General features: G+C 47.8%; 1 protein-coding gene and 1 pseudogene across 1 annotated transcript; one reads left to right on the plus strand and one right to left on the minus strand.

The window, feature by feature from the left end:
• Positions 1-13,442: 13,442 nt before the first annotated feature.
• Positions 13,443-100,022, minus strand: LOC119434075 (rho GTPase-activating protein 190-like). The gene is given in 23 exon segments (XM_049658852.1): positions 13,443-22,331; positions 33,258-33,363; positions 33,836-34,325; positions 35,160-35,255; positions 35,727-35,818; positions 39,200-39,409; positions 44,977-45,085; positions 45,376-45,516; positions 49,751-49,872; positions 51,544-51,579; positions 55,784-55,888; positions 58,260-58,398; positions 60,995-61,260; positions 63,716-63,888; positions 64,745-65,217; positions 65,982-66,852; positions 71,877-72,046; positions 74,973-75,324; positions 76,985-77,232; positions 77,391-77,580; positions 88,766-88,983; positions 88,985-89,523; positions 99,845-100,022. Coding segments are annotated over 22 exon segments (5,295 nt in total). The 5' UTR covers positions 89,474-89,523; positions 99,845-100,022; the 3' UTR covers positions 13,443-22,132.
• Positions 100,023-104,677: 4,655 nt separating this feature from the next.
• Positions 104,678-105,323, plus strand: LOC125941485 (uncharacterized; annotated as a pseudogene).
• The last annotated feature ends 38,856 nt before the right edge of the window (positions 105,324-144,179 follow it).

The raw sequence follows: 144,179 nt of genomic DNA on the forward strand, positions 1-144,179 counted from the left end.
TGACAGCGACGGCGACGGCAGAAATCCGCTTTGAGTGTCCATATAATTGCTATCGCAATAAAGGTCGCGGTGCCGTGACGTGGCACTGTGACGGGGGGGGGGGGGGGGGGGGGGGGGGGGCATCGAGCGGTTGTGAGCAACGTTACTATAAAAAAAAACGTTACTTTTTTTTTTTTTTTTAGTAACGTTGGTCGCGAGCACGTGGAGCGAAGCGCCAACCGTGCACGCATGCGCACACGATCAGTGTGCCTCTAAAAAGTTGTCGCAGTTTCACCTTAAAGGCGAAGCATCAATTGCGATAGCAAATTTGTAGACAGCTATACAGAGTAATGATAGTAGCTTAATCAGCTGTATAAACTTGGACATGCAGCAGCACCGGCAACACGCAGAACTGTTGTCGACGCCGTCGGCGTTTTGCCCGCGTTTGCACAAAATGCGTGGGGCGTTGGTGACTGTTGCCGGACCCTCTGATATAAATAGGCACTTGGTGCCACAGCTAAACGTCGCCTCCCCCCCCCCCCCCCCCCCCCCCCGGTTTTTCGCGCGTCGGAAGAGGGCGCGTTTGCTCTACATATATGGTGATTGTAAAGCAGGAAAGAGACAGAGACGCATACTTCTGCAGCCCTTAAGGGAGCACGGCGCAGAACGCGTGTTTGTTCTCCGCCGTGCGTTCACTCCCCGTGAAAGCGCGCGTCCCTCGCGCCCTTGCACTCGCACATACAGCGTTCGGCGGCGCGCGGCGACGATTTCATCTCCATTGGCGTCATACGGAACCTCACGGCGACGGCGACGCCGACGGTAGAAATCTGCTTTGGAGTGTCCATATAATTGCTATCGCAATAAAACGGCAAATTAAGTGGCAAGTTGCAACACCGCGATACCCCGCGCCATTGTGTGTGGCACATGACCTGTGAAGTCGGACGTTTCTGGCTGTCCGTGCTTCCGTGTAATTGTACAGTCGCAATCTTTTTGTGGGTGAACACGGGAACGCCTGGCCTTCTTTTAGGCCTTCTGAGCTCACAGCGCGGTTCAGCGGCGGCAACGAGAAGCATTGCTCATGCGCAGTGTGTCCGGCGTGCGCAAATTCTCCCGCCGCGCGCATTGCGTCACGCAAGCAAGTACGTGTCGTCTGCTGCGCGAGTACCGCAATAAGGTAGCCGTACGGTTCGGGATTGGTGACGATGTTGAACTTCTCATTACGCTCCCCACGATGCCTCAATAAACTTGAAAATAGATGTAATGTTTTGTGGGCGTTCTCAAGATCATTGTTGATCTGTAGCCAGGCCACGCATGATCCTGACACTTGTGGGCGTATTTAAAAAGCGGCTTCCGTCTTTGAGGAGCGTATATATATTCTTGCACATTACCGCATCGGTCAGAGCAGCAACTGAATTTCAGCATGGCCCGCGTTCCCGAAGAAGAGAGGTGGAAAATCGTACAATATTCTCTCAAGGGATATTCACAGCGCTCCATCGGTGCTCTCGTGCACAGGCCGCTAAAGACCGCCAACAGGATTATTCAGGCATTCAGCGAGGAAGGCCGACTCTGTGATGCCCCACACAGGCGTCGACCAAAGGCAACGATGGAGGATGAAGACGCGCTTATGGTAGCTGCTGTCGTTGAGAACCCGTTCCAGTCCGCGAGGCAAGTGCGGGAGCAGCTAGATGTGGACGCTTCCCTTGCTACGGTCCGGCGACGCCTCCGAAGTGCTGGACTGCGAAATTCTGTAGCAGCACGAAAGCCAGTCGTCACTGCTTCGAAGAAGAAGTAACGTCTCCAGTTTGCCGAAGCACACGCTTCATGGATGGCAGATAACTGGAGCCGAGTGCTCTTCTCGGATGAGTCGAGTTTTACAACTCGCCAAGACCAACGGATGCGAGTTTGGCGAACCAGAGGCACGCGGTAAGAAACTTTTCTTAATGCACGTTTGATTTTGCGAAGGATGGTCAAAAATACGATTTCCATGCAGTTACGAGCCAGCCAATCTGCAGAGAGTCGCCGCGAGTGGCCGAAACTGCGTGAACGTGTGGGGCACGGTGTCAAGGCATGGTCTCGGGCCTCTGCATCGCATAGAAGGTGCCCTTACATCGCAGCGATACTGCACAGAAATTTTGGACAATGTGTTGCTGCCCTACGCCCACAGCGTCTTTCCCGATGCCGACTTTATGTTTCAACATGACCTGGCGCCGGTTCACACGGCAAAAGTTGTCAAGGAACATATAGAAAATCGCAGAATCAGCATGCTTTCCTGGCCGGCCAAAAGCGCTGATATTGTTACGGGGAGAAAATATATGTATTTACAATATATACAGTTAGAGGGTTGTAGCTCTCTGGCCAGGGTGACACCATCTACCGAGCTCCGAGACACTTCAGCCTCTTCTTCCCCAACCAACGTCATTTTGTCCACAGCGGTACAAACTCGTACGTGACATGAACCCCCCGGCGGCAGAAGCATCGTCTCGATGCTTCTTAGGGTGTCGAATCAGCGTGCGAGTTATAGGGCTTTAGTCGCGAAACGTGCACGATATCAGTTCCTGGGGTGGTAGAAGACTTCGAATTCACAGGCGAGATCTCATATGTGAGGCTGGTGACTTGGCGAAGAACTCGGTATGGCCCGACGTATCGTGGCAGCAGTTTCTCGCAAAGGCCGACGCGACGGGAGGGTACCCAAAGCAGAACAAGGGAGGGCTGAAATGAGCGTCCCGACGACGACTGTCGTAACGGTGCTTCTGGGTAGTCTGAGATGCCAGAAGACGGTCACAGGCAATACGACGTGCTGCGGCCGCGCGAACAATGGCGTCGTGAGCATAGAACGTGGTAGTGGTGACGTCAGAAGGGAGCAGTGAGTCAAGAGGCAGGAGAGGGTGACGGCCATATAGTAGATGGAACGGGGAATAACCAGTAATATCGTGACGCGACGAATTGTATGCAAACGTCACGAAAGGTAAGGTGCAGTCCCAATCCCTGTGATCATCACACACGTACACGGAGAGCATATGTCCGTAAGTGTACGGTTGAGACGCTCGGTAAGTCCGTTTGTCTGTGGGTGGTAAGCCGTCGTGAACTTGTGGGACGTTGAGCAAGAGCGAAGAAGGTCGTCGACAACCTTAGAAAGAAAACAGGGGCCTCTATCGGTGAGTAGCTGACGTGGGGCACCATGATGTAGGATCACTTCATGGAGGAGAAAATCAGCCACATCAGTTGCGCAGCTTGTAGGGAGGACCCGCGTTATGGCATAACGCGTGGTATAGTCCGTCGCAACAGCCACCCACTTGTTGCCCGAGGATGAGGTAGGAAATGGGCCAAGGAGGTCCAGGCCGACGCGGAAAAATGGCTCACTGGGGATATCTATAGGCTGAAGGTGGCCAGCGGGACACAATGGAGGCTTCTTGCGGCGTTGGCAAAGTTCGCAGGCAGCGACGTAGCTTCGAACAGAGCGATATAGCCCAGGCCAGAAAAATCGTCGGCGCACACGTTCGTATGTACGGGAGACACCCAAATGACCAGCGGTAGGCGCATCGTGTAACTGCGGGGGGATTATCGAGCGCAGATGCTGGGGAACGACGAGGAGCAGTTCAGCACCATGTGGATTCATATTGTGTCGATATAAGGTCCCGTCCTGGAGAACAAACATACGGAGAGAAGCGTCCTGTTGCTCCGAGGTAATGCGTTCGATGATGGATCGCGAATATGGGTCACGACGCTGCTCGTCGGCGATGCGTGAGAAGTCGGAGATCGACAAAACGCAGGTATATGTATCGGTTTTGGTGCCATCGGGTGGGTCGACAGGGTAGCGGGAGAGGCAGTCGGCGTCCTTATGTAACCGCCCAGATTTGTAGGACACGGAAAACGTGTACTCTTGCAGGCGTAAAGCCCAGCGGCCAAGACGGCCTGTCGGGTCTCTGAGTGAGGATAGCCAACATAAGGCATGATGATCTGTCACGACGGTGAAATGTCGACCGAACAGGTAAGGGCGGAACTTAGCAATGGACCAAACAAGGGCCAAGCATTCACGTTCTGTTATCGAGTAGTTTCGCTCTGGTGCAGAAAGAAGACGGCTAGCATACGCGATCACGCGATTGGTGTCCCGCTGTCGTTGGGACAAGATATCGCCAATGCCATGGCCGCTTGCATCAGTGCGATCCGCATGTAGGCATGCGGATCAAAATGACCCAACACGGGTGGATTGGTAAGGCGACTTATAAGCGTTGAAAATGCTTCAGCCTGGTCGGGTCCCCAACGAAAAGTGGTGTCCTTTTTCAGAAGCTCTGTGAGAGGACGAGCGATTTCGGCAAAGTTCTGGATAAATCGCCGAAAATAGGAACACAGCCCTAGAAAACTGCGGGCATCGGTAGGAGAACGCGGAAGGGGAAACTCCCCAACGACACGAACTTTGTCAGGATCAGGCTGGACGCCAGAAGCGTATTTACTCGTATTTGGCGGCGGCCGAAATGGCATTTTGCAGAATTGAGTTGTAGGCCGGCACGTCGAAAAACATCAAGGATAGCTGAGAGTCGGTGAAGGTGGCTCTCAAACGTCGGTGAAAAAACTATGACGTCATCAAGGTAGCAGAGGCATGTGGTCCACTTGAATCCGCGCAGAAGAGAGTCCATCATGCGCTCGAAGGTAGCAGGGGCATTACACAGTCCGAAAGGCATCACTTTAAATTGGTAGAGACCATCTGGGGTGACGAAGGCGGTCTTTTCGCGATCTCGTTCATCCACTGCGATTTGCCAGTAGCCGGAGCGCACATCAATCAATGAAAAGTAACTGGCTACCGTGTAAGCAGTCCAGCGCGTCATCAATACGCGGAAGCGGATACACGTCCTTTTTCGTAATCTTATTCAGGTGGCGGTAATCGATACAAAATCTCCAGGTATTGTCCTTCTTTTTAACCAAAACTACAGGTGACGCCCACGGACTGCAGGAAGGCTCGATAATATCTTTGGAGAGCATTTTGTCCACCTCCGTTTGGATCACCTGGCATTCAGCCGCTGACACACGGCAGGGCCTCCGGTGTATAGGAGGAGCGTGGCCAGTGAGGATGGGATGGGTGACGACACGAGTGCGACCTAGCGGGCGATTTCCAAAATCAAAGATGTCTTCATAGGACATCAGAATATGGCGAAGGGCGTCGGCGTAAGCAGGCCGTAGGTCAGTAGCTATCATGGGCGTAAACTTGTCGTTGCTTGAAGTAGGACGGTCGGAAGCTGCAGCAGTGTCGAATCGTGGTTCGGGCGTAAGAGCATGCAGCTACTCCACACTCTTCCAAAGGGGACAGCAAAGCGAGAGATACACCCTCAGGAAGCACTTGCAGACACGAACCAAAGTTCAGAAGGGGAAGCCACGCTCGATTGTTAACAAAAGTGACAATTGAGCTTGGTAGTGCTATTTGGCGTGCCAGGAGAACGTCGTAAAGTGGGGACACCGCGTAAGGACCATCTCGAAGTGGAGGAGAAGGCGACATGAGGACGTAGGTCGCAGCATCAGGTTGCAGGCGAACAAATTCAGCAGAACGAAGTCGGGACTTGTGGTCTTCGGTCGGGTCGGCAAAGTAATGGGGCAGTTCAAGGCGAAGGGTGCCGGTTGCACAGTCAATAAGTGCTGAATGAGCAGTCAGGAAGTCGATTCCAAGAATCACTTCGTGGGGACACTCGGCCAGTACAGTGAACAGGATTGACACTGGACGACCGGCAATGGTAACACGGGCGGCGCACATTCCCATCACGGCTGTTGTACTGCCATTAGCCACTCGGACGGCAGGCGACTCGGCAGGTGTCAGGACTTTACGGAGACGGCTACGAAGATCTGATCGCATAACCGACACCTGAGCGCCAGTATCGATGAGGGCTTGAACGGGTACATCATCAACAAAAATTTCAACAAGGTTCGGTCGAGCAGCAGGGGTCAGCAGAGGTTTTGCAGTCCGAGTCGTCAACGCAGCCTCACCTCCGGGGGCTGCGTTGTTTAGCTTCCCGAGAAGCGGCCCGCGTAGGACGGGGACGAGGGACGTCGAGGTGTAGGCGAGCGGGACTGACGGCGTTGCGGCGAGGGCGAGCGGCTAGTGGTGGTTCCCCGAAAGGGAAGGCCGGCATGGTATGGTCCAGAAGGGGGCGACAGAGACCGAGGGTCTCGGTCGAAGCGGCGATCAGCGTATGGTCGAGGCGAGGAGTACCAGCGGCTACTACGGCAGTGGCGGGAGATGTGACCGACCCGGGAGCAAGCAAAGCAAATTGGCCTGTCATCCGGTGTTCGCCACTCAGAGGGGTTCCGATATCGATTCGGGAACGACTGGCGAGGTGCAGCAGAGGCAATGACAGGAGCGGTAGGGGTGGGACGTGGGCGGACGGCAGACTGGATGTCCATATTTGCAATTTCTTGGCGGACAACAGCTTGAATGAGCGAGATCTGGTCATGTTGTCGTGCGTATGGGGACAGTGAGAACTTGGAGCCATAGCCTCAAGTTCGCGGCGGATGACCTGTGTCAAGCTTGGCGTGGCAGGCGGATGTGATGCCGGAGGGTCGTTGCAGGAGGAAGTGGCAGCCGTATTGGGAAGTCGGTCGAAGCGTTGTACGATGCGTTTGCTCTTCACTTGCTCAATATCCCGGCATTCCTTTATGATGAATTCAACCGTTGAGCAGTTCCTGCAAAGCAGGAGGTTGAACGCATCGTCCGCGATGCCCTTCAAGATGTGTCCAACCCTATCGGCCTCCAGCATGTCCGCGTCCGCTTTACGGCAGAGAGCCAGAACGTCCTTGAATATACGCGACGTACGATTCGGTTGGTGTCTAGACACGAGACGCTAGCTCTTGCTTGGCCTCCATTTGACGTCCCACAGGTCTTCCGAAAAGATCGCGTAGCTTTTCCTAGCAGGAGTCCCAGCTTGTAATTTCGGTTTCATGCGTCTCGAACCATACCTTCGCGGTTCCTCCTAAGTAAAAGATCACGTTGGCCAGCAAATGTGTGGCATTCCACTTGTTGTGCTTACCGACGCGCTCATACGACGTCAGCCAGTCTTCGACGTCGACCTTGCCAGTGCCAGTGAAGATTCCCGGGTGACGTAGCTGGGTTAGTACCACTTCCGCCGGTGTCTGAGCGGCGGAGGCAGCGTCAGTAGCCATAACAGCGGAACCGATGTGACGCCCGCTGCGAAGATCCAGGGCCGGCTTGTGGCGAGATTACCCCGCACTTCCACCAAAATGTTACGGGGAGAAAATATATGTATTTACAATATATACAGTTAGAGGGTTGTAGCTCTCTGGCCAGGGTGACACCATGATGATGATGATGATGATGCCTCAATACTTGGCACAACCCACTGAGGGGGATAGGCCACGAACCGGGTGGACACCATCTACCGAGCTCCGAGACACTTCAGTCTCTTCTTCCCCAACCAACGTCATTTTGTCCACAGCGGTACAAACTCGTACGTGACAATATGAACATCTGCGAAAATATATGGGGGTACATCAAAGCAGCCATGGCGTGTGTGTGTGTGCCCCACCCGTCGGTGCGCTACTGGCGCATAGGGAGGAGAGCACGCGTCTGCGTGTCGCAGCTGCAGCTGCGAATGACTGTGCGCGGTTGACGCTTACGCGGCCTGCGTGCCGTATACAATTGTTGGTAATTATTGGGGGTGCAATGATCAAGGGCGAGCAGGGATGGCTGCTAACTTCATGCGCGCTGTCTTCCTTCTTAGGCTGTTTTTCCGCGCCCCAAGTGTTCCGCTCCGTACTTTAGTGGACATAAAAATATAAAGATTACGATGATGAATCTAATTTTCGGAGTCGCGGTGAATCGCATGGCCGTACGAACCTTTCGTCCCCACTGTCGGCGTTCTTCATAATGCCAGCGTTGTGATAGCGACTGCCCGTGGTCATTCCAGCGAGATATTTACAGGCTCACATGGTCGGTGCATTGTACGATGTTTATTTTAATTAGTGAGTAAATGTTACAATTCATATAGGCGATATAACAACGTACAGACTCGTGTGAGGGCCGCACTTTGTTGCCGCAATTTTGACGAGCCTTACATGGGACCGGGCCATCTTATCTAATTTTTACAATTACGAGTATGAAATCTGTCGTAAACCTCCGCGATCGCCTCCTCTCGCCATCTATAGTCGTGTACCACTTCAGAAGGCAGCGACATTTGCCCCTCAAAGGCGGATGCACACGAGCAACCACCAGTGGGCGCGCACTCTAGCACTTTCGTGACCGCGCCTATTCCCGTCGACAGTATGTTGTCGATGGTACAAGTTGAATTTCCGCGCCTCTCCGAGCGCTCCGGACAGCTAGCGCCATCGAGCGGGTTAAAAGAGAGACTATTTTATCGGTTTCGGTTTTGTGTTTCTCTTTTCCACCGCGCGGGGATTTTTAAAGCGCCTGCATAGTCGGGGTGACGAGCGCTCGTCGTTTGGCATCTACGTCGCGCGCGTCCGCTCCACGGAAACGGCGAGTTTCGACGGTTTCCGACGCATCTGGGCTCGAATTTGCGGATGATCGTAGCAGCACAGACTCGGAAGACGACTTCGATTCGTCGGACTTCATTACGAACGAAGAAAGTGCGGCAAACCGCCCCGGAACATCGACGGGTATCCGCCGTTCAGTTTTGCTTTCTTCTCGGACCGTGTTATCGCTGCCGCGTATCGACGTAAGGATTTCCGGCGTGTTCTAAAGGTCACAGTTCTTATCTGCAAGATGTAAACGTCGTTCGGACGGTATCATTTACCGGCGGACGCGCAGAGTTGAGTTTTGTCCACGAAGACGGCCGGGAGTGCACCTTGGAATCGCGCTCCGAAGTGCTGTGTGTACCCGTGTGCCTCAAGAACTTTTGTAGATACAGAGCTTATATTTGCAGGCTGATTTCATATATCCCTTTTCTTGAAAATGTATATTTCGATTTTTTTAAATATTTTTTTTGTGCAAAGCAGCATTGATGTTTTTATCGATCTTTCTCGTTCTTGATGCGATTTTTTTGTTTTGATAATTTTTTTCGTAGTATTTTTAATAAATATGCTGTTTGAAATTAATACCGTTGGAAAGATCATTTCTTCTTCTACAATTTGATACCATACACTTCAACATGAATCATTTCCTGTGGCAGAAAAAAAAATAAAAGCCATACTACCCGAAAACTACTGATTTTCCCGCGGTCACGAAAGTGCTAGACTGACGTCATGAGCCGGACGGCCGGTGACCCCACCGACAGAGGACATGGCAGCCCGCGCTTCGAGCTGGGCCAAGTCGCGTCAGCGGGCCTATTTCTTCGCGGTGGCAATCGGCTGCTGCGCTTCAGTGGCGCCTCTCTCGTCTTCTTCAATTTGTAACAGACTTTTTTTTATTGCGATAGCAATTATATGGACACTTCAACCGGATTTCTTCCGTCGCCGTCGCCGTGAGGTTCCGTATAGATTCCAAGGGCGATAAAACCGTCGCCGCGCACCGTATGGAGTGAAAGCGCACGGGGGACGCGCGCTATCACGGAGAGCGAATGCACGGCGGAAAGCAAACGCGACCGTCGCGCGAAAGGCCGTGGGGGTATGGGAGGGAGGGAGGCGACGCTGTGCTGCTTCACCAAATGCTTATCTTGCAACCGGGCGCAAGGGGAACTGGCCACTCAATCTCCCACACGAAAGCGGGAAGGCAGCGCAGGAGGGAAGGGGCAGCTTCTCCTCTGCCAACAACTTCTCTGCGCAACTCCTCTGCACTTTGCCCGGCGCTGGCGGTCGCCTGCACCGTCTCTTATCTCCACACGGCTTTGACCTTTGTATGCGCTGTGCATTCGCCGCTCAATTTCCGCTGAAGCGATTGACCGCGCGAACAATTCGCCCGCTGCGGCGGCTGCGCTTGCTGCCAGCGTTTTGACAGTCGTTGTCTGCGATCATTCTGTGTGATCTATTCTTGTTTGCTTGTGCGCGCTGACACCACGCTTGTTAATTCAGTTAGTCCAAATGTGTACAAGTTTATGCAGCCGATAAAACTGCTATCCCTACTCCGAATAGCTCTCTACGAATTTTCTATCGCAATTGATGCTTCGCCTTTCGGGCGAAACTGCGACATTTTTTTATATAGTTGCGACGCGCGAAAGTACGCTGCGCGAGAAAATTCGCAGTGGAGCGCGATCGGAATCACCGGTGAACGCGATTGCTTCTCGGTTGGATTAAAAAAAATTGTTTTCAAGTTGGGGATGCGGCTCTTATACGGATTTATACGGGAAGAATCTTCCTTCGTGTAATTGTCTTATGCTTCACTATCACTAATACTGCTCCGCCTTTGCGGCGAAACTGCAGCCTTTTTTTGTTTTTATTCCGAGTCCAAGTAAAAGCTCTGCTGCGCACGACTGCTATTGATTCCGATTTCGAGTGAATCCGCTGCTTCGCCTTTGCGGCGAAACTGCAGCCTTTTTTGTGTTTATTCCGAGTCCAAGTAAAAGCTCTACTCCGCACGACTGCTATTGATACTATTTCGAGTGAATCCGGCTTGGCGGCACTGTGGTTACTAAATTAATTATATATATTTAGGACCTCTGCATGCACGTTGCGATGTTGCCATCCCCAATAAATGTTGTAAATTATGTTGTTTTTATTGCGATAGCAATTATATGGACACTTCAACCGGATTTCTGCCGTCGGCGTCGCCGTGAGGTTCCGTATATATTCCAAGGGCGATGAGATCGTCGCCGCGCGCCGTATGCGCGAGCGAAAGCGCGCGGGGGACGCGCGCAATCACGGAGGGCGAACTCCCCCGCGCGCTATCACGGAGAGCGAACGCGTGGCGGAAAGCAAACGCAACCGTCGCGCGAAAGGCCGTGGGGGTATGGGAGGGAGGAAGGCGGGGCGGCGCTGTGCTGCGGCACCAAAGGCGTATCTTGCCACTCAATCTCACACGCGAAAACAAGAAAGCGGGAAGGCAGCGCGGGAAGGAGGGGGGGGGGCAGCTTCTCCTCTGCCAACTTCTCGGCACTTTGCCCTGCGTTGGCGGTCGCCCGCACCGTCTCTTATCTCCACACGGCTCTGACCTTTGTATGCGCTGTGCATTTGCCGCTGAGTTTCCGTTGAAGCGATAGACCGCGCGAGCCTTCGGCCGCTGCGGTGTTTTGACAGTCGTCTGCGGTCATTCAGTGTGATCTATTCATGTTTGCTTGTGCGCGCTGACACCACGATTGTTAATTCAGTTAGTAAGCGAATGTGTCGCAAGTTTATGCAGCCGATAAAACCACTATTCCTACTCCGAATAGTTCTCCAATTTGCTATCGCAACCGATGCTTCGCCTTTCAGGCGAAACTGCGATATTTTTTTTTAACTAGCCGCTAGCATTACCTACTAGAAAGCGTGTCGCTCTCTCGTGTCCGTGTCTTTTTTTTGCGCTGTGTTTTTGCCAATGAATCACCAACACGCCCAAGCTTCCACGCTAGAAAGAGAAGCAATGCTGAGACACATCATTCGCTTGAATTTCACACACCGTTGATAAAAGACTGCCGAAGGGGTCACTGAAGTCTGCAGGTCTTTTTCAGTGTCAGAAAAGCGCGCAAAGCAATTCGAGGTTAATTTAGCGACTAGCTGCCGACTGAAACATGCCAAAGCCAATAGCAGCACGAGGTCCCCGGAGATTTCAAAGCTTCGTGGCGCCATTTTTCTACGTGCTATCGCCTGAAGCACGTAGAAAAAACTCTGTACGAACGTCGGCGACGTCGTCTGGCGGCTGCCAGGAAGACCGTGCCGAACGTGCACCTGGCGCGCTCTCACAGTATGGCGACACGCTGCAGCAAGAAACACGTGTCCGCTGGCAAAGAGGACGAAGCGGCCGGCGATTTCGGCCATGGAGGTCACGGTGTCCCCGCTTCCCGAAGACGCCGACCGGCAGCCCTGCCAGGAGGGGCACACCAACACGCGGTGAGCAGAGGCGAATGACCCCTACATAGCGCGCGCCTGTAAAACGGCGGCGGCTGCGTCGACGCGTGCGTCGCAGCATCGGGGTCGCTGCGCTCGGGCGAGCCGAGCCGTTCATAGCATGACTATAGCATGGCTTTAGCATGGCCGCGGGAGCGCTGGACACAATGGGGTCGGGTTCGGAGTCAATCGTGTTGCAGAACCTCAGGGGTCAAAAGCGACGGTAGCGCGCATTGACAGAAGACTTATCGCCTTTGCGGGTGTTCACACTAGGTCGACTTAATGTGCAACGCGTTAAATGCAGCGACGTCCTGCTGAAGTCGCCATGCTGTACGACGACAACTACCGGCGGCGGCGACGAATACGGCAGTAGCACGGTCCCGGGCCAGCCGCCGTGGCCGTACCCCTCGGGCGAGGGCGGCGACGTCGACGCCAACCAGTCGCAGGCCGAGAGCGACATCAGCCTGTCCACGGAGTACCTGACGCCGGCCGGATCGCTCATTTCGCTGGACTTCTGCTCCACGTTCGACGTCTTTCCGTGGGAGGGCGACGACGCAGAATCGAGTCCGCCGCCGCGTTCGGCCGAGACGTCGACCAGCACCGCCAGCGTCCTCTCGCCGCCCTCCGGCGAGGAAGAGCGCGACGACGAGGCCGACGAGCAGCCTGTGGCGCGCATCCTGGACGTGAGTGGCCAGCGCGTGGACTTCCGGACCACGCCCAGCGTCGCGTCGCTCCTCAGCGACTCCTCGACAAAGTCTGCGCAGCGAAGCTACTTCCTTGTTCAGGGCTACCAGAGCCTCAGCAACAGCGACAGCAGCGACCGCTCATCTAGCACCAGCAGCGGCAGCAGCTACGTGCCAAGTACCAGCCCAACTCCTCCTCAGACGCCCGTCCGTACGGTCCGTGATGCATCTGTGCTGTCCACGAGCAAGTTGCTGAGGCAATGGCTCGAGGACCCGCTGGAGCCGCGCATCGAGCCGCGACGCCGTCCGACGTGGACGCGCCTCTGGGCGGGACTGCGCAAGAATCTGCAGCAGATGGTCAAGTGCCGCCGCGACCGGGCCGGACGACGTCGCCGGGCGGGGCGCGACTTGGGACGTCGCCGACGCGACGCCGGCCGCAAGCTGTGCAACGACGGCCAGAGGGCGAGTTCCCGGCACCACGTCGACGAAGTCTTCAACAACGTCAGCTCGGACGAGTTCTACACGGCCGGCGCCCGGTGGTGGCACGTCCGCAGGATCTATCAGCGGTGCGTCTCCTACCTGCATGCCCTCTGGTGCTGGCGCCGCCCGTAGGTGGGCCTGGCACGACACGCTGCCCTGGACCTGCAACTGGTGTTGCCGGAGCCTGGCTTCTCCTGGGTGAGACCGTGTCTCCAACGTCGCAATCACAGTCGAATTTCCAACTGCAGCATCCTATAGAAGGTGCTAGACCATCTGCACGATGGCCCGGCTTTGCTTGCCATCGAGGTGACATGCACTGTTTTGTTGATCTTAAAAAAAAAAGTCACCTTGTTTTTGTTTCAAAGGTGAACACACCCTCGTCTCATCTCCTAGCTCTATAATTCACTTTTATTATTTTTTCTTTTACATCACTCACAAACACGTCTCTGGGCACAAAGCACGTGCCATATGATACACTCTCGCCTTCTTCCGGTCGCGCTCCCCAGTCTCTTCTCCGCCTGGCAGAGGAGGTGCAGCCCACCACACACAAGGCTTCCAGGGGGAAAACACAGCTTTTAGACACGCGCACATACATACACACACGCACACACAGGCATACTACGTTTTCAGCTACGAGTGGTGGTCACACAACACAGTCCTTTGTATCACCATTCGAGCACCCCCCCTCAGACAGGGTGCGACCTTGAGACAATACAGCACTCGCAGGGCTCAGACAGAGAGAGAGAGAGAGAGACAGACATAGTACGGGACACCCGTGAAAAAATACTTGAGAATCTCGGAACCTCTGCACCCCCCTCAAGTAGGCCCAGCTTTGTGTTTGGCCTGTTTGCGACGACGTGGCACAGGCAATAGGCGCTGGAAACGAGTGACAAGAGCTGCACCACATCCAGGGACGACATTTCTTTCATGGCAAGCAGCGCAGGTGTGTGGCACATGCAATGCATGCTGTGGCACACCAGCATGTTCCAGGAATGAAACGCTCGCAATGAACTTTGACTATTACAGCGAGATGAGGAGTGGCAAAAATGATAAATGCATCTAAGAGCTACTAAAAATGCAGTAAAACAAAGGCAAGCTCAGTACACATTAAAAATAACCCTATTGAAGGTGCCATGGAGAGTTTTCCTTGCAGGAAGCAACCAGCACCAACATACAACTAATTAGGAACCACTGCGCTATGACACAAACTCAATCTGCACAACCGTACACTTCTCACTCTCCTAGAACTGCTACATGGACGGCCTTGTCCTCAGAGTAAGGTGGTTACGTTACTGCGTGAACCTCAACGAAGAAGCTGTTGCGACACTGTTTCACTAAGTTTTAAAATGTTTGCAACACATAATGCAATATCATTTCACGTTATAGTCAGTGACATGTTGGGAATGCAGGGGATGCTCCTCCCACGAAGGAGAGCTGCACCTGGTTTCCATCCCGCCACACAAAATACGGAGGTAGTGCCCCACTGGTTTACCAACTAGCCCAATGCAGTCACCCAATACAAACAGCCAACTCTGACAAGTGCAGGGATGAAGAAGATGGCTCAAGGCAAACACATGCGCAGTAATACTGGATGTGCATTGCAGTCAAGGCACACCATAGGAGCTGGAGTCAATCCCTCCACAGATGTTGGCATGGTTTGTACCTAATGATCAACTCCTCTCTAGCCAGGATATAGAGGTTCGTGCCAAAGCAGCGCCGCAACAAGGTGAAGGCAAGTATATGGACAGCAATCGGGAAAGGTAAGTGGGACATTTGAAGGGCATGCTTCACTGCATTCTGTATCTGCCACTGACTATAGTAGACAAGCACACTGAACATCTATGGCATGCTTGCCAGAACTAATTGTGATGCCCCGAACACAAGTGATATTATAGGTTTTGCAAGACCTTACTAGAACTATAAAAACTTATCACAAAAGTGGCACTACAATGCTTGTCATGAAAACTTTGCAAGCAGCAGATCTCCTGCTTTTGGTATAAAGTAAATAGAGAAACAAATTACTACAGACTGCATCCTTCAAGCTGTCACATAAATCGACCCTCCAGGCAATCAGGAGGCTAGTAGTTGTGCTTATAAAACATTTCCTCTGCGAATCAAATGAGTACACAGCCGTGAGCCTTTCACATCACTATGAGCTGAACAACTGTTCTACTGTCTGCGCAGAGTACCCATTTCTAGTAACAGTGCCTGTATTCCGATTCCTACCTCTTGGGAGACGGTACCTAAGAAACATTCATCTTGTCAGCTTAATGGAAGCAGATGAGAAGGTTCAATTGCTACAAGCGTTAACTGGCTGCCAATGGCTGCAATGCAGTGTTTGATCTGTGAGCTCACTTATCTGTGGTAACACAACACTTGTGCAACTTCTGCATGAACATTTGAAATAGAACACAACACTTGAAAGCAGGCTCATGGCCTTTGCACAAAAGCTACAACTGTAAAAATGGTTCTCAATATGTTTTTCTTGTTTGAAAGCATTAGTGACTAGCTAAATTTGGATTATTTGCACGTGTAATTTCGTTACAAAGCCTTTTATGGCCTCACTGTAGGACAGCCAATGATTCAACTGTTGGCAGAAAATTGGCAAGCGAGTCAATGACATTAGACACAGTAAGAGAATCAGCTGCCAGGATGCTTTTGCGTTTTCCATGTGAACAAGCCCTCCCGATTCCACTGCATCAGCCAATAAGAAAGAGCTTAGGAAATGTCTTCACAGGGATGTGAATTGGAGTCCAGACCACTTCAGCAAGTCATCAAGGGTAACCTTTAGCTTCAGTATTCCCAAACAGAAATATATGCAGAAATGCTCATTACACAACCAATCATCATCATCATCAGCCTATATTTATGTCCACTGCAGGACACAACCAATGAACACAACTTAATGACAACAAACAGGCTCATCGTCTGGTTCTTGCACCCAGCTGACATAACCCGTAGCTGTTGCTTCACTGTGATGAGTTGGCGAGTCCATGCACACAGCGCTAGAAGCATGCAACAAATGCAGAGCAGTGTTCCATGTGTAGGAAAATGACAACTGTTTGAAGATTTATATCTGAAAATCCAGAACTGTGCTCAAGGTCTAAGTTGACGGAAACAAGTTCAGGCGTGGCCCAAAAGAGATGGGGCATCTTCTGGCAAGGGACATGTGGACCTCTTCACGACACTCGTGACACCTGCTTTCCAGTATAACAGCTGCGTACCAGAGCCCTGTGCACCCGCACCTATTAGCTCATTTCTGTACAGCGGTGCAAACCATAGAGTCCAATTTATTTGGCGACGCCCGTCAACGCTTGCTTCAAAAGGTGGATATATGTGGACTAGTAATGATACGCCCTAGGAGCTTATGCATTAGGCATTTCTCGAACAGGGATCCATGTGACAAAGCAAACTTTAAGTAGGAGCTAAGAAATACTATGTGAATAAATGCAAACAGTCTGCCACAACCACTTGGTGCCTATGCATTCATATGGGCACTCAGCTAGAGGCTAGCTTGTAAGAAAGCATTAGCTGTAATGGTTTACAAGGTAGAAAGAAACAGAAAACTTAGAATCCAAGCTACCCATCTATGAAAAACATTGTGAGACTACTATGGCTTTGTAAACTATAGACATGACAACAAAGGTGCTAAGCAAATCTAGGCTGTTTAAATCTATACAAGGCAAGGTCAACGCTTGGAGGCTCACAACTTAAAGATAAGAAAAGCTAAGGAAGGTAGGATGCGCTTATGTTCCACAGACGAAGTTGGTGACAAGAAAAAGCCCCAAAAAGATAGCCGAGCAATGGCATCCAAGATCTCGAGTTCGAAGTAGCTTGTGTGCATGACGAAGAACCACTTCTAGATAAAATGGCCTAACATGCATGCATTTTCTTTATACACGGCAGAACCTTGTTATAGCGGTCACATTTGAGATGAAAATACTTTCATCATACCAGATATTCGTTATAAGCACACACGCCAATATTACCAAAAAAACAAACATTTCAACTTACTTTGTTATGTCCGACAAGTCATTATATCCACGTTCGTTATATATCAAGGTATGACTGTATTACAGTAGCTTCTATTTCCATGCACAACCAAGTATGTTTGATTCCCTCTACAGCCAATCAGCCCTCCCAGAAGATACCATAGCAACATGCAAGCATTTACAGCTACGCACCACTGCATAAGCTAGCGATAAATATTTTTTAGCAAAGTGAAGTACGGCTCGGCATGGTGGTGGCAACTCAATGCCACACTGTTTCAACATAAACCGCACATAAAAACAGCCTCATTTTCTGCTGCGGAGAAGATAAAAACAACGCAGGAAACTTAAGATGGCATGGCACTACTGGGTGAGCTATGCGACTTTGGCACTGTACATAGTCCAAATGAAGCCCAGTGGCGTTCATTTGGTCCTAAAATATAAAAGAATGGAAATTAAAAACATGATGCAAAACATGTGGACCCACACTGCAGCCATACTACTAGACTTATGAAAAACTTTCTGTGACAATGAAGGGTATGGTACAGAGTGGAAGCGGACATGCGACAGAGCTCCCAGTCTTATTGGAACTTAAGCTGGGCAAGAGAGAACACAAACATGTTAACTAATACAGCAATTATATTAAAATGTCACATAACCCACCACTTGAAGCTAAATTTGAATTTTAGTATTTTAGCTTTGCTTTTTTCCAATTTGGCAAGTGGGAAAGTGTCACAAGTAGCAAGCTACGCCGATTCCGTATATGCTCCGAAAAACTGAAACAGAAATCCCTGTCAGACTCTGTCGGACTACTTGGCGCAGTAGCCCATGTACTACACACCTGTAGCCTTTCCTTCATTGCCACAGAAAATTGTCCACGAGTACGTTTTCTCCTATGGGCAAGAAGCCATGGCGGATGGAAATTTAACTGTAGTAGTGCACTGGTGCAAGTCGAGTTGTTCCCACCACATGTGTTCCTTCAGCATCCAGCAGACTGAACGATCGTTGAAATCTGCAGGCACCGTGGGCATGATTGTGTGGGCTCACGCAACGTAACCTACGGAGAATGCAAATTTCAAATGTAGTTTGTCTCAATGCCATGGTCATTGAAAGTGTCTGTCAGTTCCATTGTCCTTGGGGTCAAAGTTCTTCGAGGACACTCGTCAAAAGCCCACTTAAAATACCCCGCCACATCCTTGCGAGTAATTTTGCAAGAGCCAGCACAGTTCTTGGTCGTGAACTCTTTGTCGTGCGCTAAGGTTTAAACAGCCTACTACAAGCAAAGCAATCACTTGAATACCTCTAAGCTTGAATCAAATCCGTGACCCTACAAGATGCAGAAGCAAATACAACGAACAGTAAAGTGCATTGAATGAAAATATAAGGCTTTTTTCAACACATCTACCCCCATAAACTCATGCGAAATGGCCCACTGGAGGGTGGTTTTTTCAACCATGCATTACATTCATGGCAAAATTCAATTTACGAGACGATGCTTGGAATGGCACTAAGGAGGTGAATTTTCTGTCTTTATGTAGTTCTTGTGAGCAATGTTAAAGGGAGACACTATTTGTGTGCACCAATGATCACAGTGCAACTGTTCACTACTTTGTGAATGATGAAACTCCAATGGTGTTGTGGTACTGTCAAGCAAAAAGCAGAGGAGGTCTGTAAAGCTTGGCAGGAACTTTTCTTAGGGGTATTGGCAAGATAGCTGCTCTAGGCTTTGCTCGGTGCTGCTGCTTAACTGGTGAAGGTGCAGGCATGGCCTTCCCAAGGCTAATAAGTGAAGCACAACAGTAGTCAAGCAAACTGTAGTAGTGAAGCACGCTAGACAAAGACAAACTCTAGAAAAGCCAGCAGCCACTTCAACACACTGTGTTTTCTGTTAGCTGCTACAAACACGACAGCTTTACCAAATTCCAACTGCTTGAAAACTCAATCCACGGTGGACCTTGCAAGAATCTGAGAATTGGGTTCAATAGAATGCACAAGGTTCAAGTGTTTGCAAGGTTCAAAGGTTCCACAGCTGCGCAGCATTCGTAAACCATAGCCCATGCATTGAGCGAAAGCTCTCCATGGCACCATAATGCACAGCTTTAGAAATAACGCTGCCGACAATGTTTGTAAGTTTTGATCCTAACATATGAGTACTCGCGAGAAGCCACCACTTGGAACATATTGCCAGCATATCTCCGGCATAGTGCTGTTATGGCATCGGCGTGCCTATTATTTTATGCTGCGTAACGACTGTGCTCTAGTCCCGGCCATAATGTTCCAGGTGGTCGCTGTACAAAGCAGATGACCCCTGGTGTAGGTTTCATCCGTGACAACAATGTGCTTATTGCGTGATTTGAACGCGGTAACACTGGATGACACTGCCAAAAATATGCCAGAGGTACATTCTACGTGGATGCTGCGTTGCATTATTTAATTTTGCTGCCGATAAATTGTACGCAAATTTTTACATATACAGTAACCGACCGATTTGTGGACTCGTATCGATTCTTTACTCTGTTGTGGCACCACCTAGTGGTCCAAATAGCCAACGTTCAGTAGCAATTGAATATGTTAAAATCATCCATTGGCTTGTTTGATTTTTTGCTCGTAACATGCCACGTCATGAGTATCAGTGTTGCACAGCTGCACAATTTGCGGCAGGATGATAAATAGAGCTTCCTTGTTTGATCACAAGGCCTAATTGGGAAGCGATTTTCGATTGAATCAATAGTAAACGTAGGAGCTAAGCAAGATCTCCATGACTTTTCCAGAGGTTGCATTCAAGCTATGCAAACCACAACCTTTGCAACAGCGAGTATCAGCATATTACACTGTCAATCCTATTGGAACACTGCGTCTGATAGTGTTTGGCTGACAAGGTAGTAGCAGCTTATCAGAAATGGCATGCCTGCCTGCAGCCCAGAACTAGAACTTTTGCTTATGTGCTTAAGGACTACTGCGAAAAATGAGCATTGCCATGGTTGCCCGAATGAATGAGTGCTGTACTGCCAGCAATGTGCAGTCTAGTCATTCTGTGCATCCAAACGCTCATATGCCACAACTGGAAGACCTGCTCTGACACGTGCATTGTAAGACATAATGCACAAACATGCTCAAGCAGATATTGTAGAAAAAAAAAAAAAAACGAAAGGCATCAAAGGAGTACTAGCAACACTTTTGACTCTTCTTTTTTCAATGAACGTTCAATTCCACTAAACACTAGAGAACATACCAGCTAGCATCAGAACGTTCTAAATAATACTTGTTTCTAGGCACCAGTTTTGGTTTAGGTACCCGGTAGGTGAATGCATCACGATATAGTGATAGGTTGGCTGGCCCCGTTCCTGCGATCGCTACGATTGCCACAAGCGAGCATAGCCAAAAAGAAATGCGTGCCGAATTCCAATTATGTTTTTATGAGCAGTGTCATACTACCTAGTCTGATTGAAGCATGTCGTCACTAAATTTTGCTCTGCATTATGACACAGCGTCACAATGGCATGCCGTCACGGCACAGATCAAAGATGACGCAATGTCAAATCGATAATGCCAATGATGCCAGGTGGTTAGGCATTTTGAGACAAACTTCAGCATAAAATTAAAATGCATGTTTTCATCATTTTTTATTCCAGCCAGTGTCATCCTTTTCAATATGAGAAGCTTTAACGTCGAAAATACTATGTGTTGGTACTCCCTTGAAGTACCTTCTGGATGTTGGCATAAGATACTAACGGAGTTTTGAGTAACTCCTCAGGAATGAAAAGACAGTCGGCTACTGTATATTTGTTGGCCAACTTTTGCAGCAAATGATGTCGATGTTTTCTCTGCGCCACAATGGCAAGGTGAATGCCTTCGTCATGGCTTTTGCACAAGGATTGTGTCAGACAATGAGATAGACCCCATGTGGAAACAGTGAAGCTTCCTCTTTAGTGATGCGTTATTACCCAGAATGTTATGGCAAACACTCAGTCAAAATGAGAAGTTATGATGTGGAGCACTTTCAAGATAATTTTTGCATGCGCACGTCAACATATTGCAAATAGCATCGTCGCCATGTTTTCGGTCATGTAGGTGTCCTCATTCAAAAGCTGGCCTAACATTTCAGAAAAAAAAAAGTCTCCTACTAAGTCACACAGTCACACCTCCACCCACTGAAAAAGACCTCAAGCTCCTCGCAGCAATACGAGGTGTCACGAGGAGAAAAAAAAGAACAAGAAAAGAATAAAAGCTGCAAATAATTATGCTGCACCAACTCTTCAGTTAAAGTGTCATGATTGGGTGCCTTTGATTTTCACGTGGCAGCAAACACCTTGGCCTGATAAAACACATAAAAAAGGAAGAAAGCTTTCCACAAGCGCACGGAAGATTGTTCCGGGCAAGTGGGGAAGGACGAAGCAAGGAATACAAAGGGGGAGGCTTGAAGAAGACGGTGGGAGCCGACGGCAGCCGAGAGTGGGTCACTTCGTTCCACAGCCAGAGGTGCCAAGAGCGAACACACCAGCGCCCCACCCCCTTTTCCTGCCACAAAAATGCTTGCTCTGTACAAAAGACGACGAAAACAGAAACAATGCTGGGAAGAAAAAACTAGGCGTGGGAACAAATGTACATGGGACCTTGGAGGAATAAAATGTACAAGTATCACAGGGTTGCGCCGAGGAAATAAAAAAAAATAAAAAACGACAGAAAAAAAAAAAAAACCTCGGCCCCCAGCCGGGCACAGCGCCTCTCCGCACAGCCGCAGCATAAATCAACAAATAAATTAAGAGTGTCGCAGCACCGCCACGAACGTGCGCGCGCACACACACACGCACACACAGCACTTGATGTCGGCCACATGAGATTCTTGACGGCCCCCGACACAAAGCTTCCTCAGATGTGGTGGTGGCAGCAACCGAAAATGCGGGGTCGGCACGAGACGGGGCCACGGGAGGAACACCACGGGGCCGTCCGGGGAGGACGCTGATGCCACGCACCGTTCGAAGATGGCCAGCCGGCCCAGACCCAAGACAAGCAGCGCCGGAGTAGTGGTAGCAGTAGCAGCAACAGCAGCAGCGGCGGCGACAGCAATAGAAAAAACAAAAGGAGCGGTCAGACGCTGAGCACCTCGTCCTGGTCGCAGAAGAGGAAGCGGAACTGGTCGATCATGGTCTGCACGGCGTCCTCGAGGTGCGGTCGCACGCGCTCGAACACGCCCATGTCGCTGAACTCGAGCGGCAGCAGCGTTGGCCACCAGCAGATGGCCAGGTTCTTGCTGTCCATGCTGTTCAGGCGGCAGTTCTCGGCCACCCTGGGAAACGAGGAGGGGATTGCCAACACTCAAGATCCACAAGAGAAATCCACCAAGTATTCCAATCACTCCAGATCCATGTCATAATAAGATCCACTATACTCCATTTCATGCATAGATGGCAACACTCCGAACGTTACAAAGACTTCTCTTACAGTTTGCATTTGCGATCAAAAAACAGTGCTGCACACATGACAGAAGGAAATATATAGCCACACGTCATGTATTTTGACGTACAATTAAGCAAGGCGTAATATGGCCACCAGAGTTTCTGGCGCAGTGCCAAGCTCGTCATCTGTGCAGAGTGCCAGGAATATCTCGGCCGCATATTTCGACAAGTCCGATACGGAGTCGCATCAAATTTCATTTCATTTCAGTTTATTACCTTAAAAATCCCATAAGGGCATTACGTAAGGGGTTGGTGTACATATTGCCACGTCTCTTCTATGTTAACGATAAAGACAACAATGGGAGCTTTAGTACGTAGGATTTGTCTCGTGCGTCGGCCTAGCGGAGATTAGAAGACAAACATGACGTCTCTACGCTCGACTACAAAAACAACCTGTTTTTGTTATACGTGTCCTCATCTCCTATTTTTGTTGCACCGCGACAATATATTTGATATATATAGTTAGGAATAACAGCGTATAAGTCAAGTCTTAAATACAGCACATGCGAACGATATGGGTACATAATTCCATCAAGTAAATACAGTAGAACGTTGTTGATACGATCATGTTACGTACAATTTCCTGCTGCCAACAAGATCGAGAACACAAAAAATGGCCTAATAGAGATACTCATATATTTTTTACCAGTTCATTTATTCCCCGAAAGCACAATCTTTTGGCACTAACGCTCAGTACATCGCCAAATTGCAATCATATATGTTTCCCGGCCGCTAGATCCCATGTAAACAACATAGAATAGCACTAGAATAGCACAAATAATGAATGCGAAAACATATCCCGTACTTCTTTTATTGTGAAAGATGACCTGTTATTTTTTGCATGAATGTAGGTGCACATGTTATGGTGGCAATTTGGTGGTGCAGGTTGTTCCACTCTGTTGCTGTGGGAGAAAGGAATGAGCCTGACAAAATAGTAGTACGAGTGCGAGGGCGGCCAACTTGGTACGTGTGCCGAGTACGATGTGATGAGTGGGCAATGAGAATAATGTATGCTGGTTGATCAAGTGAAGTATGATAAAACTTGCGAAAAATAGAGGGAGTTGAGATGTGACGACGATTAGCAAGGGTAACCAAACCAGAGTCTTTTTTCATTGACGACACACTGACATCTTAAGAATACGTTGAATGGATGAACCTTATGGCACCATTTTGCACTGATTCCAAGCACATTGATTAGATATGCTTGATAAGGGCTCCACACGGCACATTCGAGTTTAGGTCTGATTATGGTTTGATCGACTAGCAGTTTCACATGCATTGAGGCTTGCTTGAGCTTATGTTTCAAGAAATCAAGAGACTTATTAGAAGATGAGATGATGTTAGTATTACAGTTAAATTATGGGGTTTTACGTGCCAAAACCAGTTCTGATTATGAGGCACGCCATAGTGGGGGACTCCGGAAATTTGGACCACCTGGGGTTCCTTAACGTGCACCTAAATCTAAGTACACGGGTGTATTCGCATTTCGCCCCCATCGAAATGCGGCCGCCGTGGCCGGGATTCAATCCCGCGATCTTGTGCTCAGCAGCGCAACGCCTTAGCTGACTGAGCCACCGCGGTGGGTTAGTATTACAGTCAAATCTCGACATAACGAACCTCGGTTTTACGAAATTCGCGATGTAACAGACTATTTTCATTTCCCGATCTTAGTTGCATTGAAAACTGTGTATTTTTCTTCGCGATTTAACGAAGTAACTTCGTGACACGGTTTCGATTTAACAAAGTTTTCGGACATTTAAACCGTGTACTTGGAACCTGTATGGCTACTAAAATCTAGCAAAAAACTAGGTCGGCAGAGGAAAAAGTTATTTCAAGCGTCCTTCTGCATGAAAAGTTGGAGCGGCAAAACCGCTGTCAAAGTGCGCGAGCCGGGACGCGGTAGGCAGGAAACAACTCGAAGAAACACGAGAGCTGACAATTCCTTCTGCGCAAGTAACACACGTGATCAAGCACGCGGTGGGGGGCAGGAACGTGTGCCCATCTGCCTTCTCCTTTTAGCGTGTGCATCCGTGCGCAGGCCACGCGCCGTATCTTGGAGGTGATCTCTCCGCAGTAAGTGCAAAGGCCAGTGCCGAAATTGTTGGTGCCCTCACGCACATTTTGTTGCTCCCTAGTGTTGTCTAGTGTTGGCAATCACGTAATCTCAAATTTCCGAGACACGGCGCAAAGCGCTCGCTCACGTTGTGACTGAGTTAGTGGTTATCGAGTGAGATCTGTTAATCTTTACCTGAGCGCGTGTGGCATCGATAAAAGAACGCACCTTATTTTGTGTAGTTGTCTCTTTGCTATTGCCATCAATGCTCCGCCTTTCTGGCGAAACTGACTTTTTTTAGTGTTCAGGACCAATATCCTTATCTTTTTACACGTTTGCTTTTAATTTGGGGGCGCCCACTGTGGTTACTAAGCGCGGTCAGCTAAGGCATCCAAGATTTACGGCGCCGTGCGACACAACACTCGCAAATCTTGGACGCCGTGAGCCACGTCGATGCATTGCTCTCAGCACGATCGGCACCGCATGCACTGGCGCTCATAACTGGGCTATTATCACCCCACCTTCTTGCGATATGTTTATAAGTGCTTACTAACAAGATCCTATCCATCAGGAATACTCTTGGAATTTGTGAAGTTGTTTTTAATGCTGAAACTTCAAAACCTCGAACTAACAAAATTCGCGATTTAACAAAGTTCCTTGCTGCAAGTATAACTTCGTTATATCGAGGTTCGACTGTCTTGCGCTCCAAGACAAGCGCAAGGGTAACATCAAGGAATTTGTAACAATGCACAGGTTCTGCATGTAAGTTATTTATTGTGTACGGGTAAGCTAGTGGGTTACATTGGTGGGAGAATATCACTACTTTTCGTTTATTTGGGTTAAATGTTCGTAGCCAGCAAATGCACCATTGTTGCAAGCAGTTAATTTCTTCCTGAGGGGAGATTTAACCATACAGATGTTTGGTAAACGATGCAGTCATCTACAAACATGCAAATATTGCAGGATACATGCAGTGGCAAGTCACTAATATATATTAAGAAGAGGAGAGGTCTGAGAACAGATCCTTGTGGAACCCCAGAAGTTACTGGTAGGGAATCAGATGTGCTGTTGTTGAAAAAGACTAACTGTGAGCGGTCACTAAGGAATGATTAAATCCATCACAAAATATTGGGGTGCACATGTGCCAGAGATAGGTTTAGACCTATCTCTGGCACCTATTTTCGGCCAGCCTTAGGAAGATTTTCAAGCAATAACCGTAGATCACAATGTCTGATTACGATATTTACCCAATTCTAACGTGCAACTCTCTTTTTTTCCTAGAAACTTCAGTTGAAAATCTCGTTCGCGATTTTCATATGCATTACTACATAACATGGCTGTAATGTGGCAAAGCTGACGTTAAAAATCATGCGGCAAACCTGACTTTAGGAAACCAGCCACCCCACTGTTGCAACACATATCATACCCTTGTCCATTTTTCTTGCTATAAAATTGGGTGTGCCTTAGATTTCCGTTCTGTTTAGGAGATTTGAATGTTATCTCTGTGTTAGTTTTCTACTATGGACACATAGAAAGCGGGCACGCATTTGATTAAGGGGCCTTTTAGAATGAGACAAATACTGCCAAATGAATTGTCACAGCTGTCCCCGATTCGTCGTCGGCGCGAAGTCAATCGACGGGGTAGACAAGCTGGTTGGTCGTTCCGTACGCAAGCGAGCACAGTGAAAAGAGTCAGAGTCGGGAGTAAACAAAAAAACAAGATATTTATCGGCTGATAAATACACACAGATTAATAAATTACAATAATAAAGAAAACACAAGAGAGACTAACACACCTGACTTGATATCACACAATGATGAAGACAAATAAATACGAGCAATTAACAGTACATATACATATGAAACAGGGCGCGGATCAAATATACAAGAATAACACCTAACAGCATTTCACTAAACAAAGTTCAAAAGAAATCAAAGTTCAAAAGAAAAACAAACGATGTCATACGCATTGCCGGGCAGCAGCAGCAAGTCCATAAACCGTGGAAGTCGGTGCACAAAGCTTTCCCGAAGAAGGCTGGCGGTCCGATCTTGTCGAGGTGGATGCGAATTGCTGAGCTGGGGTTCCCGGGAGTCTAGATCTGACGACTTCCCTCAAGCAGGTTGAGCTAACTTGAGGCGAACTACCGTGAGCTTCGTTGCAGACGCTGGTTTGACGTCTCGTACGTCAACAAGTTCCTCGGAGTTCCGACGTGGCCAGGCGGCCCAGGCGATACTGGACGGCACTAGCCCCCCAACGGCTTCTCAGCAGCGCATAGGTTCAGCTTCTAGACTACTCAGCAGGGCCCAAAACATGCGCCTAAATAGCCTCTGCCTTCCCTAGTTCCCTAGGTAGGGAAACTGCCGCTACGTAGCATTCTCCGAATTCAGCTCTCTTAGCTCCCAACAATCTTGGCCGCACTCCCACTATGGACGAAGAACCGCAGATCAGCCTCTCTCCCACTGTCAAGGGCCAAGGTTGATCCCGGCACTACCACGTGGCCGTACGCGCACACTTCGGGGTCCGTAATCGGCGTGACGCGTCTGGAATCGAGATGGCAGCCCGAGCGGCCATGACGCTTTTGACGCCCGTAATTCGGCGTGTCGATGTCGAATGCATTGTACGCTGCACAGTCAGGAGCCCACGTGTTTGCCGCTCGTAATTCGGCGTGTCGATGTCGAATGCATTGTACGCTGCACAGTCAGGAGCCCACGTGTTTGCCGCTCGTAATTCGGCGTGTCGATGTCGAATGCATTATACGCTGCACAGTCAGGAGCCCACGTGTTTGACGCTCGTAATTCGGCGTGTCGTTAATCAGCGTCCAAACCATTCGAAAATATGCCGCTCCGTGACATGAATCAACAGCATGTTTTGGCATTTCTTTCTGCATTTTGTTTAATTTGACCAGCTGGATAATTCTATCAATTTTGTCGGTTCCGTCATGGTCGAATCAACGGAAGTCAACTGTAAATTTGTTTTTTTTTTATAATGTGGGCACTAGTCACATTCAGGTACACCAAACTACATTAAGCCTGAGAAAATTGGGTGCACGTTAGAATTGGGGGCGCATTGGAATCATGCAAATACGGTTCGTATCATAGGCTGTTTTCTAATATAGCAACAATGTGCCTAGAAGTAACTTTTCTTTCGCCACAAACAACTGCCAAGAGATGGATCGAGTCAGAAGCTGGGTTCAGACGACCCGACCCCTGACAATGTTTACAATGAACCCGTAACTGCCAGGCCAAGATAGCATGCCTGGTCTTCGTAAAGCAGAGTCGTCATCAGGTCGGTTTTATGCCAGCACAGCCCCAATTTTATCTGTCACGGTGCTGGCTGCCAGCTCAAACCCAGCACCGGCATGCCATACACCAGTTATACGGTTCTCCCTAAGTTGGCACATAACTTGCACTGCAAGCACTGTCGGGTGTCATACATGGCAAACAAGTGAATCGTCGCAAGTGGAGTCAAGCCTAATTCCTTAAACTACATTCATGGTTGGGAAACTGTGGTTTTACTCGAAATTGCGAGACTGAGTGGGCATTGCTCTCATTTTATTTCTTTTCTTAAGAGCTCTCTTCCACGAGTCCAAGTGCAACTTCTGCTTCTCTAAGAAATGTCTTTCTCGGTGGTCCCCCCACTGTTGCAGCTTATCACATCACCTGGCACGAGCAGTATGGGCTACATGACAAAAATGGACGCGTGTTTTTCATTCTGCTCCAACATGGGCTACAAAAATGGCACTCGGATGGCTGTTGGATTTACTCGACGGTATTCCTCAAAATTTTAAACGCCTACGAAAATTTCATATAAAGCCTTTCAATAAATTTCAATCATGCAATGTTTGTGATGTATCACCACTTTGTTTTGCTTCCATTTTGTTATTACTTTTATAAAATAAAACAGCCCCCACCCCCAGGTGCCGTTTTTGTTTTTCTTGGCAAATGTGGCAATAGCCTAGAGACGAGATAAAAAAAGCCGGCAGATGCCATGCCCTGTGGGAATCGATGTTATGTGAAGCAGTGCGCAGGGAGCCTACCAAGTTAACGAAACGACCAAGAGAGCACAAAGACGTACCGTAAAAACCGGACTATAGGTCGAACCGGAATATAGGTCGACCCCCCCAACTAACCAATTCTAAAAATGAAAAAAAAAAAAAAAAAAAATCTTTTTCAATGGCAAAAGTACCGAAAGACACCCTTACCTTTAAACAAATGTGACTCAGCCGGTTGCAAAATGGACAGTATTTATTTAAATGTTGCTCGTGCCGTGATGATAAGGTGCTGACAAACATGCGGGTCGATGGTCGCACAATACGAAGCCCACGGCAACCTGGCGGGTTACCGTGGGCTTCCGCGTACTCAATCGCCTTTTTCTTGAAGGCGACCGTGAATTGCCGCCGGCTTCCACTCATTTTGAAACAAAATGTGAAAAAGCAGCCTGAATGCGATGGCGAAGGCGGCTGTTTACTTCATCTACCCATTGTTGCAAGACTTCCGTAGTTTTTCCACCAATGTCCGGTATATACGACGAGGGTCGACTTTTTCCAATGGTTTTTTGAAAAAAAGTTCGACCTATATTCCGGTTTTTACGGTAGGCAGGCAGCTGTTTCATGACCTACATGACACGCATGTCATCACTCCTCAGGAGTCCCTTTAGCTACGCCGAAGAGACCTTAAAGGGCAACTCCAGCGATTTTTTGACCATGTCAGGCTAATAAAATATTTAGGTTCCCGAGACCCTCCTGTGACGCGCCTGATAGGAGAATTGTTCCGCAAATTCTAAAATTATTTTAAATAAGCAAAAATGCCCCAACACGAAACCGAAACCTGACCAAGCAGCTGAGCGAACCTTTGCGTGTGACGTCACGAGTGTGCCCCCGGCGCGGAAGGCACGCAACGCATCCCGGTCTCGCCCGCGAGGCGAATAAAACCGGCGAAGAGCAGATGCTCAGCTTATTCGTGACCGCGCCGGACCTTCGGGTTACATTGTGAGCTGCACCACCTATTCGGATCTGTCGAACAGTGACAGTTATGAATCAGACGAATTCAATAGCCACGAATCGCCGTCCGCATTCGACCCACCACCACTAGAGCCAGCGGCCATGCGCAACATATCGCGCTGCAACATGAAGACCAAGGGTAGCCCTTACTACTGATTGTTATATGTGCTGCTTGCTATTTTAGGTGTTTTACTCCTTCTCAGGAAACCGCTTCGCATGCTCACTATAAGATGTGGAGCACGAATCCCGCAAGAACGCCGCTGACAGTCCAAAGCACCGACCGGTGCATTTGTTTACATCGGCAGGTACAGCGACCACTCGTCGTTCGCTTGAGATAGCCACTCATTGGTGACATGAATTAATGTCAGAACATATCAAAACACGCATATTTTGTGCATGTAAGCACCGTTATATCACTCTGGGTCGCGCTGATATGAGCGACCACACACCTTCGAAAACAGCGAGTGGGAGACCAAGCGTTGTTGTGCAGCCTGCTTATAATTCTTCGTATTCTCTTCATGCACACAATTAGTGTTCGTAAAGTAGACATAGAATAGGACAATGAGCATATCATCGTTCATTTAGAGAACGCATAGTTTTCTCGCGGAAATGCCGATGCCATGAAGTATGACATCGTTGGCAGCTGAACGAGACGGTTGTTTACGCATGCTGTATCGAAGGGGCCTCCGCTGGCTGTCCATTTGGGATACAAGGCAAACAGTGCGCCTTGTAAGCTAAATAATGAGTCAGCGTAACGATAGGCAAAAATACACCCATGGATGTGCGTAGTCACATTTCATTTAGGGAAGCACCGGCGAGTACGACTGGCCGCATTCGAGAACGGCAACGTAACGGATGTTGATTGCACGTCGTGTCGTTGCTTCTAGCTTTTTGCGTTTGCACTGTACGAAATAAGGAATGGTTTATTTCAAATCCGTATGGTCAAAACTGAACTACAGAAGCAGCTTTCCTCATCCTAATGGCTTAATTAGCTTCATATCAGTGGCTCCGGTCCGCCAGCAGCAGACGCTCGAACTCGGCCACTGTGATAGGCTTAACCTCGGCGGAACGCGATCGGCATTGGCTCAAACTTTTGCGGATGGCGAGGGCTGAAGTTCGTGCGGCCAACAACGCAACACCGCTTGCCACCCGCCCCCCCCATTACTTGCCCAACTTCTCGCGACAGCAACATCTCACGCCACGCACTAGCTCATGATCGTCGACTCCTGCAGGCTCTCGTCGCTGTCGTCTGCACGATCCTGACATGCTCTGCGTGGCACACTCCTGACATCATACACAATGTGGCCTGTAACTGAGGAGGAGGTAAGGTGGGTATTCGAGGCAATTAATTAAATTCATTTGTAAAAAATCTGTGCAACTCTCAAGCCTGCTTTTTTTTAGGACATGATGGAAGTGTTCAGAGGAACATACCAAGCGAATTTCTTCGACATCCGTTGGCATCTAAAAATCGCCGAAGTTGCCCTTTATTTATTTATTTTATTTATTTATTAGTTACCTGCATCGCCCCCCGTAGGGCATTACAGCAAGAAGGTTACAGACTTAACTAAATACATGAACAAATAATTACAATGCGTGGAAGAAAGCATCATTTTCTGTGATGTATACAATGCACGATGGCAAACTGTTCCAATCTCGAACAGTTCTAACAAAAAAAAGATAACGGAAAACGTCACCCCTACAAGAAAATTCCCTGACCTTCAAACAGTGGTCTAGTCGCTTAGATATGTAGTGTGGTGCCTGGATATATTGTTCGCGGTTTATGCCTGTTTTAGAATAATAAATATCATGGAAAAATTTTGATCTGATATGCCTTCTACGATCCTTCAGCTCTTGCCATTTAAGTTTATGTTTGCTTTCTGTCATGCTAAGCTGCCGACTATAGTTACCAAGAACAAATCTAACTGCCCTATTCTGGATTTTTTCTAATTTATTTATAAGCTCAGATGTGTGTGGGTCCCAACAAACACATCCATATTCAAGTATTGAACGTACATGACTGAAATACAGCTGCGTTATTAAGTTACTCGGTAAATGACTAAAATTGCGCCGCAAGAATCCCAAAAGTGATGCTGCCTTATTTACAATATAGTTAACATGCTTGTTCCATCGTAAGTCAGAAGTAATAAAGACGCCTAGATATTTAAATTCCTTGCTTATGTGGCAAGTGTTATCCTTTTTTTGCTGAGTCCTTGTCATTTTTGCTGAGTCAAGCTCATGACTATGACTGCTACCATTATCCTTTAGTGTTTCTTTCATTTAGTACCCACAACCCATTTGAGTGGTTTTAGAGTGTTAATCTTTTTTCGCTGAATCATTGTCATTTTGACTGAGTCAAGCTCATGACTATGACTTCTACCATTATCCTTTAGTGTTTCCTTCACTTAGTACCTACGTACAAACCCATTTCAGTGGTTTTTGAGTGTTAAACTGTTTTTGCTGAGTCATTGTCATTTTTAGTGAGTCATGCTCATGACTATGACTCTACCATCACCCTTTCGTGTTTCCTTCACTTAGTACCCACGTCCGAACTCATTTCAGTGGATTTTGAGTATTATTATTTTTTCACTGAGTCACTGTCATTTTTGCCGAGTCATGCTCACGACAATAACTTCTACCATCATCCTTTAGGGTTTCCTTCCCTAAGTACCCATGTCAGCACCTATTCCAGTGGGCTTTGAGTGTTAATTGTTAATCTTTTTTTGCTGAGTCATTGGCATTTTCATTGAGTCATGCTCATGACTGACTTCTACGATCATCCTTTTGTGTTTCCTTCACTCTGTGCCAACGTCCGAACCAATTCCTGTGGTTTTTGAGTGTTAATCTAATTTCGCTGGGACATTGCCAGTTTATTCGGCTCTTTCATGACTTACATGACACCCACGTCATGTCATTACCTATAATTTATTTTCCTCATACACTCTTGTCATACTATGCCACTTTTTGTACCTACCAAGTTAACGAAACGACTATGAGAGCAGCAAGACGTAGGCGGCTGTTTCATGACCTACATGACAGGCATGTCATGACATTGATGTCATGACGTATCACTTATGTTCGTCATACACTCGTCATACTATGCCAATTTTCGTACATACCAAGTTAACGAAACGACCAAGAGAGCACCAAGACAAAGGCGGCTAGATAGATAGACAGACAGACAGACAGATAGATAGATAGATACTGTCAAAGTAGCAAATGTTCGGCAAGCAATGCTTCGCATTTAAAAAAAAAATGCATTACATCTGGTTGATCGCTGCTTCCTGCGAAGCAGTCTCCACCTATCCACATTTAATGGATGTTGCAAGTGCATCAGGCTGGACAGACCCTTCAGAATAGTGTTGGCCTGAGCTCGTTGGTTGCACATAGCACAAATGGTTTCCAGCAGAACGTATGGACACGGACAGAAAAAGGACGACGACACACGCTGGTCGTCGTCCTTTTTCTGTCCGTGTCCATACGTTCTGCTGGAAACCATTTGTGCTATGGACAGACCCGACTCGATGCTCGCTCAGCTAGACCAGCCAGCCTTTATGAGCATGACAGGCAAAGCACAGCCCAACGAGCTGATTCTGCCCGCTTTTGTTGGGTTCTTGCAAGCACCCCAATTGTCCCTCCTCAGGACCAATAACACCACCATGGTTCCCACCTCTTAAATTGTTCAATAGGCGACATGTCTCACTCACCGGACAAAATGCTGGAAGATGAACTTGAGGATTTCGAAGTTTGCTGGCGGCAGGCTCTTGATGAGCTCCCTCAGGGCCAGCAGCCGGCAGCTGCGGTCAGACAGGCCTGGAGAGAGAGAGAGGAGAAAAGGAATTTCTGTTAGGCTACACATCCACACTGCAGTTGCAACACTCATAATGCATGGTGCAGTGGTAGCAATGCCTTGCCTATTGCACCTTTCTGGTGTGCCTCTAACAATGCTGGGCCATTAAATCGCCCTCCTGCTTTGATAAAGAAGGATGATAAGACCAGCGTTGGCAACTACTTTGATGCACCCAGATGGCTCCCTAATATGCTCTTTTGTACATCTTTAGAAATAGCGACAAGAGGAGGCGCATTTATCCCCCCTTGGAATAAAATGGGGGCGAGGCGGTGAACTTGGCCGTAGTCCTTTACGGAATTTCGCTCAGACAATTTACGAGCAACTAGTATTTACGTCCCTAAGACACACAAGATAAAAGCGGCTACGAACTCTTTCAATTTACCAGCCTTCTTGCAAGGCCACCTACGGTGGGTGAGGGCAGCGCAGTCCACTGACCTGCGATCTCGGTGAGGCGCGCCATGTGGGCGTGCGACAGCAGCGGGGGCAGCCGCTTGGAGAAGAAGTCCTTGAGGGCGGTGGCCACCGCGTTGACGGGCAACTCGGAGGAGCCCAGCTCGGCCACCAGGTCGGCGCCCTCGTCGAGGCGCTGCAGCAGCAGTTCCACGTGCGCCCTGTTGCCTGGCACCCGGTACAGCCCTTCCGAGTCCAGGCCCTCCTGCTCGATGAAGCGCACGCACTGCTCTACAAAGAGCGGGGTGCGCACGGCCTCCGACTGGGCAAACTCCTCCAGCGCGGGCGCGGGGGCCACCCCGGCGGGGCTGCTTCCCTGCTTCTTCTTCTTCTTCTCCGTTAGCCGCTTCTGCCGCTCCTGCACCGTGCGAGACCCTTCAACGCTGTACGAAGAACACTTGAGCCGCGAGACTGCGCCCCGAAATCCGGCTGTCTTGCACGAGCAATAGTCAGAGGTGGCCGCTCTATGTGGCCCCTATGAACGAGTAACAGACAGGCGCACCTTATAGAACTGGCACCTTCACTTAGCGAAGGTCGTAAGTTCACTTCTCTAGAATGAATGAAACGCCCGTAGACAATATGCGAAATCCCATATGCAGGCTTTCTTCCTCTGACCCGAATTAACCTCGACCAAGATGGCTGACCTACCACTAGTAGCACTGTTGCGCCTCCTACAAACAAGTAACGGACAAGTGCTTTTAGAACTGTATAAAGATGATAGATATTCCGGAAACATTACAACCCACCATTCAGTATTTTGCACCGTATGCCAATTCAACCGCCAAAACGAGCAGAAAGTGATGTTTTCACTTTGATAGCTCAAAACCAAAAGTGCTGTTGCGCGTTGCCAACTATGCCCAAGCCACAGGACAAGCCAAGCCACTAAGTTCTCAAACATACATTTGTATGTTTGTATCCTCCATGTTCACCATACATTCCTTTAGTGTTAAATAAAAACAGGGTCCATGGCAGCTTTTTTCATTGCGGGTTACAAATCTTTGTCACGCAGAATCATGAACCAGCTTCACAACATGCGAACTCCACTGTCAATGTCTGCACTTGAGGGTGACAATGAAATAAGGGAAAGTGCTAGACAATGACTGGCAAGCTTTTGTTTTTAGCCACTTGCAGAATAAAGATGCCTATGTTCCGGTGGATTCGTTATTTTAGACTCCCGATTATTCGGACTTTTAGGCAGTCACTACTTAGTCCAAATTATTAGTAAGCGACAGTAAAAATGCCACTTTCCATGTAATGCTATAGAAGCCACGACATGTCCTTGGCTTATAAAAGCCTCCGAGTCACTTGCCTCTTCCTTGAGACGGCGCTTCTCCGTCTTCTCGTCCTCCCGAGCCTTCTTCCGCTCGTCCTTCTTTCGTGTTGTACTCTTGTCCTTTAGTAACTGCTGCAACACGAACAATTCCTACACTTTAGCTTCTCAAACATCGCTCACTGCAGCTAAATGCAAAACTTCACCGTTTGTCTGACTACACTGACTTACAAGAGCAATTCTCAAGTGTCGCCAAGGCGTTCGAACAAGACAAAGACGACGTGACCATTGGTGGCCTTTTCAGAATTTGTTTGAATGCACGAAGGCAATCAGCTTCGGCACACACGCACAATCGTTGCGAATGGTTGCAGTTATGATGCAGCATTTTGTTCTGAATGATGCATTTGGAAAGTCACAATGCATATCGAAGCCAGAAATATTAAGCTTACGCAAATCTTGGCATTATCCATGGCTCCTATGCTGGCCAACTTCCAGCTCTTGCAGAAACTAGCACGAGTTCTCCTTCTAGCAATTTTTTGTAAGGAACTATGCCACCCCAAGGATGAGGGGAAATGAATACGGCAGCCTCGACAGCGGCCCACTCACCCTGGCACCTGCCGCCAGCTCTCCAAGCGTGGCACTGTCATATGCGACGCTGTCGTCCGTAGGCAGCATGCCGGGCAGCTTGGCCTTGGCTGCTGCAACACAGGCACGCACGCAGGTGCTCAGCTACACACACAACGTCCTGCTCGAGTGAAATGCCACCCGCTCACAGAGCAAGCAGTACAGTTGCGTCATTAAAGGGCCACCTTAAGGCACACACGTGCCAATGGAGTAAAGGGGCCAACAGAGAGTGAAAGAGCACTAAATTAAAAAAAAAACTATTTTCGTCGTGAACTGAATATACACACTAGTGGAACGAGGCTGAAATGATAAATAAGCTTGCTCGTATGTGTTTCAGTGCACATTTCGTTGCATTGTCGAACCATGAATTTGAATATCTTGCCGGATTTTGAGGAAATTGTGGGCATGTGCTTAAAGCAAGATAGCTGATGTACAATATCAGTCGCTATCCCTGGCCTTATTTTCTGTCCACCAATGTATATATTCGGTGTTGGAAGTCAGCGCTCTTTTTTGAGAGGCAATCACATGCACGCGATATGCAAGCTACAGAGACAAACAGACTCTATCTCGCTGTCGCGTAGTGGCGTGCGGCAACTACACGAACGCGACATCGCAAAACCAAGTAGTGACAAACTTTTGTTGTCTGAATAAATACAATTGTACCCTCGTAAGAAAATCGCAAACGTGCTGCAAGGCTATAGCTTTAAATGTGTACTAATCTAGTTTTTATGTACTGTCATCACTAGTAAAAATGCGTTCCATGTCGCCACCATGAAATGCCATGGCACCATCTGGTAGGTAGAAATAAAAACACTTTCGCAGCTCTCAGTGGCGTTTCGAGAGTAAACACGTGCCACCGGTGGGTAAAAAAAGCTATTTTCCCTTTTTTTCTATTGTGCAGGTAATGATGAATCTTGATGACGAGCTTCTCTTTATGTTTACGAATCCAATACAAAAAACAAAAACAAAAAGAAAATGCAATTTTCTGGCCAAAATCACGATTTTAGCTTTCTTTTCCCTTACCATGGAGAAAATAGTGTTTTTTGATTGTTATAGCAGATGTTTTTTTCTGAAGGAACTACTGCACTCAATATTAAATGCAATACATAAACAGAATAAGAATGAATGCAGTTTTCACGCATTAAAGTTTTAATAAGGAGATATATGTCACAAAAAAGATATAAATTGTTAAAATCAAGATTGTGCGATAAAACTGAACAAAGTTTGTAAAGACACGCTTGTATCTACTAAGAAAAACATGTTACGAAAGTCACGAGATATACAAAATGCATTGCCGTCTATTAGGCACTATCTCCGAAAAAAATAAAAATATTTAATTGCACAGTTATATCGCTACAAAAATTTAACTGCAAGCACTACAGTTGGGCATGCCGAGCTGCGGCCGTCGATGTTCCGGGCTGGTTTGCGTCGTCGTCGCTTTCAGACTAAAGTCCGACGAAAAGTCGGCGTCCTCTGACTCACTACTATACAACGTATCGATGAGATCAGCCGCAGAGGCAGCGGAATCGCGATATCTGCGTTCTCCCGAAGCGCGCACACCGTTTCCGGAGTCAGACATTTTTGCGTTCTGCTTTGACGATTGCGAAACTTCGAAGCGCGTTTAAAAATCACCGCCTGGTCGAAAAAAAGTGAACTGCTTTGAAAACAAAACTATAGTTTCTCCTCTTTTACGTCCGATGGCGCAGTGTGTCCGTGAGTGGCGCGGAAGGTCTCGAAAGCGGCGTTTGAAACCATTGGTGGAGGGCTAACGATGCCTAAAGGGCGCTGTATGTAAAGAGTTAATTAAATGACAGCTTCAGGTACACAGCAAAGAAGACTTCTGTATGTGTGCTGTACACATCCTTGTAACGTGACTGTGATTTTATTGTGACATCTGTTTTTCAATGACATTTCTTAAAACAATCCTTGAGACAGTTCTTGAGAAATGGCCCTTTTTGAAGGACAGCTTCCTATGTGACCATTGTTCAGAAATGTCCTTTCTTAAATAATGCTGTCATGATAAGACCACGGTCACATTGTTACAACAGTGTGTACTGCCAATGTGCCGAAGTCTTCCTTGCCTTGTGTCTGTAACCATCAAATGGTAGCTGGTAGCTGTCTGCCTGTATTCTTTGTTTTCGTGCACTTTACACTGAACTAAGCAAAACAATGCTACATAGTGCTAATTCGTGACAATGAGTATACAGGTTGGTCCTGTATTGCAGAAGGTGTACACCTTTGTACAATTTAATGCCTCTCTCCATCTTTGCAACAATTTGTTGCAGGCAAAGAGTTTGCTAAATTCAGCTGTGGTTGGCACAAACATTCCTAACATCCCCACACGTTTAGTGCAAGAATGTCATAAAAATACTCGTATGCAGTCCTTTATAGGTTGGGTTGCCACGCGGCATACATAAGGTTCTAATGGAGTTACCGTAAAAACCGGACTATAGGTCGAACCGGAGTATAGGTCGACCCCCCAACTAACCAATTCTAAAAATGAAAAAAATCTTTTTCAATGGCAAAAGTACCAAAAGACGCCCTTACCTTTAAAACAAATGTGACTCAGCTGGTTGCACAATGGTGACAGTATTTATTTAAATGCTGCTCCGTGCCATGATGATAAGGTGCTGACAAACACGCGGATCGATGGTCCCACGATACGAAGCCCACGGCAACCCGCCAGGTTGCCGTGGGCTTCCGCGTACTCAAATGCCTTTTTCTTGAAGGCGACGGTGAATTGCCGTCGGCTTCCGCTCATTCTCAAACAAAATGTGAAAAAGCAGCCTGAATGCGATGGCGAAGGCAGCTGTTTACTTCATCCGCCCATTGTTGCAAGACTTCTGTAGTTTTTCCGCCAATATCCGGTATATAAGACGAGGGTCGACTTTTCGCAATGGTTTTTTGAAAAAACGTTCGACCTATATTCCGGTTTTTACGGTAAATATAAGCATGCAGGCCCGTTTCATAAAGATACTGCAACAGTGACCTATAAAATGCATTCTCCATAATCCATCTTTCATTATCTTCTACTTGGTTACTGTTCAATTTCACACCTTTAAGAACACTTTCGCGAATTGTCTTTGTCCCAGGACACGTCCAAAGTAGATGGTGGCCTGAGCGACCACAGTGAACAGGTGAACCCTTCAATGGCCGAGTATTTTTTAGGAGAATGTCAACTGCAAAGGTGGAGCTTGTTATCGTGGATTCAGAATGTACAAAACAAAAGTATGTGATTTAAGATACCGCTGCTGTGTTCACCAAACACGTACATAGACAACTATTAGGGACAGACCTTGCATCACCGCACATACTCAGCAGTGATCGTCAAAGGGCAGAGAGTCGTCGTTTCTCTGCCCACGACAAAGGGTAAGTCTTGGAACCAGCTTTGCAGACACAACGTACTGCCCGGAAAAAAAAACTAAAATGTTACGCGAGGCAGTAACGGCCGGCACCTGCGGCTGATGGCACCAGCGGTGCATCCGGGTACGGAGGCAGCGCTGGGATGCGCGGGGGCGCCACGGGGATGCTGCCACCCCGATGGCGACGGTGGCGCCCCCTGCGGTGGGGTGCCGGCGGTCGGCGGGGGGCGCACCCGGGAGGGCGGCCGGGGTGTCGTTCGAGAGAGCTCCACTCACTGTCCGAGTCAGATTCTGCTGCCACTGCTGCCACCATCACCACCAACACCAAGCACCAAGACAGAGAAGGAAGAAGGGAGCAGAGAGGAAGAGACAGTGGTGGGAGAGTGAGAGAGAGAAAGACACAGTGAGATGAGGACAGAGCACAGACCAAGCCCGGGAAGCCCTGCTAGTTACCAGTGCATCAAAATGCTCTCACTTAAGTGGTAAGAACATAGGAGAGTTTGCTGTTGGGCTAATTGGCACATGGTATTGTAGAATGAAAACAGTGCAAACTAGTGGAACAAGGGAGAAAGGATGACTGCCACCAACTACAGTGCTCTAAAGGGGGGTAATCCTGTGTGTTTTGGACATCTGCGATAGCTTGCTGTCAGAGCGCACTGAACAGGAACACCTAAACTGCTAATCAAGCTTGGCTTGTGGCGATTTCACCATTAGCTATTGATATAGAGGACTTGCATAAGTCTGCCAACCCAGGTGCAACACCAGGTTTTGGCTGATATTGTCAGGGAGACATACAAAAAGGCTCCATAGTAGCCAGTTGTTTAATGCACAGAGCTCACCTGTGAAATTGGCCACTGCGTGGTTGTGCTGACCATTCAACTGCATTTAACACTAACTGCTATAGTTGAGTGTAGCAGCTTTAGTTCACCAGTTACTCCATATACTTAAAGAAATGTGTACAGCGCACACCGTGGCTAGTTATGCATTTTTCACACTCATTAGCTACAGAACCATCACAAGAGCTGCATCCCTCCCCTTTAGCTTTGTAGGCAACGGCAGTCACAGATTGTAATACCCTAGTGCCATACAATTAGGTGACTCTGGTGTTTAGAAGAAAACAGCGCTACAACATAAGACGAGACAAGAAGCACACAGACACAGCCCTGTCTAATGATTGTATGAATACAGTTGTTAGTCAGTGCTGTGTCGGGGTGCTTCTTCTTGGTTCGTCCCGTGTGGTAGAGCTGTGAGCTGTCTTCATCTGACCATGAACCAACTAGCCCCCAACATTCAATTCTCGCTAACTCTAGTGTTTGCAAGGCTACAATCTGGCTGTGGTAGACGACCATGTAGGATTGCTACACCTGTACATAGGATATCGCAGCATGCTGCACTTCCCCCCCTTGACCTGCTTCCCTCTTATTCGTACACTTTGCTCTAATGAAATACGGAATGACAGAAGACAACAAATAAGTTGTAGCTCCGGAGTCAAGGCGCCTACCAATGTTCTTGTGATGTAATGGTCAACAACACTTTTATGGTGCGAGCATGAGAACATGTTTGTGTTTTGCCGTGTTTGGCGGTGTGTACAATTGTAAACAGTGTGCCTGAAAGTTATCACTCTGTGCCATTATTGTGCCCTTCCTTCCAGCATTCCAGTACGAAATGCAGCTAGCTACAACTACGACGGTAGTCTATATATTGAGACGTTGTTCTTGCTCGCACCTACACAGAAATGAACAAGCCATTAAATATAGTCATTATCCAGTGATATTCTTGTGCACCATACTACGCTGCACAAACCTTGTAGCCTTGCTAGCTGGGGTTTCATGAACTTCTAGTAGAGCGGCTTGGTGCATGTGTTCATTAGAGCATTCTTCACGTAAAGCAGCTTTCAGAAGGCAGCAGGGGAACACACACCCCACAAAGAAATAAATGTTGTAAAGGAAACAAGGGGAGGAAAGTTGTGCCCACACAAAGGTCAACAGCACAACACCATGTACAACACCGACACACAACACCCATCACATTTAGCGGCTGCACACCATTATACAGGGTGCTCTTTTTTTAACATTAACAGAATTTTAAAAGAAAATGCCTGTGGAATGTAGCACAAATCTACACATTGAGCAGGGTTACTCAATGAAGTGGATATACTTACACTGGAAATCAAAGTACATAATTTTACTAACCAACTTTTTAACTAATTACCCAATTGCACATATTGCAATATATAAATTGAAGCCAGTGATTTTGCAAGGCACATCCAGTTGGAACAAATTTTGAAACTAGCACCACTTTTGAAATAAGCACTGTCAAATTTGCAGTAAAAATGCGTTGTTTCGTTTACTTTTTTACCAAAAGCGCATTTGTATGCATTGAAGGAAAAAATTTAGTCGAACACCAATGCATTTCGTTGCAAACTTTGGTTACACATACAGCTAAGACCACTCATAACATAACTGCTTATAGTGTGGGACTGGATATAATGCGGTCTTCTCTGACTCTCGTTTATCTTTCCAGAGAACCCAATGTATACGCATACCACTTACAGTGGAGCCACGTGAGACAAAACACCAGTTATAATGCGGTTGCCAGAAAATCCCACAGACAAGCGAGGCAGCACGCACATTTCTCAATGAGGTGCGGCCACTGCTCATGCCGCGCTTGCACACGCCAGCGTTTTGACAGTGCTTGTCTGCGGTCATCGAGTGTGATCTATTCATGTTTGCTTGAGCGCGCTGACAACATGCTTGTTAATTCAATTAGTTAGTAAGCGAATGTGTCTAAGTTTATGCAGCCCATAAAACTACTATCCTTACTCCGTATACTCTACTAGTAAATTTGCTATCGCAATTGATGGTTCACCTTTCGGGCGAAACTGAAACTTTTTTGCTAGCTTTCCCAAAACATGGATGGTTTTTCTCCATTTCTCGGCCCACGGTGCATGCGCGCGTGTATAATTAAGGACCGCGTACTAGGCCCCGTTAACGGTCTCGTATACGAGACACGCATGGCGGGCGAAACGAGGGCTCAAATCGCCACAGCAATGTCGGAAACAGCTCAGAATGGCTGCCAGTAAGCTTATTAGGCATCTAGGTTCTCGCACTGGACAGGAAACAGCACGTGCGCACCTGTATAATTAGGGACATGTACTTTATCTCGTGACTGTGGCGCTTTTCTATTCTTGGTATGCTTCACCGCACAACACAGTTGGCTGTATTGCAGAGAAGCTGACCAGTCAAGTTCGAATTTTCCGGTGAAGGCCAATTTTGAGATCGAAATAACGGAGGTTTGGGCTCGCAGAAATGTATGGGCACCGTCCGGGACCTTCGGTTGGAATCAAATTAATGAAATTCTACTGTAGTGAGAAAAATTGTGACTCCGGCAACAAACATTATAAGCAGCCTATGCTATACCTCGAAGCTGGTGTCATCCTCAGGATTCGTTCCAAGTGGATATGACTTTCGAAGTCACCGACTATGATTTGTACATTACAATATGTGCATTAAGGTAATTAGTTTTAAAATTGATTAGCAAAACATTGCTAATCAGCAATATATTAAAGTTAATTTCTCAAGAAAATGTCTGCCTTAGAGAGCAATTGAGCTCAAGAAGTAGAATCGCGCTACATGCCACACATGATGTTCAAAGATTCTGTTAACAATAAAAAAAGAAACGCCATATATGCTCATGTTTGCACACATAGGTCAGGCTTCACAACATCACTCTCGCACGCATGCGCACGCACACACACACACACACATACACAGAGAGAGAGAGAGAATAGCCAACTGACTTTTCGAACGTGATGGGGCAGCACTAGTTTCTGTAAAACCTAGCTACCCTAAAAAACGAGCTTATGAAGAAACATTTCACAATGTTTTATTCCACCAGCAGTCTCAAAAGTTGGTAGTGCACTTTTTAACCTGACAGCACATTTGGTCGAGTGCTCAATCAACTGTTTCCGTGCTTCCCAACGATGTGTCATCATGACGCGGTGAAGTTTAGAGGTCGAAAGCAATCCAGCTGTGCATCACCAATAAAACAGCATTTTCTCAAGAGCATTATATTATATTATAATATTAGCATTATATTGCACGATCTTGTGCAATATAATGCACATCGCCTTCCATCCTTTTAAAAAATTGACTTCGAAATGATAACGTAAAATATTCATCACAGATATGGAGTCTGGTAACTGCGCAACTACATAGTAGTGGCTTAGTCAGGGAGGAAGGAAAGAAACTAACGCACAGCATGGCATCACACAGTGAGTTTTCACAAGCCAACTCTCTGTGAAGCCACCTCCGTTACTTCTTCCCTCTTCCGTGCCTCCAATAGTCACCCCAACATGTGGCGTTCCGCTTAGCAGACTCAGCCTAGCTTTAAGTTACGTGCAGTTGTTCACTTTCTTCGCCGACCACTCAGTGCACATTTTCTCCCAATATGCTTGCGCAGCTTCAGTGGTTTATTGCAGCATATACATTTATTGTATTCATTGCAGCATGCGAGTATGGCCCCCCATAGTTGTCTTTTTGGAAGAATGTGCGCTGAGTGCGGCAGTGGAAGACACTAAATCTAACGGCGACGCGATCATGCGCAAGGCCGACATTTTTCTGGCTTCAGTATTCTCACATGACGCTTCTTTCTAGCTTTGCCATCAGCTTTTGAGAAAACTGACAATAAGTTGATCTAGACTGTGTCATAACAGACGACAAAAAGCATCCATGAAGTGTGTTTTCAATGCCGTGATGTGACATGTAAATCCACTATGCAGCATTAATATACCAGCTAACCACACAATGTGCAATACCTTCATCTCCATGTTTAAGCAAACAAAAGCAGTTTTTACCGTAACAAACGTGAGGAGATGGTTACTTTGTCAACGTAGATGGAGATGCTGCTTTCAGCACTTAAGCCGAGCATTCAAACGAAAAATTTATTTTTCATGTCCTTAACATACCAGTCAGTAATAAGTTTCAACTAGAAGAGCGATGACGTCACAGAGCTGGATATGGGTCTTAAATATGAAGCAACCACCACACAACCATCCCTGCTTCACTCTCTACAGAATGCTCAACAAGTCAGAAACACGCAGTAATCCAAGACACAGCCGGTACTGTGTCTGGTCGTGACCATAAAATCCGGGACTGAAGTTATACTACAGGGTAGTGTCTACTGTTTCAATAGCTCTAGCTCAATAGACGATATGCAAAACCTGCAAGTGCGCTTCTCCACACACCTTCGCTGAATCAAAATTGAAGTACCAACAGCCAGGGACATGAGTCCTGACACCGCCCATTTCCCGCACCATTCAAGGTTTCAAAATGCATTTCTCAGCCTTAACAACGCTACTAGCAGGAATGCAGCCATCTTGGTTAGGCAAAGTTAGCTCTGTGGTAGTCTGCTTACGGACTTTTGCATATTGTCTATTAATGTGAGAATCGCAGGTGTTGCATGCATTTTTCTAGAATTTGGCATAGATTTGTGAACAAAGCATGTCGCAGCTTCTTTTAAGGCTGTTTGTGGTTCAAGCGAACGGGCGTGCTAGCCTCGCAATTTTCCATTTTGAGCTGTTAGAATACTTTGCATTGCCATTTCATTGCATTTCATTGTGCAATTTCAGGTGCATAAATTAATCAACACTTTTAGGTATGTCTCTCTCTATATCTCTTTGATGTTTGCTGAGCAGCACTAACCATGTGTGAACATTTTCTTTTGCATTCTGAACGGTCATTTTCGCCTGCAATTTTCTGATAACCAGGATCACAGTTGCCGACCAGATTTTTTGGACTAGGAGGGGCACTGCGAAAATTTTGAAATAACTTGGCAATAAAAAAAATATGGTTCTTATGGTGTTCACTGACCTTTGTCGTGCTCTCGGCTGGCATGTCGGCGTGCCAGGGAACGGACACGGTGTTTGCCTTCTGGCAGCAGAAGAGCCGCTCGTTCCACGCCACCACCGTACACCGCATCCTGCACAAGCGTACAACACTTGTCACAACCACCGACGGCATCTGAAGGCTCAAGGCAACACATGAACTACAAGGGCACGTCACAGACGGCAGCCATGGGTTACATTTTGATTATTTCGAGTTCTTTAAAAATGGTACAGAGGATGTCCAATGATTGCGCCTTTTGAACACCACCCCTTTCACTCCAATACGCCTTCGAAGAATGGTCTGCCCGAAGGCAGTCAGCTGACAAGTGCACTGAACCAAGGTGAGCAACCGCATCAAAGCGACGAATGCCAGATCGACACACACCTGTGGTAAAGGAGCATCCTCATCTGGTAGTGCGAGGGGAGGCTTGTGACCTGGCCCCGACAGCTGCAGTCGGCTGATGGCTTCCGTCAGGTGGTCAAACTGCCGCAGATTCAGTTTGCCCGGCTGCTGCTGGTGGTGACCCTGTTGTCAGAGGAAGTGACGGTACACTCACAAAACATACGCAGTACACGTGTTATTGCCTTTGTCCAGCTGCGAAGAAAAGTGGTGGACATAGTGTTACGATGAATGACAGTGACACATGTCCTGCACATGCCACATTTTATTCCCTTGGCTCCCCCCATCTCCCACTGTCCTCCTCACACCTGGCACCGTCCTGCGTTCAGTGCGGAAACCCTGGCACACACACTGCCGCCATTTGTTGGCCATCCATTTAAGCACTGCTGCTCTCTTTTCCTCGCAGCTGGACAAATTTGCGACAAATACGGTGCACCAATCATTATGCCCCAACAAAAATGTGTGATGAATTTCATACATCTGAGCATTCAGTATGCACAAGAAAGCCTATAAGCCTAAAAATTTAACCCAATGCATCGTGTTGAGAGTAAAAGTTAAATGCCGTTCTCTGTGCCACTGTTACATGCTGGTGAAGCCGACAGCAATTAGAAACGGCCTCTAGTTGTGGTTGCAGCTGACAAGGAACCACATAGACTACTTTCAACTCTGAAACTTTCACATTTTGTAATGTAAGTCAAGCTGAGCCTTTTTCGGGCTGTAGAGCCAACAACCATGCATTAATATATTGTTTTTCATTTCTCATGCTGAAATGATGTTTGGGCGCCGCTCCACATATACAAAAATTTGACTAAGAAAGGCCACCACCTCCCAGGGAGTAAGCTTAGCTCTAAATGGACCACCTCGACTGCTCTGACACGTAACACAAGTCGCCACCTGACACCAGGGAGAAATTTTCTAGCTATGGCAATTTTGCATGAACAAGAATTTCCAAATGCCCATTCTTTTTTGACATTACTCACATAGCTGAACAAATGCACATGAGCTGTATTCAGAGCCACACATACAAAAACCAAACAAACAAACAAGAGCTGATGGAGTAATGGGCTGTAAGGAGCTTATCAAATTATACAAACATCGACACTGTCAAAGAAATATTATTTTGGGCTGAAGATGCCAATTTATTATAACCATACTTTTGCACATATAACCCCACACCTAAAATTTTTTTTTAATTTAACAGCAAAGTCAGGGTGCAAGTTATACGTAAATTTCACCTTGAGATGGGGCTTCATGGCAGCGCAGCGCGCGCTGCCGTGAAGTCATACCTCAAGCAAGGTTCTCCCCCATTCAAAGTTTTTGTCTTCTTAGTTCTAGAGAACCCCAACGTCACCCTACACCTGCATGTTGAAGCTCCATTCTACCCTCCTTCAAAGTTGCCCATTCTCCTCCTCTTTTAGGGTCGCCATTTTGCGTTTTAGTAGTTAGCAAATAGTGAATAAGGTGCCATCAAACTAAAACTCGAATCTCAATGAGCTGTGCTCAACAGCTGTCCTTTACAGTGCAGCAGAAGCTGAAGATTATCAACGCTGCAATGCCGAGTTTGCTGGAACACCCGACACCCCAAGTGCACATGTGCTGCACTTGCCTTTCCTTTTCTCCTTTATCCCCTCTACCCTCACCCCTTTGCGTTTTCTTTAAATTCTCAAGTGAGGAATAATCTTGGGTCTTCTGCACTGCACTCCTGTCTCGTTACTACTGGCCGCCGCCAGTTCAGAGTTGTAACAATCAGCATCACCGAATAGGGGCAGAACAGAGCCATTGGCCGAAGATATGACATGAACAAGTTATGCATCTGTGAATGGAGACTGTTTTTTCAAAGGTGTGAGTGTTATATGCAGTTATACGTGCAAATGGTTTTTTTCTTTCCAGGCTGTTGTAATTGGGGGTGCCAGTTATATGCGGTGGCGAGTGATAAGAGGAAAAATACAGTTGTCACCTTCTACTTGCTTGGGAGGCGGAGAGTTGCATACATGCGCTACTCTCGATGGAGGTGAGACGACTGGCAGCACAGCAAACAAGGATTTAATATATACAGATACGGTATAGGCACAAGGCGCACAACACTAAAACCATAACTCAGCCAAAAATGTTCACTTGAACTCAAACATCAAATTCAGAATAAGTACAAACTACCAAAAAATAATCTATCTCAGTTTCGGAGCCTAGCTCCGCCTTAAAGTCTCTCGGTCAGTCCTAGCACTGACTCTCCAAAGTCTGGCCACCCTGGCCCTGGCCTAATTGCGTCGCAATATGGAAGTGCGGGTTCTTACGGACCGTCGGTTTGAAGTCCTTGTTGAGTCCACGTCGGGGCTCGTCCGAAGCGTTGCGGGTGCCGTAAGTGCCGACTCCTCGCGGTTCCGTCGACCTGGCCAAGTACGTGGCTGGTGCCCCGGTAGCCGCCGCTGACGTGTCACTCGCTGGGTTAGGCCTCGCGAAGCGTTCTTCGCCTTACATCAATCGGCATGGCGACCCGGTAGCACGGTGATTATCGGTTGATCGGGCTTGGCCGAGGAAGAGGGATTCTCGAGAAGAAGATCGGAACCACCGTGAGCAGCAGCGGCCGGTCCCAGGAGCTTCGTCCGGACGTCTCCGAGGACTACAGCTACGCCTGGGCCTTGCCAGCGTCACGAGCTTCGTGGCCGGGTCCTCCACTCTCCCGTCGTCAGAGCATGGCTGACGAAGCGACCTTCCAGCTCAAGAGCCACGTCGATAATAATGCTTCGATGCTTCTCCCTCGCGGATTACACCTCGGCTCACGTGCCGCGAACTTCTTCGTCCTCTTCTCTCGCCACAGGCGACCTCTTACATGTGACAACAGTACTTCTTTTGTAGAAAGATTTCATCAATTTCGATGGTAAAGCGAAGATTTGTAGCCTCTTGGCAAATGATTTGTGCATGCATCATAAATGACAATGCAATTAGGTGAGCAACGAGTTTTGCATACGAAAGTTCCAATGAATTTATTCAGCAGGCATGCCTAGGCTCGATACATGTTCAAACTCGGTGGAGGTGGGTGGAGCTGCAGAAGTGTTCGCACAAGAGCCAAGTGCTGAAGAGATGTTTAAATCTACCGGTGCACTACATGGTGCAGCATCTCAAGTGTGCCTCAAGAGTAGACAGCCCTTTACAATCATGGATTGTTTCACTAATAAAGTGCCCGTAAGCAAAGATGTTATTCTCGGCATCCTGAAGAGCTGGTCCTTGGTGAACAACTGAGCCAATTTTCTTCTCTGCTGCCAGGACGCAGGCAACAAACTTGGCTATATTTTTCCTTTATGCATGCATTGTGAGAAGAGGGCAACTAACTGCACCATTGAGCAGTGTTTGTGTGGCAGGTGCGCAGGTGCCCCGAGCATGGGATGGCACTAGGGGTGAGGAGGAAACTGAATATGGGAGGCACCCATACTGGCAAGCAGAGGTGGCTGGAAGTGCCACATGTGTGGTGCCATCGTTAATCCTAACAGCAAGAAAGCTAGCAAAAGAAATAGTGGCCGTTACTGGCATGACATTTAAGAACATTCTGCAAAATTTACAAGTTTGACTTGAAAACGCAGAGAAATCTCCCATGTGCACAAGTAATACGGTATACCTGTGTCACACGGGCACGTTTGGAAGGCCTTCCAGTCGACGGCCTTCGAAACGCCACAACTCTATCGACTCAAAGGAGTTGTCGCGCTGCTACACGGCACATTTGAAAGGCCGTTGAGTGGTTCAGGCGTTTCTCGCAACATTGTGTGGCGCTGCGGATCTTTATTTTCGTTTTCATGTCACCAAAAGTTAAACAACATTAAAACCACTTAAAAGCACTATAATTTCTTTTATGTTTGTTTATACGGCAAAATGGCGGCGATATGACGGCAGCCGGCAGCACATTGAGTAGAGGGAGAGTGTACTAGACAACATGGAGAAAGGAATGAACACAAGCACGTCGCTGTTGTCGAGAGTATGTACAGTTTGCACATGTCAAGTGGTAAAAATACTTTATTGAATAATTAATAACACTCATATATAGCGTTTTTAGAGCATTTTGGTTCGATTTGTTCTTCCTAACCATGAGTACGAGCACACTGTGAACGAGAGGGCATGTTCGCGCTGTTTCCGCTTCCGTAGCTCAAAGGCCATCGAGATTTCGATAGAGTTGTGGAGTGCTCCGTTGACTCGATAGACTATTGACTCGACGGCCTTCGAAACCGCTCGTGTAGCAGTTCGAACTTAACCTTTGAGTCAACTGACTACCGGTTGGAAGGCCTTCGAAACGCCCGTGTGACATGGGTATAAGTAACCTCCAGGAACATATCAGTCCTTGTTGGAACCATAGGAAACTTATCAAGGCACTCACCTTGGGCTTGGGCTTGAGGGGTGGGGCCTGCTTGGAGCCCGTCCTCTGGTAGTACAGCTCTGACGCTGGCCACTCGTCGCCTCGTCCCGCATAGGGAAAGGGGTCTGCCCAGACACCACCACCTGTGAGAGAATTATGGATTTGTATCAGTGCTGAGTTCCTTCTGCATCCTCGAGGGCAGCACCATCCCTTACATCTAGCAGCGTGCACAAACACTTTAGTTAGAATAACTGCAACTCGTCATCGTCAGCCTATTTTATGTACACTGCAGAACAGAGGTCTCGGTTCCCAGTAACCCTTGTCTTGCATCAGCCAATTCCCATCCTATGCTTACAGATTTCCTAATCTCATCACACCACTTTATCCCCTGCCGTCCACAAGTGCATTTCCACCCATTCTGTCAAACTAATAAACCACTGCTTATCTACCCTATGCATTACTTGATGAGCCCAACAACCAATACTACTTAATCTCAATGCTGGAATATCAGCTACACCCATTTGCTCTATAATCCCTACTGCTGTCTTCTTGGTTCTTAACATTGTGCTTATCATTTTTCCAATTACTGTAATTTCAACTACTCGGCCAGACAACGCCAAGGAAGTCGGCCAGCATGTTGGAAATTATTTCAGGATGGCCAAGTAATATCCAAACATGCTTGGGCACCAAAACCTGAACAGCGTTGAGTTCTTATCGTGCAACTTCCTGCCTGTCTTCTCATAGCTGCGTCCCATTTTAATGCTTTAAAGGGCTCATATGCGCTAGGTTGTTTCTGGAAAAAAACCATCGTATTTCTTGCTTTCGAGGAACCTGTCGAATTGAGCATACTTTGGAACTGTTGGCCAGCTTTTCAAAAAATTTAACATGTAGAAGTACTCGCAGACGAAGCTTTGAGATTCACAGTTTATCGCTTTCAGCCCTAAAGCTCAAGGACCATCTGGGCATCATTCTTGGAAAGAAAAAGGTTGGCTGTCGTGAGGCCAATATGAAGTCACCATCTCAGATGGCTATCCTATCATTTGAGAGTATAAGCTTGTCTGTATATTTATTACATTTCATAGAATATTGAGTCACCAGAGACACAGGCGTGAGGATCCACGATGGTTATGCCATCTTGTTGCACAGGGTTTAAATAGAGGACATAAGTTTATTACTGCAGCAACAAACCATATTCTACTTAGCTACCTTCATAAAGTGTTGGCAGCAATGCAATCATGAACATGCAGTTCTTTTTTTTTTTCTTAGTCAAGAACACCCATGCAAAACCAAAAATGCTTCTATCCCGTGGTTGGGCAAAGTGTCACAAAATGTTGCTATCAGAGTTGTTACTGCCATGCCATCCATGTCTCCAGTTACTCAGTTTTCCACGAAGGTAACAAGTTATATGGACAAGCTAAAACTCCCTATTGAGAACATTCCAGTCCAGTGCTATCATCTCTTCGGACCGTCCATCAGCAAGTCACCATACAAAGGATATTAAAACAACTAAGCGAGAATGAAAGCAACACCCCCTCTTGACAGGCCTGACAGACGGGACAGACCAGTAGCTCCTCAGTATTGAGAGTGTGGTTGAAGCCATCAAAAAGCGTTAGGTAAACCGTTTTCCACAGCACATGGGCTACACATTGTTCTTTGTTTTTTTTAAAGAGCAGGAACAAGACAAAACAATTGGTTTAGATGCAAACGTCACGTTCCCTTTCATAAGTGACACACCATCTACAACACAGAGACCAAGCCAGCAGCGAGAGACACCGCATCTGACGCGAAGCAAACGCCAACGTGAACTGCATCACCTGTATCCATGCCCAGGGACTCCTGAGATCCAGCCTCTGCGGCAGCATGCACGCAAACAGGAAAGGGGGGGGGGGCACAAAGTCAGAACCACAGCCACAGAAGCAGCCAAAGCACACATGCCACCGTCCCATTTTGGCAAGCACAGCACGGCCAAGTCAGAGGAGAACAGAGACCTCAATGGCCATGGCAAAGCAACAGAGCGAAAGACAGAGGAACGCAAAGATGCACTGCCTTGTGTTACGACGATTTTGGAAAACTTACTGCATTTCTGCACACGTACACCCGCCCTAAAAACTCAAGAAACTTAATGGCCAAGTGCAACGGAATTTCAGACTGCATAGAAAGGCTAGTTTTGGGTGGTGCTACATAAAGCAGCCTCCGTGCAAAATTTTATGTTTGAAATACAGTGAAACCTAGATGTAACGAATGTTTATGTAACGAATTCCTGGATTTACAAATTTTTTCTCAATCCCTAGCGCCAGCCCCGTAGAACCCCGCAGATTTGTGACCTCTGTGTAACGAAGGCGTTGCGATGATTCACCTTGATGTAACGAATTTGCGACACTGATCATTCATTAACTTGATTCGCAACTTTACTGAAAATTCGTATGCACAACGCGTACGTTTTGTTATTTTAAAAAATATACGTTAATGGGCAGGCTGCGAGAGGAACGTATACGATCGCAGCGAGCGACTGTGCGCCGCGATGATGATACGAGAGTTACTAGAACAGCTAGTGCCGCTTCGCGGCAAGCGGAGCAACCTTCTCACATGGCCTTCAAGATTGTCAGCCGTTGAGCCGTTACTGCGTCATGCGGCCAGGCCAGCGGACCATCTCGAAGGACATGCTCCGCAGCTTTTGCTTATGTAACTGTGACATCAGGTGTCACTACTATGCCTGCTTTGCTTGGTGCTCGTCTTGTCTCGGCGTGGCGACGGGTGTGCTCTCATTGTTGGTAGTATTTGTTCGCTGTGAATATGAGTTTCGCGATCAGGAAGTGCTAAGTTTTGTCTCTTGAAGACAAGCTTGCAATTGTGGATGCGGTTTCTGCGAGCGAGAAGAAGAAGGATGTCACTGCTCGGTTCAACATCCCAGCCAGCTCCCTATCGACAATTTTGAGTTCAAGAGATAGTATCCGCAACGCAGTGCAATCGGGCACAAGTTGCAAGAAAAAAAGGCTGAAGACGTTTACGTACGCTGATATAGAAAAGGCGATTTCTACGTGGTTTCTGGATGCACGGACTCGAAACATGCCCATAAGTGTCGCAATCCGGCAGCAAAAAGCTAAGGATTTTGCGTGCATCCTTGCACAATGACTTCAAGGCAAGTAACGGCTGGTTACAAGGTTTCAAGAGCCAGTGTCATCGGTAGAGTTATTAGTGGCGAGTCTGCCTCCTCAGACAGCGATGCCTCTGCTTCGTGGGTGGCCGAGAAGCTGCCTGACATTATCGGCCGCTATGAGGTGGCGGACTTGTACAATGCCGATGAGAGGGCTTTGTTCTACCAGATGCTGCCGAATCGCACGCTGGCACTCACAGGAGATGATTGTCGTGGCGGAAAACAAAGCAAACTCCGCGTGACGGTTTTGCTTTGCGCCAACAGCGACGGTAGTGATAAGAGAATCCCATTTGTTATTGGGAGAAATGCCCGGCCAAGATGTTTCGAAGGAGCAAAGTGAATGCCAGTGAAATATGTGGTATGCACTACGCGCGAATGGTGGAGCGCTTAACTACATCGGACTAGGTGACTTCTTGTATACTGATAATGGTTGCATCTACGGAAGAGATCGGAAGAGAATGTATCCCAAATTTAAAGCTTATATTAAAAAGCTTACACGATTTTCAACAGTGAACTCACACTAAAAATTCAAGAAATTGAAGTGCAAACTAGGGTGCAGTTCATGTGCAAACATTGCCTTTATTGTGTGACAGTCACTGCAATACAAAGTGTGTCGCGATGAGGTCAAACTTGATAGAAATATTTGCCTATAAGTGCGCTCTACATTGACATGAAGTCACGTAGTACTTAACTCTTTCCCTACCACGCCCACTGGGCATTGTTAGCCTGCTAACGATGGTTTCGAACGCCATTTTCGAGACCTTCCGCACTGCTCATAAACGCCCTGTGTCATTTGATGTATAGTAGAACTGAACATTTGTTTCTTATGGGGTTTGTTTTTTTCCCGCTATGAGGCAATTTTTGAATGAGCTCCGAAGACGCCCGTACACTCGTCAGATTTGAAAGCAATAACAGCCACCTCGGGAAGTGACAGGCACGCTCCAAAACATTGCAGATCTTGCGATTGTGCTGCGTCTGCGGCTGATCTTATTGTCAGCTTTAGCAGCAGCGAGTCAGAGGATGCTGCGCTTTCATCTGGCTTTGATTCTGAGAGCGATGATGACAAGAATCGACCCGGATCTAGAAAATGCACCGCTAGTTCGTGCTCCCCCACCAACTGAAGCCATTCAGCACTAGCCAGCTAATGTGGAGGCATACCTACTGCTGCGCTTTTCTGTAGATGCTACTACAGCAAAACACAGCAGAAAACAAAAGTTTACCGCAAGACTTACAACGTGCCCGTTTCACATAGAGGAGCTGATTTGCTGCATGGCACACGCAACTGTGGGGCTTCCAGCTAAACTGTTGTAGCACAAGTAGTTTTCTAGCAGAATTGCAGGTAGTGGCGATTAGATAGCAAAGCACTTTGTATATTGAAACATTTTTCTAGCATTTTTTTTTCTTTTGTTAGATACATGCATATCTTAATAAGTTTTGTTATTTTACTACCTTGTTTCTGGCAATTTATGGGAATCATTAGCTTAGCTTTCATGTATTGCATAAATTTTTGAGTGCAATAGTTTCATCAGAAAAAACTAATAGTGTAAGCTACAAAAAACAGCCATTTTCTCCACGGTAGGAAAGCATGGGCGGGCCGGGCCGCCCATGCTTTTGCAACATGCTGCTGCTTCATATTTTGTAGACGCGATTGCCAACACGTGATCTATCGACACTGACTGCCATAGAATCTAATGGGGACGCTCCCGAGTAAGCAGCGTCGCCGCTTTCAATGTCACCGCTTTCGTCACGCCAGGCTTGGCAATGGTAATTTCGGTCCAGGTAGCATGACATCATGGATCGGAGTGAACAGGCCTTGTGCTATCTAGGTAGTGCTGGATTAATGCGTCACACATGTCTGCTGGCAATGCCCAAGCCTGTTGAGGGGCCATTTAAACAAACTGGAGAAATGGAAACTGCCACGACTGTTCACACAAAACAATATTGTTTATAGAATGCTACTTTGTGTTGATAATGGTGCCTGGTTGCTTTATGTTATTACGAATGCTGTTGTTTGCAGTTACTAGTGCAAGCCATAAGCGCACATTGAAATACTTCTGTTCCAAGTGCTGTAAGTGAGGTGCAGGTTACTTGCAGGGGTGGGTTGTATGTGCGAAAATGTACTACATACACACATAAAGCATTGTGAGACATTAACCAGGTATGCTACCAATGTTTTGATAATGCGCAGCCTGTGTCAGAAGCACATATGTTACCTAAGTAAATATAATGCAGCATCATGTGGATGCACCTCGTCCATGGGCCCCCTGTTTATCTGTCATACACTACGCTCCTTTGCTGGAGCTAAGCAACTACCCCAGAAGCTACAATGCTTTTCAGAGTAATGATAATGATGATGATCATGATAGATGCGATTTTCTGGTGCAAGGGCCAATGATGGCCTAAGAGCGCACTTTTCAGAGTGGCTAATATGTCAACCCGGTAACTCACTGAATACCCCCCCCCCCCCCCCCCAGCTGCCTGCCTGCGTCACATTTGCTACACAATATAAAGGTTAGACAAATGCACGAGCAGTCGAACCTTGTCGAGCTGCACCAGTCACAAAAATACCTTCGTTACATCCAATCTTCATTGAAGCATATATTCGTTACATGCTGATATTGGCAAGAAACAGTACAGATTGGCATCATTATGCCTGTATTCATTCTATCGAGGTTATACAGCACTACCCATAGTTTCCATGGCCGCTGAACAATCTCAGTGCCAGAGTTCCCTATACAGTCATTCTAAGATACCCTGCGAAGTATGCCAACCAGTAGGCCTGAGGCATGAAGAAAAAGGAAAAAGAAAAAGGGTAAGAAATGGCTGCCAAAAATGAGCAGTGGAAAAAGTATGAAATATCTGCAGCAGCAGACATGAAAAAGAGAGAGAGAAAGAAAGACCTGAAGAGATGGAGGGGCCCTTCTGAAGCCGGGCCGAGGCGGAAAAGTCCGGCGGCGCCGGTTCGGGGGGCGGAGGATACACCCCCTGCAGGAAGTCACAGCTGGCTGCTCACAGGCAAGAGGGGGAGAGAGAGGGGAAAGACAGAGAGATGCAGGCTCAGGCTCATCTCCGCGGCAACAACAACGCCATCACGGTGCAACACACAGTGCCATTCCGCAACAGAAGCAAGCCGAAGAACCACGTCAGGCAGAGAAGCGCACTTCCCAGAAGGCAGAAGTAGCAAGAACAAAAGAAAGAAGTACCCTTTGGTCCGGCAACCTGACACCTATCATGCAATGAAAGCTCTAGTGCACAACGTTCGAGCGCCTCAGTGCACTTGACAAAAAGTGAATGGGCCTTCGGGCGCTTGCCAAACAGTACAAGCGTAAAAATGCGTCAAAATGAGCCGGATGCATTGCACTAGCGGAATAAGCAGAATTCGATGCGTTGTACTCAAGTTAAACCTCGAGTGCCAAGGCTTAAAGTGCACTTTGAGCCTCGGCCAAGGAGAACCGATGCGTTGTACTCAAGTTAAACCTCGAGTGCCAAGGCTTAAAGTGCACTTTGAGCCTCGGCCAAGGAGAACCGATGCGTTGTACTCAAGTTAAACCTCGAGTGCCAAGGCTTAAAGTGCACTTTGAGCCTCGGCCAAGGAGAACCGATGCGTTGTACTCAAGTTAAACCTCGAGTGCCAAGGCTTAAAGTGCACTTTGAGCCTCGGCCAAGGAGAACCGATGCGTTGTACTCAAGTTAAACCTCGAGTGCCAAGGCTTAAAGTGCACTTTGAGCCTCGGCCAAGGAGAACCTTGCCCCAAGGTGAGTGGCCTTCTGGCCACTTGCGAAGCAGTACAAGCATAAATTTGCAAAAAAATGCCATCGATGCATAGCACAAAGCGGAGTAAACGCAATTTGATGCAATGAACTAGTTTGTCAAGTGACCCTGGGCCAAAGTGCACTTTCGCCTAAAGGGAGTGCACCTTTTGCAACTTGCCAAAAAGCCCTAGCACAAGAAATGCATCAAGATACACTTGATGCACTTGATGCACTGCAATAAGTTAGACACATGTGATGCACTTTCATCACCAGATACACTTGACAGCGTTTGATCATTGTGCACTTTAAGCCTCAATGCTTTCCAAAGGGCACAAATGTGCAGAGTTCATCAAAGTGCACTGTACGCATTGCACTAAGTGCATTAAGTGCAATTAGATGCATTTGGTGCACTTCTACCAAGTGATATACTTGAGCGCCCAGACCAAATGTGCGCTTTAAGCCTCAACACTTGCCAATGAGCACAAGCACATAAAATGCATCACACCGAGTGCAATCATTACATGAATTTGATGCACTTCCATTAAAAGATATGCTTAATTGCACTGAGAGTTTATCAAAGAGCACAAGTGCATAAAATGCATCAAAGTACATTAATTGTACTATGTGTGGTAAGTGCAATTAAATGCATTTGGTGCCCTCCCTCCAAGTGATACACTTGAGCACTCGGGCAGAAAGTGCAGTTCATGCCTTGGCATTCAATAAAGTTAACGAGTGCATGCTTTAATTAAAGACGACCATGGTACAGAGCATATACAGGCCATGTACAATTTTGTTTCTATTCCCAGACCCCGAAGCGATTACACATTCTAAAAGTGATGCAACATCAACAAAATTTATGGTATAATTTGCCAGAATAGCTAGGCATATCTTCTGAGCAGTGTCACACTAAAAATTTTGCCCATTAGCTTTAATTAGTGGCAGTTGCAACCTAAGAGATTTTCAAGAATTCAGTTAGCTTCTACGCCCATCCCCTCATTTGCACAGCTCATAAAGGTCAAAGCACTTGGTGACGATTAAACAGGCTGTTAGGCCATTCAAATTCTTCACAGATATTAACTGAATGCCTGGGAGGGCTAATCTTGCCTGTGGTGCACTGGGAGAAAAAAGTGTAATGCTATTCATCATAATCTATTGCTAACTTTACATTTTTGGTGCCTCCAGCTCAATTCAACTGATGGCGTTTCAAGCGTCAAAATCACTCTTCAGCAATAAGGCAGGCTGCAGTGGTGGGCTACAGGTTAATTTTGAGCACCTGGGTTTCTATAACGTGCACCGAAATCTCAGGACACAAGTGCGGTTCAAATTTCCCTTTCATCAGGGTGCTGTCAGCGTGGCTGCAAATTGAGCTTGTGACCTCGTGCTCGGCAGCACAGCTGCTACAGATATGAGCTCTCATGGTCTCAATGCTCATTCAAAATGTGAACATTATTTCAATTTATCAGTCAATTTGCCGTCTGATGGCATCTGGTGGCATCAAACCACATGTGCCATCCATACAGACGATGACGATGGCAAACACCACCTATACATAGGTTAGCACCACTGGTCATTTGCGAGTGGCACAGGAGGCATAGTTTGCACTATGCTCGCACAAACACTCACCACTTAGACCCGAGGAGGAGATGGTGTCGTCATCGTCGGTGATGCTGTCGGAGTGTGTGGCGTCCTGCTCCTCGGTGGGCACTGGCGCCACGGGTGGTACGACGGGGGCCGCGCGACCCACCCCCAGGCCGTAGGATGCCTGTCACACGAGAAGGGAACCCTCTACATTGTCACATGGACATGATGCACGCAGGGCGGGCAAGCGTGTTCAGTAGTAAAAGTGTGCTCACTGGGCGAGTCTTGGCATCTATCTTCAAAGAAACTAAGCACAACTAAACGGCAACAGACACAATTTGCTTCATTTTCTTTCTCTGTCCAATGGGCTTGTTGCCGTTGAGTATCTTTGAAAACACGCTCAGGGCCAAATTTACTTTAGATCACATTGCAGCAGTACCTTTTGAATGACAAAAGCATACTAGAGGAGTTGTCGAGAATGACCTCCAAGGGTAACATGAACAGTAAAATGTTAAATATTTGGAAGACGTAATAATACAGTCGATCCCAGATATATCAAGCCCTGATATATTGAATTATTGTCTATATCAAGCAGTTGTAAAATCCCCATGAAAGTGAAGATGGAGAAGGCAGACGCATGGCCACACAGCAAACAGATTTTTAATAGCACGCATACTCAAAACCAAAAAACCTCAAACTGAAAATCAAGCATACTAAAGCACACTGCGGGAACAATACTAACAAAGATACAAAATAACGCTTAATATACTAAGCATGTTCCGATTTACGCCTAAACTTGTCCGTGGCGGCTCATCCTTCAAAGTCAGGCAACCCTGTCCTATCTCGCTGAAACGCACACCTGAAACGCTACAAAGAGTCACCTTGCTGCACCCGTCGTTGCACGTGTGTTCCGGCTTGTCGGCTCTTTTTCCCAAGCAGTTGGTGCTCTCGTTGATGGTGTAGTTAGTCGCCTTGCCGTCGTCGCGTCGTCTCTTATCGGTGGTCAGCTCGTCGGTACTTCATCGGTGATGAGCTCGTCAGTGATTCTTCAGTGACGGCATTCGGCGTTGCTTAGGCTCACCTGGATAGGCCTAGCGTCGGGATGCGTCGCAACTTCTTCATGAGTGCCGACGTGGCGTCCTGAGGAGAATCGAACGTGCCGGTCTGCCGCAGAAGGGGGATCCTCTCTGGGGTGCCCGGTCCTGCCGTGAGAGGCTGCAACCAGTCCAGGAGCCTCGCTCGAACTTGCCGAGGTCGACAACCACACCATGGACGGCCAACGTCACGGACTCAGCCAGACCCCCAAGTCTCCCGTCGCCAGAGCGGAGCTGGCGATGCGACCTTCCTGGCCCGGAGCCACGTCGATAATCCCCGGACAGCGCCGTTCATCCCCCGATTACGCCTCGGCTCACGCGCCTCGAGAGCTCGTGCCGTTCCGAACACTGTGCTTCAAGTACTCTTCTTTTTCGCGCCGCAGGCGGCCTCTTACATATGACAATCAAGCCCTGATATATTGAATTATTGTCTATATCAAGCAGTTGTAAAATCCCCATGAAAGTGCCACGCAAAAGTATAACGATGTGCTACGCATACATCAAACTTTCGTTAACCTCCACATTCGATATATCGAATGCTGCGCCGTGCCCCTGCAAGTGTGCTTCTCCTAACAGCTACGAGATCACTTCGATAATGTTGTTGGAAATATTTAATGCCGAAAAAGACATATTTTAAACGGCACTGTTTTGGCGGATGCTGTCAAACAAGAGATTGAGTCCGAAGAGCAGTACATGCCATGAAGGAAGGCTAAGCAGGGTGCTCTCAATATTGCTAGCTGAGCATATAGAAGGCTCGTGCAAACTGCGGCCGTTCTTTATCAGCAAGAGCAGATCGCCACTCTGCTTCAAGAACCCGAAACACCTCCCGGTTCGATGCGCATTCCACAAGAAAGCTTGGATGACACTCAATCTTTACACAAAATGGCACCGGCATGGGAAGCTGAACTCGAGATGCTGCACCGCCGAGTATGTTTTCTTGTAAACAAGGGCTTCCGCGAACAACATCTTAGGATTTCAAGAGTGACCAAAATGAACCCAACCCCAACTTGGACGGATCTTTACATTACAGTTTGAATTTGACAAATCGCATTTCATTCGTGCTCACACGGCTACACGTGAGTGGGAATGGATTTAGATGTTCTGCAAGCTGAAATTCCCTTTCAAAACTAACCGCGTGTGTGTAGTGACGGCAGTCACTGATGCAGGACTGCGAGGCATCAGTACGATGAGCGGCACGCAAAAGATGCGCCAACTTTTTAGGGCGGTTGAGAAGTGAGGATGACTGGTTGGAAGACGCGGGGAAGAAAATGGAGGAGGGTATGGCAAAAACGTGAGAAGAAAACTGTAGTGTGGCGACGATGGCTACGAAATGGCACCGAGCAGCACGCGTCGTCTGGGAGGACTGTTGGCGGTGGCTGCTGTGAATCGCGCTGTGTGATCCGCCCGCTGGCTCTTGCGATGTACAAATTAATGAGGCAATTGTGCCACACTTCGCTCCGTTTGCAACGTGCCGCATGAGACTAATTGTCCACGCCAGCCAATATATCGTGAAATGAAAGCATGTGTCAGGTTGAGCTCAAATTTCGCATTAGGGATTATCGTAATCGTCGGTGAATTTTTTTCGACAACGAGCTTGTAGTTTGTATACTTTTGCTTCTGGGTGTATGCAAATTTTACTCATTTTTACCCAACTATCCCAACAGTGCTTCGACCCATGACCCTCACCTTGAGACTGCTGGACTTTCGCAGGCCAGCCGTCGGAAAGCTAGGCGGAGGGGGTGCATCCCGAGACTGCGACCGCCGACCCGTGGTGCACAGCCGAGGAGGCGGAGCACAGCGAGGGGCCGCTTCGGCAAGGGGCGGTGGAGGGGGTGCCGACAAGGGGGAGGGTCCGCCTCCTCCTCCACCAAAAGTGACCAGTGTAGGTGGAGCCGGTGGCACTCGGCTCTCTAGGGAATCCGAGCTCGGGTACGGCTGCTGCCGGTACAGCTCTGCACGCAAGAAAACGGCACTCTTCAAGACTCACCGCTTGGCCTGCCATAGTATCCCAATTTTGTGCCAGCACTCCTATACACCGACTCCCTGCAGTGTAGCTTTATAAAAGCCAAGGCTTGTCTAAGCCAATTAGTAAAGAGAGCCGGCTGTGCGTTCCACAAAAGGAGGGGGGACTCGCAGATTGTCTGCTGCTAATTCCTCTGCGAAAGTTCCATGCAGACAGCGTTGAGCACAGGGCAATTACAGTTGAACAAAGGAGAAGCCCTTCTTCTGGTTCTCTTCTCTGGTTTGTTAGCCGCTGCTGCACGAAGTTGCTCTCCATGCACGAGAGATGGAGTAAAGATTAGATGCCTAGCTGTTGCGCAGCACGTGACCCTTTTTCACTGCTTGCGGCGCCCACCAGGAAGATCTACGGCACACACAACACACATTGAAGATAGTTCATGTGCAACATGAGTGCGCACTCTCAACAACATTAGTGACTACAGCTCCAGCGTCACTATGCAGGAGGCAACAAAAAGGCATTACTTCACTTGTTAATGCCAAACTTGGAAGTCATGTCACGCTTGCATTCTTTCCATTGTCTTTCGCATGTGCTGGCGAGGCTTTTACATGTCACAGAAAAAGTAACCAATTACAATTACTTCATACAAAAGTGTAGTTGATTACAGTGACCCATTACTGTCCCACGAAATTAACTGAGCAATCACTAAAAAGTAATCATTTACTTTTATGTTACCTTTCGCCAACCTTCATTAACATTTTAAAATGCCTTAAATGGAATGAGCTGGCCTGGCACTTTCAATGCGTCCTCTGAAGTCATTCCCCTGTATTGTTTATCTGCACTTACTATCAATTTCCAATATTTTCGTTGGTCATCTCTAGTTTCCTTGTGAAGAGGACGTCAGCACTGAAAACTCACTCTATGAGCGAGCTGTAGGAAACAGCAATGTTATAGCGTACGCACACTGGACGAGCAAATTACCGTATTTATTAAAAATAAGGGGTTTTCTCCCCAGAATTTTTAGCCTCGAAGTCACCCCCCGCCTTTTAGGCTAATTTTGCCTGTAGGTGTGGCTTTGCGGGAGCGCGCGCCGTGGGGCCGTGAAGCCACACCATAAGGAGAAATTCGCACTGCCTAGAAGCCATACCTACAGGCAAAATTCGCATATAACACATATTTCGCGTGTTGAAGCTCTCTCTCTCTCCCCCATTTTATGGTCGCCATTTTGCATTTTGGCTGTGTTACTAATTTAGTATTTCGAGCGATTCCTGCCGAGTCTTGATAATCTGTCGGCTACTCTGTATCGCCTTATATTGGTGTGCATACTCCAAGTTTTTTCTTTTCTTGGTTCCCCCCCAATTGCATCCTCACCTTATAATAATGACCGCCTTATAATCGAATAAATACGGCAACAAGCAAAGGTCGAGAACTATCCAATGACAATAAAAAAATTGAAATCTACCCTCACTGAACATGAACTGGCACTTGTGTCGCATAGACACACAAAAAGTTGCGAAATTATAGAATTCTTTGCTCCCGCCACAGGTTACCTCCAAGACAGGGCACACGGGCTGCTTATGCACTCAGCCAAGAGGAGCTGCGGCTGCGCCAGAGGAGGGGACGTGCACCCCCCTGCATCCCACTCCACCCACCCACCTGCTCTCGCAGGGGAAGGCAGCACGCATCGAGACATCATCCTTTTCGGCTTCACCCTCACATGCTTTCCCTCGCACCCACATAGAGCACACAGGACGCGATAGGATCTTATTGCACTTGGACGTTACACGGAGCATGACGATGAGGAGGCCTTGTTGCTACGCTGCTGCACTTCAGTGGCCGCTCTCTCTCATGCGCGACACATGATTTAAGAGGTGTTCGCAAGCAGACGCTTGTAGTTCAAACATTTGACGATCTGACAACCATTTGACAACAGTTTCCATTTATTGCCTCAAGATACCTTTGCGATGGCAGTAAAGTTTCGTTATATTGAAATCGTGTACGAACACACATCATTATATTGAGGTTCAAGACACATGGTGGTCTATGAACAAGATATAAAGACTTAAATACATCGTTATATCAAACTTTTTTACACTGAAGTTCGTTATATCAAGGTTTAACTGTTGCTGGTTACGTGTAATTGATTACTGAAAAAAAAAAAGAACTACAGTGAGCGCTACCGAATAAGAAAGAAGTAATCGATCAATTAGAAAACTGACGAAGAATATAATTTATTATCAATAATTTGTTACGCATAAGTCTGGTGGTGGCATATTTGACAGATCTTCCTGGATGGCACAGCAGGCAACAGAAAGGAGTCATGTTTCCGAAGCACTTAAGGAGCTTTTAGCTTAACGACCAGTCGTCTAGTAATGCTAGTTTTGTGCTAGAAAGCAGCACCAGTCGGCTAAAGTGCAACACCAGGCGAGAAAGATTCAGGCACGTACCGGCCTGTAGGCTCCGGCGCTTGCGCAGCTGGGAGGGCCGCACCAGATGGTCGGTGCCGTTCTCGGGTGGCGCCTCGTTGTCGCTGCTCAGGGATGCACCGCCCCGGCCAGGGGGGGATGACGAGGAGCCCCCTTCCGACGGCAGCTGCTCGTACAAGCCCTCGCCCGACAGCCTGAGCAGATCGAGAAAAAGAAAGTGAAGAGTTCATTGTTGTTTGGGACACAAATGCTACAAGGAAGGATGTTGAGCATAGGTGGCGACCTGCAAGTGAAAAATCTCATTCTGCATGAGACAAAATATGCACCGCTACTCTGGCTGTGTGGCCCCGCTTGCACAGAGGATGTGGCTCACATTTTATCAAGACGTCAGGAACTGGCAGTCCATCACAATGTAACCGGTGTGTGTGACTAACAGTGCAGCGGCCGCAGTAGAATCGTTATTGATTTTCAGCACCTTCAGCCATGTTTGTAGCATTGTGTGTGTCTTACACTGAATCGAAATGAAACCACCGCTCGCCAACACTGTTTCAAATGACACGATCATGGATAGCGACCACGCAGTTTTGAAAACACACAGCCAACACAGCGCCCAGTGCACGGCGGCAAATGCAAGAATGAAGAGACACAAACCGTTCCTGTCTTTCCCGTATGATGCCTGCTGATGAATATGACAATGCAGACTCTGCTGCTTTCGTTTCAGCTGGACGCTAGCATTACACTTGCATCTCACATATGTGGCACTGTGAGCTCAGAGGGTCATCCGAATTAACCAGCGTGCGGCCAAATGCAACCAAATTAACAAGAGTCTGATGCCATTAAGTAATGCACATACTTGACGGGACCAGAAAGCGAGTGAATTATCCAATTTTCCAAATTAGTGAGAGACAAATTAACAAGATTTTACTGCGCTTATTTTTTTCGCATGAGCACTATTACATTCCACCCCTATCCAAGTGTGGCCATCACAGCTGGCAATCAAAACCACATCCACCAAGTCACTGCAGCAGATGTAATTGGTGTTGGGCCTACCCGTCGTGCTGTCCTCCCCCGCCGGTGAGGTGGTACGACTCCTGGCGGCTGGGCACGGGCGGGGCCCCACCCTCGGGTGACTCCTCATCCTCGTCGTCCTCGTCGTCTTCGTCGCGGTAGAAGGCGCGCTCGACCTGGGGCTTGCGCTCCCAGGCTTCCTTGAAGAAGGCCTGATAGAAAGCCCCCTTGTGGGGGGCGGCCGTCGACGAGGTGGCAAAGTGGGCCTGCAGCTGGTCGGCCAGGGCGTTGCCGTCGCGCATCAGCTGCTGGGCCAGCTCGCTCGAGAAGAAGGCCGAGGCGGCGCTGGCGGCCTCCGTGACCGCCACGATCTGCATGGGCATGCCCGCCAGCCCTTTGGCAAAGGCGCTCAGGGTCGCCAGCGAGGCCCGCCGCTGGGCCGAGTAGACCAGCACAAAGCCGTGCAGCAAGTGGTCGCGGTAGGCCGACGCCTCGTGGTACGACGCCAGCCGAACCTGCACAAACGCGCCAATGGTTGTTCTCACTGTTGGTTGCAAGGCATGCAACAAGTCTCCTGGCATGGGGCGATCTCATGGTGGCACAGAAGCATACAATCACCCACCACAAGGCAAGGCTGTGTGCGCCAACCACGGCATTTACGGTTGGGAATTAGCAACACTTCCTCTCCACTCTCCATGCCTGTGCAAGCCACAGCCTCGTTGCTTTTAAAGCGAAGCTTTCTTCCCACCCCTCTGCGGGTGCTGGCTACTGCTGTCTTGCTGGTTATACAGCAACTTGGGCCACTGGGTACATGCCACTGGGATGTGAACATGCTGGGCCAATCCACCAGAATGGGTGTGTGCCACCGGGTAGGTACCCGGATGGACAGGAAGTGGATGGACTGGAAGACTGGAAGTGAGACTGAGATACAGATAATTTATGGTCACTTCGCTGTGGCAACTTCCACTGACGACGCCGTGCCGACTGCAGTGGTAGCGGAGGGTGTGCGCTTCGTTTATTTGCCATTTTTACAACTGCCAAAGTAGTTGGCAGTTGAACATTTGTTCAACTTTGTTGCCAAAGATGTGCAAGCAAGGATGTGTCTGGCTCGAGCATGCTTTCTGTGACTCCGATCCAGAGCAGGCTGTGCATCATTCAGATCCAAGGCTTAGGAACCAGCCGAATGTGCTATCTAATAGAACTACATGCATTGCACGACCTGCTCAAGTCCACTTCTTGCTCTTAATCTCAACTACTGCGCTGTAGAACATGCACGCACCTGGACGGAGCGCTTGCTGCTGCCCAGGAAGGTCTCCAGGCTGAGGCAGTGGGGTCCCGTGGCCACAGACCCTGGGTGCGCCAGGAGGGGTGCCAGGACATGCTCTGGAGCGTAAGGGTCCCCGCAAAGCATGCAGAGTAGAAGACGTAGGTCTGGCCGGGAGGCGCCCCCCTCGGACGGAGGAGGCAGCGACTGGTAGATGTGCAGGCGACCTGCCCGCCGCTGGATGCTCTCTACCAGGGCGGCCAGGGCTTGCTCCAGTCGCACAGGGTCCAAACCCCCAACGTCCACAAAGGGGCACTGCAGGCTCTTGGCGCGGTTGATGCCCTCCTGGCGCAGCGACGGGTCGGCGGGGCCGGCATACACGATGACCAGGGGCAGCCCGTGGAAGGGCAGCCGGTCGTCCTGCTCCAGGTTGGCCAGCAGAGTCTTCTCGAGGCTCTCGCGGATGTACTCGAGGCTCTGCTGGCTCGAGTAGACGCAGAGGCAGCCGTGCGGCAGGTCCGTGCGGAAGGAGTTGTGTGGCAGGCCCACGTCGCCGTCGACGATCCGAAAGTCGAGCGCGTACTGGGCGCCCTTGTCGTCGAGCCGAAAGGCGGCCCCGTGGGCCTCGCGCATGGCCTGGGCCACCTGCTGGGCAGCGCCCCCGGAGCCTAGCACGACCAGCTGCAGAAGGCGGCCATTGCCCCCCAGGGGGCTCCATGCACCACCCCCGCCACCCCCTTGGTGGGCTCGCAGCAGCTGCTCGATGATGGCATCCATGCAGTGCGGATTGGCCGGGCAGTGCTCCCGCATGGGGCCGTGCACGAAGCCCAGGTGTCGAAGCAGCATCAGCATTCGCTCCTGGTCCAAACGGTCAAGGGTCTTGTACCTGCACGCGTCGAACAAACAATCCAGGCAATTGTTTTTCCACACTTCATACTGCACAATGTATTCATTCCAACTGCCGTTCTAAGCAGGTGGTGCTTTTGAATTTTCCACCAGCTTTTTTTTTTTTTTACATGCAAGTTATACTTATCATTTGCATTACTTCATGATGCCTCTTTTCTGAAGACTCTTTCATGTCGAGTTTAATCATGAGAAAAACAGATGAAAAAGAAAGTGCAAGATGTGCACCAATATCTCAAAGGCAACAGATGTTTACTCCCCAAGTGTGTGCCAAACTGTGCCAAAATACCAAAATACCACACTACATTCCTTTTTTTTAAAGTACGGACCGAGCAAGTTGGTACGGTTGCATTCTTGAAAACTGCGCATTTAAAGATGGGACAAGCATAAGAAATTTGACAAGGACGGGCGCAGACTCGAAACTGAATGTACTGAAAGGAACCACACAAACTATATGGGCTGATAGCCACCTCCTACAGACATAACAGGGTTCATCGTGAACAAAGGAAAAAAAAACCAACAAACACCATGATAGTTAATCATTCACGCAACACGTGCTTCGAAGGTACGCAAATTCTTTGTGAGTGATCTGGCTGACGCATATGCCTCAAAGCCTTCCGATATGAAACGGCTCATTGATTTCTCGATTTGTTATATCTTTTCTTGGACAGAACCATCATGTCTCCAAAGACTGGTCAGCAACCACATACTCGACAATGCTCTGCCAGATACGAATAAGTCGCTGTTCCCAGCCCCCCCAACTGCTCACACTGCTTCAGTCCTTTATTAACACACCAGCCACCTTATTCACATCAGGTAGAGCATTGTCGAGGATGTGGCTGAGCAGTTTTCATCTTTTTAAGATGGCAATGAAATGGTACAAGCTTGTTAGAACACAAGGCATATAAATATACTACAGTGCAGTCCACTTATAACGATATCGAGAAAAACGAGAAACCCGATCGTTATAACCGATTATCGCTATATCTGGACTGCAAAAAAAAAAAAAAATGCCGAATATACCTTTGCAGTCCCGAAACCGAAACTGACACTTGCGATAAAAAATCGACGTTGTAGAAAGTAGGCCATGAAAAATGAAACTTTTATTTATACCTCTAAATAGCGTCTCAATCGTTAGGCACGTTGAAATAAAAATCTGCACTTGCTTTCGCGGAAGTTTTGGAGTCACAACCGCCGTGTGCATCGCGTCCATCTGCTGCGCGAACACTGGCGGCTATAATTTAGCGCGCATGAATTCAATGAGCGACTCGATCGACGATGTTGCACTTTGGTTGAACCTCGGGGTCGGTGTCAAAGGCGGGCAATTGTCAGTCTCGTTGTCACTGCTGCTGCTGTCATCGCCTCCGTCGCACAACGCCGCCGTCTGTCGCGACAACGATCGCCCCGTCAGAGTTCTCTTCGCAGAACGAGGCAGCACTATTTTCACTCAGAAGCTCCTCCATCGAAGCACCACCTATTTCATCGTCAGTAGCGACGTGCTCCCAGAGATCGGACACCACCGTGTTGGTTTCGCCCATGGGGTTTTCGTCGTGGCGCACGAAGCCCGCCTTTTCCGTTGATCGGCATGGACACTGCTTCTAGCCTTCATGATCGTGGCGCTCCCGGTTTTCATAATCGTCATATCATCCACTGCGCGAGCTCGTACTTCAAGTCTTGCAAAATTTGCAGCTTCATCTCGAGAGACGCAGCTTTGCACTTTGACGGCGCACCTCCCGCTGCTTCCGCGGTGCATAGGCCGCGCAGGCACCGCTTGCTTATCGCTTTCTCCCCCCTCTTGCAAAATTAGTTTCGTCTCAAGGGGCGCACCTGCCGCTGCTTCCGTTGAGAGAGAGCGCGGCAGGGAGCGCAGGCGCCCCTCGCCAGAGGAGGCGTTGCCTTCGCTTATCGCCTTTCTTCCACCCTCTGCTCGCGCAACCGCCGGGGACGCGGGGGTGAAGCAGCTGGTGCCATCTTGTGCACGCTGCACCAACTTGCAATGCTCTCCGTGGCTTTCGCAATCGGCGCGCGGGCGGGATGCGCTGCGCGGTAATGGCGGCAGATACGAACTCGCGTAGGCGAGTTCGTATCTCGAGCCCCGTCTCGGTTAAGGGCAACGTAGGAACGCAATTTTCACGATTATTCTGCATGAAAAGCACTGCCCAGAAGCAAAATTTCAATCGTTATATCCGATATGCGGTGAATAATATATCGTTATATACGTTTTTTTTTCTCATAGCCCCAATGCATAAGTTGATACTCTTAGGTTGACTCATCGTTATAACCGATATATCGTTTTATGTGGTATCGTTATATGTGGACTGCACTGTACACTTTGACAAGGATAGGCAAGGACTTCATTTCATAGTTAGCAGGCAATGTTGTTTAAGCTGCCCAAATAATGCACTTGGAGAAGTATCACTTTGCTTGTTTTTCAGTGCAGTTGTTCTGCGATGCTTTCTATGGAATAACTGCTTCATTAAGTACTACAGCGTGTGGACACAAAGTTACCTAGAATCACGCATTATTTGTGCACCTTTGTGCTTCTAGCATGCAGTGCAGTACAGTTAAACCTGCTTATAACGAACCTCCATATAACGAATTCCTGGATATAACGAAGTTTTTCTATTCCCCATCATTACTCCATAGAAGCACATGTATTTGAGACCTCTACGTAACGAAGTGGCAGCGGGAGACCCCCTCGATACAACGAATTTCCCCCGCCGACAGCCTAGAGATTCCGCCCCAAATTTTGTCATTTTTGCGTGAGCAGCAACCGGAAGCACCTTCTCCGCCGCGACGGACTGCGAAGCGAGCGCACATGTGCGTGCGTGCGAGCGTATGCGAGGTGGGCCTCCATCCCTCGACCCGGCAATCTCGCCGCCATGGGCGTGACCTTTCCCCCTCCTTTCATTCAAACCTGATCCTGCCGCTTGCTGCAGCTGGCCTATAGCCTGCCCAAGCCGGTACTCCCCTTTTCCAGTTGATGTTGTCGACATGCTGGCAGACGCTGTGACACATCACACTCGATGAGCGCGGACACGCGCTGTCAAACGCTGGCGGCGTGTGGAAGCGCCGCTGCAGAAGCGAGCGAAGTGACCTTCGTGCTGTTCGTATCCCAGTATCCACCATCTATCGGAACCACCGTCTATCGCTTCAACGCAAACTGAGCGTCAAGAACGCACAGCACGCACAAAGCTACGAGCCGCCGACGCACCTACACTGCCTAGACTCTGCAACGCAGATCGCTTTCAAGATACGGCCCGCGCAACCGCCTGCCGCCGCGCAGTACGCAGTGGATGCCAGAGTACAGTACAACGCCGCCCACTACCCTCCCCCCACCCTCCTCGCTCCCTCGCCAGTGCCTCAAGCGCAGCGGAAGAAGGCGCGCGCGAGATTTAGTCGCGGTCGTCGGCTCCCCTCGCACTTTTTCACTCGCACATACAGCATAAGGCGCGCGGCGACCGCGTTATCGCCCTTGGACATTATACGGAACATTTATGAGCCAAAACCAATTTTCGGGCCACAACGCGTCATGCACACCATCTTTAGATAGCAAATACGAATCTCAAGGGCCATATTTTTGCTGGCGGAAACCGAAAATACGTTATAGTTGTCGCCCCCGGCACTTTGGGCGGCCAGGGCTATCGTCAAGACACCAAGCCAAGCGACATGAAAAGTCAAAATGGCCGCTCGGGCCGGCGCGGGGTGGCAGTTCGCAACGTACGATGCGGGAACGGTCCCACAGTTGCGACGCAATAGCGGGGTTACCAATGCATTGGGTTCTATGGGAGCTGTGCCAGGACCAGCCGAAAACGACGTAACAGCCGGGAAAACGCAGCACCCCGGGACGTACCAGCGGGGTTCTACTGTAACACTATACGTCACTACGACGCCATCGTGACGCTCGCTCTTGGTTTCCGATGCCCCGCGCTTGTGCGAAACGACACGCGTCCACGCATCCAGTACCTGATGTGACATTCCAAGGATGAGTGCTTCGACGAAAACGGAAAACGGGTGCGCGTTACTATCGAGGGCGCGTTAGAATCGAGTAAAATACGGTAAGCATTTTTTTTTTCGAATTTTCGCGCGAACCTGCATATAACGAAATCCTCTTTATAACTAAGTTTTCCGGGAATTTGTCAATTTCGTTATATCCAGGTTTAACTGTATGTTATGGTCGCGAGCGCAAGCGGTGCACTGTCGTTGCAAACTTGTCGTTGCACTAGTTCAATGGTAAATGGTTTCTGATCTGCAACGCCTTTTGTGTTATAATGATACAGTTGCCAAACAATAATTCGGGCTCGACGGGGAATGCCACGAAGTCGGAATAATTGGAAGTCCGAAATATCAGATTGGCCTGAAAATAAAAAACCCTATTTTAAGAGAGAAAAAAAAAAAAAAAAGTACCGCCATATTTTAGGATTGTCTTTTTGGTGAAACCTTCAATATGTGGCCCGTATCTCGTCATCTCGACCATTGTCATGCTGTTGCTAAAGACAGGTGAAATTACAGTCAATGCATGCACTGAATTCTCATTGGCAACTACTGATCGACTAGGCTTTGCTAGTTTCTTTTTTGAGAAAGCGCTGGCGGCTGACAACCATGCCGACGACCGTATCCAAAACAAGAATATTTTAATTTCTGCTCGACTTGGTGTCAAAATTCGTACATGGTTTTGCAGTTGGAGTCTGAATTATCGCAAGGCACACTGTAAGATGTCCAAAATTTCGGTTGCCCTTAATTAACCATTACATCTATGGGGCTAGTGGCAGTGCCAAGGGGTTGTCCGAATACTGAAGCATGTCAAATTATCAGTGTCAGAATTATCCGTCGGTAACTATATGTTCTGCCACATAAATGCCAGACTTGGTGTCACATTGAATTACACAACGCTTGCCTATACCTTTCTTTTATATGTGACGCACTACTTTTTGGTCGCGAATGCATGCCTTTTTTAATCTTGGGCAGCTCAAGAGGACTTTAATCTCGGACAGCTCGAGAGCTCACCTGGAGTCCTCCTGGAGGGCTTCGGTGATTTTGGCGATATCTTCCTGGGTGATAACACTGCCAGGCCCCACATTGGCAAACTCGTAGAAGAGCTCGGCGTGCTCCAGCAGCAGTTCCTGGAACTGGCACCGGGCGCGCTCCGTCATTTCTTGCTGGTGCTCCTCGTACACCTGCAACATGGCCAGCACAGCACTCTTGATGATGCTGGGAAACATGCGCACGCCTGCCACATTTCAAAGTGCCAAGCTGTTGGCAAACCATCGGTGAGGATGGACAGTTGGTCACAGTCCAATGCCTGGTACACAGGCGTCGGACTACTGGTACTGTCCTAGTGAGACTCGGAGTAACCCGTGACGAACACGAATTGGTGAGGAACTCCAACTATCCCAGTGACATACCCTGACTATCCTAATGATAAACTTAATATCCCAGTGACATACTCAGACTACCCTAGCAACAAAATTGAGCTATCCTAGCGAGACTCTAACTATCTTAGTGACATTTCATATTTTTCCGCATATAACCCACCACCGTATACAACCCACAACCCCAACCACAAAAAAGCACGCAGAAATAACTACACACGACAACGCTCATGTCTTTACAAAAACAGCCTCCATTCGGCCAGCGGCACTGACCCCCCCCTCTTTGACGAAGCTGATAATCCAGCTTTTGCTCCGCTGAAAAGATCAGCCATCGAGTGCAGCTCGTGATCTGAGTTATAGTTCGCCGGCGCAAAGTGCACTATCGCTATCACCAAGTGCACTTTGGTAAGTACTAAATGCAAAATCGCAACCCATAAAGAAAGAGGATAATGGGCGATCATGCAGTAGGGGAGCAGGGACATTTGGCACACATATGTGGGGAGAGGGTGGGATTTCCTAGGAGATAACAAAACTTTAAATAGCGGAGCACCCTGCCTTCAGATGTGGCTCCACGGCAGCATGTTACGCGCTGCTGTGTAGACAAATCTCAAGGCGAAATGTATTTTGACATAGCGATGGAGTTTATGTCGATTCCAGCAAATCTATAGCGTCCGAGCATCTATTCTCACATGCTGGTTGGGTGGCCATTCAAAGAAGGTGTTGGCTTCACTCATCCCAGTCAATTTACATTCCTTTGCTCTGTAGAAAAGAACATGTGGTTCAAAATGTTAAACCAGTAACTTCATTTTCGTGTATATATTGCAATTTCTTCCATATTTCAGTTGGACTTCACCTTCCACTTTTGCCATTTTTCTTATTTCTTGTTTAACTGTAGTCTACAGGGATTCACTAGTGCCATGTATCATACTTATTTTGGCCCGAAGTGCCATTTTATAACATTTATTGTTTATCTTTCAAAAGCCACTTGTGCCAACTATATTTAGCCTTTAACAAGTTAAAGATTATCCTTTATCAGATGTTTATACCCTTGTGTTTCAAACTTGGTTACACCTCTCAAAGTGGGCGCACAGCTGCGCACACCCTGCTTCAGTCTGATCCAAGAATGATATGACCTTCAAGATGGGCGAGCTACCACTACGCACTGATTTCGAAAGCCGCAAAGGTCACTCGCTTTCAAGGCACACCCCCTGGGGAGGAGGCGTACAGCATAAGCAGCATGGCGCAGGGCGTGAAGTGACGCTTGCGCCGGTGTGTTATCTAACGTCACGACAGCAGTACTATTGTTTTCGTGCCGTACGTGCATTACGTGCGGTACCATGTGCATTGTGCCTATTTCTTAGATTTGGAACGATCATCTATGTCCTTTTGCCATGGGAACAACGGCTGCTCAAGCATTCCAGTCTTTACTGTCGATATTTAGGCAGCTCGAGTTGGCAAGAATACTGCCCCACACATTGCCACCACGCAATGACAAAGGATCGGTGGTTACTATGCCGTTATCAGGAGATCACGATTCGGTGGTGCTTCGTTTACACGTTGCCGATTGCTGATAACGATTCGCGGTGACTTTCTACCTTTCGAACATCGCATGTTTCTTTTGTTTTTTGTTTTGCCTAAAGTTACAATGATAACGTAATTTTACAGGTCTTGTGCGGCTAATGCACAGTCGTAATGCCGAGACCTTAGCAGAATGGCAGCATGCCACAGCAGTTTTCGAAGTTTAACGCTTCCGGCTAACTAGACCGCTTCGCTCTCTTGTGCAGAACAGTCATGTCCTGGTGGTAGTAAAATATAGCACAGGCTCTAGAATAAAAATGGCAGCTGTACTTGCAGTTTAGAAATGACAGGTGATGAGAACCAGGCGCCGTTTTCAGAGAGCTACATGACACCGCACGTCGCTGTTTAGATGGACATTTCTAATGGAAATTTGCAGCTTGGCGCGAGAACACCACGGGAACAAGAATAACACTGAAAATCTGGTTTTCAAAACAAAGTGCTGCCGAATGTCAACTGCTGACGCCAGCCCATATATAACGAACTACTGATATAACTAACAACCCCTTTTCATGAAACTATTGAGTTCGTCATAAATGGGTTCAACTGTATAACCCTCATCCCAAGTTTACTGTTAAATTTCTACAATTTCTGGCGCAGGTTACATGCGCAAAAATACCTGAATGTCCTAGTGACAGTCTCGGTGCAAACAATCACTGACCTGGACAACCTCAGTACACAGTCATCCGAGATTGGGCGGCATGCACTAGCACACTGGACATCTCAAAGGCAATGCTCATCGCTCTTTAAGAACTGTTGGCTCCACAGCAAAGCTGATGTCATTGCACATGGTTCAGCACGGTGAAAAACATTAAAATGAAATGGAGATTTCTGACACATGTCAAACTCAAGCTTGTTCGGAATAATTTTTTGGCAAAATTTTACATAAAAAATTTTCACGCTGTTCGTTATAACATGACTCAGAAGCATCGGCCTTAGCCGAAATCCCCGAGGGTGCTGTATTATCTATACTGTATGTCTCAAAATGATAACGAAAATTAAGTTCAAGAAATAACAAGTGCAAAAAAGTCTTCAAGAAATAGTTCACTATAACGAAAAAAATCCCTGCTCATTAGTGTCCCTTTATAATTTGACTTCAGCATTTTACAAATTTTCCCAACCGAGTGACTAAGAAAGAGAAAGAAGCACCGCGCACCTCGAGCAGGTCGGCCTCGGGCAGCTGCTCGTAGCACTCACGTCCCATGAACAGGACGCGCACCTCGCCCAAGCTCTTGCCGGGCGTCACGTAACCCGTCTCCTCGAGCAGCTGCCGAAACTGGCGCCGCAGCTCCTGACGCCGCTCCTCGGTCTCCAGGGCGGCCCGGTGCTCCTGGAAGCAGGCCTCGGCCTCGGGCCGATCCAGCAGGGCATACGGGATGCGACCGTCTTCCTCTTCCTCCTGGTCATCCACGGGCGACCGGTCCTCCCACTCGCCTCCGTCGTCCACAAAGTACTGCTCAAAATCCGCGTGCGGCCGCAGCAGTTCCTCCTTCACCGTCGACCAATCGCTGCACGCCATGTATGGGCAGGATTTCGTTTTGTAGCAAAACAAATTTCGGCCCCAAGTACAGCTGTACCTTGTTGCATCAAATTTAAACCCGACACAAAAATAGCTTCGTTATAAATATACAGACAACTCCTGGTAATATGACCCTTGTGGTAACCACAAGATTTGATCTAATTACCCAAAAGGTCAAATTAACAAACGCTGCCAATATGAACAAAGTTATCTTTATTATTGCCTGAAGTAGTCCGTAATCTTCTTTTGCTTCTTGATCTTGAAGTGTTAGTTAACTAGCATGTGGCGAAGAGCGCTGGTGTGTTTAAACACTGCCTTGGCAATGGACTGTCATGCTGCTATCAATGTCATCGTCATGTCAGCAACCTACAGAACTCAACACTGTCGTCGATGTATGGTTTCTCTCCGGGGCTTTCCAGTGCATTCAAATTTATCAAAAAGATGAAATAAACGAGGTCAAGTTAACAAGAGTCAACTGCAAATCCAGTTACACACCAAAAGCTAATGAGACATATTTTAGACTTACTTTGCTACATAGAGTTTCTAACAATATTAGCTAGAAGAAAGCTGGCACTGCACTGCTTTTGTATGCATGGGAATGTCGGTATGTGTTGGCTTTGGATTGGCATCGTTCTCAGGAGAGCCAGGACACCTTGAAGCCTGGCTAGCGCCATTTGATCTGTCACAATGGTTCATTCACTACTAAAACAGCACATAAAGAAGTACTTTTTCTTCAATATTACACGAAAAAAAAATATTATTTAATTACGTATGAGGATTTGTGCTTGGGTGTACAATTGGATGAAACGTAAAAAGTACCAGCCGGCCACTGACTTTGGAGGACAGACGACAAGGTCCACGCTTGCTGGGCAATAGTTTGTTTTTGTCTTTACTCGCTCGCTTATGCACTGCATAGATGATAAACTTTATTGAAAGATTGCAATGCAGGTGAAAGAAAGCATTTTATGACGATTTTATTTTAATTATCCGTGCAGCCATGACAGTGTTTTAGGGGCCAGACCACATTTGAGACAAAGCATCGCACACCCACATACCGGCATTCGCAAGGGGGCGCAGTGCCCGTTTGAAAACTCGCACAAGACAGTGGCGCCAGATTTCCCTCTACACAATACTGTGAGAAACTATGTGCTTTGCTATATCCAAACAAGACAGATGTTCGCAGGAAGATGGCAGCTCGAGGTAATGAGTAGGCGTAGAGCAAGGAAGGTCTTTAGAGCTAACGTTCTAAGTTCCGCTGACGACGAACAATTCCCTTGTTTAATTAATTTCCGGCGACATCCCTTGTTCTACTACCGTTCATCCAGTTGCCATATCCGATAATTTGTTGTATCCACGTTCACTAGACCAATGTTTGACTGTACACACTTTTGTAATGTGTGAGGTGACATGACGATAACAATAATGACACGATGATGATACGACAACGAAGCTAACAGTACAAGGACATCACGAATAATGATGGCACGACTGACGACATGGCGGCGAGTACAGCATGAGGGCAAGTGATGCATGCCATGGCATAACGGAATGGATGAGGGGAATAAACCCGGTTTCTAGACCACGACTTCCATCCCATTAAAGCGAGAGAAGTAATGGGAAATGAAGCTCGGCAGACAGAGCCGCCTCACCTGTCACCCAGGGCATCCCGGTTGGGTAGCAGCTGGGCCAAGGCCGTGGGAAGGGCCCGGAGGAAGCCCCGGACGCGACGCGCCGTGTGCTCCTCCCGTAGTCGCCGCACATGTTTCTCAAAGGCTAGCCGCGCTGCCGCTCGGCCAAACAGGGAACAGAAGCGCTCGCACTCTGGCGCTCCCAGGAGCCTTTGGCTCCAACCCGCCCACTGTGCGCGCGGGTCAGTCACCTGGGCTCTCACCAGCGCCTGCACGAGGGCATGTTGGCGAAGTTGTTGGGTGGGTCAGCACACACTTGTGAATAAGAACGTTGAGCTTGAAAGAAGGACAAAGAGAAGGAAGACAACAGGGTGAGCAAGTGCTCATGAGAACGGAAAAGGCATGAAGGCAGAGACTGGGCACTTGCCTGGAAGGCGTCGGTCGCCTGGTCGAGGGCCTCACGGCGTGCCCGGCTGGCCTCGAGGAATGATGGCACCCGTCCCCCCCAGCGACTTGATCCCTTGGCACCCCGGTCCACCAACTGTGCCACCAGCAGAAATGCCAGATCCACATTCACATTCTCGTGGGCTGACGTCTCCACCAGTGGAACCTGGCCCCTGCACGACGACGACGAGAAGGAAAAAGCAAGGTTGTTAACACTTATGCTGTGTGTATGTGTGTATGTGTTTCTTCTTTTGTGTTGCATGGTTATTGCGCTACCTGATTGCAAGTATTCTATACCAATTCGCCCATTTACAATACAAATTCATTACATGCTATTTGGTCCAAAATGAGGCATAGGACAAAAAGCCGCTGTAAAGCAACTTTACTGGGCTCCCACCCACTTTTGCATGAGCAGCGGTAAGGCACTTCATTTAACACCAGAGACGACACAAACAAACACATTCTTATTATGCAAGATGAGTATGACCAATGGTATGGTACAGAATAAAAAAGAAAAAAAAAAGAAATGTACAAATAGAGGTAGAAGCACACGTAGGCAACAAGACATCTAGTGCTATACTGCAGAAATAATCTTTTTAAATTCTTTCGTAGCCATTTAATTAAAATCCAAATCACAATCCTAGAGTTTCTACGATTTAGGATATTATGCTAGGTAACAATTGATCATCACAGTTGGTTCTACATTGTGGCACATTTCAATGTTCAGGACTCCTTGCGGCATAAGCGATTATATTTTGACAGACAACTAAGAGCTATTATTTTATCGGTTCCACACTTCAACAAATTTTTTCAGCTTTAAATAAGCAATAAATTATATAGGCTTCCGAAACTGATTAAACAAATACCCATTTAAATAAGCAATACCTTATAAAGGCTTCCGAAACTGATTAAACGATACCCATTTGGCAAGGTTGCTGCGGAGCAAGGTTGCAGCAAGGTTGCTGCGGAGTCCAAGGAAGAATAGGAAATGACACAGGTTATTCTGTTGCGAAGCTCAGTAAGTTCTACAATGTTTCAATATGTTATATTTCTCCATATGAGAAAACTTGACTGGTTTATTTCTCACGTGAATTGTACGCCTAAGTTTCTCTACCACCTCATATGCTTGCATTAGAAGGCATTATGGTTCAAGGTGACATATTCTCTGGTAACCACTCGGGAAATAATTTCATTTTCTTGAAATCTTGCATGACTAGTGCCGGAATGGAGACGCCAGTGTCAACAGGTGACATCGTTTTTGGCACTGTGCCAAGAATGCTGTCACTCGTAGACACTGATGCCTTCTGCCACTATAGTAACATGAAATATTGCAAAAGTAAATAAAGCAGCCTCGAAAGTGATTATCTAAGAATATCGCCCCAGTATTACACACAATCACCCATTTTTCACCAAAGTTCCCTGGCTAGACAAACTGCATGTTTGTAAACAAAAGGATGCAGTACACATAAACAGAGCAGACTACAGTCAAACCAAGAAATTTCCATTGTTATAATTGATAATTGTTACAACTAGATTGCACAAAAAAAGCAGACAGGACAAACACCTAAACATTTTAATTAGACAGAAAGAAGTAGTCAAACCCGCTCATTACCGGTATTAACAGTACTCAGAAGAAGAAGTAGTTTATTGATGTGAAAATGTAGAGAGGTCAGCCGGAATACGGAGCATCTGGCCTGCTACTCTACATAAGGGAAGGGAAAGAGGGGAAGAAAGAGGGTCACAATGGGGGATGATAATGGGAGGAACGAGGTGAAAGGACACATTTCATAAATGATTATCACAAGCGTGAGTCCAGGCACGTGTCGCCTAAGAAACGTGAAAAGGCATGCATTGCCTCAATTGTCTGCCAACTCTGTGGCCCTGCGCCTAGCAAGAGGTCCTCCGACATTGGTCTATTATATAAATGCCTCAAGGTGGCTGCCAGTGTGAGTCTTTCGGGCGCATACTCAGGGCACACCACGAGCACATGGTCTATCGTCTCTATAACACCACACACTGAACATTCCGGGGATTCTGTCCGTCCAATGATGTGCAAATATTTGCGTGTGACAGCGACGCCTAATCGCAGTCTGTGTATCAGGCATGTATGATGGCGTGGAATTCCACGCAGAACAGGAAATTGCATATCGGGATCCAGCCTTTTAAGGCGAACGTGACGAGCGTCTGGCTGGGCCCAGTATGTTTTCGTCGCACTCCTCATTAATTTCGACAGGAGGCATGTGATGTCCGGGTCTAGAGAACGGCACTACAGTTCGCAGGCCATTGCTGAGGGTGTGCTTTGCTTCAGCATCGGCCATCTCATTACCATTGAGCCCACAGTGTCCTGGGATCCATTGGAACACTATGCGGTGGTGTTTTTCTTGAGCGCATGAAAGTAGCTCGGTGATCTGCAGTGCCAGAGCCTGATATGCGGTGTGGCGCAGGAAGCATCTCAAAATTTGCAGCGCGGGTTTTGAGTCGGTGAAAATGCACCACTCTTAAGGTCTTTCCCCACAGATGTGGCAAATCGCTTCCCGTATAGCCACAAGCTCTGCAGTGGTTATGTTGAATTATGATCTAGAATGAAACCTCGAGTCATCTGCTGGGCTGGTATCACCACAGCTGCTGTCGATGCCTTTGGTGACGCGGACCCATCTGTGTAAACATGAACATAGGTCTGGTATTCTGACCAGATGTATGCCAAAGCAAGTTGTTGTAGTCCACTAACTGGAACCAATGATTTCTTTAGTATGCTGGGGACGTTAACGCATACCGAAGGTTGAATCATCACCCACGGTGGTTTGACGGGGTGATATGGAAGGGCATAGCCTGATGTTATATGGGGTAGATGGCTGCGGAGTGCACTTCTGAAAATGCTGTCCGGCCGCTCTTGTAGAACCGACGTCAATGGATGGCAATGGTGTCGTGTAAGTAAGCGTAGATATACTCGAAGTTGTTCGTGGGACAGGTATACCGATAATGGGCATACGCGGGCTTCCTCAATTGTGCCTTTGTTGGAGGCACGCCGTGGCAAGCCGAGGCATATTTTGAGTGCCTGCGCTTGAACGCTCTCTAATGTCCGTAAGCAGGAAATACTCAAGTTTGAGAGTATCAGGAGGCTGTATCGAACGTAGCCTACAAATAGAGACTGATAAAGTCGTAGTAGGGAGCCTTCCATGGGGCCCCATTTCATGCCTGCTACGAAGCGAAGAACATGGCAAAACAGAGTAAGTTTTTGTTTCAACATATTCACATGCCTCGACCACGACAAACCGCGGTCAATGATAATGCCCAAGAATCTGTGGTGGGAGACATAAGGTATTATAACACCGTTAATGGAGATCGGATAGCGGCAGACGGATTTTCGCGTGAATGCAACCAGAGCACATTTCTCAGCAGCTAAGAGTAACCCCTGACGCCGTATGTATCGTGAAGTAGATGACACAGCACGTTGTAATCGTTGCAGTGCGAGATTACAACAATACTCAGATGTAATAATGAACAACCTTAGAACGGCAAACTTTTGCGTCTGTTATATGGTAAAATAAACCGCTTACTACTATGTTCCCATGCAGCATTATAGGCTGTAACAATTACATCTGGCTACTGGGTGTCTGCGCTGAAAGGAAAGAATGAAAAAATATGGAGTCACCACACCCCCCTTTGTGCCCCGCACGGCACGAATTTGCCGCATAGCCAGCCTCGCACGCCTCTCTCCCGTCTCCCTTCCACCCTTCCAAAACGCAAGTCGACTGCACCCACAGTGCTGACATCAAAAAAAAAAAAAAAATTATGGGGTTATATGTGCTAAAACCACGATTTGATTATGAGGCACGCCGTAGTGGGGGACTCCGGAAATTTGGACCACCTGGGGTTCCTTAACGTGCACCTAAATCTAAGTACACGGGTGTTTTCGCATTTCGCCCCCATCAAAATGTGCTGACATCGAAGGAAGGCGTGAGAGTGACATGCGAGGGCACGACTACGATGAAGGTGGGCCGTGATATTTAGTAAGCAGTTTATTTCGCCATAGAACACACAACAGTTCATGGTGCCATAGCTGCTCCTTGCCACATCCGCCCACTGATGACTGATTTCAACAAGAATGCTTGACAAATTACTTTTAAAACATAATATGGTGCAAAAGACGCGAAACAACGACCGCACAAGAAAGAGTATGCCTTTTTAACAGCGTGAACTGTCTTTCAAAATACATTTAGAATACACATCTTCACCTAAGGATTCAGCTTGTGAGATCGTTACATATTTCAAACAGAACAACGCTCAGCTCCTGCAAGCAGACAAGGAATGTGGCTTCATAATGTCGCCCTCTTAAGCACTCAGCGATAAATATATATATATAATAAAGTAAAAAAAAAAAGAACAGCCTTTCCTGTCCAGTTGTTTCTTTACAAGGTTTCACATATTTTGCACCATAATAAGTATGAACCAACTATCCCAGCAACGAATAGCAATACATTATATTACCACTTAAAACTTGACCACACCAACTGATGTTGCCTAACGACAGAATTCACACCAGCAGCTGCTGGACAATTTTTTTTTTTTTTTTGCATGGGATGCTATGGTAGTGCCGCCCCGTCTCTGTGACATAACTGCCTGCCGCTTGTCTGTATCAATTTCTTATGTCACAGTGCCACTGGTTGTGGCCAGGAGGTGGAGAGGGCCAGTTAAAGCAGTACCGATATGACATTTCAAATTCTTGATTGAATTTCCTGGACCTTCAGGCCTAGAAAATATACTGGCAAGCCTCAGAGTGCCCTAAATAATTTACTACGATAGCTTTTCCATGAACCAGTTTCGTTTCCCAAGAGGTAACTGTGTTCTGGCGTCATGACGCAGGAGGTGGTCACATGGGAGCAAAACGTTGCCCCGGCTTGATAGCTTGGCTGTATGCTATGCAGCAACGCATTGCGTGGCCCGATGTATTAATATATTATTATTTCAGTGAGGGCAAAAAGGTGAAAAGTTCGTTGAAAAACCTGTTGGCCCGTGTTTGCCTAAGTGCTAGTACTCTGCCGATGGAGTGAAAGAGGAAGCAAATGCCTCGAACGAAAAAAGAATGCTGAAGTATCGTGTTGATGTTGCTCAGGATGTTTAGGATGACACATTTCCTTGACAGGAAATATAAAATATATATGCAGTAATACCACGATGAGAGGCTGGCTGAAGTGGTGATTCAAGATCAATAACAGTAGAAGCAACTACACAGCAATGATTATTACAGCTAATAGCGAAAGAGCAAATATAAGACAAGATACACTAATTACAATAAGCAAGCATTGTATTAACTGCAATATTATGAAGTCAACGTGTCATTCAGAACCAAATATATAGTATTCCAGTCACCCATATGGACCGGCGTTTGTAAACAAGGGATTTCAAGAAGTCCACAAGTAAAGACTATGGGGTTTCCAATATTTGGGGCAATATGCTCCAGCTTGAAAAGATAGGCACTACTAAACAAGAAATTACCAGGTGCTCTTAGTTAATCACTAAGCAAAAGCTCTACTTGCAAGTATTTAGCAACTAGATGTGCCAATAATGTGTCAATGGTGCCAACATGCATTCCAAGATGTGTTGTTCCAATATACGTGCCTTGGGCTATGACCTACCAAATACTAGTATTTTTACTATTATAATATTTTTGCTTCTATTCATCAACCCATACTGGCCTCTACGGCTTAGGGTTCAATCAAGAGAGAAATATCTGGCAACATTGTAAGAATGTCAATAAACTTCAATAAAAGATTTACGACTCAACAAGGCAGTTATATATAAACGCACAGACAAGTGTGTTTAATTCCTATTTGTGTCTGTGTTTTATTTGCGCTTGCTTTTTCAAATCACGAATCCACACTGTCACAATGACCTCCGAAAATGTGAACACATTATGTGAATGCTGTCCACATTGGCTATGTGAAGCCATGCCGCCTTTAAAGAGCACACCTTACGAAGCACTCATGGATTTCCCGTCCTCAGTCTTAAGCTCTTTGCCACCAGGCTGGACACATCCCAGGGACTACATCAACCAAAAATGGCAGCACTCTGTCCACTGATACTGCAGCCCCAGTCAAGGCAACTCAACTGAGTCTCAAGTAAGCTTGAACAGCCTTTGCTTTGGATAAAAAGGTGGTCACATAAGTTCACCACAGCCAAATGTTTATGCAAAGCCAGAGCATAATATATAACTGTGCAAGCTCGTTTAAGGGACACATCACCACGCTTGTTTGTACATAATGCAGCCCTACTGAAAGGGATATTGCAGTAGTGGACAACATGCAATAGAGAGGGAGAAAAGGCATATGGGGGAAGGAGGGGCTTAGCACCAACAGAAATGGAAGTATATTCAAGAACACCAAGGCACTGGCAAAGAAACATACTGTAAGAGATAAAAAGCAGCATTAAAGGCTCATCACTGACAAAAGCAATTAAAAACTCATTTAACCCTCTGGGTTCTGGCTCTCTGGACAGTTCCACCCGCTGTCTGCTAGGGGTTATTCCAAAGTGCGAAAAATTCAATTTCTAAGTAACACATTAGCAAGCTTTAAATTTAATTGCAATTTACTGGTGATGTGTTGCCAAATATGCCAATTAATAATGCTAATAATGTTAACTAGGATAATTCGTGTTCCACAGCTAACATTGCCTCTTCAGGGGAGAGGCTCCTCGAAAAATCTGGATGTTTTTTTTTTAATTTTCACTTTTGACATTGTAGTTGTAAACTTATTTTGATCATTTAACTCTTATTTCCCAAAATGTCAAGGCTGAATTCGGCCGATAAATTGGTGAGAAATCGTTCTGAATCAACCAGGGTAGCTCTCTAGACCACAAGTTTGTGCATATATGAACGCCCGCCGCTCAGAAACTCAGTGTCGTCCACCATTGCAGCTTGTTTCGGCGAGGTAGAGCAAGCCTTATTCTAGTGCACAAGATGCCCTCTAGTTTCGTATTTCTGCAGGAAAATATAGAAAAACAGCAGTTTCGTAGCCAGTTTTCACCGTCTTGTGCTCCTGCTTTGGTCACGTGGTACTCTACCAGGGCCGTCACTGACTACGGCTGATCAGCTGCTTGCAGGGCACTTGCGACGATCTGCGCTTGCCTGTTCGGCGTTTCTGCTAGTACGCAATGGATCCCCTTAAGAAGCGTGATCTTACAATTCGGAAATCTCGAACCAAAAACAAGTATCGAGGACGTCGGCCTCGATACACACCTACACGTCGGCCTTGATGACTCCATTCTCAAAGGCCGGGAAGGACGAACATATGGAGCTGGACGTTTCTAAATGCACTCGCTGTATAAAGAGTGCACTGTTGTACACTTTCGCATAGTTTCATGCAAATCCCACTGTATATTGAAGAATACAGACGTTCATAACTTTCAGGTGCATTTTTCTCAATTTGCATTTCTAGACAATTTTCACATGTTGTGCGTGAATTTTCATGCGCTTAAAATTCTCAGATTCTAATAAAATTTTGCACAGAGTATCTTTGGACAGTGTAGAACGCTGATATCTGTACAGAAGTTTGATATCTATTACAGAATTAACGTTTTCTAAATGAAATCCCAACAAGGGAAATGTAGAATATGCAATGGGTACCTCTTATTTTTTGCAGGAAATATAGCATGTTATGCCCACATTTTAGGTAGTTTTCAACATACTACTGCCCATATGCAGCAAAACGAGTCATTATAGGATGCTCTGTAAAATTTTTTAATAAGCTACAAAGTGTACACACAAAAAAAAAGATTTTGTTATCACAGTTGTGTTAACTCAAGAACCATTATAGTTATGAAACTCTACTAGTGACAGAACAGGAATTGGCCTCCCTGGTGCAGTATTCGGCCACTACCTCCCTGATGACTCCGACAATTAACCCAAGACAGGGGCAATTGGAGATCGCAGGGAGAGGCCTTCGTCCTGCAGTGGACATAGATATAGGCTGATGATGATGACTAGTGACAGAAATTTCAGAATTCTAGGCCAAGAAATAAACAAAAATGTTTTTCCAGGAGCGTCTCCCCTTCATTACTGTTTCTGTAACTTGAAGACTGTAACTTGAAGACACCTTGTAATCAACACCAAAGGTCTCTGAATCAGAGTTCATGATAAGAGGCTCTTGAATTTCTGCACTGTACAAAACACGCCGACTTTTTACAGAGAAGCTGTATATGCCTAGGCTGAAAAACTTGTGGTCCAACCACAGAAACCCTTTGGCGGAAATAAACCTATCGAAAACTTGCGTCTCGTTCACTTGGTATAAACCGAAATTGGCATGGAAGGAAACGAATGTATGACTAACATGACTGATAGGTCATGACATCAATAACATCACATGCTCGTCAGTTACGTCACGATTAACGATAATAATATCACGTGCGGCATATACACACATTGGATATGTGGGTATGAGCCAGGGACAAGAAAGAAAGAAAGAAATAAATCACGTGTGACTCGGTCCCGTGTGACTGGTTGCGCCATCTACACAAAAGTTGGGCAAACTAAAGTTGTATGGCAGGCTTAGTTTTTATACGACAGATGGTGCAACAAAGCTTATCTGTCTCTCAGTGGTGCTCGCGTGTTGTTTTTCAGTGTGTTAGACCAGGTAAAAAAACTTCACCGCCCATGCGCCCCGTACAGATGGTAAACCAGCGAAGCTGGTTTACCATCTGTACCAACTTTTGTGTAGACCAACTTTTGTGTAGATGGCGCAACCAGTCTATGGATGTTTCACCATTCACAAATTATTTTCGGAAAGGCAGGGAGTGTCCAAAACATGTCACGCGCCTTTCCTCGGGCATGGCCAAGGGTAGAAGAGTACGCTTGGGCACGGCACTTAACCCATCACCAGGTCTGGCCATTTTGAGCTGAGAAGCGCAGTGCATATAATGTGCGCCAACGATTGTGTATACTAAGTATTACATCCCTATACACCGCGAAGAGAGCTTAAATTTCAAACCAAATGCTGTTTGCCCTTCTCCTCGTGAGCACCACACTCCCAGCCAGAGAGTCGACATATATCACGCACGTGCACCCACATACATGGCAGTGCTCTGACGTCGCTCATAGTGACATGCGACTTCGAGAATTATTCAAGGCAACATCTGTTATTTGTTTAATCTGTTGCTTCAATAGACGAATTGAAGTTTAGAGAAATAATAAAGCATACAAACCAAATGTCTGCATGTCTGTTTTACTTTGTACCCATAGCTAGAAAAATATACTTCCATTTCGTCTGTTCCCACTTCAAGCAGTCACGCCGCAGAGAGCGAAACTGTACTGTCATTTCCTACCGTGTTCCAGCGCACGATCATGCTCTGTGATCTGCTTGCATCTGCCTCAGTGTTTGTGTAGCACTGACTTTATACTGCTAGTCAGGTGTTCTCGTGCACAGCATGCAAAATCGGGTGCTGTGCGGAACGAGACGAACGCAACAGCTCGCGCACGACACCGTCAGCTAAAGTGTGCCGCACAGCAAAAATGCGAGGAAAAAAAAAAAAAGAAGGCAGGGCCCATCACGTACGCGTCACACGATCCTCGAGCTCCGGTATGGGAGAACGCCGGGAAGGAATTTCGCTTTGCAGAGGCTAGACAGGGCAAGTGGAGAGTGTGTTTATGTTGGCGGTGACGCTTGCCTCCTGGAATCATGGGTTCGTGGCACTGAAATATTTCTGTCTCGGCTATTAATGAACCAATTTTAAAAATCATTGCGGTAGAACACCCCTTAGAGGGCACGTGTTAAAACCACAATCTAATTATGAGGCACGCTGAAGTGGGGCTCTGGATTAATTCTGACCACCTGGGGTTCCCTAACGTCACCCAGTGCATGGTACAGATACGTTTCTGCATTCCACCCCATCGGAATGTGGCCACCACAGCCGAGATCGAATTCACAACCTCGAGCTCAGCAATGCAACGCCTTGGCGATTGGGCTGCCACGGCAACCCAGCAATGCAATTTCAGCAGTCCACTGTGTGATTAAAAAGGGCTACTTGTAAGTGTCCGTACATTGCTACTGAAATATCTAAAAACCACCCATTTGTCTACTTGAATGTGTAGTGTTCCTTGAATAGCGAGTGGTCACACCATGATTCTGCCTTCTCACCCTCTTAAAGTATTGTTAGCTAGTTTTCACAAATGCACACATTTTGCACTGCTTCAAATAAGAGACATTTAGCGGTGAGAGGGAGTTTGCATCTGTTTCATTTCGTTCCCATTTTTGCTTCCTGTGATTTTTAACGTGACACATTACTAACTAGCCTAGATGACCAGTGTTCTGAAATGAAACACTTATGGCAACGCTGTCACAACTTCTTGCAAGATTTCTCAGTCTAGAAGCAAACCCCTCCCCCCCGTTGACGTGACAACTCTGCTGACTATTCCGCTCACACACTTCAAGTGCTACTTAACACTCAAAGTGCGTGTACCAGCCAGGGCGGCACGACAGGCAGAGCGAGCGCGAGAGAGACTTATTCGAGACAGGATCAGGTGCGTACCATATTTTCCGGTGTATAAGTTGCATTTTCTTTCTGAATTTTTCATCAGTGCATCTTATAGAACGGTGCGACCTATATACACTCAAAATTGGATTGGATGCTGTGGCCACACCCCTTTGTATCGAGCGGGCATCAAATGACGCTCCACCGCGCAAACCACTCCGTGGAAAAAGCCGCTCCCAACAGCTGTCGCGTGTGGAAAGGGAGAGGCATAGGGACGACAGAATAGTCGAATGCTCACACAAAAGTGCACCTAAATTCCCACATCTGAACCGTTTCACATGCACTCCAATAATTACATATGGTTTCCAATTCGCATATATTCCATGTTTTTACCATGTTTTTACCATGTTTCTTCACTTCACGCCAGAAATCTGTACTGTATGCACACTAAAAGAAGGAAAACAGCAAGCATGTGTACACGCACAGCAAAGACACAGCTAATAGCTGTGGCACAATATTTGGCCCTCCGTCAAACATTATTAATTTCTCAGAAATCCTGTGGTGACCTGGTACTTTAACCCCTGTGAACACAAACACCACCACCACCGTGACACCATAGTGGCTAATTTCAGTTGCTTTCAACATCTGTAACACCCTTTCAGGCCAGTACAATGCCAAAATCAGCACCAGACTTCACTTACAACTACGTCATCTTGAGCCTGGGAAAAAACAGGCATAGCTGCAAAACTCAACCCACTCCAGTATCACGACAGCAAGAAACAGGGTCATTTGTTTCAGCACACCAGCGCACAAAGATTGGACACGCAACGTACAGCACGAGCAAAGCCTTGCCTCCAAGACAACCCAACCATAGCAAACTGCAGCAGCATGACTCACCTGAGCTCCTTGCGGGCCACAAGGCGCTCAGCCTCGCGTAGGTGCATCTCGCAGGCCTCGTCCGTCTTGGTGGCGGCCAGCACAACAGGTTTCCGGGTACGCACCAGCGTTTGCAGCAGGGTAGCCGCAAACTCTGCCTGCTTGTCGGCCGGCCTCCCGGGCACGTGGCTCACATCGTACACACACACAAAGCCGTCCACGTTAAGGCGGCCCTCAGGGCATGAGCCGCTGCTCAAACTCCTTCTCGATGCCCAGTTGGCTCTTGCACACATACATGAGTTTCTCCGCCGAGCAGAGGCGCAGGGCCGCGCACCGTTTCAGGTACGTCTCCGTCTTGCCGCTGCGGAACGGCTGGAAGGACGAGTCGTCGATGAACTCGGTCTGCTCCACCACATGCACGCTCAGCTCGGGCATCCCGGTGCTGTCGGCCGCGTCCGCCAGGGGCCGCCGGGCCTCGCCCCAGTACAGGAAGTGGTCGTTGTTGACCACGCGGCCCCCAAAGTCCGTCTGGCTCAGCACCGAGATGTGGTCCGTGTGGTAGTCGTCGGCGCGGGGCCGCACAAAGCGGTTGCAGAGGCACGACTTGCCCACGCCCGTGGGGCCCTTGTCGCGCTCGGTGCCGCTCAGGCCCACCACGGCCACGCACAGCGACCGGGGGGCCGCCTCCGAAGCCGAGGGAGGGCCCCCCGGCTGCCGCCGGCTCGTCATGCGCCCCCGCGCCCCTCAGCCAGGCCCCCCACCGGACTCCACCAGGCCACCTGCACAAACAGTGCCGGGATTCTGTCAGGCACTACAGGCTTCCTTCTTTCCAACACACTCTTTTTGCTTATTCGACAGATGTATTTCTCGGCATTCAGCTTTTGCAAGAATGCCGAGAAAAGATTGCAACTGTTGAAATACTAGTTTGAACCCCGTGATGTTTACACTTACAAACAATTGCAAAATTCTGCTACACACGGTGGCATTGGAAGAGAAAAAGCCAGAGGTTGAGAGGAGCGCAAATCAACCAGGTGTGCAGCAGCGCACCGAAGATGCCCGCCATGGTGTTAAGTACTATCTGGTTAATGCAACGCAGCGGCTAATACCGCCACTGACTCATGAAGGGAAAGGCTAGGCGTGACTGCAATGCGGCCAAGCTTCCATGATACTGTGGGCGCAATCGTTTGGCTTCACCGCCTGTCATGCATGGTGGACAACACCATCGGGAGGTGTTACAGGGAACCGAGCTTTGCATCATGTCATCAAAAACTCCTCTCTCATTGATGGGAGCGCATGTGGCGTTGCATGCACTTGCACCAATGGAAGCACATCCTGGCACCTCGTTCATCTCTCTCACTGCAAACAGTGCCAACGGCACAAAACTGAGCAACGAGCTCAGAAAAGCGAATTATATAAAGGACTTCCTTTCTGATATGCATTCGCGAGCTTCAGTGTCTGCTGGTGCTGTTTGGTAGTTTATTATTATTAGTTATTTCGAATACCTCAAAGGCCGCTAATAAAGGGGCATTACAGAAATTGCTTGAATAAATATTAGGCAGTCCACATAGTGTGCTCCTTTCTCTCACACACACACACACATCGAGTGAGCTCTGCTAAATAAGCATCACTTCTGGCTATTTCAAGAAATATGGTGCAAAAATTTGTGCGAAACAAAAATTGTAAGCAGGAACGTGATTTTTATAAACGTGGTAGAATTGGGTCAGTGGAGGGATTTATTTCACACTGTGCGGGGCCACACCAGCCAGCAGAATTTGATCGTCAATGCTGCAGCACCCACAGCGGCCCTCTGCAGGCTTCTTCCGATGGCACAAGCTTTGCTGGCTGGCGAAACAGTGTTCAGACTAAGCAAGAGCTCATTTTAAGGGCCACTGAAGAGAAACACTAATGGTAAAGACTGGTAAAGTAATATCTCAAAACAAACTTCATATTTGCTAATTTTGCACTAAGAAGTTGAATTCAAGGAGACGCAATAAAGGGCAAACTGTCAAAATCCCATCGCTGGTACACCAGTGTGACGTCACAAATTTCAAAGCATATTCTTTTTTTATTTGAGTCACTGTGGTGCAGTAAATCTGCTCGAAACCAAGTAGTTCTGTCTTTGGCTCGTTTACATGCAGCCATGCAAAGTATTCATGGCATGTAGTCATGTAATGTAGCACGTCTTCATCAATAAAAAGTTGAACACGCCCAAGCGGATACCATCAAAATCCTGACATCATGCCAAGCTGATGCAAGAACTGGGAGGTAGGATCGAGGCCACCTGTTTTCCTGGTGTTTCCTTGTTTGTTTGTTTGTTTGTTCATTTCTGGCTTATCAAACCTCCTCTCGTGGCAAGAGTGGCTTTTTTGGCATCACAGATGCATAATTTACTAACAGAGCTTGGATAACCTGCCTTTTATTATCAATATAAGTGCAGGCTGTGATGAGCCTCCAACTGTGTAACACGCATCACAGTCAGCATGCTTACGTGTGGTGTTGGGCGCAGCCATTTTCATATTTTTGCCTCGTTTCCAATTTTCTCAAGTACTACCACAGCCCTAAGCACTGCTCCATAAATGCCAAGAGATACTGGGCTTCTGATGCATTGTTTGCAATTACTACTTTGGGTGGTCTAGATTTTCTTCTTAGTAATAATCATCTGCAGAAAGACATGGATGGAAAAACTAAGAACTTGTATGCGTAGGCACAGGACTTAGTAGAAGTCTGTTGAAATATGAAGTCGTGAAGGGCAGATACACCAGCATGATGTGTAGTTGACTGAATTTTTACTACAACTTTCGAGAATCCAGCACAGGTCCAAGAACGAAGTCTCTGCTGAACATTAGTTGAAAGTGCAAAACAGTGCTGAGGCTTAGAACAAGCAGTTATCACAGAAACTACAAATTAAACTTCAGAAAGCTTGAAATGCCTTTAAACACCACTAACTCCGCTGCCTGTCATTTAAGGCAGAACAACTGCGGAATGATCGGTGAGACGCCTAGCATGGCAATTTTCGTATCACTGGCTACTGGTCACATTTAAACTGTAATGTTTTGTGCCCTCATCTATATCTCCACTATCTCAAACTAGGCTTCCTATGTGGCCTCAAAGTTTTGCTGCAGTCGGCCTTTAATGCTGTAATGCCCTATGTTTTGTATATGCTACGTTGAGTTTGGTATCTCAAAATTTTTTATTTAAGTATTGGAAACTGAATGCATAACCTGCACTACTGTTTCTGATATGCTGGAACGAGTTGTCGGTTCTGTAAAATTCAGTATACCAATTACTAATTAGTTACTATACTAAACAAATTTTAACACAGTAACATTTTTTTTTTTGTACAATTGTACCTTTACAGCCAGAAATAAAAATGAACAATTTGTTATAATTTTTCCTTGATGTAGAACTACGAGCATTACCGGATTAAAAGAATGATGACATCACTTTTCTTGCTTTTCATCATTTTTGTTAAATTAAGGTCCTGGACATCAAAATCCTAGAAAAAGCAATGGCAAGCATCACGTCACATTGAATAGTTTACTGTAAAGGGTTTTCTACAAACAGCTTCGCTTTTGCTTCCCAGAAGCTGCCTGTGTGACATCACGCAAAAGGCGGCCACATGGGAGCAGGACACTGCGACATTATGCAGCAAATGGCATTAAACCTTAAGGAATTAAGGAGTTAACAGTCATTTTCTTTGCCCATGCTGTACCAACTTGCCTCGTTTGTCTACAATTAATTCAACCTGTTCTCCCTTCCCTTCTGTACGCCCGTGTCCGAATCATTTATATCGCCTGCATATAAAACTACATGGATTCACATTTAGGATCCCAGATGCTGAAAGCCATAAATTCTGTAAAATCAATCAAGCTACTAGTATTATAAAGCATCCTTATAATTTGAAAAAATAAAACTGTAGTCGAAGTCAAAAAATACCAAGAGTTGGTGAAGTACATGAAAAATGCTTTTGCTACTCCAAGATGTTGCCCGCTTTTTTTTTTTTTTAATTTCGAAGGCATTGTTCCGCGGGGATGGGTGCCCTGTACTACAGTTGCCACAAGAGTTGCCTGCACCACACATAAACGGAAATGTTTACGAAGTTTATTCGTGAAACATTCCATGTAACGACAGCTGAAATTTCGGATGCTGCTACACATTTCACTCGATGAGTGGATGACATGGCTGTCGGTAGGTACAAATCATCGAGTGGCTCCACAATCACAAACGTTTGCAATAAAATAGTAACATTTCGTAGCTATAGTATTACGACATGCAAGTGTTTCAAGCTCATCACCTCCTTCGGCTTCTGTTTGCTGCCGTAGTTCTCTCGAGAGATTCATTCTTTCAGGAAGCTACCAGTCCCCATAGTGATGTTGTACCACAAAGTACTGTTGACGTTGTGCTTGGCATGTTGACGTTGCACTCGCATATTGATCCTCAACAAACCATATCAACTACGGATCCAGCTGTTGTCACTGCCATTTTGTATGTATGAACCTTAGCTCATGGCAGACTCCAATTTACCCTCATTTAAGGGGGGACACGGGTTGTGGCGACCAAAAATCGCGAAAAAACTCGATTTTTTTAAATTGCATTGTTGGAATGTACAGCTATTATTGCACCTATATTGTTAATTTCATACCGATAATGTCAATATTTTAGCCGCAATGATGTCTTATACGACATGTACTAGCTGAATTTCAGGCTAAACTGACGCTGAAACGGCACATTTTCCGAAACGCGCGCCTGCTCTTCCACGTGTGCTAGCGCGGACATCTTGGTCTCATTTGAAAGAGCCGCTTTTTGCCTTCAAATTCCCGCCAGAACGGGCCCCATTCAGCTATTGGCCACTTAAAAACTGCGCGCCAAAAAAAGGTACTAAAGCGCTCTCCTATTCGGCACTTGGCGCACGTGACTTGAGCTTGCCTCCCAATTGGCGGAACGGCATGGCCATCGTCTGCTGCGCGTTTGGAGACGCGCATTGAGACGCGCCATCTTGCCCCAGTGTCAGCGAGAAAGCGTGCCGCGTTGTCGAAAACGGTGCGCAAATTTCGCACCCGGCACAAGTTTGGTGCTAAAAAAGTGCGACGGACGCTCATCGAAAACTGCGAAGTGCGCTGCTCGACGCCGCAAAACGACCAGGACGCCACAACCTCAGCGTTTGATGCCCAAATCGTCGATGCAGCAACGGTAGGCCTAACGACCGCAGCGGCTGCTGCGATTCAAAGTCCGTCTGCCGCCAAGCCTTCGACCTTCACTCGCGGCAAGATACGATCTACCGGCAACCCTCCGAGCTGAAGGAGGAAGCGGCGAAAGCCAAAGCGAATCTATCGGCGTTATCTTCCGCTCCAGCGACGGAGAGGAAACGCGAGTTCGTGGGTGACAGTACCGACGATGCACTTCGCCCGGCTGATGGGATTACGTTTACGATTGTGGATTTGAGTGCAGTGAACACTTTATTAACGTTTGCGACGTGCAAAAACTGCAGTGGTGCTTTCGAAATCGTCCGAGACGAGCGGGAATACGGACTCGCTGTGAAGCTGCGTTTTATGTGCGCAAACTGTGGAGAGACTACGTCGGTGTGGAGCTCGCCGCGCGTTGATAGTGCCGAGCGAATGAACTCCTTTGCTGTGAACGTTTTGGCTACGCGTGCCATGCGGGCAACCGACAGACCGCGTTCAATGACATTTTCTCGTTGATGGACATCAGCCGTCGGGCTCTTCACACGAAAACGTGGAAGAGCTACGTGAAGGCGAAGCTGACGCCCGCGACCGATCGCGCGGCGCGTAATCTGACGAGCGACTGCGCGCGGTCGATTCGCGAACTTTACGCCGAACTGAACGTGGGCAAAGCAACAGAAAACTTGCGCCAGTCCCCGAAAAAGCGGCACACAGGGGCTGGAAGTCAGCAGGACTACATGTCTGGTGCCTACTGAGCTGTTCCAGCTGTAAATTTGCAAATAAAAGGTTTTGCATGTTTTCTCACTTTTCTCAAAACTTGTTTTTGGGTGACTTCACCAGATTGTCGGAGTGATATCTCATGATCTAGAACAGCTAGAGCAATAATTCTTCCCTTAGCAGAAAGCCTAATATGCATATTACAAAGTGCTGAGAGCAGAATTTCAAATTTCTGCACATGTATATTTTTATTTTATTAATTTTCTTTTGTTGTGGTAGCCATAGGACAAGGAAATAAATTTGATCACCTGCAAAATGGCTAATTATTATTTAATTTGAAAACTTTTTTGCAGCATTGCATTTATTGCATATTATAGTATCTAGCTATGAAATAATATTCACTTTCTACTGAGCAGTTTTTTTTCCATTGTCTCCTGAAACAATAGAGTGACAGATTTGTCTATCTTCTGAACCAATAGACTTACAAGAAAAATTATTGCATATTTGAAATCAGCACGAAAAACTAAGCAAGCCTGATTATTTTCATCAGAATTGGCCATAAGATGCAGGACATAATCTCCACAACCCATGTCCCCCCTTAAATGTATGTGAAAACGTGAAACAGAATTTTAGGCCAACTGCTCAACAGATGTGAATGAAATTTATTTCATTTTAGAAATTGCAAACTCCACAGTCCATTATAACAGGAAGACATTTTATGTCTTCCTGTTAAGGAAATTGGCAAAATGGGTAGATAAAAAAAAGCTTTCAGCACTGAACTTACAGCTCTGTAACTTTATGCAAAGAACAGATATTGCACATCAGTTAACTGCACATATTCTAAGAGCGTATATCGCAGGAAGGGGGACATGGCTTATTAGATTACAACTTATGTAAAATCTGACACATAATCATTAGAAACAAAGCGGTATATGCCTAAGCGATGTCTAACATATCCACCTTGTCCAGTTCGGATGTGCCAGCTGACGCAGATCATAATATTGTAATATATGCTTTATTTCCTTTCTATTTTGGATTTACAGAACCAAACGTGATGCCGTATTTCTATTATTCTTAAATATTTTCACAAATTTCAGAAAAGAAATTTGAATGCATAAATATAAAATTTGCATTCAACAGTCAATACATTTTAATGTTCCTTTTAAATGCAACAATCCTCATAAAAACGAGTTCAGTAGATGTTGGGAAATAACATTTCTACAAGTGAATGGACAATTGCATTCGAGACAACTGGACAAATGCACTCGAGCAAGAATTCTTCCAAAACATACCCTATTCCTAATTCGCCAGTGCACTTATCTGCCTTGCATTTTTCCTCAACTAATGGTAGCACTGGTCATGGCTCAAATGAAGACGCAGTTGCTAGCTGCCCATGCTGTGGGCTTGTGTCTCGCACACAGTTCAATCCCGAGAGCCACGCCCATATTTTTCATGTCTTAGACAAGCAAACTAGTGCTCGCACAAGCTGATTGAAAAAGTGATTATGCTGCCATTAGATTGGCAAAGTGCCTTGCAGGTACAGCTACATTTACAATAACAAAAAGGGTCCATTGTTGAGCTACAGCAGCAGCTGTACCACAGGGCCACTTATGTAAAGTCGTCTGTGAAAGTTTTAATTTAAGAGCACAGAGATCACCAAAAGGAAAGATTTCCTGCAACCTCACCACTCGGCCCTGAATTTCCGCAAGTGGTTTGGTGGTTGTGCAGGGACATGTACACTTCCCATATCAATTTGAGGAAGTATGCACTAACTACAATTTTTTTTTTTCCTTCATAGACTCTGTGCTAAATGGTGGGGTCTAATGTCCCGAAATCGCACAGTGGGTTATGAGAGATGCCATAGTTAAGGGTTCCGGTTTAATTTTGACCACCTGTGCGATCTTTACATGGACTGAATGCACGGTACACAAGCGTTCTTGCATTACATCCCCATCGGAATGCAACCGCCCCAGCTGGGAATTGAACCCATGACCTCTTGCACATCAGTGCCATACCATAGCCACCGTGGCGAGTACCGGCACTCCATGCTCAAAAAACGTCGCAGTTGGAGGGCCGTGCACGCGTAAGATAGCCTTGGGAGCGACAGCTGAATGACGGGCATGTGGCCATGCTTCCCGAGTGCATCATACAATTGCTCAGCTGACCCCGAGAAGTCCATCATGTTACGGAAGGCTTAACGAAAGCAAGAGAAAACCTCCAGACCGGTGCAAGTGTCAATGCTTACAGAGTAACACGCAGCAAGCAGCTGTGTGCCCTACAATTCTGCGCAAAATGATGTGCAATCACACATGGAGCCAAAAGTTGAACACCCCTGTGGCCGGGTGCATTAGTGCGCTCTATTCACGTGTTGGTCTCGCGCGGTGCTCGTCATCTTCAGCCACGGTTGGCTGCAAGTGACTGCCGAGCCGCCACACTCCCCTTTGCAATAGCATTAACCTGCCACTGCCGCTATGCGATACTGCATGCCCTTGATAATTTTTTTTTTTTCAATACCTCTAAGCAGCTGAACGCATAAAATACTTCGCAAGGTACCTAGCTGGTCAGTACCACACATGTAATCTAATATATTCCCATCCTGTGCACTCTAGCTGGTACAGCATTGGGCCGATTCCACGGGCTGCAATATGAGATAAACACTCACAAAAAATTATGTGCGTGTTGAAGACTGTAATGAGCTCTAAAAGGCCACCCACAACGAAATTTGACTTGGGATAATTTCATTATAACTTAGTAGTATATAGTATCCAAGCAATCATGGCAAAGCTGTAGGACTGGTAGCTGTCAAATCTTACTATTAACGGCATTTAATTAGCAATTTAGCAGTTGCAATGTGCGCCCGATTGCTAGTTGATGTGAGGCAAATTCAAACACATCCCATTCAAGATTTTCAGCATGGCGCCTTATCTCGGAGGACGCGCCAAGGAGCCATGCTGGTTCTCAACGTTCTGGACTCTGTGTCATTTCTGGCTAGTGGAAACGGCGGCATTTTTCTTTTTCAGTTTCAATGTCAAGAACATCTTTCGCAAGCTTTGTGCGACACATTCGCTCGTATTTCTAAAGTAAACTTTTACATAGAGGCTGCTATATATCTAAATTGCATATCTATAAATTTGGCTTTCTTACACAGTCCAAATTTTTGTTACAGCTGGCCTTTGACAACGATCAGTTCTATCATGAGCACAATATGTGTGCAGTTGAGAGAGGATATTCCTTATGATGTAAAATCTCAGAGATCAGCCTCAGTTGAAGTTCTCACCAGCTGCGAAGCATTCAAGTATGGGAGTAGAAAGAGAAAAAATAAAGAATGTGCCAATAATGAGGATGAAAGTGGTGGTTTGAATAAACATGATCAGCGAAGTCTACTCAAAGTCTCAAATCAGGACCACGCTCCTGCAGGAATTTGTCGACAGCTCTAGGAAGCTCTTGAGGAGCTTTTAAAACATCTTTAGGATCCTTGAAAGTCCAAAGAGAAGCGAGAGAGACAGAATAAATGTTGTTACTGGACCCAGAGTGCCAGCCCAAACTCATGTTTTTGCCATCAAGGGTTTCCACAATAGAAATGACCAAGCTTTAACCGGAGCTGTAGTTTGGCACCCGGTCGGACAGAACTTATTCTAGAGTCAAGGCTGTGTTAGTTAACTCACTCCTTGAATACTGCGGGATATACAACCTTGTGTTGTAGAAGAGTTGACAGACAGACAGACGAGCTAACAAGTAATGAAACAAAAGTGAAACAGTGGCATTATCACTGCCACATAACCAGAACAAACAAATAGAAGACAACTGCAGTATAGAGAAAAGGAAACAAGGTTGGCTATTACAGAAGTGCCCTGCTATCACTACTACAAGGGGGCCCAGACATTAAAGTTGCCTAGGGCATGATAAAGAAGTGTTCACATCATGGGTGCTTAACCTTTTTGCTACAACTGACGAGTATGGTCATCATGGGGCCACATTTCTGGAAATCTCTGGGAAATTCACTACACTGTTCGTCAATTCCTGCAGTATGGAAAAGGTTAAGGATGGATGAATCCAGAGGAGTGTTAGTGCAGGGCTAGCAAGTCTGTGTACACTGTTTCAAATTTATTTCGAACTTTGACACGCACGTTCTGCTATCCTTCGGGGCTTCCAACATGAAAACTACAGCATGAATAAATCCGAACAATGGTCAGTATCATGGACCTCACAATCCACGACTTTTATCTCAAACAGCTGATTCCTTTCAGTGAAAGCACAGGGTAGTTCTGCAAACACTGCCTACAGGGGTCACGCGATGAATCTTCGCTGCTGGTTTCAAACACGCTAGACAACTAAGGTGTGTCGTCATCTCGCCGACAGCTGATCCCTCCAAACATGATTTGGCTATCATAACGCCAAACTTATGGTGGAAGAGCGCAAAGGGTGCCATTTCACTCTGACCTCGACTAAGTTCATTGGTTTCTTTTTCGACGACGTCTGTCGAACAGCCTCAAACAAACTGCACTGCCGCAGCGATGACGCCTGAAAAGATCGACTGTGACGTGCCACAAGTACGTACCAGCTTTCACAGCACTACTGCGTTCATCGAGCTCCGCTGAACACCCCGTTCACCACTAAATGCGGCGGCAGTGGTGGTTCCGTTCAGCTCAGCACTCGCAGAACAATCACCACCCGCTATTCGAAGCCCAACGACCGATATTCGGAGTCCTACGAACGAAGCTCCAGCGTGGCTTCGAACCTAGCTGTACTATGGGGGTGCGGACTGATCGCGATTCCACATCGCTCGAATGTCCGGGAGAAAGAGCGAACGACCAAACGGCCAGGCCGCCGCCCGGTGATCAAAAGCGCCGCCGTTCACTCTCGGCGAACACTTGGCACTGACTGCTTGGCTTAGGAATGCTCTTCCGTCTCAGCAACCAGGGGCCGTCGTCCATGGACGCAACGTCGGCTCTGCCCACAGACCCCGGGCGCTGTCAGCCGCTGCCCGCGGGCTCCAACAGCGCCGGCGCGAGCGGCGCCGCGAGGCCGTCACGGGACTGCGCGCTATGATCGCGCCGTGGGCTCGCGCGCCGGTCTGGCTGAGACGGCGATAACCCCGAGCGGCTCACTCACGGCCGCGAGCTGCACTCGGTATAGGCTTAGCCCGAGCAGGGCACCTGCGGCGCCCGCGGGGCCGTGGCCGCGCTGGCCGGCGCGTGCTCACCTGGCGACTCCCGATGTCGAGGGTCGGCTGGTGCCGTGCTGCTTCCGCTGCCGCCGCGGCGCCCCGACAAGGCTTGCTCACACTACGCACGCAGCGGGTGACGCGAAGCGCGCACGCATTCCTCCCAGCGAGCACGGTTCTCAAAGGGCGGCCATGTTGGTTTTCTCGTGAGTGACATGCACCCGCTGCAAAGCAGCAACAAAAACGCCAGCAGCAGCCGTGTTTCGTCGAATTTAACTGTCAAAGTGGCGCTTAGCGCTAATTGTCAAACAAAATTTTAACCTTTCCTTCAAAAATGATTGTCTTAAGGAAAGTTGAGCGCTTTTTCCCCTTTCTCTAGCAGGAAAACGGCTATGATGTCCGCACTCATCCAAACCAAGTCGTTCAGGAGGTCAAGCCAAGCAAGCCAATGTTTCAATGCCGCGGAAAACAAAATTTGTGAAATTCGTCGAATGCCATTCGTAACATTCATTCATTTATTTGATGAGCATTCTAAAAGCCGTTAACACGAATGCACATCACAGATGAAAGTACCTTTCAGTGCTGCCGGCTAGGACCTTGGGTCCTGTTTTTCCAGTTGAAAGGGGCTACGACGTTCGCAACAAGATAAAGTCCGATACTCCGAGCTCGAAATTGCAAAGGAACGCACTATGCACACGCAAAGCTCTTGTTTTGTTTCCGTGAGTACAACCGACTAAGCCTTGTCGGTGTTGCTGGTGTGTCCTATCGTGTTTAGTTTACTCAGTTGTACTCGCACGGCATTACAGGACGGGTGGGAGGGGTCTAGTTGTATGCACTGGTGGCGTTAGTTTACCGCGTGCATCCATATTTCGGCGAACGAAACCGGCTTAGTATACACTCGCCTGAGAATACACTCAATGCTCATTTGTGAAACAATTTCTGCAACGCTGCACGCGAAAGATTATTCGCAAACTTTTGTGAAACCTGAAACCTGTCAAATTTTCACCACCTAGCAGCTCATACCTTTTTCGCACAGACAGCTAGCCACGCGGGCCACCACCTCCTGTTGCATATGGAATTGATGACCACGTGGTATTGAGAGAGAGAGAGAAAAAAAAACATTTATTTAGACCATCGAGGTCGTTGATCTTTAGGACGAGTGGGTGGTGTCCTCATTCCAGGACTCCACTGGCCATGGCTGCTCGATCGTACTTGCTGGACGAGAGCTTCTTGTCCCGCCAGAGTATCGCCGGTCAGCTGTACCTCCTGTAGAGGGCGCGAGTGCTAAGCCGATTATGAGGCGCCCTCTATAGGATGTAGCATATAAAGGCTGTGCTGTGAATAAACGGGGGCACTTCTGCTAGGGACTCGGAGCGTGTGTCTTTACTCCGCGGCCCTCGGGCTTCAGCCTGCCTCCTCGGCCGCCTCGGCTCGAACCCTCCCACCACATGGTGTCAGAAGTGGGATGCGTGGTTCCCGCGACTTGCCATGGCTAACAAAGACGCTCCAGTTCCTGCTCTCGCTGCCGCCAGTCTCCGGAGTCCCGCTCCGTTCCCCTTCGACGATGTCGGCGAGTGGCTGCCCTGGTTACGGCAATTTGAGGACTATGCCTTCGCCACCGGCATGCACGCAGCCCCGGACGAGACGAGGGTTAGGACTCTCCTCTACTGTATGGGCCCCCGTGCACGCATTGTCCTCAGTTCTCTCATGTCCGATGAAGAAGCGTACAAGTCCTACGCGGAAGTCACCCGGCGGCTCACAAGCTACTTCGTGCACCCCGTAAACGAGGTGTACGAGAGCTCTCGGTTCCACAAGCGGACGCAAGAGCCAGGCGAAACCGTCGACAGTTTCTTCACGGCCCTTCGGAACATGGTACGCAAGTGTAACTACCCGTCACCTGCCGTTGAAGAGCGTCTTGTTCGCGACCGTTTCGTCGTGGGTTTGGCGGATTCTCGCCTTTCAGACAAGCTGTGCCGCACTCCGAGCCTTTCCCTGGACGACGCACTCGTGCAAGCTCGTCAGCACGAAGACGCCGAACGCGAAAGACAACGCCTGTCCCTCACCGCTGGGCAACCGCTTACGGCAGCTCACGTGGACGCGGCGACTTCGCGTAAACCCGCGCAGCGTGCACGCGGACGACGCAATAGACGGGACTCTGGCAACTTTGCTGACTTTGCGTCACGTGACCGACCCGACGGTTCGCACTCGAGCAACAGAGCTGGCGAGGCTTTGAAATGCGGCCTAGGCCTAAGTAGGCAATGCGGATTTTGCGGTCACGAGTTTCACCGACGGTCTGACTGTCCAGCGGCCAAAGCGGTCTGTAACCACTGCAAGAAGCGAGGCCACTTCGCGGCGGTATGTCGCTCAGGGAAGCGCCTCGGATCCGTCGAGCTCCACTCCGTCGCGGCGGTGGCCCGCAACGGGCGGTACGTTGAGGTGCGTGTCAACGGGAACCCTCTCGTCTTCAAAGTGGACTCTGGAGCCGACGTCTCGGTGGTTCCGCGCACGTTTCCCGGCTGCCCAGCCGTCCTCGATAAGCCGCGAGGCGAAGAACTTTTCGGACCCGGGAAACAAGCCCTGAAGCTTCTCGGCACCTTCGACGCGGCGCTGTCTTGGAGAGGCAGGCAAGTCAACGAGCGCCTCTACGTCGTTGCGGGACAAGAGCAGCCACTTCTCGGCTATCCCGCTATCGTTGCCCTTGGGGTCGTCAAGTTTGTCGGCGCCGTCGCACCAGCTCTGCCGGACGCACCACCTCGTGAAGTCCCTCCAGCCCTTTTCACCGGCCTGGGCACGTTTCCGGAAGAGTACACGATACGTATCAAGCCTGACGCGGTACCGTATGCCCTCAGCACAGCCCGGCGTATCCCGATACCGCTACGAGACGTAGTCAAAAAGGAGCTCGACAAGATGGAGCAGGAGGGCGTGATCCGGTGCGTCGACGAACCGACGGACTGGTGCGCGGGACTTGTCGTCGTCCCGAAGCCAGCGGGGGGTTACCGCCTGTGCGTTGATTTGACCAAACTCAACCAAGTCGTTCTGCGTGAACGCCACGTACTCCCGACCGTCGACCAAACCCTCGGACTTCTCGGTGACGCACGCGTTTTCTCGAAGTTGGACGCAACTTCAGGCTTCCACCAAGTACGCCTGGCGCGCGACTCCCAGAAGTACACGACTTTCATCACTCCGTTTGGCAGGTATTGCTACTGCCGCCTCCCATTCGGCATAACATCGGCCCCGGAATACTTCCAGCGTCAGATGTCTCGCCTGCTGGAAGGGTTGGCTGGTGTTGTTAACCTTATGGACGACATCCTTGTGTTTGGCCGCACCACAGAAGAACACGACCAACGCCTCCAGGCAGTCCTTGGTCGCCTCCAACAAGCGGGGGTCACCCTCAACGCTGCCAAGTGCACTTTCGGCGTGTCCAGCGTGCGGTTCCTTGGCGTTGTCGTCGGTGCCAATGGCATCACTCCGGATCCAGAGAAAGTGGCCGCCATTCAGCGCATGCCAGCTCCTCAGGACGTTCATGGTGTCCAACGTTTTCTCGGTATGCTCAACCATGTCGGTCGCTTCCTCCCGGGCCTCTCTCAAACGACTGCGCCAATCAGAAGTCTCCTGAACAAGCTTGCAGCCTGGACATGGGGACCAGCGCAGGCTTCAGCATTTGAAAAGCTCAAGAGCATGCTGTCGTCGGACATCTGCCTCGCAAGGTACAACCCTGCACTGTTGACGACAGTCTCCGCAGATGCCAGTTCCTTCGGGTTGGGTGCTGTCCTCCTTCAAGACCAGCCATCAGGGGAGCGCCGACCAGTTGCATACGCCTCTCGAGCGCTGACTGAAACGGAACGGAGGTACAGCCAGATCGAAAAGGAGGCACTGGCTGCCACCTGGGCCATCAACCGATTCGACGAGTTTCTTCGGGGTCTTCGTTTCACCCTCGAGACCGACCATAAGCCGTTAGTACAGCTCCTAGGAACCGCGGATCTCGATCTCATGCCACCACGAATCCAGCGCTTCCGCATCCGCCTTCTCCAGTACCAGTTTGATGTCAAGTACGTTCCTGGGAAACAGCTGGCCACCGCAGATGCACTCTCAAGGGACCCAGTCGTCCAGCTGCCAGCGACTCCAGCTGTTGACAAGGTGGAGCTGTACGTTCAAGAAGCACTCCGTGCTATCCCTCCTACATTTGCAGTCCTCCTCGACGACTTCCGAGCTCACCAGGCTGCAGATGGGGAGTGCGCGCAGCTCAAGTTGTACTGTGAGCAAGGGTGGCCTAGGAAAGAGAATCTGCCTCTCAGCATGGCTCAGTTCTGGGCTCATCGGGCCGAGTTCAGTATTGGTGACGGCCTTCTCCTCTGCGGTGGACGCCTGCTGGTGCCCGCTTCTCTGCGGAAGCACGTCCTCTCCCTCATCCATGACGGACACCTCGGAGTGAACCGTTGCCGCGCCATCGCCAGGGGAGCTGTCTGGTGGCCGACCATGGGGAGTCAGATCAAGACAATGGTGGAGAACTGTCCCAACTGTGCTACCACGCGGGTCCAGCGAGCAGAGCCACTGCTGCCTACCGTGACGCCTAGCCGTCCCTGGGAGCGAGTCGGGGTGGACATATTTCATCACGAAGAAGCCGACTACCTTCTCCTCGTAGATTACTACTCGAGGTACCCTGAAGTGCTGTCCCTTCGCTCGACGACGTCTACAGCGGTGATCTCCATCATCAAAAGTGTCTTCGCAAGGCATGGGATCCCAGAGACCCTCGTCAGCGATAATGGGCCTCAATTTTCGTCGGCAGAATTCCGCGTCTTCGCCCAGAGCTACGGATTCTCCCACGTCACCAGCAGTCCCAGGTACCCGCAGTCTAATGGGGAAGTCGAGCGTATGGTGCGGACGGTTAAGGAACTCTTCAAGAAGTCTCCGGACTGGCCTTTGGCCCTCTTGGCATACCGCAACGCACCTGGCGTGACCGGGTACAGCCCTGCTCAGCTGCTCATGGGGCGCAGCCTCAGGACTCGCCTTCCGGTCCCCATGGCCGCGTTGCTTCCAGAACCACCTAACGCTGCCGACTTCCACCGGCGTGACACTACCCAACGACGTCGCCAGCGTCAAGATTTTGACCGTCGACATGCTGCACAAGATTTGCGGCCCCTGGAGGAGGGAGAGAGAGTGTGGATTCGCGACACAGATTGTGCTGGCACTGTTCTTAGCCCAGCGCAGCGTCCACGCTCCTACGTGGTCCAGACGGATGCAGGTGCTCTCGTCCGCAACCGGAGACATCTGGTTCCGCAGCAGTCTCCGTCATCAGGTGGTCTAGACCTCGGCAGCTCCAGTCCACGGACACGAGGATCTGAAAGCCTGCCACAGACTCCAACTCGCCCAGAGCCTGTGTGCAGCAGTCCAACTCCCAGGGCACTTACTCCTCTACCAGTTGCATCGCCACCGGTTGCCCCGGCTACTCCCTCAAGACCGCCTGGGTCAGTTGTACGCACTCGGTCTGGACGTTGTGTTAGGCCGCCGGTGCGGCTGAACTTGTAGAACGTGCCATGAGACATTTGTCATTACGTTGTATACCTGAGAGCAAGGGGTTGCTTTCTGTTACTTTCCCAAAAGGGGGGATGTAGAGGGCGCGAGTGCTAAGCCGATTATGAGGCGCCCTCTATAGGATGTAGCATATAAAGGCTGTGCTGTGAATAAACGGGGGCACTTCTGCTGGGGACTCGGAGCGTGTGTCTTTACTCCGCGGCCCTCGGGCTTCAGCCTGCCTCCTCGGCCGCCTCGGCTCGAACCCTCCCACCACAGTTTATATGTGGTAAGAATGTGAGCTTTTTGTCAAAAGTTACACCTAAAAATTTTTGTTCTTTCTTTACTGGGAGTATGGTTTCATTTAGGTGTAAGGTGGGGTCAACCTGTAGGCCTCTTTTGAGTGAGAAAAGAACAGCGACTGTTTTTTTGTGGAGAAAACTTAAATCCGTTTCTGTCTGCCCAGATCGCGAGTTTGTTCAATGTGAGTTGTATCTGTCTCTCACATGTTGGCAAGCAGGATGTGCATGCTATTTGAAGGTCATCAACATATACATAATACATAATGGACCTTGGAATGATTTTTGTTATGGAGTTCATTTTTACTGTGAAGAGGGTCGTACATAAAATGCAACCCTGCGGCACTCCATTCTCCTGGATGAACCTCTTTGAGAGAGTTGTACCCAGGCGTACATGAAATGAACGGTCGGACAGGAAATCTTTCAGGCAGTTCAGCATCCTACCGCGGATACCAAGGTCTGCTAGGTCGCGGAGAATCCCAAACCTCCAGGTGGTATCGTAAGTCTTCTTCATATCAAAGAAGACTGCCAGACAGTGTTGTTTGTGTACGAATGCTTCTCGACTGTGTTTTCTAGGCGGACGAGATGGTCAGTTGTTGAACATGCTTTTTTAAATGCACATTGGTGGATGTCAAGGAGTTCACGTGATTCGAGAACAAACATCAGCCTAATATTCAGAATACTTTCAAATGATTTTGCGAGACAACTTGCGAGAGCTATGGGCCTATAACTGCCAGGATTGGTTGGTGGTTTTGCCGGTTTCAGAAACGGGTACAATCACGGCTTTTTCCAAGCTTCCGGTATTTTACCTGATACCCATATTTTGTTAAAGAATTGCAGAAGTGCTTCTACTGCAGCTTCTGAGAGGTGAGCCAGCAATTCATAATGTATTTCATCAGGGCCGGGTGCTGTCTGTTTACCGGCTGACAGTACTTTTTGTATTTCCTGAAGCGTGATCAGTGTATTATAAGGCTCGTTTGTACTGCCACTTGTAGGAAGCCGTTGTTTTTCTGCTGTATGTTTGTACTTCAAAAACGAGTCTGTGTAGTGTGAAGAACTTGAAACTTCAGAGAAATGTTGCCCTAGTATGTCTGCCTGTTCACCTATGCTTGTTTGTGTGCCGGGAGCTGTTAGAAATGGAATTGTGAAGGGGGAAAAGCTGCGACTTATTTATGAACTTGTTCCCACATTTTTTTGGATGTGATTGAACTGTTGATGGACGATACGTAGTTTTTCCAAGAAGTTTTCTCAGCATCGCGACGAATGCGGCGCGCGTTGGCTTTCGCCTTTTTAAAGTTTACAAGATTTTCCTGTGTTGGGTATCTGCGGAAGATCCCCCAAGCTTTGTTTTGTTTCTTTTTTGCTTCCCTGCATTCCTTTGTATACCAGGCTTTATGATTATGTTGTACCACTCCTGAAGACTGAGGAATAGCCAGCTGCGCAGCAGTGATGATACAGGTAGTAAACAGTTCGTTTAAGTCGTCGACATTGAGATGACATGAGAAAACTTTATCCAGGCTGGCCTGTTCTCGAAACAGTGTCCAGTTGGCTAAGTGCAGCTTCCAACGGCGTGGTTTGCTTGGGATGATCTGTGGTGAGGATGATAAGCTAATTTTTACAGGAAGGTGATCGCTACCGTAGGGGTTGTCAAGTACATCCCAATTAAAATCGTTAAAAACTGATGGAGAGGTAAAAGATAAATCTAAGCAGCTCATTTTTCCTGAACTCGGAGAGAAATATGTACGTTTGCCTGTATTAAGCAGACAGACATTACTAGATAAGATAAAATCTTCTATGATACGCCCTCTAGTGTCTGTTTGGTCACCACCCCAAAAAGAGGAGTGCGCATTAAAATCCCCCACAACCAAATATGGCTCTGGTAACTGTTTAAAAAGTGCTTCTAAATCATGAAGTGTAACATTTAGATGTGGTTCGAGATATACAGTGCATATTGTAATTGTTTTAAAATCAAGAACAGTCACTGCTACAGCTTCATATTTGGTTTGAAGCCTGATTTCATGAGTAGCAACACCATTTGGTACAATAATTGCGACACCTCCAGAGAGCCTACTCGCATGCTCTCTGTCACAACGAAATACTTTGTATTTTTTTAAAAGGTTCTTGTGTTGTGGTCCTAAGTTAGTCTCTTGTAAGCATAAAGCCACAGGAGAAAATGAGTTTAGGATATCTTTTATGTCAGTGTAGTTTTTGATGAGTCCACGGCAGTTCCAATGTATCAGGAATGCCATGTTTAATTATTTTGTGGAAATGTGACTAGAAACAATTATGTTCCTAGTTTTTGAGGACCTGTTATCCGGGTTTTTTCCTTTTTCTTTTTTTCGAGAGAATTGTGCCGCCGCGGTAGTGGAGGCGAGATGGTAGTGGTCTCCATTGCCTCTCCTGAGGCACTGGAGCTCCGCGAAACCGCGGGTGTGCGTGTTACAGGCCTCTCCCGTGTGGGAGGAGCCTTGTGGGTTGCTGACTGAGGGGCCGGAGGGCCCAGTTTGGGAGTTGGCAGGGCAGCTTGCGCTGTCTCTGCCTGGGGCGTGGGTGGCTCTGCCAGGAGGCCTGGTGACCTGTGGCCTGGGCAGGCGCCGAAAGCTGGTGCGGTGCTACGCCCCAGTCGCACCGCATCAGCGAAGGAGAAAGTGTTTCTTAACGCAATACGCCTTCTTGCCTCTTTGAATGAAATGTTCTCTTTGGTTTTCAATGTAATCTCTTTTTCTTTTTTCCAGGACGGACACGCCCTGGAGTATGCGGCATGTTCTCCTTCACAGTTTGCACAATGTGGCGCAGCGTCACAGTTTTCGGAAACGTGTTCCTTCGAAGCGCATTTCGCGCAAGTTTTGCGGCCCCGGCAACTCTGTGAGCCATGGCCAAGCCTCTGACAATTCAAGCATCTGCGGGGGTTGGGGATGTAGGGTCTTACATCTATTTTCAAGTAGCCGACTTCTATTGATTCAGGGAGTGTGTTGCTGTTGAACGTGAGGATAAGGTGTTTCGTGTCTATTTCCTTGTTGTCCTTCCGGATTTTGATTCGGTGAACGTCTATGACATCTTGGTCGGCGAGCCCTTCAATCATTTCTTTTTCTGTTAGGCGTACGCAGTCGATTTCTGATATTACACCGCGGACAGTGTTGAGGGATCGGTGGGATGTGACGGAGACAGGAATGTCCCCAATGGACACAATGTTTGACAGCTTTGAGTATTGGACATCGTCTCGGAGTTCAAGCAGCAAATCGCCACTGGACATTTTGGAAAGCTTGTAGCCAGGGCCTAGGGCTTCTGTCAAGGACTTGGATACTGTGAATGGTGACAAGATTCTTGCTGGCTTTTCTTCTGCGTTACTATGCACTACATGATATTTTGGGAAGTTCACTTTCCTTGTCAGGAAAAATTCAGCTGCTTCGTTCCGCCCTCTTTTGTTAGAGGGGCGATCATTTTGGAGGAAAGGAGGAGCCATATAAAGTTGTGTTGTTCGGCCACGGTGCCAGCCACCCACCATGGAGCCCAACGAGGGGACGGGACAGGAACTTGCGAGCAAGTCCTACCCTCGCCAGCTGTACACCGCGACTATAACCTAATCCGACATAACCAAGACAGGTTAGCCACACAAGGTTAACCCTTGCCACCTATGAAAATCAGAAGTGAATGGAAGATAAAAGAAGACAGGACAGCTATAAAAGAAGAGAGTAAAGAAAAAGGCACGAGGAGGAAGAGGACAGGAAAAGGTGACTGCCGATTTCCCCTGGGTGGGTCAGCCCGGGGGTGCCGTCTATGTGAAGCAGAGGCCAAAGAGGTGTGTCGCCTCCGCCAGGGGGCCGTAAAGGTCCGAACACCTGGCATCGGCTCAACCCCCAGGATCCCCTTTCCCCAGACACGGCTACACTCGGGAGGGTCCAAACCTCATGTGTTCGGGTCCGTGGTGTTGCAAACCACCAAACGCCTGCTGCTGCAGATGCCCCTGCGGGGGGAATTCAGTTGGAAGATACCAGCGCAATGGCTTGCCCAGCTCCATTCGTTCTCTTAATGTCGACTAGAATATTGGCTATCCTTGTTTGCTCTCTGATCCAAAGCGCTCTCTTAACATTACGTATAACATGTTTCATTCCATAGCACTTTCCACAGTCCTCAACTTGTTCTTGAGCTTCTTTTGTTAGCCTCAACATTTCTACCCCGTATGTTAGCACCAGTAGAATGCAATCATTGTACACTTTTATTTTAACAACAGTGGTAATCTCCCAGTCAGGATTTGGTAATGCCTGTCATATGTACTCAAACGCGTTTATTATTCTGTAAATTTCCTTTTCATGATTAGAGTCCCTTGTGAGTAACACTTTCTCGGTTTAAGGTCCTCAATCATTTGTTGCAATTCATCTCCAGTGTTGCTGGACAGGACAATGTCATCTACAAACCAAAAGTTGGCAAGATATTCGCTACTGATCCTCACTCCTAAGCCTTCCCAGTCTAATAGCTCGAATACTTCCTCTACGCATGCAGTGAATGAATGGCATTGGATTGTCTCTCCTTGCTTGACCCCTCTTACAGGTAATTTTCCAGTTTTCTTGTGCAGGAACAAGGTAGCTATAGAATCTTTAGATCTTTTCAAAGACATTCATGTATGCCTCCTGTGCTCCTTGATTACGCAGTGCTTCCATATAGTGCCTTAGTGCCACAAAAGGGCAGTACAGGTACCATCACAATTTCTTGCTTGCATTTCTATAAGTTCAACAAAATTGGCAAGTATGTGTAGGGAAACAAGTGAGTCAACATTTCGACATTGGGCTTGTCTACATCATGGCAGCAAGTTGAGCTGTAGCCCTGGTGAAGACAAGTGCACTTGTCAAAAAGGCATTATGTATCATACATTTGTGCAGTATAAGCACAATTGCCAAACCAACGAAGTGAAATTTAAAGTGCTTTGCAGAACGACAACCAACATGGACATCTTTGGGGATGATTCCGCTGAAGAAATCCTGAGCCAGTATTCCGAAAGTCCATTGGAAATACTTGTACCCATGGTACAAAGACATTACACAGACACGACACAAGCAAAAACTATTATTTCTCTCCCTTCTACCTCTAATGGTCTTTCAGGCTCCGCATCTCATTCTTCCTCTCCACGATCTTTTCCATCTTTGCCTTCTCCACAGGACGTTTCTACTGCCCTTTTACTCAACACACCCACCTCTTCCCTCGAAAAGACACCAAACACAAAACGCAAGAGAACACAGACTTCTCGAAGACATTAACAATGAACTACACGTACATATGTCAAACAAGGAACACTTTTATTGTCACTGAAAGGTCAGTTAGACAAGGTGCCAGAGAACCTTTGGGATTGTGCAAAATCCACATAATTGATATTCTGAATCATTACCAAGCTGGAATTGTGCCCACGAGCTTGGTGCCATTAAAGCCACCTCAAGGAGAGGAGGCTAGTATCTAGGCTGCAAAAGTTGCGTTCATTAATTTTTGCTCATTGGTGCCTGTGTTGCTTATTTGGTACATTTAAATAAAGGATCAACCTGCATTTGTATATGAAGTAAAGAAAAACTACTGCAGCTGCACGGCAGTGGTGACAATTCACAACTTTCATAGATTTGGTGGCGCTTTGTGATCGACGTGGTGACGAGTCAAGGTAGAATGAGCGACTGTTGCATTTTCAGGCACAGAAGTTTGAGCTACTTTTCTATCAATGCCTTTCCAAAGTAGAAGTGTGGGATAGTCAAGGAAAACATCTTTGCAAACTTTATTGCCAGAACAACACTACAAAAAAATGGATTGAGGCAGACAGCTGCACACGGCTGGTTTATAGAGAGGGCGCTTACTTCATCAGCATTTTAAACGTGGACCTCCGTCTGGTTCCGCGCTCACATGGGACAGATCGAGGGCGATGTCTCACCTCAACGAGTCAGCCCACAGAGCTGTGCGAGGAGTCGCCGACATGATGGCGCAGCGCTGAGGTTCCAGACAACAGGGATCTCCCTGCCTCGTACAACGAACTCACTAAGTACTTTTATCTAGGGAGGTGTAAGTATCCGCCACTGCACAGTAAATTGAACAGGGCTCAGGCATTGACACTCACACTCTTGCAGGTCTGGGCATACCCTAGTCCTGCACTCTTACACAAGATTTATCCCAAAATTCAAACGTCAAACACTTGTGCGCTTTGCTCAGACTTTGCCAACTTAGAAAACATGCTCTGGTGGTGCCCCGCATTACGGAGTGACGAAGACGTTACGTCGTCCAAGTGGGAGCTGCTCTATGCAGTCCAGATTTTGATGGGCAGTCCAACGGGCCTGCGGCGTGGTGGAGAGGCTAGGCATTTCTGTACCAATGTGGGAGCGACCCGCTACGTGCTAGTGCACGTCCCAAATGACCTCAATAAAGTTTTTCCATTCCCTTCAAGGTGCTATCACATTATTCCGAAATTGAAGTGCCCGGAAAGTGCCTTTCCTACAAATGCAACCTTTAGATCCTCTACATTTTCATTTTTGCATTCCTCAATGACGGAAAAAATAGACCTGAGAAGAGACGCAACATTTCTTTTGAAAACCTTTCGTTGGTTTTGGTCGCTGCTGGCCAACTTATTGCATGACCGTTTGATGCTTTTTGTCAGATTCCCTTGAATGCTTTCATTTGCTAGCGAAACATGACAGGCAGCTGCGCTTGCAGTGTTTACAATTTTATACATTTCAATATTTAACTCTGGTCCATTCATCAATCAGTCCATTTATTTCGCGTCGCAAACAGAGATAGGAGCGCCGAATAAAAGCTGCCATTTGGCAGCTTGATGAGCCTGCTGGCCCCGTTACAAGGGTTTATAGCAGCACAGAAAAAATTTGAAATTGCATCAAATATAAACACATTAGAGATCACACTGTTGAAGTAACAAGGTAACAGGCAAGCACAAGCGAGCAAGCAAGCAAGCAACAAGCAAGCAAGTAACAAGCACCATTAGAGTGACACCGAGCCTGAGAAGCATTGTCATCAGTTAGTGGGGTGATCACAGCATCGACGAATGTCGGTCTTTTTTTTTTTGCTCCACTGCGCCTTTGATGCCACTTTCCCTTTTATTGTCAAATCGGCATCGTATGTTGTGGAGCTTTTTTCTGCCGTTGTGACCGTGGTGTGCATGCCACTATCATCGTGCGCAACAGTGATGGCAACGCCGGCAAAGCGGCACAAGTAAGAAGCCAAGAACTTGGCGACTAAGGTGGAAATTTTGCAGGCTTTCAAGAACAGTGCATCACAACAGGACGTTATGACAAAGTAGGACGTGAAGTGGATCAAGTTGGGAACGTACATCAAAAATAAGCATCAGATTTTTCATACCTTTGAAAGTGAGGTTTCATGCTGCAAGAAAGCGGTCACGAACCGCAGCTCATCCTCAGCTTGAAAAAGCTTTGCTCCGATGGGTTACTGACCATTGCAACCCACATCTGCCTTTGAGTGGACCTCTCATCATGGCACAAGCTGAGAAGTACACTGCAATCATGAACATTGAATTGTTCAAAGCTTCAGGAGGGTTGCGGTGGTTTGCGAGGTTACGGGAAAGACACAAACTCATCTTCATAAATGTGTGCAGCAAAAAGACCAGCGCTGCCGAAAACGTGACCACCCAGTGCAAAAATGTTAAGCTGCTTGAACACATCGTTGCATATCAACCAAGTCATGTGTTCCATGCAGACGAAACAGCTCTTTATTTCAAAGGTCTGCCTGACAAGATGGTGACATTCAAAGGGGATCCATGCCTTGGTGGCAAGAAGTGCAAGCTGCCCGAACTTCGATGCCACGTGACACAACACTTTAGGACCACATCGCACTTGATCATTGTGTCACCTTAACTGGTCTTCTGACCGATGAAGAAATTATTAATGATGTCACAGGCACTCAGGAAGACCATGATTCAGACGAAGAGTCAAGCCAGGAGGTGCAGCCGCAAACTCTTTGCACCTCAAAAGTCACGGACGCGCTTTTGATTTTGGAGTACTTCCGACAGCTTCCATGCTGTTGGCCACTTGGAAGAGCTTAGAAAAATAGTGATGTCAGCTGGAATCTGCGTGAAAAAGCAGACAACTATTGAAAAGTACTTCAGTAAATAAAGGTATGCTTCTCCAACTTGGATTTATTGTCGTTTTTCTTGTTCATTCATTAATTTGGCATTCGGATGATTCAGACATTTTCCCAGGTCCCGTGAGATCCGAATTAACAAGCTTTTACTGTACAGGTCAAATGTCGCCTCCAGCAATACAAGGACTGCTTTTCATCGTTCTCAAGGATTCGACGAACATCAGTCGCTAAGCATCACAAAATGACCAAAGAATGGCTTGACGATCAATCTGAGCCCATACCGAGATTCAAGGTGAGAATGTGAAGCTATAAAGCAACAAGTAGTCTTAGTAGTCCTGTAAAGCAACAAGTAGTCCTGAAGTCTTGGTGAAGAAAAAGGATGGGACTCTGCGTTTCTGAGTCCACTATCGTCACCAGAACAAAACTGTGCAGAGGGAGGTATATTCCCTCCTTGGATAGACGATACCTTGGACTGACTAGTATTTTTCATCGAACTATTTTACTGGCAAATTGAAGTTGACAAGAGGGATTGAGAGAAGACTGCGTTTATTAGCCGGATGGTCTCAGAGTTCATGACGTTCAGGTTTGCTCAGCACCTGCTACGTTCCAGTGAGTCATGGACATGTTGGCTGGCTTGAAGTGGCAGATTTGCCTTGTGTATTTGGATGACATCGTCGTTCTTTCCGCTGGTTTCAGTGAACACCTGGGGCACCTTGAAACAGTACTAGATGCAATCAAGTTATCCACACTCACCCTGCAACTGGAAAATCAGCCTTACCTTGCGGAAGGCGAGGCATGTCTTCCACTTTTGAGTGGTTTGAAATTGTCGCCAGCTACCTAGCAATTGTCGCTAGCTACCTAGGGTTGGAAGCCTGTAGAGGACGTCGACATCACTCTACGGACAAGTGAGGACGGTGTCATCCCCAGGGTGGACTCCCTCCGGGTCCTAGGTATGACGATCGAATCAAACGGCTCCAATAACCTGACGGTGTCAAAACTAGCCAAGAAAACGGATAATGCCATCAGACTCATACGGAGAGTTGCCAACCGGCAGCAGGGTCTTGGAGAGGACAATCTTGTGAGACTGGTGCACGCCTTTGTAATGTGTCATTTTACGTACGTGGCGGCCATGCACAATTGGCAAAGGTCGGAGAGGGACAAGCTCAACACGTTGATCAGGAAGACTATCAAGAGGGCCCTCGGCCTGCCCATGTACACAAGCTCGGAGAAACTGATGTGTCTCGGCATGCACAACACGCTGGAAGAGATCGCGGAAGCGCAGGAGAGGGCGCAGTACGCCAGGTTGTCCACCACCCAAGCGGGTAGGAGCACCCTGCGGGAGCTGGGGGTTCCTCCGGCGGAAATCGAGTCCCGCTTCTGCGGTCTCCCTCGAGAACAGCGGGAACGCATTGTCGTGGCTCCAATTCCACGCAACGTTCATCCCGAACACAACGTGGGTCGGAGACGAGCTAGGGCCAAGGCTCTCCTGGGCGAAGCTCGGGAAGAGGCTCCGGATTGCTGTTTTGTTGATGCTGCCCGGTACCCAGACGGGACGGCGTTCGTAGCGGTGGGCATCGATCACGATGGGAAAATCACGAACTGTGCGACTGTTCGAACGAAGTCGGCCGAGGTGGCGGAGCAGGTGGCCATAGCCCTGACCCTGCTGGACGACAAAAGGACCACGATCTACAGCGACTTGCGGACGGCTGTACGAGCTTTCGCCAAGGGCACCGTTTCGGAGCAGGTCGTGCGCATTCTACGGGAGAAGGACATCAAGGACAAGTCGCACACGATCATCTGGTTCCCTGCACACATGGGGCAGATCAAGGGCGCCCTGCCCAACCTCAACGAGTCGGCCCACAGAGCTGCGCGAGGAGTCGTTGACCGCGTAGCTACCGGGTGGCGCGACGCTGAGGTTATGGACAATCGGGACCCTCCCTCCTCATATAACGAACTTACGAAACATTTTATATCCTCCGCCACATAGGAAACTAAACAGACCACAGGCGTTGACACTCAGATTACTCCAGGTCGGCGCATACCCTAACCCCGCACTGTTACACAGAATATACCCAGATATACAATCGACCAATGCTTGCGAGCTATGCTCAGACCTAGCTGACTTGGAACATATGCTCTGGCGGTGCCCCGCGTTACACGACGGCGACGATGTCACGTCGACCAAATGGGAGGCTGTCCTAAGCAGCCCCGATCTTGAAGCACAGCTATGAGCTGTCCATCGGGCCCGCGACGCAGCAGAGAGGCTCGGCCTTTCTGTGCCGACGTGGGAGCGGCCCGCTACGTGCTGACGCGCGTTCCGACGGACAATAATAAAGTTTTACCATACCATACCTAGCAAGCGCCCCCCTCCCTTTCTTGACTGCTAACCCCTCATACACCTTCATCGGACCAAATGGCTACAGTTCTTTTGTCAACTTTTTACGCAGTTGCATATTAAATTACATAAAATGATACAATTTAGTGAGGAAGACAAATTTATTGCTTAGCCGCACTTTTGCTGAGGCCCAATAGTGGCTTCACCATGGCCAGGTATCTCTCTGCATAGCCATAGCCACAGCTTTCGTCAGACACGTGAGGTGTCACATGCTGGTGTAAATTTGATGTGTGGTGGTTTGGAAGCGATGCAACAGGCAACAAGGATGCATTCCTATACAGTTCCAAAAAAGTTGAAGTTGGGGATAGTTAAATTGGATTTATTGGCGCAAAAGCGGCTACGGCTATGCTGCGCCAGACACAGGGTGATAAAATTTCCTTCGTAAATGGAGCATACACTGTAGTGATTAAACTTACTTTTTTTACCCTGTTTCGTCGAGCAAACTTATCACGTCAGTCACAGATACCAGTGCATCATCTCCTAACAGCAACATTGGGTGAAGTGGAGTGTGACTTGTACAATACTCGGAAGTATTTTTTCCTAAGCAATTCGAGATGCGGACATGTGATTAAAATGTGTAGTACTGTTAACGGTTCATGCATTTATCACATGTTGGTTGTTCCTCCTCTGTCAAAAAGTAATTATGTGTCATGTTCCTGTGGCCTATCTGAAGTCAACAAAGTATTACTTCGATGAAACGTTCTTGATGATAGCATGTCTTCCACTCCCCAAGGACAAGTTTAATAAGTTGAAGTTTGTTGTTATCTTTCAGTTTCCATTCGCATTGCCAGTTAGAAAGGAGTGCCTTGCGAACAGCTTGGATCCTGTCCCTAGCAGGTATATTACCTTTTGAAGTATTCAAATATTTTGCCGTTGCTGCAAAATCCGCCCGCAAATCCGCCTTTTCATTTCCTGGGATCCCAGCATGGCTCGGCATCCAGCAGAAATGAACAGTGTGGCCCTCATTTAGATGTGATAGTGTGTTTAGGATATTGCCGATGATGGGTTCGTATTGTATTTGCATATTCAGGGCTTTAAGTGCACTTAAGGAGCCTGTATAGATTACTGATTTTTCGTGTCTAGTGCTTATAATCTTTTGTACTGCCATCCATAAGGCATAACACTCAGCAGTGAAAACCGGTACGAACTGTGGTAGTCTAACTGTGTGTTCCCACGTACCTTCAGCCACGCTGCTTCCAACAAAATGGGTGTCTTCGAGCCATCGATGTAAAATTCACTGTAGGTGTCGTACGTGTCCTGCACTGTGCGAAATTCTTGTAGTATAAATTCACGAAGCATATCTTGTTTTTTTAGATGTGTTAATGAAAGATCCAGAAATTTTGTGAAATTGTTCCAAGGCGCTAATCTGGTTGGTCTTTGCATGACAGAAAGCGTTTCAGTAGGGACATTGCAGTTAAGGACTTTTTCTTCAAATCTAAGTATGAGTGGTTTTATAGCATTTGGCTTGTTCGTGTAGTGTAGTCATTTCTCGCAGTGTGTGATAATGTTATGGCAAATGTGGTCTGGCGATGAGCGAACTCTTAGAACGTATGTCAACATGAGTTGCATTCTTCTGTGGTCTAAAGACGGCTCACTACTCTCGGAATACAAACTGGGAATGGGTGAGGTCCTATAGGCACCCGTTGCTAAGCGTAGTCCTTTATTATGAACGGGATCTAACCGCTTAAAGTACGATTGTCTGGCTGAACCATATGTTATGCACCCGTAGTCCAATTTGCTGCGTAGCAGCGAACGATAAATATGAAGGAGGCATCTGCGGTCAGAGCCCCAGCGCTTCCGGGACAGGACTTTCAGGACATTAAGGGCCTTATTTGTTTTAACCTTTAGGTTGTTATTGTGTGAGAGAAAATTTAGCTTTTTATCGAATATGACCATGAAGAACTTCTGTTCTTGTTTAACTGGCAGTACTATTCCATTTAGTGTTAGGATGGGGTCGGGTTGTAAGCCCCTCTTCTGAGAAAACACCACAGCAACAGTTTTTTGGACGAGAAACGGAAGCCGTTTTTATTAGCCCACAAGCCAATTTGTTCAGGGTGATTTGAATCTGCCGTTCACACGTTGTCATGTTAGATGCGCGGAAAGCAATCTGGAGGTCATCAACGTAAAGAGAGTGCATAAGGGTAGATGTATGACTTTGTTAACAGAGTTCATTTTGACAACAGTGTTGTACTTAAAACACAGCCCTGAGGCACACTGTTTTCTTGGGTGAATACGCGTGACAGAACCCTACCAAGATGCACCTGAAATGTTCTATCGGACATAAAATTAGACAGGCACTTCAGCATTCTGCCCCGAATCCCTAAGTCTGCCAAGTCCCTCAAAATACCGTATCTCCATGTGGCATCATATGCCTTCTCCAAGTCAAAAAAGACAGCTAGGCAGTGTTGTTTGTGTAAAAAAATATTGCGTATTTCATGTTTAAGTCGGACTAGGTGATCATTTGTAGAACAACCTTTTTTGTAACCACATTGATGCATGTTTAAGGAATTTTCTATTTCGAGGATGAAAGTTAGCCTGGTATTCATAACACATTCGTATCACTTTGCCAAACAGCTGGTGAGAGCAATGGGGCGGTAACTGCTAGGGGATGTTGGTGGTTTTCCAGATTTTAGAAAAGGTATGATTACGGCATTTTTCCATGTTTTCGGCATTTCTCCAGTTTCCCAAATCTTGTTAAAGAATTTTAGTAATGCTTTAATAGACATTTGTGACAAGTGGGCAAGCATGGTGTAATGAATACGGTCCATACCAACTGCAGTTTTCTTTCCAGCAGAAAGTACACTATTCAATTTAGGGAGTGTGAGAGAAGCATTGTATGGCTCATCAGATGCACCTGTTGTTGGTAATCTTTTTCAGCAGAGCTTTTATATGTTAAAAATGTGTCCGTGTAGTTGGCTGAGCCTGATACTTTGTAGAAGTGTTCCCCTAGAATGTTTGCTTGTTCGTCGAGCATTGTTAGTGTACCAGGATTTGAGAGTAAGGGAATTGTGTAGGATGAGTAATCCCTTCGAATTTCTTTACCTGTTCCCACATGCGTTGGGAGGAGACTGAACTGTTAATTGAGGAGACGTATTTCTGCCAAGTCTTTTTCAGCTTGTTTACGTAAGTATCGTGCATAGGCTTTTTTCTGTTTGAAGTTAATTAGGTTGTTGTGTGTCGGGTATCTAAAAAGATTGCCCCAGGCCTTATTCTGTTCTTTTTTTGCTTGGGTACATTCCTCTGTCCACCACGGGTTTAGTTTCTTCTGATGTTGTCTAGTAGATTGGGGTATGACTCTTTCAGCTGCCGTCATTATGCAACTCGTAAATCTATCACTAATTTCATCGACGCCTAGATCGGCTGAAAAGTGCTCTTCTTCGGGGGAAAACGGTAGTCGCCTTTTCCTGTCTCTCTCTCTCCAATCTTCGTCTCTCAGACTTTTTGGTCTTTCCCGTCTTCTACTCTCTTTCATTTACTTCCATCCTCCCTGGCAGCAAGGGTTAACCGTGTGTGGCTATCCTACCTTGGGTACACCATATTTGGTTATAGTAGTGGCGTACGACTGGCGTCATGCAGACTTGTGTACAAGCTCTGCCGCGTCCCCCCATTGGGTTCCGTGGTGAGAAGTCGGTGCTGTTGCCGAACATACACATCTTCTTATGGCAGTGCAAACCTCTGTTGTCTATGATCAGCCTCTTTTCAGAGGCTGCATCGAAGCAACGTTCCAGTTCTCCTTTTGGAGGAACACCCCAGCATTCCCCAAGTACCATGCAGTGCATAGCGAAAACAACATACCCGTAAGAAAGATTTCTCCGTTCCCAGTGGCCAAAAGCCTGAAAGACAAAATTGGACCGACATACAAAGCCTCAAAAATGTCTAGCAGGGACCTCCTCCTAGAACTAAATGACAAAGATCAACTGCAAAATCTCTTGGAACTTACCAGTATTGGCAATGCAACAGTAACAATTTCAGCCCACAGATCGACATGGAAGATTGCGTGAATCATGTGCAAAAATGCATGGGCACAGCTTTGCATGACCTTGTAACGAAGCACAAAGCCTCGGGCCTTCAGAACCTTGGTGGAGACGGTCGGCTGACAGTGGACCTTATCACACGGCTGAGCACGTAATATGGGTAGACTCTGAAAACACACAAAGGGGATATGGATGGCAGGCACAAGACAGTGAGGGCTACGTATCATCACATTACCTCCTCGCAACTTGCCTCATGTTTGCCAGGCCTTGCTCCCCATATACGAGCGCGTAAGTTATAAGAAACTTCTTGAAAGGTGCCAACGGTGAAAGACCCAAAACAGCAATGAAAGCTTCCACTCATTGATCCGGTCTGATCCGGTCTCTTGCAACAAAGGAGTGCCATGCCTAACTCTTCACTGTAGAGGCGGCTGTGGTGGAGGCAGTGCTGCAGTTCAATGCAGGCAACGTTACAGCGTCGGTGTCTATACTCGAAGAGCTGACCCTTAACCCCAGCAGAGTATGCAATGCCCGCATGAATAAGAAAGACCAGCGGCGAATGAAGGCTGTAGTTCAGAAGCGTACATTGGTCGAAAACATGAATTGAGCGTTCAAAAAGCACCACACAGGGAACAGTTCCCAAGCTGACCAGGTGCCCACTAGCTCGTTATCGCTGGTATTTCATAATATTCCTGAATACTGTTTTATTGTGATTTTCTGAAAAACTAGCTTTTCACTCACCCTGCTTGTTTGTGGCAACATCTCCAAATATAGGACAGCTAGAGCTGCAATTTTTTTTCCAATATGAAACTAAATGTGCAAAGCTTGAAGTGATGCAGATTCTTTATATTTTCCTATAATTTTTCTTTTCGTTTTGTGCTCTAGTAGCCATGCTGTAAACACTGAACTACAGTGCCTTAGAAGGGGGCAGTGGGCTTACTCGCCGGCGGAGGCTATGGGGTGCCGTGAGCTGGCGTCGGATTCAGTGGAATGTGGGAGCGGCGGCACAGCAACGCCAGCATATTAGTCCGCGTTTCTGAGCTGCGTTGGTTTTCTGTAGATCTCGTCGCGTGGAATTTTTTTTTCTGCAGGGTTTTTGTCTCACACAGTATGGAAGAGATGAGTATGCTTTGCAGTAACTGAGCCATGCCGTGACATCGACAAAACCACTGTTACGCACCTCGGTGCCAAACAGGCTGTGTTTACATGAAGGATGGGCTGAAGTTGTCTTTCTTTGGCGTCCCGAAGGATGAAAATAGGCGGAAAGAGTGGGAGAAGACCACAACCAGCATGTGGCCAGAAGCAACTCAAGGCTTACCACATTGCAGGCTATGCTGCATGGAAGTGTGTTGTCTGTGCCAGTACAAAATGCCAAGAATGCATCAAGATGCTTACTACGACTCCACCAGGCGAAAGTTTTCAGCTTGCCTGGCTAACGAACTACTGTAACCGAGGAGGCCTCCTTCATCCTTCCAGTCAGTTGTACGGCTTCGTGGAAAAGCTCAAGGATTTTTTTACGGAATGCTTCTGTTAGAGTGAGCTATGCTCTGACAGCATTATGGATATGCTGGCAGTTGTGCAGAGCTGACTTTCCCTCCAAATTGGTTGCAATGCACATGCTCCTACCCTAACAGCTAAAATAATTAGTTTTTACGTTGTCACACGTCTTTAATTTTATGTGAAAAGACTTAACAGTGACAAGGCAGGAAGGCGGCAGAGGGCCAAGCAGCTGAAGTGAAGCGCATGGATCAATAGCTGGATGTTGTATTTCAGTAATTAGAAATAACAGCTTCATGTCAGCAACAGCCCTGTTATCATCATTTAGTTTACCCTTATATTGCTGTACATAGGCATAACAAAAGTGTAACTACATAATGATGGTTAATAAATGCAGAAGGCTACTGTCACACTTTCAACAACTAAACTGGAACAAGGAAATATTTAAAGCATATATACAATTATATTTCAGCTAAGCAAAGGCACAAATGTGGCTAGCATGCCTGCATTTCTTTAGCTCGGCTAGGAAGTATGCGCACACTGTTTACCGGCTAATTCACTGGTGGACTACCGGTCATAATATTGATAAAAATGATTTCAGGTTAGGTCGACATGGCACAAATTTGCATAATAAGTCTAGTGGTTAGCATAGGCAGCAGATCGCCCAAGTGTTGCCGTCGTCCTTTTCCACAAGGTCTATTGTGGCAAATATCATGTGGCCTGAACAAATATAGTGCTTGCTAAAAATATGTAAAGAATCTCAAGCATGCCAAAATTAAATAATACAGTGAACTGCTTCGAACTGAAATCAACAGAAGCGCAAGGAAAATGACAGCTTTTGCAAGCAAAGGGAGCAAAGCTTTCATTGAAGTTGCCTGTGGCGACATCTCTTGGATGTGATGCTAAATGCGTCAGAGGAGCGGCTGGGTAAGCCCACTACCCCCCTTCTAAGGCACTATAACTGAACTTTGATGAGCTGCTGAGCTGCCCACTGTTGTTGGATTTGAAGACTGCTTGCAGCATTTTGCTCCTTAAACGCTCAGCTGTCTGCTCATGCATTAATTATAGCTTTCTGTCCAGAATTTATTTACTTATTTTTTCCACAAATAATAGTTGTGGGTTTTATTACTTCGATAATTATTTCACCTATAAAAAAATAATTGCACTTTCGAAATGAGCTTGAAAAACTGAACAAGACTGTATTTTAATTTAATATTGTGTAAAAATAAGATAGCACTAAGCACCATGTCCCCCCTTGAGCGCTTGCTATGCAGAGAGCACTGGGAACCAGCGGACATCACTTAAGGATGTTTTAACGCGAAAGCGTTTCTTGGCCAGGTTGGCAAAAGTGCGCACCCGGCTGACGTCTGCAAAAGCCGTTCCCAGAAAGCATGTGACCTCTCCCACCGGAATTGACGCCAGCACCAATGCCTTCCGCAGCAACACTCAATGCGCGTTCCACTCTGCCGCAGCAACCGCAGCGTAGGAGAGGGGAAGCCCCGACTTGAAGGGGAGAACGAAAGCAGATTGGAATAGTCGGCACGGTCAACATGTGGTCACCGACGCAGCATCTACAAAAGGAGCATGGCCTCGCCCGCAGTCTCAGTTTGCCTTCAGTTTCTGTGGAGGTACTGTCGCAGCAGCATGGATAGTGATTCTGCGACAAGTAGCGGTAGTTAGTCTGATGTCGAGGTTTAAAGGATTAGTGTCGACATCGGCAAAAGACTTGTTGACGAAGCGCTCCCTCAATGAAACTTAGGGGTTGAGCGTGAATTGAAACGTGTACGCTCTACACCCAATTCACAAACTACAAAGAAGAAAGAACAAAAAAGGTGGAGGATCCCTAAGCCTATTATGAGATGAGGTCACAAAGACTGAGGCAACACCACATTGCAGCCACCTTCTGTAACAACCTAGCCAAAAGAAACGCTTTTGCGTTCTCATCTCATGAGAATATGCTTAGGGATCCTCCAACTTTTTTTTCAGTGATGAACATCTAGAACTGAGGTCTCCTATGTGAAAAAAAAAAGTTTAAATTGACGCCTGCAGCAGTTCGCACAGCCAAAGAAGTGATGACTGAAAGTGCGCAGTCGGTTCAGGAACTATACAGTGTACTGAACTTGGGAAACTAACAACATCGCCATATCGTATCTTTTGATGGATCATGGGTGACTCGTGGACACTCAACCCAAATAGAGGCTGGCGCAACTGTCGAACTTATCTCAGGGCTCATGCTAGATTATGTTGTTTTGAGCAATTTTTGTGCTGGCTGACAGCGAAAACCAAAGGATGACGCAGTGTACACAGCTTGGAGGGCTAGCCATTTATGCCAAAAGAACACAGACAAGAAAGCTGGAGAAATTTAGGTACAAGCTGGCCTTTACGTTTTGAGAGGTCCCTCAAGAAGAATTGACTTTGCTATACAACAATATTATCTGATGGCAACAGCCGCAGCTGTCTTGCTTTGCAAGAGGTCGTCTACGGTTACATCAAGATCGAAAAAGAAGGTTGCGTTAATCACGTGCAAGAGCCTATAGGCACAACCCTGCGCTATTTGATCCCAAAACAAAAGGGGACAGAGAACCTTGGGGGCAAGTGAAGGCTCACAGGAGACCTCATAACATAACAAAGTTCAGCTCTTGCTACGGTCGAGCACTGAAATCTCATACAGGAAATGCAGAGGCGACTCACAAGGCTGTGATGGCGAGATATTATCACGTTATGTTATCACAGCTCCAGATTACTGGTGCCGGCAGCATGCAGCAGCAGCCCGAGGTGAGCCACCAGCTAACTCAAGTTCCCCTAGTATTGAAGTGTTGCAGGGCCCTTATAAAGGGGAAGCGGGTTCCAGATTGATAGGAAATAGGAATGTTTGTGCCTTCAAGCACCTGACCTAAAATTATTAACGCTGATTTTGATCGTGAAAGAGGAAGAAATCTGCATTCGAAACGCTATGGGAGCCATGAAACGAGAACCGCAATCGATTTTCGGAACAGTGCATTTTCGCTACGTTTATACATTCAAGAATGTCTCCACAAAATCTAGAACGTAAATTTAACTGGAAAATAATGAAAAACCGTGCTTATACGGGCCAGGGTGGACAAGAAATCAGCGAGAATTTGTTAAAAATGTTCAGACTTCGCGCCGTCGCCATTTGCGAACGCGGTGGCTGGCGGCCGCCATCTTGGGCTTCTTTTGAAGCTGTTTTCTTTGTGCTCATTTTGCGCCATTTCAAAATGGCATCGGTGGGAGGCAACCGACGCTATCACGTCATTTCTGAAGGATGCGCCGGGATGCGTCCGTGCCGCTGATTAGCCAAAGCGCGCACACCCCCCGCGCGCCGCGCTCCTATTGGTCTTGCGCTGATTCTTGAGCGCTCGACCTCTGGCCATTCTCGCATGCGCTATGTTTGCTTCTATGTGCTTTAGTCATGCCACTGTTTACGTTTGTTCAGCCGCTCGCTTCTCGTCAGTGTTTGGCAAGGTGAATCGTTTCGCTGCCCGAATGGCTGGAGGAGATCCTCGTCTCAAGGTTTCCACGCGTCAAGGCTTTGGGAAGACCTGAAAGCAGCCGTGGAATGCGCGACGGAAGACGGCTAGGCCTTCCATACTCGCGAAGTTGCCGGTCTTCTTGGAGATTCTGTTGGATCGAGTTCCGAGCTGCTACCAGGCACGTCCAGCGTCAACAATTCATCCGTTCACGCTTCGTGTGCTGGCTGGCACAGACCGCGTGGACACCGTTTTCTTCACGGCCGAACAACATCGCGAGCGCGCAGTGATCGCCGGTAATGCAAAAACACGTTTGGCGTCACAGTCTGCAAGGCAGTGCAAGTTTGAGCTGCTGGGCGTCGACACGAAAGAGAGCACCAACCACAGCAGAACTGAGTTTGCCATCGTGGATTTATCTGTGATACAAGAGTTTCTTGGACTCATGCCGTGTCCCGAGTGCGGCAAGAAAACGGTGACGCTCTCAAAGGACCCCGCCAAAGAGTACGGGCTCTGTGCCAAGCTTGTGCTCGAGTGTTCCACGTGTGGCATGCGCGAAGAGCGATTTTCGTCCCCTAGAGTGGCCGGTGATGCAACGATAACGCCGTTCGAAGTGAACGTCCGAGCAATGAAGGCTATACAGACAGAGCATTGGTAAGGGAGCAACAGCCTTCTCTGATTTCTTTGCTGCTATGAATATTTCACATCGCGGATTACACCACAAGACCTACCAGGGCCACATGAACATGATGGTTGAAGCATGCAGCAGTGCTGCAACAGATTGTGAGGCCACTAGTGTGGCCCAAATCAAGGAACTTTACAATAACTTGGGCAACCCACCAGGGAACATCGACGTGATTTACGATGGAACCTGGCTAACACAGGGCCACAGTTCGCACGTCGCTGTTGGGTGCATCATTGAGATGTACACTGGGCTCGTGGTGGACCACATTGTACTGTCGAATTAGCCACTGCACCGGCCACCCTGCACCATATGTCGTCAACTTATGATGCACCCAAGCATGACCTTTGCCCTGAAGGGCTAGAATCCTGGTGCTGCTACAACCTGGCTGTGGCAAAGGGCGAGGAACCCCAGCACACAAAAACAGCCTGCCCAACTTCGTGTGCGGAGCTTTGGAGCCAGCCTTCAAGCCTCTGAGCTAAGAAGCTCTCTTGGAGCGGTGCAGCGACAGCCTGACTCAAAATGCCAGTGAGAGCCTGCATTCCGTGATCTGGGATCAAGCCCCAAAGACAAAGCACGCCTTGCTGCACAGTGTGCAGAGGGCAGTGGCGGAAGCTATCAGCCGCTTTAACCAGGGTGTCACAAAAAGTAACACTGCAATAGCCAAGAATCTGGGCTACAGTGCCAGCAGCTGTATGGTGCGCCGAAGCCTTGAGAAGGATCGTTGGAGGCTTCTCATGTCAAACAAAGATCACGCAAACAGAAATGCTGTGACAAGCAAGGTTGCGAAGAGGCACAAGCCAGCAACAGACTGTGCCTACAGTCCTGGGCAACTATAGGTTTAGGTGTGTGTCGCCTTTACTTGGGAGTGTGGAGAGCTGCGAGCATGCGCTACTCTCGATGGAGGAGAGAGACGACTGGCGGCACGGCAAACGAGGATTTAATATGTACAGGGACGGTGAACACACGCGACACACAACACTAAAACCTAAAGTCAAAACTAAAGGCACTCAAAACTAAAGACATAACTCAACGAAAATGCTTACTCAATACAAAATACAAACTCTGACTAAATACCAAAACTCCCAGAAAATAATCTATCTCGGAGCCTAGCTCCGCCTTAATGTCTATAAGTCAGTCCTATCCCTGACTCGTCCAAGTCTGACCACCCTAGCCCCGGCCTAACTGCGTCGCAATCAAAAACGTAGGCTCTTACGGACCGCTGACTTGAAGTTCCTTACGTCGGGTCCAAGTCGTATTCCTTCGGGTGTCGATGCTGCCGTAAATGCCGACGACTCGCGTTCTCTTTTGTCGGTAATGAGCTCGTCGGTACTTTGTTGGTGATGAGCTCGTCAGCCCGTCAGCGATGGCGTTCGCCGTAGCTTAGGCCCACCTGCCTAGGCCTAGCGTCGGGATGCGTCGCAACTTCTTCAGGAGTGCCGACGTGGCGTCCCGAGAAGAATCAAACGTGCTGGTCTGCCGCAGAAGGGGGATCCTCTCTGGGGTGCCTGGTCCTGCCGTGAGAAGCTGCAGCCCGTCCAGGAGCCTCGCCCGAACTTGCCGAGGTCGACAACCACACCTTGGACGGCCAGCGTCGCGGACTCAACCAGACCCCCAAGTCTCCCGTCGCCCGAACATAGCTGGAGATGCGACCTTCCTGACCCGGTGCCACGTTGAAACTCCACGGACAGCGCCGTTCATCTCTCGACTATGCCTCAGTTCGTGCGCCTCGCGCGCTCGCGCCGTTCCGAACACCAGGCATCGCGTGCTCCTCTTCTTTTTCGCGCCACCGGCGGCCTCTTACATGTGACAGTGTGACCTTTGTTGAATGCACAATTGTGCTAGTGTGCAAAATAATTTTTTTGTTAATTTGAATTTTGGAATTTTATGTGCCAAAGCCATGATATCCTGGATTAATTTTGACCACATGGGGTGCACTACATCACAAGAACATGTTCTTGCATTTTGGCTGCATCGAAATGTGGATGCCACTGCTGGAATTTGATCCAGATTTTTTTTTTGTGGCCTTATAAACTTTGTGTAAAGGACATAATTTGTTGTGGCCATGAACTCTGCACAACTTTATTTGCACAGGGATGCCATTTGTGTGCCTCCTGTTCAGCAAGAATCTAAAAGATAAATGTGAAGTGGCTGGTGCTAGCTTTCTGGCATTGCTTTCAATGACTGTGCATGATGTTACAGCCAGTATCTCAGTGTTATTTTTGCACAGTGGCCACATATATATCATGAACTTGTTGCTGAAGGACAGTGCTACATGGGGATGCAATTCATATTGCCATATTGCTAAGCCAATAGAAGGTGCTATGAACTGAAAGTTCAAACTCATTTTTCTCAGTTTCAATTTTTTGGCCATCACGCACTGTCTTACGGAGCTGTTTTGTATGTTGTTTTGAAGTACCAGCAAAAAGTTTGGTATCAATACATTTGTACTGAATGAATCTAACCGATGATGCTATTTATTTATTTCTAAAGTTGTCTGCCCAAAATTATAATTGCCACTAATTATAAATGAGAATGAGCAAAAATATTCACACTATAAGTGCACTGAGAACAATAAAAATAGCATCACCGGCTAGAGCAACTCTCTGGCATTGTTGCCATATACTTTGCTTTTGATTTTGACAAAGTTAAGTTTTTGAAATGTCCCGTAAGAAATCGACTAAATTTCTGTATTAAAAATTTTGTATCTTTTAATCTAATGCAGATATACAAAATCTAATTAGATATTTGCAATGAGCATAAAGATCTCAGCAATACTATTAAATATAATCCAATTTATACCAAAATTAACAAAACTTACTAACATCCACCTTCTAGTGCTTAGAGTTCCCTAAAATGGAATTAAGAGGCTGTATGCATATAGTGCTGCACCTTTGCACATCTTTCTCAGTAAAGAGAACTCCTGTTAAATGGAACTAATTTCTTCGGTGCCTTGAAGTTGCATTTACCGAGAGTATACTGTATACAGCGTGGTTGAAGAAAAAAGCTATATCAAAATCAGTGGTCCTCATTCATGAATGTGTCAGGAACCCCTTGTTGACCGGTAGAAGTGATGGGGGACCCCTTACAGTGAGGGGCAGGGGTGGGGTTATAAATTAACACAACATACGGCATGAAACAGGTGCCTTTTATTGCTATCTGGCACAGAATGATCAAACAAAAGTGTCACATCAATTCAATCTGGACAGCTTGTCAATACGTGGTGCATTCACGCTTAAGCAGAGATGCATATCTGCAGCCACATTCAACCTGTTTCTGTATTTGCTTTTTAAGTATGCAAGCCTGGAAAAAGCATGCTTGCATGCATATGTCAAAGAAAAATGCAAAAGCTTTACAGCCACTGCATGGAGAAGGGGAAACATTTCTGCAGTCCCCAACCAGAATTCCTCAAGGCTTGCAGTGGCCACACCAGCGAAAAAAAAGAAAAAAAAAGGGGGGGGGGGGTTTCTTTCTTTGCAGGCCTGAGTTTCGTGGACCCTTCGTGAACCCCCATTTGAGAACAACTGATCAAGTTGATGCACTGTGCAATTCAGGAGTAGGTCACTCCATTACGGAAGAGCTTTTCATGAACAGTCATTCCGAATTTGTACACGACCTAAATAAGTGAATTGAAGAAGCGCGTTAGGGACGTATTTGACAAGAGTGGTGCTGAGTGCTTCACTTTAGCAACAGATGGGTGGATATTGAGGGCAAGTGACAGCTAAGCATGTGTTACGGCCCACATGATGGATCGCAACTTCACACAGCACGCATACGCCCTCGCCTGCAAAGCAATGAAACAGGAGCATAGTGGAGAAAACATACCTTATTTACTCGCATGATTTGTGCACTCCCCATCCTGCCAAAGCCAGCCCGCCGGCGTACGTGCAGAAACAGGCAGACTTTTGAGAGCCGCGCCGCGCGTATGAGCGCAGTCATACACGAGACGGGCTGCGCGTGCATAGTCCTTCATTCTTTCCTCCAGAAGCCCTTGAGCACGCGAACTATCGGAGCCAGTGTGCCTCGACTGCCCCGATAACACTGCCCCCACTCCACCCATCCCGACACATAAACACCCATCCCTTATTTCTTTCTTTTCGCAGGTATTGGAACGGTGTGTGCCTTCCTCCACCTTCCCCTTCTCTTCCGCCATGAGAAAGCACGTACACAATGCACAGCGGCACAATCGGAGTAAGAATTTTCTGCATCAGAAGTTTGCGAGAGCGTCGCAGCAGCAGCTCCGCCGCGGTCGTGCCAGCCTTGCCTCTTTTTCTCTGTGTCCGTGCTGCAACGGAACCCATCCTTGGTTGATTTCGTTTCGCCATCAGCCGTTTGCATTTTGGTTGCCCAGTAGCGATGAGCTAATATAACTATACAGCAAAATTCAAACACATTGTCATAGAGTTTGCCGGAGAAAAATGGGAACCGTGCCACAGCCAAGCGTTTCAATGTGAATGAGAGTCACGTTCGGTACTGACGAAAGCAGAAGAATCCGCTCACAAATACAAGACCTGAAAGAAAAGCGTTTTGGGGACGGAAACAAGGAAATTTTCCTGCTGTTGAATATAAGGGCTCAGGTCCTCCTGTCTCGCCATGTAGTGCGAGATGCTGCAGTTTGAGGCAAAAAAGATAGTGCAGGAGAAAGGGTCCCTGCTTTGACATTCAAGGCAAGCGGGGGGTGGGTGACGTGCTTCATGAGACACCACCAGCTGTCTCTCAGACAGAGAACGACCCTCTGCCAGCGGTTGCCACATGATTACAAGCAAAAGGTTTCATTTACCATTTTGTGATTGGGCTTCGCAAAACTGGGAACTTCGTCATGTCCCAGATTGGCAACGCAGACGAAACGCCGCTGACCTTCGATATGGCACCTAACGCCACACTGAGCGAGAAAGGCGTCTTCGACGTCGAAGCCGCTTAGATGAAGTGGCTACAAAATGCAAATGCTGCTCATCTTCCCGTGAAAGGCACTATCCTACGGGAAAAGGCTGATGAAGTGGCACTGCGCTTGGGCCACGAAGAATTCAAGTGTAGCAATGGTTGGGTCACCCGTTTTAAACACCGAAACAATCTCACCTAGTTGACTGTGAATGGAGAAATTGGCGACGTCGTTGACGACTGGCAGAAGCATACGTTGGCTCCGCTGCTTCAGGAGAACGGAGATAATGACGTGTACAATTTAGATGAAGCAGCCTTATTTTATAAGATGCTTCCTACTAAAACATTTGCTGCTAAGGAGACCGCTGTCTCGGGGAGAAAGCAGCCCAAGGACAGAATTGCCGTCCTGTTCAGCACGAACATGTCCGGAAGCAGCGAGCTTCCATTGCTTGTGATCGGCAGAGCGGAGAAACCCCGATGCTTCAAGAATGCGCGTCTTCCTTCGAGGGATATCATCTACACACATAATAAGACCTAAATGACGATAGCAATATTCGAGGAGTATGTGCGGCTCCTCGACCAGAAGTTTGCTGCAGGAGGGCGGAAAGTTCTTTGTTATTGGTAACTGCCCAGCCCACGGTGGCATCACGAACCTGAAAGCCATCAAGATTGTCTTCCTCCCTGCAAACACAACAGCCATAACCCAGCCGATAGATGATGGAGTGATACTGCAGACGAGGAAGATTTACCGCCAGCACCTGTTGAAGCGAATTCTGCTCTGCTACGACAATGGCTAGCAGTACTCTGTAGATATCCTCGGTGCGATTTGCCTGATTGTCTATGCCTCGAAAGAGCTCAAGGCAACTACAGTGGAACCCCGGTTTTACGTCCCCCGGTGTTACGACGACCCGCATTTTACGACGGATTAGTCCTGTCCCGGTGAAAACCCCATAGACGCAATGCATTAAAAACCTCAATTATGCGACGCGATTTTACGCCGAACCCGCGTTACACGACGATCCACGCGGAACGGGGGGGGGGGACCGAACGGCGAACAAGAGGGAAATGATGCAGGCGTCTTTCGTCGCGACGGCTCTTTCAGGAGGGCACGCAATCGCGGAGGGCACCCCATCGCAAGCCGAGCGCCCAGAAAACCGGTTCATTCCGGCTTTCCGCTGCCGTTCGTTTTTCCCCTCGCCCTCCTATAGCGGCCGTAGAATCGGTGGAGTGGCGAGGTTGTGGTATTCCCCCATTCGCTGTACCCTTTCCGAACTCTCTCTCCCGCTCTCGTCGCGCCGTAGACGCCGCCGGGGAAGCGTTTCTTTCTTTGCGAGCAGCCGTTTGAAAACAACGTGGTCTTCGCTCGTGTTGTCCGCGATCGTCTCGACACGCACGGCTACGCAAGATGTCGCGAAAGCGCGCAGTTTTGTCGCTCGGCGAAAAGCTGCGCATCATCGAAGAAGCCGAAAGGCGGCATGGAGCCACAAAAGCAAGCATCGCCCGGGAGCTAAAGATAGCGGAATCTTCGCTCAAAACTATCTTGGCGAACAAGGCTTCGATTCTTGAGAACGCAAGCAAGTTCGTCTCAAGCGGAAGATGGCCAAAGAAGGCGCGCACGAGAAGTTGGAAAAGGTGCTGGTAAAGTGGTTGCTTCAGGCGCGGAGCTCCGCCATCAATATTGACGGCGCCATCCTCAAGGAGAAGGCCGACCTCGTGGCGTTGCGCCTTGGCATTGACGGTTTCAAGGCGTCGAACGGATGGTTAGATCGTTTCAAAAAGCGAAATAACATCGTCTACAGCCGCTCCTGTGGAGAAAGTTCGACAGTAGACGTTTCCACAGTGCAGGAGTGGAAAGAAACACTGCCGGACTTGATCGCGGCATACAAGCCTTGTGACGTTTTCAACGCGGACGAGAGTGGTATTTTTTATAACATGCAACCTGAGCAGACTCTCACCTTCAAGGGTGACAGCTGCCACGGAGGGAAGCGCAGTAAGGAGCGCTTGACGGCTCTGTTTTGTGCCAACGAAGACGGGTCCGAGAAGCTGCCGGTGCTCGTTATAGGCAAATTTGCAAGCCACGGTGCTTTAAGAATATTCGGACGCTGCCGTGCAGCTACGATTTCAACAAAAAGGCGTGGATGACGTCCTCTATTTTCACCAACTTTCTGCAGCGGCTGGACAACAAAATGGTGCGAAGGCGCGAAAAATTCTTTTTATGGATACGCACCATGCCACCCACCTGACACGACCAGCCTGCGGAATGTCAAGGTGGTGTTTCTACCGCCAAACTGCACAAGCTGTCTGCAGCCACTGGATGCCGGAATCATCAAGTGCGTGAAGCAGGGCTACAGAAAGCAGCTTGTGCAGCGTCGGCTGGCGGCAATGGAACGCAGCGAGGAGGAAAAGATCTCCGTGCTCGACGCTATGCACATGATCGCCAGTTCGTGGAGCGCAGTGTCGCAGAGCACAATTGCGAACTCGTTTAGGCATTGTGGCTTTGTGCGAGAGACTGCCTCCACTGCTGACGCCTCCACCGCTGGCGACTCCACATCCTTGATGGAGGAGAATGCAAGCACCAGTCGACGACGACGACTTCGAGCGCCTGCACCCATCTACAACCTTCGCCGAGTTCGTGGAGGCCGACTGACGACGTTGCCGTCTGCAGCGAACTGTCGCTGGACGATGCAATCGCGGAGGCATTGCCCGATGCCGACACTGCGACATCAGACGAGGACGACGCCGCCGCTGCCGACGCCGCAGATGTTGCCGTCCCTACGTCATTTGCCGATATGCTACGGCACATAGATGGCATAAGGAGCTACGTTTGTACACGCGAAGCTACGGAGGACGTTCTTTCGGACGTTGCCAAACTTGAGGGGAAGCTTTTGCGGTTGGGCTCCAAGAAAGTGCAAAAGAAGCTCACGGATTTTTTTTAAGTGTGTGGTAGTTTGCACAGAAGTTTCTCGCTATTACGTCGTGCTAAACAGTGTTTTTTGTACGCATAAATTTCTGTGTTCGGATTTTACGACGCCCGCATTTTACGACGCTTTTCCGCGGTCCCGAGAACGTCGTATAATCGGGGTTTCACTTACCATAAGGCGCTGCTTTAAACACGCCGAATTTCGTAAACAACACAGGGAGGACCTGGATGACGCTTGCAGCTCTTGCTGCCTAGATGATGAGGGAGACTTGATGTGTGCCCGGATAACCAACTCCAGCAAAGAAGACGATGGCAGACTAGGCTTCGCAGAATATTCTAACGTAGAAGCACATGTTCAAACAATGTATACTGACGTGGAAGATGAAATTGCCGACACTGTGCCAGTCGGCGACGACAGTGATGATAACGAATTCACACAGGCTAGACGTGGCAGTTATTGATTCCGTGACCATCGTCCACAGCTTTATTGAGTGCAGTGGTGGTGATTTTGATATGCTACGTGTTATGATCCAGCTGGAGAACATGCCACTTGGGGTGGCAAACTACCGCGCCAAGCTATCCCGCATCAGGGATTACTTCACGTAATCTTCCTTGGACGTGGAAAATAAAGCTGATTTCTTCTTGCGGCAGGTTCTTGCTTGTTTTCTTTTTCTTCTTTTCGATAATTTCGAAATCAAGTTTTTTGAAGCATTTTAGCAGTCTGGCGGCCTTCGAATTATTGAGGTTTTACTGTACTAGTCACTATAACAAATGCTGAAGTGGGCCTTTTGCTTTTTTTTTCTGTTACGGAGGCAACAACGCATCACGTTTGTCTTGCTTGCATTCCTTGTAAGTTGTTCACATGCACTCAACCGTTATGGCGTCTCCATCTCGTTTTTCTTCTCGGAATGTTGTAATGAGCTCAACTCTCGCCTACGGCAAAGAAGCGGAAGCAGTTTCCTTTGAGAAAGAAAGTTAACATTCTTCGTGAAATAGAAGGTAAAAAAACAAGCTGTCATAGCCAAAGAGCATGGAGTGGTATGGTCAACGATCACCACGAATGTCAAGGATAAGGAAAAAATGCTGAAGCATCAGCACAAATCTCAGCTTACCCTATCAAGGAAGAGACTGTGGCTCAGCGATTTTCGAAATATTGACACAGCAGTGCTAATTTGGTTTAAGGATGTGAGAACCCAGAGTGTGCCCATGCCAAGCTCAATGCCGCAGGAGAAGGCGCGGCAGTTCGCTGCAATTCTGGAAGTCACCAGCTTCGAAGTGTCTTAGCTCCACCTTTTTCGCCAACGAAATGGCGTAACCTGGCAGACTGTGTCTGGCAATGAGAAGGCACCACATGAAACAGCTGCAACCACGTGGAGGGAGTAACATTTCCAGAAAATGGTTAAGTCTTATGCTGCGGCTGATATTTTCAAATGCAGAAGAGACGGCCTGTTTTTGTTAGCTGCTCCCAGACAAGATGATGCATTTTAAAGGGGAAGAGCGCAAAGGCACCAAGAAGTCGAAACTTTAAGTCACCAGTTCTGTATTGCTGCAATGCAATTGGCACAGAAAAGTTAGTCTCTAGTGATCAGGAGGTTTTCGAAGCCGCACTGCATGAAGAATCGTAGTGTCGCTGCTGTGCGAGTATCGGGCAAACCAGCGTGCCTGGATGACCCGCGAGCTGTTTTTGAAGTGGCTCCTGACCGCGAACAAAACGAGGAAAGAGGGGCGGCACATTCTCATGACTGTTCACACAGTAGATCCCCTCTGTGTTTTCCTGGGTGCTGCGTTTGCCTGGCTATTATGTCCTTTTCAGCCACTCCTGGCACAACTCCCAGAAGATCCAATAGGAACCCTGCTGTTGCCTCGAAATTGTGGGACCGTTCCCGTATCATTCGTTGTGAACTGCTACTCCGTGCTGGCCCAAGCGGCCATGTTGACTTTTCATGTACCTTGGCTTGACGATGGGATTGGCCGCCCAAAGTGCCGGAGGTGACCCCCCCCTATAACGTATTTTCGGTTTCCGCCTGCAAAAGCATGGCCTTTGAGATCCATATTTGCTATCTAAAGATAGTGTTGATAATGCATTAGGGCCCTAAAATTGGTTTTGGCGCATACTACAGTATAGACCATTTATAACGTAACCGCTTATAGTGCAGGACCGGATATAGTGCGGTCTTTTCAGACTCCCGTTAATTTTCCCATAGCACTCTATGCATACACGTATCGCTTATAGTGCAGTTGCGGGAAACGAAATACCGGTTACAGTGCGGCTGTGTGGGAGTACGGAAATCAGCGGAGACGGTGAACGCTCCCCTCAAACGGGCGCCCCAAGGAGTGCTCGAGGAAGAAAGAGATGAAGTGGAGGAGAAGGGCACGTGGTGCGAAGGAACAGCCAGTGAGGTTGAAACCAGAATCTTGAGTGCGAGTCGTGAAATATTACGGCGCGCATAGCGAGCGAGGGCCACGAAACTGCCAAGGCCGGTGAACGCTCGCTTCGCGATAATCGCATTAAACGAAATTTCAGGGAGCGGGTGGCGCCGGCACGGCACGGGGAAGGGCACACGCAGAGACCGTGGAATGTGAGGGAGGAAGGTGGCAGGGAAGCAGATTTCGCCTCGGCAACTCCGCCGCTTCGGTGGCTCCCCTCGCCCTCCCTCACTTTCGACTGTCACCGTGCGCGCCCGCCGCCGTGCAGGCGCCGCCGCTACAGCCGGTCCCGGCGCCAGCTCCCCGAAGTTTCGTTTTCTGCCGTTATCGGGAAGCAGGCATTGGCCGGCCTGGGACAGCGCCGCTGCTTCCCTTTGCGCCATAGCCACAGCGTGCAAGGTCAACACGTGACTAGAAAGTAGAGGGAGCATAAAGGAGAAAGAAGGGTTCCCTGCCATTTTCTACGCATGACTACGGTAGCATGGCTGAGACGTCGGCACGTAGACGCATGTTCCGGCGCAACGCAGAATCGGCGACCTTGCCATTTGAGAGAGGGTGAAATTTCCGCCGCATTTTTTTTCTGTCTTTCTTTTCTTTTGTTCGCACGTGCCGGCGCAATGCCGATCGGAGGCGCCGCTGCGTGATTTGGTTCGAATTAACGAGATTAGACTGTAAATTGAATACAAACGTTCTAGCCGCATTCCTCGACTGTCGCATTCGCGTGGCGGCTCGCTGCACATGTTTTGCATATGTGCGGGCCTTGAAAATTGTTGCTTTGGTTATAGTGCGGTACCGCTCATAGTGCGAATATTCGCGACTCCGGCGACTTACGTTATAAGCGGTCTACACTGTACAACAAAAATAGGGCCTCTGAGATCGGTTTTTATTGCCTAGAGCTGTTGCGTTGGCTTGGACTCATCCCCATCATTATTGTTGGAGGTGCATGCCCGTGCTTCCTGCGGTCTTCTCGTGGGCCATCGCATTGGTCGTGCAAACGTGCAATGTAGTTCTAGGCCTCCAATGCGCCCAATAGTCTTAAAAAAAATGACATCATGAAAGTGGAAATCACTTTCGCTGCAAGAGAAGTTGAACATTCTCCGTGTAGTGAAAAAAAAAAAACCTGACATAGAAAAAGGTGTGCACAGTGCAAGGAGCGAAATTGAAGACAACACCCAAATCTTCGTCAAGTGCAAGCAAGCCCGGAGTTTGGAGCACGTGCAGCTTGATGAGGCCGTTTTCAAATGTTTCAAGCAAGCCAGGGCCGCAGGAGTGAACTTCGATGGTACCATCCTACAATTGTACAAAAGACACTGGAGATCACTGACAAGATAGGTATCGACGGTTTTTGTGCATCGAACAACTGGATTAACCGTTTTAAAAACAGGCATGAAATATCCTACCGAACAGTGAACGGAGAGGCTGCAAGCGTGAACACGGCGACCGCCGATGTCTGGAAAGAGGCTGTGGCGTCTATCATCAAGGATTATGAACTGAGGGATATATTCAATGCCGATGAAGCGGGCCTTTTTCTTCAAGGTACAGCCATCTAAGACGCCGAGTCTAAAAGGCGAGGCTTGCCACGGCGGAAAAAGCAAGGAATGACTAACGATGCTGCTGTGCTGCAACTCTGATGGTTCCGAAATAATGAAACTGTGCGTGATAGGAAAGTTTTTAAACCCACGCTGCTTGAAGAACATCCATCACCTGCCCTGCCGCTACAGGAATAGCAAAGCATGGATAACGTGCTCACTTTTTGAGGAGCTCTTGGGATACATGGACTCTAAGATCGGCTGCCAGAACAGAAAAGTCATTCTTTTTCTCGACAACTGCTCTATGCATCCCAAGGACACTGCGTTGCTGCGGACTATCAAGGTAGTTTTTCTTCCTGCCAGCACCACGAGCCACCTTCAGCCTTTGGACGCTGGAATGATAAAAATGTGAAGCACTTCTAAAGGAAATGTAAAGTGGTCCCTGGCCAGTGTGGGCAGCAGCCGGCAGGCGTCACAATCTTAGATGCTATGCATTATTCAGCATTGGTACGAAGCGCCGTCACTGCTGCTACAGTTTAACACTGCTTTATAAGTGTTTCAGTCCGTGTGTATGCAGATGGCACAGCAGAAGCTGTTGTAGACGATGCGTTCGCAGAATGCGACGAACTCGACATGGCCATGAATACTGTTGGTGCCAACAGAATAGCATACAGTGATTACTGTTCTGTTGATGACGCTGTTGTCACCTCCGCGGTGTTATCTGTTGACGACGTTGTGGCCGAGTGTGCCGATGCGTGCACCAGTGACGACGAAGTTGAGCGGAATGCCGGAGCCAACGCCCTCATCGGCAGTAGCGGCACTGGATTTATTGAGGAGTTATGTGCACACTAGTGACGATGGCAAGAGCCAAATGGCACTGCAGGTGCTTGGAAAACTCCTTGTGCTTCTCGGACGTGAGAAAATGTGCCAGGCAACACTGTACGATTTGTTTCAAACGTAAGGAATAAAATAAAAGTATGTGCAGCTCACCTCTACTCTTCTAAATTTCTCACGGCTCTTACATTTTTTTTTTACGGTCCTGTGAAAAACATATTAGCGGGGTTCTACTGTAATTGCTCGGCGCACGTTGTCAACATATGGCTTATGAATGTGCGTCTGGAGTACCAGCCGCCAAACTGCACATCTTTACTCCAGCCACTGGACCAAGGCATAATAAGGAACCTGAAGACGCACTTTTGGAAGCGCCTTGTTCAGTGGCTGCTTATAAACTTGCACGTGCCGCACTCGACAGCCATCAGTGTCGGACAGGCTGTGGAAATGCTTACCAGTGCATGGTAGAGCGTCATGTCAACCACCATCCATAACTACTGGAAGAAAGCCAGCTTGACGAAAACAGATGGCAAACCACAAAACGTGGAACAGGGGGCGAAGGGCAGTTTGAGCGAGCTACGAAGCAAGGTTGCAGAGCAACTAGCCGTCGATCCCTCAGTCACATTTGACGATTATATCCAGTGTCACAAAGTGACATAGACGTCAGTGGAGCTGACCACAGATGGCATCCTGCAGAGCGTCCAGTGTGTGGTGACTCAGGGTGAGAAAGGCAGCAACGACAACAATGTTATGGACAATGACGGTGCTGTGGTAGCACCCAAAGTTCGCGACGAGTCCCTGTCGCCCACAGATGTGTTGGACTACTTAAAGAAATGCATATATAGGAAAATGTGGCACAGCAACCAAAGCAGTACATACGAATGCGGACGGTCTGGAATTGTTCGTACTGCAGAGTGTGTGCTGCACCTGTCAGAAAACAATCACGGAATACTTCAATTAAACGTGCATTGTCTGATGATCATGTGTGCATTTTTGTGAGAAACGAGTTCAAGAACGTACCGTCGAAAAGGTAGCACATTTGTGTTGCTGAAATGTTACTGTTATGGTTCATTTTGGGACTTTCCCTATATCAACCTTTCAGAATAATGAAAATTTTTCCGCAGTTCCCTTAAGTTCCGAGCTTTCACTGTACAGTAAAACCTCGATAATTCGAACTCGGTTAATTAGAAATTTCGGTTAATTCGAAGAATTTGAGCGGTCCCGTCATTCTCAATGCATATTCAACCGGATAATTTGAATGGCTCGCGTGACTCTATTCGGATAATTCGAAGTTTCCGGCTGGTAGCAATGTGCGGCGGTTAGGTTAGGGCGCTCCGTAGAGTCGCCAACCGATTTTCCGAGCTCGTCGGGGCTGAAAAATAGTTCGAAAAACTCGTTAGGCAAAGAAAATAATTAGTGCGGCTTAAAAACAAAAACTGTAATAATGCCCTGCCTCATACTACGCTTGGCGGGGATCGACTTCCTTTGATTTGCGCAGCAGTGACGTTGTCGCCGTGTACAGTCGACACGAACGTCACCGCGTTGGCGATCTCCGCCAATGGAGTTCGCCATGGAGATCCAAGAAACAAGCTTCGCACCGCTTAGCTCTAACGAAGGCACAGGAGGTGGCGCCGATCACTGAGACATGGGTCTCCGAGACACCTGCTCAATGTACACGCCGCAGTCAAAATAGTAACCGAAACTTTAGAGATAAAAAAAAAAAAAAAAAAAAAAAAACTCGCTTCAAGCGTGGAGTCAGCGCGCACGAGCGCGGCCGCCGCAGCAGCGAGCGAAGGTTCGTGCGGTCTATCGCTTCAACGGAAACTGAGCGGCGAAAGCACAGCGCATAGGTCAGGGCCGTCTGGAGATCGCTTTCAAGATACGGTGCGCGCGAGAACACGCTCCGGCGCTAAGTACGCAGTTAGAAGAGTAAAAGTCGCCCCCCCCCCCAACGGCCTTTCGTGCAAGGGAGGAAATCGCGTTTACGCTCCGCCGTGCGTTCGCTCTCCATGAAAGCGCGCGTCGCCCGCGCGCTGTCACTCGCACATACGGCGGGCGTGCGGCAATAAAAAAAAACATACCACAATAAATGGTTAAAAGGATAGTGCAGAGCGCATATACTAGAAAATAAAAAGAAAAAGTGCAGTACTCTGGAGCGTTTTATCAGCCAAGGAAGAGCGGCCATGGCCTCCGAGACGGGAGGATGACGCGAGCTTTCTATTGATAGCGCGCGCCTTCCAATCTTGGAGGCTATACAGCGAGCCACTGGAATCCAAGCCAGTGCAAAATCCAACATGGCGGCCTCCAAGATTGGATAGTGTGGCTCGGAAAGAGTGATATTTAGTCCGGGAAATCGACCTTTGGGGTCTCAATTCGTCCGAAAAATTGGGTGTGAAAATGCATGAACTCAATGGGAACCCCGACGGTGCATTTTTGAAGTCCGGTATATCCATCAAGTCCAAATTTTTGAAGTCAAACACCCCCACGCCCGCTTTCGCGGCAGTTATCGATTCCGTGAACATCGTTCGCAACTTTGTTGAGTGCAGTGCGGGTGATATTTGTATGCTACGTGCTGTGAGCCCGCTGGAGAGCATGGCACTAGGGGCGGCGAACTACCGCGCCAAGTAATCCCGCATCACTGATTACTTCGAGTAATCTTTCTCGGACATGGAAAATAAAGATGGTTTCTTTTTGCGGCAAGTTCTTGCTTGTTTTTTTTTTATTCATTTCGGTTAATTCGAAAATCCACTTAATTCGAAGAATTTTCGTGGTCCGGCGACCTTCGAATTATCGAGGTTTTACTGTATATGGCTTCATCAAAATCCAAGAAAGAGGATTGTGACACGTGAACAAAGCTCTGCTACCAATTTATCAGTGCCTGTCGAAAAGAAAGCTTCTAGAAAGATGCCAACAGGGTAAAAAGAAAACAGTAATGAAAGCCTTCATTCACTTATCTGGGCACTGGCATCTAAGGAACGCCATGCTTACTGTTTACAATTGCAGCTGCAGTTGCTGCGGCAGTGATGCCGTTCTACTGTGGCTATTTGAGAGCCTCGTCGGGTATCCTGGAGGAGCTGAATCTGAACCTCAGCCTCCCAAGCACTAGATGGATGACTGAGAGAGACAGGCACAGAGTGGCCGAGTCTATTCGCAAGCGTGCTTCAACCGAGTCTGTCCAGCAGGCACTAAAGAAGCACCACTACATTGCTAAGCAGCCGTCAGATTATATTCCTGGTGGCTATTAGCGCTTGCATTGCTAAATGTGCACATTTTACCCGTTGTGTTTTAAATAAACTGTGTGCTATTTCTTTTTTGCACTTTTCTCAACATGTAAATTATGACTGTTCAATTTTGAGGCCTAGATATTGCGGCACTTAGGGCAGGTACAACAATACACTTTTAAATCCGGATGCAACGAATCTTTATGTAACGAATTCCTGCATTTTACTAATTTTTTTCGATCCCCGATGCCATTAAAAAAAAATAAGATAATGGGCAGGCTGAGAGGAACAAGCTGACAAGATTACCTCTGTTCTGTCCTTTTTGTTAGAGTGGTTCCGCCACACAAAAGGGCAATGGGGCTTTCTCCGTCAGTCCACAGCAACTGGACTGCAAGTAACACTATCCAGTACCTGGATAGTGTGACGCTATCTGAGACTGTGAACAATCTCAGTTTCAGCAACCTTGTACACTCTTTAATGCAGACGCCTTGCTCACCAATGCTGCGCCAGACCATTGTTCTGTTGCTGTGGCATCAAGCGACTGCAGACTAACCTTTTACATTGCCGATTACATAGCGAGAAAGTGCATTCTTAAAACTTGTTGTGAAAGGTCCCTTAACCTATGCTCACCAAGCAGGCAACTGACAATTTGAATATGGCTGAGCTTGTCTGTTTAAAGGACAATGGCGGGTTACTTTATCCTTCAAGCAAGCTGTTCCAATATGTGGCTGACCTCGAAGAGTCATTCACAACATGCTTTAGCCTTTTAGAGCTACACTCTGAAAGTGCACTTGATGTTTTAGACCTTGTAAAAAAAAAGCAGCAAACCACACTTGGATGTCGAGCACGCTGAAACCATAGCTGCAGAAGTAACTGCATTTTACTTAACGACAAACCTGCATTTCTTCATGAAAAGCAGTAATCCAGCTAGCGACAACAGGCATCAAAGCACTTGAAGTTGAGTAGGTACTGAATGAGTGTGTACATGAAAGTGGCTGATTTTCGTAGTCAAGATTTTTCACCTTGTCATTATTTTTACGGCGAAGTAAGTTGCAAATAAATGCTTCAAGTGATGTTTCATGTGTACATGGCTGTGGCGTCATTTTTGATAATTATGACTATATCAAATGCAACACCAAAGTTCATACCATGGCAATGAAGAGGTCATAATTAACATGCATACTGACTTCACTAAATCATACATGAGCTCTAAATGCAGCATCAAGTTTAGCTCAAAGTTGACTGTAAAACTTTCCCTGTGCACAATAATAGGAAATGGTTGTAGGTATACACTCGAAACATTTTTTGCGTGTCTCAATCTTCAATCCACTATAAATGGTCACGCAAACAGTTAGCTCTTCATGTCATAATGATGGTCCAGCATTCTGTGGTGGCATTTAGCGCCCAAAAATTCTACTCCAAGTCGGAGTTTGGATGACGATGCAAAAATGTAGCACATTTTGTATATCTTGCATTTGTTTTATTGTGGTTTTTTACTTATAAATCCATGCCTTTTCCAACTTTTTTGTGTTGCTCTCTCAGCAAATTTTCAATTTGATACTTTTTCTTAATCTTATATATATTGTGAGCGCTATTTGTGCATATCGTCGTCATCATTTGTACATACGACTCATCATCATCTTTTGTCTCATGCGGTGCGTCACCTCTGACTCGGGCGGCTGCTCAGAAATAAAGGCATCGCATCGGCCGACGTCTCACAAGTGGTGGAGCGTGCTTCGATTCCCACGTCCTCTTACTTTCCCGATTCCCCTGGAGCTCCGATCCGGTTGTCGTTTGCTCTCGCTTAACACGGTGATGGCAGAAACTAACCCATCCACCAGTGCTACTACCACCTCTGCTCAGCCAGCTGGGCCTACCTGGACGATGAACACCAAACACCGCGATCCTCCCCTCTTTGCCAGCCTCTGCGACGACGACGTGGAAGATTGGCTCGATCACTACAACAGAGCCAGCGATGTCAACCATTGGGACACACACAAATTGCGATATGTCGCTTTTTACTCAACCAAAGTTGCGAAGACATGGTTTTTTAACCACGAAAGTGACTTTTTGGACTGGCCATAATTCACCCAGCAATTTCGCCAGATATTCAGCATGTCCTCTGGACGCTCCGAAGTCGCGAAACAGAAGCTGGCAATGTGCATACAAGAACAGGATGAGTCCTATACATCCTACATTGAGGACATCCTCGCTCTCTGCCACCACGCACAGTGACATGGCGGAAGCTAACCGTGTTCGCCACATACTGAAGGGCATCAACACGGTCGCCTTTAATGCTCTCATCATGCAGAACCCAAACTGCGTTGGTGATATTATCACGGCGTGCCAACGTCTAGACACGCTCCAGTCTATTCGCCTGCCACACGCCTCTTGCGGCCCTCGTCTCAACAGTGATGCTGAGCTGCGAGCCCTGATACGCACTCTCATCAGGGAGGAACTTCATGGCCATCTTTCTGGACCTGCGACGCTTGCAACCGTTCGTCCCGCTCCTTCTGGACTGCGTGACATCATCAAGGACGAACTGGCGTCAACGACAAACGCCCAAATGGACAAGTCTACTGGACCATTTTGTCCACCAAGTTATGCCGAAATTGCCTCCCGGCCTCCCTCGACCGTTCAGTCTCCATCTGC

Source organism: Dermacentor silvarum, chromosome 11 (assembly GCF_013339745.2).
Source record: "Dermacentor silvarum isolate Dsil-2018 chromosome 11, BIME_Dsil_1.4, whole genome shotgun sequence".
NCBI lineage: Eukaryota > Metazoa > Arthropoda > Arachnida > Ixodida > Ixodidae > Dermacentor > Dermacentor silvarum.